The following is a 144,179-nucleotide window of genomic DNA, read 5'->3' on the forward strand; positions in this document are numbered from 1 at the left end:
GCTCGACCGGGCGGCATTTGTTAGTCCGCGGAAAGCGTAAGCTCCCCCTGGCTGATGATGGAAGCGACGACCTGGGGCAAGGTTGTCACATCGCTAGTGAGAGTTAAGCTCCCCTCGGTCGGGACGGAGAGCTTAATTCTACTATGTGGGGAGAACGGGGAAGAAGCGTGCTGTAAAGCATTCTGATTGTAGCTTCCACTCGGCACCCATAGCGACTAGTCTGCTGAAGGGGATCGTGTTAGACGGGGACAAAGCTGAAGTCGAGGATGAAGATATGGAGACACTGCTGGGGACCATGGACATGGCTAGTTGTTTGGTAAGTGTTTATCCGTCAACTTTGCCGCTTTGTTTCTTAAGTGATTATGATTATGATTTTGTCCGTGTAGTTTCTGACTGGGTATGATAAGCTGAAGAACGCTGTTCAACGTTTTGATACTGACGTCAACTCCCGAGTCGAACTGGGATGTTTGCAAGCTGCATGGGGGGCTGACAAGAGGAAGCTGGATGCGATGATGAGAAGCATCTTTATCGGGCCGATGAGAACGCTTAAACCGGGTTGTCGCCATGGCTGAGCTGCAAATGGAGGTAGCGGAAGTCACTGAGTACGCCAAGCGATGTCAGGGGGTTGCTCGCAAAGGTCAAAGTGTGTATACCACGGCTTGTAGTGAGTATGCCAAGCTGGACGAGAAGTATTGTCGCCTAAAAAGGCGCACGGGCCGCGGACGGTACGCGGCGTTGCTGTTGGGGCTGCGAGGCACGTTCCTTCGACCAGCACTGCTCCTCAGGACAAACATGTGGGCGCGACTCCTTGATGGTGATTTCTCTTCTTTGTCTTGTAAGAAACTGGGTTTATTTGATAGTTGTGGTGTCTGTTCTTCGCCCCTACGAGGGTTAAACATTAGAGCTGTGTTTTCAGGCTTGCCTGAGCAGTTGGCCTTTGTTGATACAGAGAACTGGTGTCCACAAAAGTGGCAGTTCGTTAATTTTTCTCCCTTTGTTCACCGGTCCGATCTGGATTTTCTGGGTAAACCCAACAGATCGGTGGGTTAGAATCTTTTGCTTGACTGCTTGTAGCTATTATTCTGTTTATGGGGATTGTTTCTGAGATATATTCTCGTAAAGCGTTATGTTTGTGTAGTATTGCTCAAGGGAGCGATCTGGGAGATGTGAGTGTCTGAGTAGTTTAGACTTAGGGGACTCATGACCCTACAAATTTCTGAGGGCGTGTTGCTCTCTAGGAGCGTTCTCGCGGAGTTGATCCTAGGGGTATAGGTCCTAAACTTAGCGAGACTCGGCGAGGCTATGAGCCTGTAAGCTCCTGGGAGCGTTCTGCTCGTTGAGAGCGTGTGTAGCCCCTGAGGGCGTGCTGCTCCTGAGAGTGTTCTCGCTGAGTTGATCCTAGGAGTATAGGTCCTCAACTAGCGAGACTCGGAGAGGCTATGAGCCTGTAAGCTCCTAAGAGCGTTCGCCGCTTGAGTGTGTGTACCCTTGAGGCGTCTTCGCCTCCCGGAAAGCCGTTCTCACCGAAGTTGATCCTAGGAGTATAGGTCCTCGACTAGCGAGACTCGGAGAGGCAATGAGCCCCCAGAAGCTCCCCGAGAGCCGCTCGCTTTCGCTTCGAGGCGTTCTCATTTGAGTTGATCCTAGGAGTATAGGTCCTCGACTAGCGAGACTTCGGAGAGGCAATGAGCCCGTAAGCTCCCCGAGGCGCTCGCCGCTTGAGGCGCGTGTGTAGCCCCCGAGGAGTCTTTGCTCCGAGAGCGTTCTCGTTCGAGTTGATCCTAGGAGTATAGGTCCTCAACTAGCGAGACTTCGGAGAGGCTATGAGCCCTGTAAGCTCCGAGGCGAGCCGCTTCGCCGCTTGAGAGCGTGTGTAGTCCCCGAGGGCGTCTTTGCTCCCGAAGCGTTCTGGCCTGAGTTGATCCTAGGAGTATAGGTCCTCGACTAGCGAGACTCGGAGAGGCGATGAGCCTGTAAGCTCCTGAGAGCGTTCTGCTCGCTTGAGAGCGTGTGTAGCCCCTGAGGGCGTGCTGCTCCTGAGAGCGTTCTCGTTGAGTTGATCCTAGGAGTATAGGTCCTCAACTAGCTAGACTCGGAGAGGCTATGAGCCTGTAAGCTCCCCGAGAGTTCCCCGCCGCTGGAGAGCGTGTAGCCCTCGAGGCGTGCCGCCTCGAGAGCGTTCTCGCTGAGTTGATCCTAAGAGTATAGGTCCTCAACTAGCGAGACTCGGAGAGGCTACTAGAGCTGTTGTCGCATATATGTAACGAGGTGCGAGTGCGAAAGTGGTGGCTTGGAGATGCGAGTAAATACCATAGATTATAATAACAATCTTGAGTATCTTACACTTGAATTTGTAGCAAATGGAAACATAAATCACAAAACATAATGAAACTAATGGTAAAACTTCTTTAACAAGTACGTGTTCCAAGGTCGTGGCAATAACTTCCCCTCCTAGGTTTTAATCCAGTACGCTCTATTGCCAACTACGCGTTCCACTATGTAAGGGCCTTCCCACGTTGGCGCTAGTTTAGAGTCATCTTGAGTTTTTTTCAAGACTAGATCCCCAGGTTGAAAAGATCGAGGATGTACTCGTTTGTTGTAGGACCGCTTTAGGATTTGTTGGTAGGATGCTACTCTGATAGCTGCTAGGTCGCGCCGTTCTTCCAGGAGATCGACCTCTCGAGCTAGTACTGAGTCATTATGACCTGACTCGACAAGCTCAGATCGGGTTGTCGCGGATTGTCATTTCATTGGGGATGACGGCTTCGCGGCCGTAACATAAGGAGAATGGTGATTCACGGTCTTTGGAGCGAAGTAGGTGCGATGAGCCCATAGTATGTTCTCGAGCTGGTTTGGCCATTGGCTCTTGTTCTTTTCAATCTTTTTCTTCAAATTTTCTAGAATGGCTTTATTGCTGGCCTCTGCCTGTCCATTGCTTTGAGCGTACTGGGGAGTGGAGAATGCATGAACAATCTTCCACTTGGCCAGGAACTCTTTGACTGTTTTGCCCTTGAACTGGGAACCGTTGTCCATCACTAGTGTATGTGGTAAGCCAAATCCGGTGATGATATGAGTCCAAATGAAATTTCGACATGTGACTCTTTGACGTGGTGCCAATGGAACTGCTTCGACCCACTTAGTAAAGTAATCTGTGGCAGCCAAGACAAAGCGGAAGCCGGTGCTCTTCTGAGGGATGAATGGTCCCATAATGTCCATGCCCCACATGTGGAACGGCCAAGGGCTCGCGATGTTGATCAATTCGCGGGCTGGCTGAATGATGTTGTGCCCAAATGTTTGACATTTGACACACTTGAGGACATACGTTTTGGCATCGATCTGCATACGGGGCCAGAAATATCCTTGGGAGATTGCTTTATGGGCCAATGAGCGACCTCCAGCATGGTTTCCACATTCTCCTTCATGAATCTCAGCGAAAATTAACTGACCTTGTTCTGGACTGATGCATCTCAGATGAGGTCCCCCAGCGGATTTGCGAAATAACCTGTCATTTACCAAACAATAGCTACGTGCCTGGTGCGGAATCTTCCTGGCTTTGGTACGCTCATCTGGGAGCGTACCGTGCTGGATGTACTATATAATAGGCTGCATCCACGTTTGACTCATCTGATCTCCAGAGAGTGGGCACAGGTCACTGATCTCTAAGACATGGTCCGCTTGGTAAGCTGGTCGATCGACCACTTTAATGGTCAGTTGTCTAGAGGCACAGTTCAGTGTCTGAGTGGCTAGGTACGCTAAGCTATCTGCGTGGCGGTTCTCGTCACGCAAAAAATGGTGTACCGTAGCTCTGCTGAAAGAAGGAAGTAAATCATTAACAACTTGAAGGTACTTGGAAAGGTTACCTTCGTTGGTAGTGTACTCTTTTGCGATCTGGCGAACAACCAGTTGCGAGTCACTAAAGATTTAGAGCTCCTTTACACCGAGCTGAATTGCCGCATGCAGCCCCATTATTAGTGCCTTGTACTCCGCTTCGTTATTGGAGGTTGTGAAGTCTATGGGAACTGCTTTCTCTATCATAGCTCCCTCGGGGGATACTAAAACGATTCCGATACCACTGCCTCCTGGGTTACTGGAACCATCTACGTAGAGGGACCAGACTATTTTTATGTTTGCTTTTGTGGGTGCGACCTCTGCTTCTGACTCCCAATTGGGGTTGTTGACTGGAAAATCTGCTAGGAAATCTGCAACGACCTGTCCCTTCTGCGACGTGCGGGGGACGAAGTCCATGTGGTGCTCGCCCAATTCTTCGGCCCATATTGCCATCCTAGTAGTCTTATTTTCCTTGTGAAGGATCCACTTCAATGGAAGGTCGCTAAGTACTTTGATTGGATGGGCTTGAAAGTAAGGTCTGAATTTTCTTGCCGAGTATAATAAAGCAAGCACTGCTCTTTCCACGTGGGAATAATTCTTCTCGGCTCGAGTGAGCGTCTTACTTGTGAAGTAGATCGGCTTTTCTAAATTGTGCTCCTCTTTGAAGAGAACCGAACTGATGGCGAAGTCTGATACTGCCAGATAGAGCCCCAGAGTTTCTCCGTCTATTGGTTTAGCTAAGACGGGAGGTGTTGTGAGGTATTCCTTGAGAGTGGAGAATGCTTGGTGGCATTGATCGTTCCACGAGAACTGCTCGCCTTTTTTCAGGATCTGTAGGAACGATCGGCACTTGTCTAACGCTCTCAATATGAATCGGTTGAGTGCAGCGACCATGCCTGACAACTTTTGTATCTGTTTCTTTGTTTGTGGGTCGGGTATGTCTAAAAACGCCCGAATTTGGTCTGGATTCGCTTCAATACCTCGCTGCGAGACCTGATATCCTAGAAATTTTCTGGAGGACGCTCCAAAAAGGCACTTCTCTGGGTTCAGTTTCATTCCAATTCGTCGTAATCTGGAGAACGCTTGCTCAAGGTGAGTAAGGTGGTCGCCTGCTTTTTTGCTTTTGACAACCATGTCGTCGATGTAGACCTCCATGGTATCTCCTAACATGTCCTGGAACATGTCAATTACCAGTCGTTGATATGTCGCCCCCGCATTCTTCAGTCCGAACGGGAGAACGTTGTAACAATAAATTCCTTGCTCAGTGATGAATGAGGTCTTCTCCTGATCTTCTTCAGTGAGTGGTATTTGGTTGTACCCACTATATGCATCCATGAATGATAACAGCTCGTGCCCACAAGTCTGGTCGACGAGTCGGTCGATTCTAGGTAGTGGGAAGCTGTCTTTAGGTGTTTCTTGGTTCACGTTGGTGAAGTCGACGCACAAGCGGACTGTACCATTCTTTTTTGGAACGGCCACTATGTTTGCTACCCAATCTGGGTAATCGACCTTCCGGATGAAACCAACTTGTTTGAGTTTATCGACCTCATCGTTGACTGCTTTTTGAAAACGTAATGACAATCTTTTAGGTCGTTGTCGAACTGGTTTGGCACCAGGGTTGACGTTTAACCGATGCATGCAACGCTAGGATCTATACCGCACATCGATATACCACTGCTTTAACACATCTTTATTCATGGACAGAAAATTTACAAGATGAGCTTTAAGTGTGGGGTCGAGGTTAGCCCCGACATAGACGAGTTTAAGGTCGCTCGCTCCCGTGATTCACTTGTCGCCTTTCTTGAGCCGGTGCCGGTTCTTCAGGCGGTTTGAGTGCTCTCGAGAATTGCATTTTTGCGATGTTGTGCCGGTCCGATGAAATGGTCAGTAGTAGCCGTAGAATCGGAGTGCCTTCGTGGTTACGACAACAGTGGTCAGAGAGGTGACTTCCGCGGGCAAATGACAACAAGAAATGGTAGTTTGTCGCCAGTCGCATTGGTTGTATGAGTGGTGGGGGCCGATCTCTAGGCTCTACTTGTTCGCGGGATGCTCTCAATGGGGGCGACCTCAAGGATTTGTGATTTGGGACAAATCCGCCTTTAGTGGAGGTCGGATCGGGCCGGTGAGAGGAAGTTCTTGTTGAGCCCCCAGCCGCTTTGCTTTGTGTGTTAGCTCTCCCGGCCACTAAGTCTTTGGCCATTGTATAGCTGGTGGGTTCGTTTCTGACGTTAATGGGGGATTCAGTGGTCTTGTTCGCTGGGATGATCTGGTTACAATGATAGGCTTCGAGCTGGTTGCTCCGAAGCTCCAGCATTTCCCTCGGGCCAGGAAAACGGATCACTTGATGCAAAGTGGAAGGCACTGCCTTCATTTGATAGATCCATCATCGTCCTAGAATAGCGTTGTAGGACGACTTGGTATCTAGGACGTTGAAACGCCGCGGTTGAAGTTTCGACTTTATCTTCGGGAGCCCATCGAGATCGGGAGTATGATGTCTCCTATTGGGTCTGCCCTGGAGCCATTGAATCCAAAGAGGGGTGCGATCGGGTCTATGAAGACCGATTTTGGCAGGTTTATCTCTCGGATCGTATGGTAGAACAAAATATCGCAGGAGCTTCCAGGATCTATCAAAACTCGCTTGACGGTCAAGTCGCTAATTTTGACGTGGACCACGAGTGCGTCGTTGTGCGGGAGGCAAACCTTGTTGAGGTCGGCCTCTGAGAAGGTGATATCTCCCCTCACCTGGCCCCGAGCCGCATGTGGTGTGGTGCGGCTTGTGAAGAAAAGTTGTAAACTTCATGGAAGGGCAACCAACGCCCTTTCTTTTCTCGAGATGTTGAAACGGAATCATCCTGAAGTGTGATCATGTGAATGGTTCTGTCGTACTCGCGACCTGTTGACGGTTGGCGACGGTCTTGACGAGAGCGGTCTCGGGAACGTCCTCTGCTGTGAGAACGACCTTGGGCCCTCTTATCGCTAAGTCGAGGTGGGGATCTGCTTCGTACTCTGCGGGCCATGAGCTTGTGGCGCAGGTCGCCGTCGGGTATGTTGGTGTACTGCTTGATGTGTCCGGCTTCTATGAGATCCTGCAAGTAATGCTTGATCCCCCAGCACACATCGGTCTCATGGCACTTAGCTCGGTGGAAAGCGCAATAAGGCTGGTCGGGGAGATCTGCTGGTTGTCTTATCTAAGGTCGGTAGTAGGCAGCTCGTTTGATCTTCTTTAGTATGTAACTAGGAGATCTGGTGAGTACGGCGAATTCTCGGTCATTGCTTAGTTTGAGTTTGGAGGGCTGCCCTTGTTGTCGGGGTCGTTTTTTAGAGGATGATGCTACCTCGTAAACCTCTCCTTCTTCTGCTTCTTCTTCTTTTTGGTTCTGAGTTTTCAAACCTTCTTGTAACTTGATGTACCTATCAACTCGAAAAGTACCGCCAACCAACGGTTCGGTCGTTTTTTAAGAGCGACCGGTGAGGTGAAGTTGTTGTGGGCGCGCAGCGTTTTGTGAAAGCCACCGCGGCAAATGACTCTTTGAGGCCACTCTCCATGTCTAAAAGTTATGTTTTGAACCGACTTAGGAAGGAGTGGAAGGTTTCTTCCTTGCCGGTGAGCAAGCCGGAAGAGTGAATTGAGATCGCCCTTCTTACGCCCCTGTTATGGACGATTGGCTCGGTAACAGTCGGTGAGTCGCTCAAGTTTTTATCGAATCGGCCTCGAGGGAAAAGAACCAGTCGAGTGGGCCATCTTTTAGACTATCGGGAAATAGTCTGCAATGAAGGTGGTCGAACTCTGGTGCACTGTAGAGTGCTAGACTTTGAACGTACCGAGCTATATATATGCTGGCCTGGGCATGTGCGGCCATCGTACATTGGGAACCTTGGTTGGACGAAATCTTGAAGAGAAACTTTGTGAAGCATTTAAGAACAAATGGAGAGCCAGCAGAGGTTTTCGGCGATCTTTTGCACTATCCGGGTGGAGTCTTTCTTTACCGCGATTTTTGTCGAGCCTTTGGCTGACTCGTTGATTTGTGGACCGACGCGTTGATGATGTCGCCCCTCGAAGTGGGCAATTTGGCACCTAGTGGGTTCCGTGTATCCACTTGCTTGCGCCAGAAGTGTAACGTTTTTTCGCCACCGAAGTTGAGCTATTTGCTCGCTTATGTAAAGGTGTGATGTGATATTCCCTAGTTGTCCCCGCTAACATGTGGAGTTGAGTTCGAGGCTTGCCATATTTCGTGGGCTCGAGAGTTTTGGTTACGGATTTGTTTTGGAAGTGGTTTGGTTTCTCAAGTAATCGAGACCATCCACGGCCAATGTAAAGGTGTGATTTAGCTTTCCCTTACACACAGATCAATTGGGGACCGGAATGGGTTGTTGGATGGACCGAAGTTCGCTTTTGGGAGTTTAACCGCCACGATATCTTGCTCTTGGTTTTGTGGGGAGAGCGTAATCAGTCCGGGCGAGTTCATAGGAGAGGTATTTATAGAAATTGGAGTGTATCCTTGCCCACCACGATGTAAAGGGTGTCCCAAAATGAGGGGTGGAGATCAAGATAGCATGTGAGGTGTATTAGTTCCCTCATGTTCCGGCCAGAATGATGTGGAGTCTTAAGGCAACCGCATGGGACAAAAGTACATTTGTAGTAGATACAAAGGGGTTCAAACCCATGGCCAAGATTTTTGCAAGTACATCTTTAGTCATGATCGAACACTTCCCATGAAGGGATATGTTGCAAAGAAAAAATGGAACCTACCACAGATAGGAGTTCGCCTTTGGATGTTGCGAAAGATGCCTATGGTTTCTATTAGATCATAGATGCGTACTGTAATGGAACTATAGATCGGGTGTGTCATTTCCACCATGTTCAGAGTTTCGAGCATCCTGATGTTTGATAGAGAATATCAGAACCCCTATAGGTATGAATGTATGATTAGATTGTTCAAAATTTGGTAAGACACATTGAACAATGAAGTGGTATGCTTACGATTTCATAGATGATAATACAAGTATTGTAAGCTGAATTCTGTTTTTTTTAAATGACGCCACATTATGAACTGTTGACTATTGAAGCTCAAAATTTGAAGCGTATATTAAATGTTTGTATTGATTGCCATTTGTGACTAAAATGGAAAGATTGAAGAATTTTGCCGGTTCACTTTGCGAATGATTGGCAGTTCGCAAGAACGATATTTTTAAAATAAGATATGGTCATCCACTCATCCTAGTAAGATATATAAATGAGATGTGGGGTTGTTGCTCGATGGTTAAGCTGTATTATTTGCATTTTAGAACAATACGGAAAAATGAAGTCAAGAGTTTGTTGTTATCTCTAATATATCTGATTGCAATGCATAAAAATTACAGAACTCTGATCCTACTGTCAAAAAGAGAAAAACTTTGGATTCTGTTACCTATGTTCCTCTGTATGGGAAATTAGTAGGCATAAAATAAAAGTAAGATTTGAAGAGCGTCAGGGCCGGAGAGGCCAATTAGGCAGCCGCCTACGTCCCCCAATGTTTTGGTCAAAATTTAGGTTCCAAGTTCCAACTATAACTTAATAGGCTAATACCCAATGGGCTACAACCAAACATAGTCTGGTCCAGTCCAGTCCGGTAATTACAATTTACAGTAGACCACTTAAAACATTGGATGCACGAGCTCTTGTAAAAAACCTATGTTTTCAAAATAATATAGGCCCTCTTAAGGAAGCTCGCCTAGAGCCCCCTAAAGTTTAGAGCCGGCCCTGAAGAGCAGCATACCATTTTTTTATGCACTAAATGCCTAGTATACTTGCGAGATTCACTGATTAGACTGTCTGTAACAGTACCTTTGGAGAAACGAGGATGAATGATACAATCAAAGTGAACTCGCGGAGTATGTCAGGCAATCCCATAAGGATCCATCTTGGTCGAATTTCGAGTTGACTTCACTGAAATAATATACCATGTCATCGTAGGATGTCGGTGTGAATATAGAAGACAGAGGGAGGGAGGCTAGAGAGTCCATCAGATTTTTTGGGAAGTTTGTCAATCCGCCACATTATCTGCAATAAACAATGACTAATACAAGAGACGCTCCGTGACTTATTGCATAATGCATATACAAGCAAAAAAAGCACTAAAGTCTATATCTTTGAGTCATGTATTGTAATTGTAAATAAAATGACGGATGTCTAACAAAGACCAATTCAGATCTCTCATTACCTTTAGGGTGGGGTTGGTAAAGTTTGAAATGTTTTACCAAGTTTTGTTAGGTAGAAAGTGGTAAATTGCTAAGCTATAAAAAGGTGTGAGAAGGGTTCCTTAGAATCATAACATTTTCCATTCTATAGATATGGGAAGTACGGGAGCAAAGAGGGGTTCAGCAACCTCTATGGTTGCTACTCTTGTAGTACTGATAGTTTCTCTAAGTCTACCATTAGAGATCACAGCTGATTATCGTTACACTTCACCACCTCCTCCAGCACCCAAGAAATACTCACCACCACCCCCAGTGCACAAGTCACCACCCCCACCAGTTTACAAGTCACCACCACCTCCAGTGTACAAGTCACCACCACCACCAGTTTACAAATCCCCACCACCTCCAGTCTACAAGTCCCCTCCACCACCAGTTTACAAGTCCCCTCCACCTCCCGTGTACAAGTCACCACCACCACCAGTGTACAAGTCACCTCCACCTCCAGTGTACAAATCACCCCCACCACCCAAATACAAGTCGCCACCACCACCAGTCTACAAATCACCACCCCCGCCAGTCTACAAGTCACCTCCACCCCCAAAGAAGGAATACAAGTCACCTCCACCACCTACTCCAGTATACAAGTACAAGTCACCTCCACCACCAACTCCAGTTTACAAGTCGCCACCACCACCCACCCCAGTCTACAAATACAAGTCTCCCCCACCACCAACTCCAGTTTACAAGTACAAGTCACCACCTCCTCCTCAGCATTACTAAGAAACCACCTTCGCTGAGCCTGGTGAGATTCTTAAATAGATATATATTTTCAAAGCAATGCATGCCGTAGAAAACTTTACCTAAAGCAAATGTGTCAATGAATGTAGTTCATTATAGAATGCTAATAATAACTCGTTCCATTCTTCTGCAGGCAAGACGACTTCTTCTTAGGCTCGAAATAATCAAAATAAAGAAGGAGATGCACTTCTATTTTGCGAGAGAACGAGTGTTGTTTTGTAGTATACTTACTGTTGGAGTTCTTTATAGGATGAAAAAAAACGGACGAAACCATCTCATGTAATGCAATCATATGACAAGCTCATATCTTATTGAGTTAATAAAGAAGATTGTTCTCAGAAGTATTATTGATGGCTATAATAAATTTACTGTAAACTCTGGTGTCAAGTGTCAACTAGCTTAATTTAGTTAGAAAAGGAGCGGAATCTGTTGTCAAGTACAATGTGTTACAAATAAACCAACCAGCAGCATTGTACATAATCACTTATAAGAGTCAAAGAATAAAACTATAAATATAAAGTGAACTAAAGCGAAACAGATTTCGTACTTGCAAAACATTGCACAGACTTGCAACAAGCTACATTACACAGAATCCAAGACTAGATCATAGCAACCTCATCAATCGCCCACAGAGACCACCCTGACGTTGTATGCTGTCATGGGCATTTCAAAGCGATGACTTCATATAACCTCAAAAAGGTATTTCTTGTTGGAGATGACATCTTGTTACCGAGAAAGTGAGTTGGAGATGGCATCTAGTTACCGAGAAAGTGAAGTTCATTCCGTATCTTGTTACCGAATTTGAGAAAACAACTTGGACTAGTTGGATTTTTAGGTATCGGTACTGAATGAAGTATGACATTTTGGTATTCATTTGCCGAAATATGTTGAAATTTTGTATCTCACCGAAATTTCAACTACGTTATATAAAAAAAGTTAGGGTTTATAAATTAGAAAATGAGATAAATTTGGTTGCTAAGGTTTGAGATTTGGTGTCTCTATTGAGAGTTTTGTTTATGCCCAAACTCATTGGTAGTTGTCCATAGTGAATTTTTGCTCCCAGCGATATTTCCCCAGCTCCAAGCCCAATCAACAATCAACACATGTCTATAATATTTTGAAATCCAACTACTAATAACCTGCATTTTTTTTAGACTTACTAATTTGCCCTCGTCAAAATTTAAAGAGAGAATCTAAAATATTTGTTGAAAAAAATAGAAAATGATCTTTCAAATGTGTTCATCTTCTATGTTGACTCATGAATAGAGTCATTCCCCATAAAAAAATTTTTTTTATTATGGCTCAAATGATAATTATTGATTTTTTTATTAAATAAAAGAACTAAATAAGGAGTTGTTGACCAATATTCTAAGGGTAAAATCGGAAGTGCAAATCTAAATAAATATGTTGCTAGTTGGATCTCCAATATAGTTGACAAGTGTTGCTTCTTGATTGGACTTGGAGCCCTTGGAGGGAATATCGTTTGGGAGCAAAAAATCACTCAGTTGTCCACACAATTAGTTGTTTATAGTATGAGAGATTTGTGAAGTCATAAGAAAATGGAATTTAGGAGTTCTATTAAACCAAAGTGAGTGTGTAATATTATTTGATTCTTTTTCAATTTGAGCTTCTATTTAGTTGTGGATTATGCGCAATCCAAACCACGTAAATCTTCGTCTATCTTATTTGGTTAATTGGTTTGTTATTTTGGTGGGTGGTTTACATTATTTACTATTTGTTTATGAGTTATTTAGTTGATTTCATAAACCATGTTGTGGATAGTTACTTCTATTATAATTATCATTGATTGTTTGGTGGGTAGTTACTTCTATTACAATTATCATTGGTTGTCATTTAAAATCGGTGTGCTCCATAATTTTTGGAGCACAATATTTCTGTGGTGGATTGACAACTTATAACCAGTGGAGATATATGATTTGTTCATTTTTTAGAAGTTAAAATGGCGGTCAAAAAGATTTCGTAAGATTTTCGTGGAAAAAGCTTGTGTCGTGAAAATTTATTGAGTTCACTAATCATTAGCACATAATAAAATTAGTTACACAGGCATTTTGATTTTTTCAATTAGCTATTTGTGTCCTCATATAATCTGTCAAAACTCTGCATGTGTAATGTGTAGGAAGCACAAAAATGAATACAAAGTCTAACATCTTAAAGTGGGGTTATCAGGAAAATGGGGGTATGCGATAGATGTAGGTCGTGCAATAGTCTAACCTTTCATATACGGATATACCTACTACAAGTCTACGATTGACCAATTGACAGCAGAAAATTCCAAAATAATATTTTCAAAAGTTAGGACTTTCTCTTTGATTGGTTTGGTTGGTTATTTTGATTTTTCAATATTGTGATTTGTTGGACTTGTTTCATCCATGGAAGGCAGATTTTGAGATATAGCTTTTGTCTTCATGTATCACTTTGAACTGAATTTCTACAGCAGTTTGGGAAACATGTATGATTAAAAATAGGGAGCAACAAATAGTCTAGATGAAAATTCAACCAAGAACGTGACACGAAAAACGGAGGATTTTAGAGTCCTATTACTGACGGACCCATATTGTGTTCGGCAGACAAAAAAAAAAAAAATATTACATTTGTGCTATTGATTCTAAAAAAGTCTAAAAATAAATAAATATTATAAGTGTATTATTGGTCTCAAAAAATTGAATTCGAAAACTCAGCTTAAACGGCCGGTAGGTGGATTCATCAAAGACAATGTAATTCGGCAAAAATCCATCCAAATGGCCACACCATTGAACTAAGTCTCAAACGCGCGGTGTGGCATCGTTGTTGAACTCAAATTCAACGTTTTAACTACATCGTTGAGCAATTCAAAAGCGGTGTGGCAAACCGGTCAAGAGGTCAAAAAACAGAACTTTATATTTTTCAAAATTCAAATCTCAAAGCGGTGTGACCATATCGTTGGAGACTTAGTCCAAACGGATTGTGGCATGGCATTTGATTTGAACTTTGAAAAATATAAAGTTCTATTTTTGGCCTTCTTGACCGGTGATAATAACACCGCCGGATTAAGTCTCAAACGCCAAAAATTTTATATTTTTCAAAGTTCAAATCTCAAATGGTGTGGCCACACCGTTTGGATTAAGAATCTCAAACCGTTTTGAACTTAGTCAAATGATATGGCCACATCGTTTGGGTTTCCAAAGATAAATGGCCACATCGTCGTTTAAATTGGGATCGTTTAAGTTTGGGATTTTCGAATTCAATTTTTTGGGACCAATGACACTCTTGTAATATTTGTTTTTTTTTTTGAATTTTTTGAGACCAATGACACACTTGTAATAATTGTTTTTTTTGTTGGAGTTTGCCCAACACAATATGGGGTCAGTCAATAACAAATACCTTTTATTATATTGTTAACTAGTGCAACTAGATATTTAATGGAACACTTTCCATGTAAAACATAATCTTATTACATAGTAAAACAAAACACGTGCGGATGTACCACAAATTGGGTAAATTATTGAGTTGGCCATAATAATTGCACATTGTGTTCCAACCGGCTAAGCCCCCTTTAATTTTGACCCATTCAACGGGTTTTGACATTTTTACCCATTTTTGCAATACTCTCTTTCTTCTGGCCACACTCTCTTTTTTTTTGTACTTTTGATGTTGACATGAGAAATTACAGTGACCTATTAGATTCTCTTAGCGATACAAACTACGATTGTAGACAGTTGGATTTTGACCATCATAAAATGAAAACATTGTAGTAATTTATACTGGCACAATTAGTTAACTTTGAAATCTAGAAGTAGCAATTTACAGACCTACTGTCAGCAATTTTTTCGTAGTTTTTTGTAATTTAAACAGGAGAAAAATTTTACCTCGTTTTTTGAGCTTCAATTTTAAGAGGACGCCTAATATTCGCAGGGTGCACCTGTACGCAGGCATGAGAGACATTGATTGCAGTACTTTTTGGTGTAATACACCCTCACTCCTGCGTGATGGGTGTCTTAGATTCAATCAAATAGTTAACTTTGAAATCTAGAAGTATCAATTTCTCTCTCCTGCGCAATTTTTTCAGTAGTTTTTGTAATTTAAACAGAGAAAAATTTTACTTTTTTTGAGCTTCAATTTTAACATTAAAATTCTCTCTCCTCTGCAACTGACTTTTTTTTTTTTTTTTTTTTTATGTAGTTGTTGTCCCTACACAATTTGAATTGCTTCAAAAAGATAATTTCTCTCTCCTCTTACACTTTTCTCTATCATTGTCCTCTCATGATTTAGACATGTTAATTTCTATTAACCATTCGATTTCATGGAGATCATTACACTCAAGATAGACCATCCAGATTGAGTTTTGATTTTTGAGTTTGGTTTTTGTTTTTTTAGGCAATTTAAATTACTAAAAAAGAAGTTAAAATAAGTACAAAAATAAATTAGTGAAATAAATTAGATAATAAATTAAATCAAAATGCAAAAAATATATACACAAGAAAATATTAAAATAGCAAAATCCATCATCTTTAAAATAATAATATCTATCATCCATTAAAATAGCAAAATTCTTTTTTCCTTAAAATAATAACATTCATCATCCATTAAAATAGCAAAATTCTTTTTTTTTTTTTTGCAAACTCATTCCATCAATCTAACAAAACAAAATTCCAAGTCATATTGTCATTCCCAAACTTCATTATAGTTGATCTGATGATGATAAAATCAATGCACGATAAAAAAGTTGTTGATATATAGTGCAAATGAGTTTGTCTGTCCCTCACATGTAACATGACAAATGACATTAGGTATTTGGCGGGAAAACTGTTAGACACGAAAACATTTTCTTTTAACATTTCTCATCATTAGTTCTCTCAATCCCTCTCTTATCACTCACCTTTTCCATTTTTCAATTTTCATTTCTCATATATTTCTCTTATTCATTTGAATAACTCATCTCTCACAACCAATTATATTTTCCATTTTTAGTAGTTAGTTCACATGGAATAAAAAAAAAATTGTGTCATTTTTTTGTTTCGTTGTGCTGATATATTCATCATTCATCTACAAAAATTCACTTTTGTTATAGATATGAAAAGTCAGTTCAATAATAATTGGTAAAACTAATTCATCATTTAGTTTAGTTACACTAAAAGTTATACAAAAAATGATATGAATATTGTGAAATAGGTGCTCCAAAAGAACTTACTTGAAAGTGAACTTGTGTTTTTTTTCAGTACATTTGTGTAAAGTTTTTTTTAAATGTATTAATTGTATGAATATGGTAGTTACTTTCATATAATATGTTAACAACTTATATGCTTTTTGGTACTGAACTGGTGGTGATTGTTTATTTCATTTTTTTGAGCATATTAAGTTTTTCTAAGTTGTAATTTGTTGATCTATGATCGAGTCCAAACTATTGATGATTATGTTATTTTATTATTATCTTTTTAAGTTTCTCTAAGTTTTAATTTGTTGGTTTTTGAGCAAGTTACATACTGAGAAATCTGTTTGTTTTGTATATATGATATTTGTTGAATGTTGAGCTTGCATTTTTTTTTAGTATATTTTGGCTAATATGTATCTCTTGCATGTAATAATAAAAAATATATATAACCAATAGCGATGGACTACAACTTACTAACTTAACAACAGTAGGTGAACTCAAACCCAATTTTTCATAACCCCGAAGTTTCAAAGCCAAGACTCCCTCATTATACCCAAAAATATCTCTCACCTCTTTATACATTCTACCGATTTTATTATTCATTTTGCATTGTATAATAATCAACAATATAAACCACAAATTGCATTGTATAATTTGTCGTTTTGGAGTCCAAACAACTTGCATTGTATAATAATCAACAATAGAAATCACAAATTATACAACAATACAAAGAATATTAAAAAAATAATAATAAATAAAATCGGTAGAATATGATTTGTTAACGAGTTATGACAGCTAGTTCTAACGAGTTTGTTTTTAGAATAATAGGATTTGCTATTCAGAAAGGATTTTGGCGCAGCTTGTTGCACGTTTGTCTTAATTATTTGTAAAAATCCTTATCAGTATTAATAAAATTTCCACTTAAAAAAAAAACACATTCAAACGACCTCACTGGGTCATTTCAATTTTTCTTAAACAATACTTTGTACCAACAGTCCAAACAACTTGCATTGTATAAAAATCAACAATAGAAACCACAAATTATTCAACGATAATAACTATACTTATTATTCAACAATAGAAACCACAAATTGAGAAACTAGAGTTGAATTAAAAAAAAAATAAACAAAATGCACTCACTAATTGATATTCGAAACTGAAGAAATCCTTGTTTGCACCAACAAAACTATCATTGCACAAAACCAAGTTTTGTTTTTGGTTTGTTTTTCGTTTTTGATTTTTGGTTTGATACGCGAGAGAGATGATACCGGTTAAAAAGGTTTTCTCGGTTTTCACAATTTAGGTGGGGGTGTACTGGGCTTTCTTTTGGACTTTGCTATTTGGGCTTGGGCTGGAGGCTGCCCAATCCAATTTATGTGGCGCCCAATATAGGACTCATGTGTAATTATCCTGACCGAATCAAGAATTTACCCCCTCAAATAGGAGTGCACCTCTCTTCGGGAGTAAAACCGTAAAAACCTACAAGATTCAACATGTGGGGCGTAAGAAAAGCCCTCAGCTCGCCCATGGGCTAAAAAAAGCCCTCAAATTGAGGTCCTCTGGAATTTGAGTCGAAAATTTGAGCTGGTTTTGAAGTGCCCCTAATAAGAAAGAGTCAAAATGAAAGAATGTGGATGACGGGCACATCAAAGCCCCAGGTTAAAAATCCAAAAATGAGTTATGATCTCGTTTAACTATATTAAAGGGATCGGATATAGGAGTTAATTAGTACCATGGACGGAAAAAATGGTGCACCTGGAACTGGAACATTTCCTGTACACCCATCATTAGCACCACTCACATATTTACTAGGCACTTGGAAAGGAGAAGGTGAAGGTGGTTTCCCAACTATCAATTCCTTCAAGTATGGTGAACAACTCACTTTCACTCACTCTGGCAAAGTATATACAAACATCTCTTTACTCTATTTGCTACATATTAGTGTATTTGTATGTTGGGTGCTGAAATTTAATTATGTATGTTTTTTTAAGTGTAGCCTGTGATAGCTTATTCACAAAAGACATGGAAATTGGCATCTGGTGAGCCTATGCATGCTGAGAGTGGTTACTGGAGACCGAAACCAGATGGGTCCATCGACGTCGTGATTGCTCAGAGCACTGGTCTTGTTGAGGTTCAGGTAATATCCAATTCCTCACTGTAAGCTCAAGTTTTACTCTTGCTTCACAGTTGTATGTAGATCACTAGTCTTAACTATATATGGAGTGTATAGCTAATATGTATCACTTTCTTTCGGTACCATTGGGTAATAACTGTTGATTGATTGTGATAATTAATGAGCTATGAGGTGGTAAAATGCGTGATTCCTGGTATATTTGTTAGTCCAAAATTATATCGAGGATGACGAAAATGCAGTTGAATTTCTTGTTGGCATCTTCCTTGACAATGGGTTTGGTAAAATGGTAACCAACAGGCTTTTCCAAGATCCAATAGAAAAGTAACCAAGAAAGCCCTCCATTTATCATTTTACAGTTTGCTCAGTTGTAATAAAGGTCGTTACCAAAACATCTGAACCAAATTCATTGATTTACACAAGGTTCTCCCTGGAGTCCCTGCTAGAGTTGAACTAGAGGGTTCTGCATATGGTTGGTGGCAAATGAGGTGCCTACCTAGTAAAAATGTCATATGATTCACAATGATGCAGCCCCCTCTATATACTTCCCGGTAATCTCTCGTCTGTTTTTATCCCCTTGTAAATCCCCTGCTGACAGTGTCTTCATCCTCTTTAGCAGTCTTCTTCTGAACTTTCCTCCACTTCTCGAATCATGACTCACCCTAAGGGAACTCGTACAGACAGTTTAGGACTTCCAGATGAAATCTGGCTCTCCTTTGGCACATCAAGACTGTGGAAAACAGATAATTGGATTCAGTTAGAAACACCAACTCAAGAGAGTGTCTACAAGGGTTGAGACACTATAGTTAAGATCAGACCATGCTCGTCTTATTCACTTGTCTGCTCATTTTGAGTGAAAGCTATACATCATCCTGAGCTTAAATGTTATCGAGATCAATTGGCATCAGGGGCTGTCTCCAATCATAGTTAGAGCTTGTACATTACAGTGCTTTTGTTTTCAAGAATAAAATGGCTTCTCTCTCAATGGATTCAATCTTAGGTTCAATTTTCCGAGGTTTAGAAGGATTACCTGCATTCTTTCTCCTTCATTTTTCTTAGCTTGGACTAGGTGTGTTCAACATTAACAGCAAACTACACACTCTGATTTGTTTCTTTGTTGGCTCTGACCACCCAGATTTTTGTTGATCTTGTTTGCTAGTTTCTCTAATTTTGTTATTTGTTGCAAATTTCCCTTGATTGCTACTATTTATTATTTCTTGTACTTGTGCCACCATGTTTTCAGAAAGGAACATATGATGCTGAAAAGAAGGTCGTGAGGCTTCAAAGCGAACTTGTCGGGAACGCTTCAAAGGTTATTTACTTTTCATTCTTCTGGGCAAGATTATCCGTGCTTTTCTTCTAGTCTTATGATTCCCCTAGAGCATCACATTGCTTGTTTGCCTCGTCATATGGAAATGTCATATTATACGTTGACATATTTACACTTTTTATTTTATGGTTGGTGACATACACGTTATCACTTGCTCCTCTAATATTTATTTTTTGCAATAACATACTGGATTTTCAATGCTTCTATATGATTTAGAAAGTACATGCTAAATCAAATTTTATGGAAAGTATTTTCTGCTCTATATTCATCAAATTTTATTTCATTTTGCTACCATGCATGAGTACATATTGAAAAACATTTGTCTGTAACAATTCCTGGTGAAGCATTTTGACAGTCTCTATCATCAGGTGAAAGAGATAACTCGAACATTTGAGGTGGTCAATGGTGAACTCTCCTATGTTGTTCAGATGGCCACGAACTTGGTCAGTCTGCAGCCACACTTGAAAGCCTGGTTGAAGAAGCTCTGATTAGGTTCCTTTGTTAGAGATGCAAGGAGATGGAAGTTAGCATCCAAGACAATCAAGATGAAGGCTTGCTTCTGATGAGAAAATCAGAAACTGTTGCCAGTTTGGTTCAACCTTTATGAAATGCAATCTAATGAGCACTTCTTGGCAAATTAAGTGCAAATTGACTGATTTTCTGGCCATGTAATATTACCTTGATCAATGTTACTGAATACTTTGTTTTAGTATCCTGACTGCATTAATCAAAATTGCTGCCTCTTATTTGGGCCATTGGTCTCTTTACATTGTTATTACATTTTCCTTCATTTGCTTTGGAGAAGGGTGAAAATGATTTGTCAACCCATCTAAAGGTACCTCAAATAGGGTTCTCTGTTCATCAGGTCAGCTAGTTTTTATGAGCTGTATAAACGTCTTGCGGATGATTCCGAATTCCGACTCCATTTACAATAGCTTCCAATGTATTTAATATGATTATTCTTTCTAACTAGTGTGATAACAATATAATAGCTTCCAATGTATTTAATATGATTATTCTTTCTAACTAGTGTGATAACAATACGCAATCCATCTTCCTCTCACGAGTCCTTTTTCTACTTGGTAACTGTCCTCAATTTTTCAAATGAAAACTGGTTTCACAGATACTTTCAGATAAAGCAAATTATATTAGTGGGATAGTGAAGTCTTGAACTGAAGTAAACTATCATTCAGTCAAATCAGAAAATCTGGCAGTGACAGAGCAAAACCTCAGAGGTATAATGTATTGGCGTCCTGCCTGCCTGCTACCAGGAGAAAAGTTTGCTACACTAGTTGCCTGCTAAAAAAGCACAACTTAAAACAGGAATGCAGTGGAGGATCGAGTATTCGTGGCTTTGGATAGTCTTTCACTTTTGCCAAGGAAGTTGTTTATAACGGTTGTCTTATTGACTCAAGGGTTTCAGAAAGGACCCTGCCGAGGGACTTTTGACTAGATAGCAAGCTCCCAGCCATATATGAAATTATCTTGTAGCTATGGCCAACTAGCCTGCCTAGTCACAAACATGCTTGCACATCTATATCAGTATAAATTGAACATAATCAATCATCTTTACAGTTAGAAATCAGAAGAAATTATAAACAATGTACTTAGTGTACGCATAGCATCTCTGGCTGAACTAGAAACATCTAATGAGAATAACAGTGTGAAGCATTTCAAACAAAACTGGAACCAAGCAGAGGAATACTTTCTGATGTCAACACTTTCATGGCATTCCAATCCTCCTACCAAAGTCAAGATACTCGGGGAACCGTTCATCATGGTGAGAATGTCTGAATTGTCAAAGCCAAATGAAGTGAGCATTCGCCTAATTCCTCATATCCATCATCATTGATTTACAGTTGGGAACCATATCAGTAGAGATTGTGATCATCTGAAAGGTCCAACGATCATGATTATAATATGTTTGGGCATGCAAAGGTCAACGGAAATAAAAATAAAATTTCATTAAGTAGATGGGATAGAATAAAAGAGCATGTAGGAGTGTGGGACTTGCACACCCAAATCACAAACAGTATTATAAGTTGATAATAACATACAACAAAGGTCACCATCTTCCAGCATCCTACTGTAATTTGCATTTACAGATTACTTGATAGTTCAAATGATCCAAGATGTGACACTTCGGTCTAAGTTACCACCTTACAAATTAAAAGAGACAACAGTGCCTCCCAACGCTTTTGCTTCAAGTGGTTGGCTAACAAAGCAAGTTCCTCAAGTAAATCCTATATTTCTATTTCAAACAGATTCTTATAGCTCTAGTTATACAAATATGCTCTCAACGCTTCGTCTCATATCCTCTTTGGTATACATTTTGCTCCTTCAAATCCCTCAGACTTTAAATACTGCGTATATCCACAGTGCACCATAGAGAGGGATCCTTGGTGGAATATAAAATACTGCTCTCACCTTTTGGTGTTCTATTACAACTTACAAGTGTGAACAAACCCTAACAACCAAAAAATAGTGCATCCCTGAAAAGTGTGGCAAATCTCAGCTGCAAAATAAGATTCCCCTCACCTTCGTTAGAAAGAGAAAAAGGATAATAAAATAAGTCTCCTTAATAACTGTTGCTTCACTTGTGATTCCATGCAAGGCAATGTGAGTCCACTCTCCTCTTCACACCATTTCTCTCCTTTCTACTCTGCCATTAGACTGAAATGATCCATCATCCCTTTAAGTTTGACCTTCTCCACAAGATTATGAACATTATTGTCTCTAGGCATGGATCGAGTACATGAGTTTCCAGATTGGGAGATCCGCAATGTTTCCATTTTTTCTGGGTGTGGTGTTTGGAATGGAATCGTGAGGGAGGTGTAAGTATATCAGATATTAATTGCGGAAAGGAAATAGAATAAGATTTTGGGATGATGGAGAACTTTATGTAGGAACTTTGAGGATTTCTATGCCATGTCAGATAGGAAGAAACTACCAACCAAGGATCAAATTTTTGTGGCAAATGGAATTGCTTTGTTGTATTTTGATATCCAACAGCCCTCCAACAATTGGGATAACACTTAGCACCTTGTTGGTGAGGCTAGGATCTCCACCTTTACTCATCAAAAGTTGTTTTACAACCATCAAGAAACTCTGCAAGAGCAAAAGATGATTTTTGGAGATCTCTGTGTTCTTCTGCGGAGCCGCTTAGTAAGCTTCTTATTTCATGCCCATATCCCTATCCATTTGAGAATATTTCCTATAGCGTCTATATCTTAGGCGCTTTTTGTTTGCTTGTGTGTGTGTGTTTTTTTTTTTGAATAATGATAAAACATATAGGAATTTTAATCCCGCACCAGATGATGGTAGACTAACCAAGCTGCAGAAATTCGGTATTTAAATAAGAAGAATGAACACAGGTGTGCACCCATAAATGGAATCCAATCTCCTATTAGCATTTACATAGGTTAAAACCTCACAACAGACAAACACACGCAAATGGAAAATCACTTCAACCGTTTTCACTTTTTCCCTTCAATTGTGCAGCTTGGCCACACAGATATCACATAAAAAAAACTTCAGTAGAAGCGCACAAGAATTGCAGGAAGATCCACACGGTCAACAAAAATCTAGTCTAAGAAAGTAACAACTAACAAGGCATCATAACATGCTTAAAACAATTAATAAAAAAACTTAAACAATGATAATAAAAATACTAATAATGGCAATGACAATAGTAATTTTAGTAAATAATAATAAACCTAGAGATCTAGAGATGGATATATTTTTCTTTTCTTTTGGGTAATTTAAAAACTTTTACCACCCCAAACTCTTTAATAAACCAAGACGTCAAGCGTTGGATTTCTTTTTTTTTTTTTTCTTTTTCCTAAACTTTTACACTTCAAAACTCCCCTCCCTCTTTGAGAGGGAACAGACCAAGGACCTTGGGTACATACAACCCCAAAAGGTCTGACCAGCTGTGCCACTCCACAACCCTCTACGTGTCGATCTATGGAATAACCCTAGAGGATTTTACAGATCAAAACTACATAATAGTATGCAGCATGTGATGGAAACAATTGACAATTTTATTACCTGCAACTTCATGTGTGGTGTCAAGCTAGACTACTTGCAGGTGTAGAAGCTCGTGAAGGAACACAATGAGAATCCAAAGAAGTGTCATTGAAGGTCAGCTCTGCCTCCATCTGCGTCAAGGGTAATGCCGTTCCTGAAGTCTGACTTTCAAGGTGACAATTTCTGGGAAGAAGATTGTTTTTCTGATCAAGTATACATTTTGAAATTTTGTGCCTCCTGCTGTACGTCTTTAAACATATATCAGGTCCATGGGGACTTTTCCCTTCCTGCTCAGAAGAATCCTTGTCATATACTGATTGACATGGGGTTTCTCTGCTATTCAATTTCGACCCTTCTTGTTTCTGACAAGATTGAGATCCAGAGTCTGTGCTGTTGCCATTCTCACTGGAAATGGCTACCTTGCTGGAGCAGCTGGCTTGCTCCTCCTTCGTAGGATTCTCTATATTACAATCTGCATGATCAGATTTTTTTACAGGACCTATATCTGATACACTCTCAGAACTTTTCCTTCCTGAAGCAGCTTTCCCAATGTTTCCAGTGCAAACTTTAAGTTCCCCATTCAAAACTCTTTTCTCAGGATCAGACTGCCTGCTCAAGGAAGAAGCATTTAATTTCACTTCTTTTGGATCAACCAAGTTTTCTAATTTAACTGACCGCATATTTCTGAAAATCCTTGGCGAGCTGTTAATCGCTCTATGCAACCGCAATGCCAACTCTGCATCATCAACAACTGGACAACAACTACCATCTCCTTGGACCTCTCCGTTTGCAGCAACAGCCACATCCAGTGCATTGGCTGCCTTCTGAGCAGCTTTTCTCGCCATTGCAGCTTTTTTCAAAGCCTCCTCTCTAACCTTAGCTGCATTTGCAACTTTCATTTCTGCATTTGACTTTGCATCCTTCACCTTATCTTCTATAGATTTCGGGTTACCTTCCGTTTCTACCCTAGGCATATCCAATGAACTAGAATCCCAATCAACATTACTACTACTACTACTACTACTACTCCGTTTACGTTTCCTAACCACTTTCTTTAACGTTCTTGGAATCCAACAATCAATACACCTAAACGAATCCAAATTTGGGTACATATTCAATCTCCCAAACATCAATACACATTCTTTATGAACACTACAACTACAAACTCGACAACTAATACTCACATCCTCCTTTTCCTTAAAACAATAAGAACAAACTCTTGCAGTTTTGACATTTTTCAAACAAGAATTACAAATAATAACAATGCGCCATTGACTATCTAGGGTTTGTATTTTATTTCTATTTGAATTAATTTGTGATCCACAAACATGACAATCAGTTAAACTAGGTGTACGAATACGAACCGGGTATCGAGTTTCAGCTAAAGATTGAGACTTGTTCCCACCATTGTTGATAACTCTCTTTATTGGTGTAGGGGCAGTTATGGAACCCATTTTGGTCTTTTCCTTACTTTCTCTCTCTTCCACCATGCGAAGATTAGTTTTTAAGGGTTTTGTTTTTTTGATGGAGAGGGGAATTGTTTTTAAGGGTTGACTGTTGTTACCGTTAAATCAGTTGGTGGTGTTTTTTTTTCCTGGTTTTCTTACCAAGTTTAAGTGGGCCTTGCTGTAGCATGTGTCACATTTTTGGTGCTTACTCTTTTTTTTGGTAATTGGTTTGGAATAAGAATGACTGGAGTAACACACACAACTGAATTTACTTTCCACATTACATTATTACAACATTTCAGAGAAATTCATACAACACAAAGTAGCATTGATAAATGCTAAATGCTGCAAATTCTAATACACATGATCCATGCTACTATAAATTGTTGTTAACTCCACCAATCAAATCATTCCAAAGCAATGTCTTTTCTGGGCATAACTGATTCAGTGCAGTTTTCAATGCTCCCAAGTCCCTTAGCTTTTCTTGAAGCTCGATAGCTCCAGAGTTTAGTAATTGCTGTTGCAGGTTAAGAAATTGTTTTTATTAAACCACACAATGTGATACTTGCATCCATGGAACAAATAAGAGGGGAGAAAGAGTCTTCACCTTTGACACCCGCAGAATGTAAGCAGCAGCAAATAACCCTTGTGCCTGACCATCTTCAAATCCAGTATCAGAAATAGTCAAGCAGGATTGGAAGAGTTGAAATTCACCACGGACAAAGTTGTCAATGTCAACTCCACAAGGGTACCATGAACCGTCAGTAAAGCAAAAATGTTTAAGCCCAAACTGAGAGAGGAAGCGGCGATGAACCCACAAAGACTGTCAAAAACAATGCAATATAAGGAAGCAATGAAAGAATTTAATGACAGGTCAACATAAGTGCAGCTGTGGGGTGGAATTTTTATTGCAATGTTGTACACAAGCAAGCAAATATGAGCTGACCAAAAGGTTTTAAGTTTGATCCGCCAAATCCTGCTTGCTATTCAATCGGGGCCAAATCATAAGATTCTGGTGAATGAGTTAAAGAGTCTAACATTTTACCTCTCTTCCAATATAACGCTTTATCAACATTTCATTCCAGTCGAGCTCCTCCTGTTTAAACAATGAAACCACAAACTAATAAGTGAAACATTGCCAAGTCAACAACGTTTTTTTTACTTCCTCCCTCTTGCCTTTCAACCTAAAGATGTTGTCATATAACTGGCAGACAAGCAGATCCTAATTTCAAGTCTGACACAGTATGAACTACGATTTCATCCAATACATCGTGAAGGAACCGCCCAGGTTAGTGCAAAGTGCAAAGTTGCAAACCCTATTATAGGCAGAAGTTCTACGTAAATTCGCGCATTAAACACGGATTTTTGAAGCATCTTTGGAAACGAATTACGAATTTTTATTAGAGAAAATCGAATTATACACAAACAAACGTATAGACAAATGTTTTCCATACAACGAATATATGACCGAATTTTTACCCAATTTTTTTGAAATTGAAACCGAATTAAACCCAATGGATTCACGGTCCGAAGAATTCCCATCCCCAAATTTACTAACTAGGCATAGAACTGGTTACCATGAACTAAACCGAAGAGCTTATCCTTAGGGTCAGCAAAAAACACCAACTAAAGATTAACAATAAATAAGATCAAGTAGTAGGACAATATGATATGATTGATATGATATGCCTATAGGTTCATAGCGTATAGAGTATACAAACGAAAATAGAAACATCTTACAAAGATTTATTAATAAGAAATGCAACCTGAAACAAGCAAATATAAATGAGTACGAAAAACAATGAAACCAAATGGACTCCAAGATGTGCCAAAATCCAAGACATTTTGGTCTCTGTTGAAGCTAAGGAAAGGCATGTCATAAAAATTGGCAACCTCTGTAGGATGTTTCATCTTAAACTAGAGTCCAACTGCGGCCAAGTATTTTATCTTTGCATAATCAACACTTAACCTTGATTTGATGAATACAAGGAATTCTTGGTGACAAATTATAAGTAGAGGTCTATGACGTTCACTTAGGAACAAAGAACAAGTAATGTAGACGTTGAACATTTCAAACAATCCTCTTGGGTGAAAAGAAGTACAATCCATAATAAATATGCATGTATCAGGTGACAGAGACTTACCATCCAGAAGTGATAAACATCAGGCGTGCAGTACGAGGAACCAGAAGGATCGAGTTTTGAGTAGCTGTGTTCTAACATCCTATGCAGTAGATGCTGAAATGAATAGCAACAAAAGGATTACGTCTTGAAATTTTCACATCTTGTTACAAAGCAACAAACACAGTAACACCCAATAAGTAGAACAAATATCAAGATCTTTATAGCACAGCAGCATATCAAGGAAGAACTTGAGAGGATTAGAATATTGAACTAACATCTGTATGAACAAGTAAGTTTGTTCTGTATGAGGTGCAACATAGGATACAAGTATACAACAGAGTGCTTGAAACAAAATTTGATGAGGACGAAGCAAGAAAGATACAGATTCATTTAGATTTTGAAATCATTCAAAAGGGATATACTGGTAACTGATTTTTTTTTTTCATTTTCTCTTTAAAGGGAAAGGAACTGGCGAAAATATAAACCTAGAATATGTAAGACTGGTGACGGCTTCAGTAATTAGTCCGATATGGAAAGTTTCAAACCACAAATATACTAACATTTTTTAAGTGAAACATATCAGTATTAGTGCTATCTGTTGTATTGCTTTTAGTAAAATCAATATAGCTATATTGATGTCTTGGGTGTGCTCAAAAGACAACCTGAGCCATAAAAGTCATGAAGAAAGTCTGCACTCAGGAAATTGGCCATTAACTGAGATTCTAGAGCCCTAGTATACATGGATGTCTAGACTTCAGAGGAAAATAAAACCAACAATAAGGGAATATATATCCACCAATTAATTTATAGAACCTGTCCTGTTTTTTTTTAGATAGGATTTATAGAACCTGACCTGGCGATAGTCAAAGCAGCTATTATCTCCAACATGCAATTCAGCCCATTTTCTTGACTTGTTCAACTCATTTCGCACCTAAAACATGCATCTAGATAAAATTAGCCGACAGAGCACACACAAAATCAAGTTATTGGTAGTTCTATAGCTTAGTGAATCAGCACCAAAGAAAATAAATGCCTCACAGGAAAACCACAATGGGTAGTTTCGAACTTATAATGAAAACAAAGCTTTCTTTACAATTACCAGTTTACCTTCAAAACACTATAAAGCGAAGGGCCATAGAAAGGAGCAGAACAACAGAACCAGAAACAAGTTATCTTTTTGGACTGGTAATAATTGTAACCAGAAACATATAACATATAACAGTAAAGCATGAGAAAACTCTTTTTCGTCTAATGGCTCAAGTGCATAAAATAGACTACCATGAATGATATGAGAACCACTATGAGATAAATTAAACAACCACAAGACATCACTATTATAATGCTTTTTAATCTGAAAAACCCCATTAAGACATTACAACGAATGTTTTTCAAAATTTGGGAAGATAAAAGAAAGGAATGCAGCAAAACAATTCGAGAAAGAAGAAAAATATTTCAAGCAATCGCTTTTCTGATGTCTGTAGTTTCCCTTTGTATGTAGGGTAGCCAAACTAGAATGAATTTTTTTTTTTCAAACTTTACCTGTTCTTTTGTCATGTAGGCGATGAGCCAGCACCGGTGACTCCATGCACGGTAATTCATTTTTGATTTCTGTAAAAATTCAACTGAAAATGCAGTTAGAAGAAGGGAGATGTTACCCTTACCCTAAACATGGAGAAAGAGAAAGGTATCAATATGACAACTCAAACTGCTTAGGACGGAAGAAACCAATGAACATGTTCAAGTGGATCCATAAAATTTGAGTTCATTTCAAAATCTCTACCCCTTTCAAAAGTTGATTTGAAAATGCGAGTTATTTCAACAGCCAGGATTTAAAATTTTGCAACCCACTTTTGGCATATTTAGAAATTTCCAAATAACCTCACTTTTTGCAGGGATGTTATCCATGGTGAGAAGATGACATCCACAAAAAATCAAGTCGTAAGTAAATTTGCAGAGTGAGATATAGGCCATTGTATAAAGTGTTGTATATGGATCTTTCCCCTATATATATATATGCAATTCCATGATGAAAATTTGAGACAACAAATGTTCCTAGGTAATATAAGTAATCATATCAGGTTTTTCTTTTAATGAAGTATTTACCGAGTAAAACCAAAACTACGGGAGGAAAGTAGGTTGGAAAACAAGCTAAATGAGTCTTTGGCGCATCATGACTCATTTCACACTTTCATAAAGGTTGGAAGCAATTTAAAAATTTTAATGTTAAGAGGCCATACTAACATAAAAATAAATCAATTGAAGAGTCAATAAACCTTCAATATCTAATGGTATCAATTCCTGAACTGAAAAATAACCTCAGCTATCTTCTCCACTAGCTCAGATTCTCTTTCTACTAAGTCTTGGAAATTTGGACATTTTCCATCAATTCTCTTGATCACCCAACGCCTACCAACAAACAGTAGAAATGCTTTAACACCCAAAAAAAGTAATCTACAAATATACAAGGAAAATAAAAACTGAAAGTGGCACCAAATAAAAAGTATCTCGGTACTGTAGCTCAGATGTATTGACAAACAAAATAAAATAGAGCTAATGTACAAATTAATAAAGGAAGGACAAGAATGAAGAGCACGATGCCTATATTCTACTTACAAACGAGTATTTTTTTTTGGAAGGCATTACAAACGAGTATGGAATAATTTATTATTACTAGTGATGAGTGACCATCATGAACTTAATATCACATTATACTGCTAAAAGGGAAAAGAGAAAGAACAAAATATAAAAACTCTATGTTACCTATGGCTCCAAGCATGCTCACTTTTAGGTGAATACGAAAGAATCAGCGCAGATAACAATAGCTCATCCATAAATAGCAAGAATTGTTGCTTCTTTAAAACAACTAGCTTCCTGCAAAATATAGGTGAAACACACAGTATAAGATGAAGAAGAGATCATATGACTTCAAAATCGTTCCATTATATCAACTTTACAATAGTTCTTTTTAGCAGTTTATGCATGTATTATGATATCCTGATATTAACATTCTGTAGAAATACCGCATTCTGTAAGAGAAAGCTATCAACAAGTATTATATTTAAACCGAGCTTCTTTATAATATGTCACTAACAATACAAAAATAAGTTAAGCGGCAAACCTTGAATTCCATGCAGTGCCGAAATCCCAGCTTAGCAACAAAAGAGCCTTGCTATGCTTCATAACTTCAGTTTCAAGAGATTCTCCTGACACTGATATTGTACCAGTCACCATCCCATCCAAATTTGTATCTGCCTCTCCTGGTGAGCTGATAAGTATTTTATATAGCTTCATCGTGGTCATAAAAGTGTGTTTAGCAGCATTGTATAAAGGGAAAAGGGCATCAGTGGAAATAGCCAATTTATTATCCTTATTCCAGAAAACAGTACTGTCATATTGTGAATCATCACTTGAACCGTCATTCAATGCTGCAAACTGTGATGGATGAATAAACCCTACTTCATCTCTGGATAAAAATGTAGCAAACATAAATTATAAGATTATCCAATTTTAATACTCCCTGGCTCTAAAAATTACCATAGACAGAAAATATAGTAATAATAGTAATATAACTTACATGAGAGTATCAGATTCCAATATATGTTCCAATTGCTTCAGTAGATTCAATCCATTTGTCTCATCGCTATTTAATTCTTCAGTCATAATGAATAAATTTTGTTCGCTGAACGCTATAAATCTTCTAACGAATCAACTTCTTCTTCGTTGTGAAGTGTTAGACTGGTTTTTTAAAAGAAAAAACACCGAAATTTGGCATAAGTTTTATATGCCGCTATCGTGAAAATTTAGCACTGGCCATTTGTATAAGATCTCTTTGTTCTAATCTCAATTATTCATTTTGAAAACAAACCATCATTTGTACAGGTGCTACACTCTTTTTTCATTTCACATATTCAAGATATGAGGATCCACAATTCAATGAGTCTGACTTTTATGTTGCAGAATGCTCTTGATAAATCTAGTAATGGAAAATAATCACTATATAGGTACTGTTAGGTAACATTCTGTAAGAACATGGTGTAGCCATCTACAATCTGCAGATACCTGTGCTGGCTGCTGCAAAAATAAATGATCAGACATTAGAAGTTCAAATATTAACTTCTCCAGATGCCTTTAGAAATTCTACTATAGCTTTTCAGTACACCACAAGTCCACAACCGGGATGACAGCTGCAGCAACCATGTATCTGCCTCATTTGCAAAGTAAAAAAAAATTGCACAATGTTTCATGCCTGAATTTCACAATGTTTCATGCTGCTAAGAAAATGGAAGCTATAAAATTGCATCACAGATTGAAGAAGAAATGTGCGGATGAGACATCCATTCAACACCCAGATACAAACTAATCCAAGATAGTAATCCTTCTGTGGGGATTTACCTCAACCAGACCAAGTAAAGAATACTATCCTGTTGGAATTCTACCTTTTCCATTAAGAATTGAAGGAAAGCCGGGTAAGTGGTTATAGGATGACATCAGGGAAATTGCAAAAAGAGCCAACAAATAGACTCAGAGGAGGAAAAATCTTTTCGGCAGCTGATACAGACTCCTTTTATTCATATCAAGAGAGGAAAAGGAGACAACTCCATCATTAACAAAAGGGAACTAGATATAAACCCATTACCATCTATGTCCCCTCTAGAAATGAAGTTCTGCAAAAGGCCATCCTGAAGTAACAGAGAGGGTGTGTCACCCCTTGTAATAAAACAATGAAATAATCTGAAGACAGAAAAAAGTAAATCCACTAGCTGTTAACTCTGCAACACCTCACCATTCCCCCACCCCAGTTTTAAGCTTAATCTACATGGTGAATTTCCATTTTAACTTTTTGATATTGTTCCTGTGCAATACACAACAACCATGAGGAATTCTCATACTCAACTACTCCGCCACCACAATTTCCCACAAACTTCAATGACAATCTTCCACAAACTTGAGCAATTTACCTCTAAAACTTGAAGGTCCCTCCCCAAGACGCCAGAACCACTTATTAAAAATGTCAACATTAACCAATCATTCTCAGATGCCTAGCTCCAGACAAGGACAAACCATTAATGATTAATACTTTTGATGAGGACCACCCTACATTTACCCAAAGTGAAACAACAACACGATTTGCATGATTCTCTAAACAACAGTACTAATGTGAAGCACTATATCAGAAAACATGGAAGTGGAACCAAATCCACATCTATTGCCTTCCCGAACTTACAAATAATCTCAGCAAACAAGGTTTAAGTTAATATCTACTAAACTAAACAAATAAATTGAATGCAACAGAATACTCATCAACACATCTCACTATATGGCCTAAAATGGATCAAGCTGAAGCACCAATAGAATCTCAATGTAGGATGAGTTTAGATGAGTCATAATTGAAATAAGAATAGAGTAAAGCAGAGGTTGAAGGCAACAGAATACTCATCAACACATCTCACTTTACGGCCTAAAATGGATCAAGCTGAAGAACCTACAGAATCTCAATGTAGGTTGTGTTTAGATGAGTCATAATTGAAATAAGGAGTTGCATTAGAAATAGCCTCTGGTAAATTGTATATTAATTAATCTCGGGTTGACTCAGAGCCCGACCTTGCCCAAGTTGCATCCCTACAATATCTACTTAAGGCATGATACTCCCCTGTTGATTTGAAGAAAATTAACAATTACAAAGCTTTTTAATTCAATGTTTCAATATAGACGAAGAGAATTAAACAAAGATAAACATGTACATGCACTGACATTAAGCTTATAAAAGCAATCTCCATTTTTCACTATTATCGCCATTAAATTAACTCAATCAAAATTTCTAGCACTTGAGCAGACGGAATCAAGACAGAATAATGCATAAATTGGCAAATTTTAATTATATCCAAACAGAGTACAATACTTGTGTAACACATGACAATCCGATACTAAAATCAAGTATAATGAAGTTGTTCACATACAAATATAAATTATGAAACAGAATTCAACAGTTCGACCTGTCATGGAACTGCATCAAGCCTAGCTTCATACACAAAACCTCTACAAAGTCCATCGCCATTCCCAGGAACACCATCAATCCATTTCCACTCCCCTTTCCCTGCTCCCAACCCGCAATCCCACATTGCCAACCCCTTCACTCTTTTTGCCGAAAAACATACCCTATCTCCTCCACCAAACACCTTAAACTTACCAGACTCATGAAAATAATTAAACATATCTAACGGCATTCTACCCGCTTCATCCCATTCCAATGTATCCAAATCCAACCTCAAAATCAATATAGTAGAACACGAAGTAGCTAACGAAAACGACGATTTCAACCCACCCACCATTAATATCCTATTTCCTATCCCATGTACCAATCTAGGCCGTTTCAAAATATCAAAAACGTCCCCCCACTCGTGTTTTTCCAATCGATTCCACCCTCGCGATTTTTCTAGCTCAGTAATAGTGCAATTGAATAATTTCCATTGACTTCTCCATGGTGAACCAACATCACATAATGCAAAAACTGAGTCATGTACTAAAACTGGACTTCTTGGTTTAGATGGTAAGTTAGATGAGAATTTGAGCCAAGAACCTGAACCAGAGTAGAAAAGAGCTGCTAGCTCAGTGAGTACCAAGACTCTGTGAGCTGACCCAACTAAAACCGTTCCGTGTTTCGACCAAGCCGACCCGAGTTGAGGTAAGACTCGGTAAACCCGGGTTAACGGGTTACAAACAACGAGTGATTTATGACTATTGTTATTTGAATTGGGTGAGTCAACCCAGAGGTAAACGAGTCCGAGTGAGGAAGAAACGGGGATGGGAATTTTACAAGGGAGGAAATTTAGAGAAAATTTTAGCCATTGATTTAAGTTGGGGTCGTATACGTGGAGGAAGATTAGAGATGACACGTGGCGATGGTGGTGGTGAGAGGACGGACGAAGTGCGATGAGACGAAGAGGGGGTGATCTGGTGGAGATGAGAGTTAAGAAAGATTGTGAAGTTAAGATATGATTGAAGAATCTACAAACGGATCGGCAGATTATGATTTGACGAAGTGGGAGGTGGGAAAAGATTTGGTTGAGTGTGTCTTGTGGAAGGTGGTGAAGTGGGGATGTATCCATTTTTTTTTTTTTTTTGTGAAATGAAATGAAATTGAGTTTATTTGTTGGGCGATGAAAATGGTTTGGTCGGAAGGAGACTGGTTTTGATTAGGTGATGACACCAAAGTGAGCTGTATTCTAGTTGTGTGTGTGTTTTGTCTGTTAGCATCTTTTTTATTTTCCTTATTTACCCCTCACCTACATCACAATTTCCCACAATCTCGGTTCCTTATCGGGTTATACATTATCGATATTAAAACTGGTTTTTAGTGGGATAATAATATTTGCCACCGATATTTTTGTTCTCTCAAAAGAAAAAAAAAAAAAAAAAAAAAAAAAAAATCTAAATTCAATAGTTTTTCAAAGTTTTCTAAAACTTTAAGTATATCTAATAAATTATATGCACACATGTACATTATACTATACTACTATACATACATACGTCATATATAAAACAAATACATGTATCACAATTATATCGTTAGTTAGCATTATACGTATTTATCATCTTATATATACACATGTAATATATCAAGCACGTACATGCGTATTAGTTAATATATATAGTGTATTAACTAATTCATAGTATATGTGTGGATGTTGACATTATTATTAACATTTCAAACACACATTAATTATTATGTTATATATATATTTAGTAAACGTTTATACCTAACAAACAAAAACTATATATTGTTATAATGTTTTGATTTGTCTTTATTTAGCGTAATATAATACTAAATTTATAATAATCGGTTCCGGTTTCGGTTCAGGTATCCATTGGTTTTTTACTATTCAGTTCTAACGGTTCAGTACTTTATCGGTTCGGTTTTTGAAGACCCACTTTTAATGGGTCTAACATTTTAGGACCTACAACCGGTACAAACGATTCCGGTTCGGTTTCGGGTAATTGGGTACCCATGCACACCCCTAGTCGTATGCGAGGTCAAAAAGCTTTGATGCTAAAAGTATCTCCTAATTATTGCCAATAGGGGTGTTCACTAGAAACCAAGAACTAGTTTCTTGACACACGCGGTTTGGTTCCTAGATCAACGATGCCCGCCCCCCCCTCCCCCCGTGCAAAGTGTCTTGTATATTGAGCATTGATCATTCTCCTTTCTTATTTTATTTCTTTTTTTGATCAATTGCTAATCAATTTCCTGGGATGCGAGAATGCGAGGTCAAGAAGCTTTGATGCTAAGAGTATCTCCTTTGCACTCCCATTAGTTAGGGATTATTAGGGGTGTCCATGAACCATGAAACCAAACCAAACTCAACACCCTAGTCTAGAGAGAGGCGTAGTTCGGTTTTCGGTTCGGTTCTTAAAATTAAGAACTGCTAGGTTGATTCCGTTCACAAATTTATGTCTCAGTAAACTTTTATAAACCAAACCAAACTAAATTATAGATTTAGATACACAAATTTTAACTCCTTATATACCACCCGTTGGATTAGATTTAAGAGCATCTCTAGGTCACTCTCTAGATGGGGTTCACAAATTCTTAAACTTCCTAAAAAAAAGAATGACAATTTGTGTTCACAAACTGTCCCTAACTCTTTAGGTGGGAGGCAAACCGAAATCGAAATATCTAGTTCAAGTGCAACCCATTTAAGTATTTAACTATTTCCTAAAATTGCATGTGGGACCTATTAGTATCCAATAGTTGTGATATATTTCTACTACTTAGAGCATTCCCAATGTAGTCAACTATAATTTCTCTCTTTTCACCTTTACGTAGGCAGTATTTCCCTTATTTTCTACCGTTTTGGCGAAAAGCAAGGTGAAGCTTCCCAATGCAAAGGTGAAAAATAATTTCGGATGGGATGTTGGATTTCGTCTGGAGGCATTTTGATTGAGACGGAATGTAACATCCCGTCTGGTATTTTGTCTGAAATTAAAAAAAAATAAAAAAACCGAAAAAGTCGAAAAAACACACGAGGTCCGAAAAAAAAAAATTTAAAAAAAAAAAACACACACACACACACACGAGACGGAATCTAGCATCCCGTCCAAAGTTCACAAATCAGTCACTATCTCGGTTGAAAGTTTCACCCACGTAATGACTTAGGAATATAGTCACCCTTGTTTTCACCTATGCATTGGGCACTGCATTTGAACAAAAAGGAGGTAAAAAATTTCACATTCCCTTCAATTCCACCTACATTGGGAATGCTCTTATACCGTAATTTGGCCCACCAGAAAGGAGAGAGAGATAGAGCGTAAATGAAGAGAGAAAGAGAGAGGTGTTTCTGTTTTTGTACGAGAGAGCGTAAAAAATGAGAGAGAGGCACGTGGTTGGCAACGTGGGAACCACGTGCCCAAGGCTAGTATTCATAAGATGTAAAGAGAACCTGATGAGTGCATTAGTTCTCTGTTCAAATGTTCAAATGTGCTCTCCAAATAAAAAAAAGTTTGTTATATATTATGTAAAGTTCCTTGCATCTGTAATGGTAGGAAAGGATGAAGATCTTGGAATATTGTTGCAGTCAACCAAATCAATACGTTGTTGAATTCAATTTGTGTGTACCACTTCCGACTTCATCTACTACAATTTAGGAAAAGACTTCAGTCCTCAGCACTTAGGATCGAAGTGTGTCCAAAGCGGCTAAGGACCACACATTTGATATATATCCACATCAGCATTTTCACACAAAAAATCTTCAAAAAATTTTAAAAAAAAAAAAAAAAATACCAAATGTGTGGTCCTCAGCCGCTTTGGACACACTTCGGTCCTAAGCGCTGAGGACCGAAGTCTTTTCCTACAATTGAGGTGAGCATTAGGATTCCAAACGACAATTAATTCTACAAGATCCCGGAATCACTAGCCACCCTTACTTAATTCATGAAGAGTCCACCAACTTCAAAGAATAAATTGTCTTTTATAGTTGGAAACTAATCTCCCTTAATTGATTCATATAGTTGTTGATTTGATTTTGGAATGCACGGAAAGTTGAAAAACCAAAATTGGGTCAAAATCATAGTTTGGGATTTCAGAATTTTTGGAATTCCAACAAATCCAAAAACCGAAATTGACAATATTTCACCCCATGTCATATTTTGATTTCAACAAGATTTCAAAATAATTAATATTTCGACCCTATATTATATTTTCCAATTTTTTTTTAAAATTGAAATATCCAGCAGAATTCTGACATTTCGTTTGGATTTGTGAACACTGGTCAAAATATATAAGGTTTAAAATGGTAAATGTAAAGCCTTTAAAATTTAATATTGACTTATGGGTCAAAATTGTAGATGTTGATCAAAATGTTATAAACTTATAACATTTAATCTCTTATATTTGGGCATCATCTTCTATCATCCTCTCCAATGTCCATTTTCTCTATTCAAATCTTTATAACTCTCATTTTTTTTAAATAGAAATTTTATTAATAGCGAGTTTTACAAATAATTAAGACAAGCGTGCAATAAATTGCGCCGCAAGTCCTTTTTGAATTGCAAATCCTATCATTCTAAATATAAACTCGTTGATACCAGCTGTCACGTTATTGTCTAGAAATTTTTTATGCAATTTTTTAAGAAGTTCAACGGACTGTTGTGTCAAGAAACCGAAAATGTCAAAACTGAACAGAATTAAACAATGTTGTTTAGCCCTACAACCTTTCTCGTGTTTCTTCATCTTCTTTGTCACTACTTTATTACTTGATTCTCCCACCTCAAATTCTTCATTCACAAGCCCTACTAACGGATATATGCCAGTTACATCAACACATGCAAGTTTCCCCTCAAACCAACTATAAATCAAGACATCCGCATGCCGAAGTGTCGATCTTCCATCATTTGAACCAGTAAAAGAAAATTGATGGGAGCATCCTTCTTCACCTGTACCTCAGCTATCCAAAATGCATCACATAAAATGTATCTAATATTATCATGTCGGTTTTTAAAACCTAAAAAATGTCTATAATGTGTTGCATGGTCCCCGAAAGCATCCAATTAGTTGTTTTTTTGTATATAAGGCAAAAACCACTATCATAGTACAAAGCAGTCATGAGACGCAGAGAATAACACGATACTCCACCGGCGACATATATTGTTTAAGTCTCTCAATCGGAATAGCAAGTAGAAAATCTTTTGCATATTCCAACTGCAAACATCCAATGATTATTTTCTATCGAGGAGATAACTCAAATTCCCTTTCAAGACCCACAATAATCTTACCGTAAAAAACTTCTGCCAACTTTTTTTTGGGGCTTATAATACAAATGATGAAATCAAACTGACTATAACGAAAATCAAAATCAAGCAACAAAAGACGGTATGTAGGTGCAGCCTAACCCCAGCTCACTCTTTGCAAAAACAATATACGAGATGAGGTGGCCGTTTGTCTAATTCCAAATAGTTGTCAGTATCATTAATTCATTATAAACGACAACTTGTTTAACAAAGACATCTCACATTATCAAACATCATTAATGAGAATATACAAACAATGAACAAACCCCCACCACACAAATAACTAAGCATAATCCAAAACAATTAAAGATGTTTTCAGTACAATCCAAATAATTTTTCCAAGACACTGGATATAGACCAAGATATGGAAAGCAACATGCTCAATTCCAGCTAGAGACTGTATAGATTACTCAAAAGAATTAACCATCTTATAAATAGATTGATAAACATTGGTAAACATGCCAGAAAACTAGTCCTGAACTTGATTGCAAGATGCACAAATAAATCTCACCTTACTGTACTCCTAAGAAACAAAAGATGTTTAGTCTGTCTAATATAGTAATAACTAGATTTTTGGACCCGTTCAACGAACGGTGACCGTTTTTATATAATTTTTTTCATTTGTTTTATTATGTATAAAAAATCTTACTTCCAAACTATATTGAAACTCGGAAAGTAAATTAATTGATTGAAGTTCAGCCAATAATTTGTTAGACTAAATGGGGGTTTTATTTTTTTATCAATAGGCCTTTATAGTGTATTAAGATATCCAAATTTTGGGCTGTCTTTTAATTTTCATTTTTTTAATGGGTTTTATGATAAATGTTGGCTTAATTCTTAGCCCATTTGTATACTTAATTAGCATGTGGTCTCACTTTCACCACTTGTATCTCTAATTTCCACACGTGTATTCTCACTCTTATTTTTTTAAGAAAACAAATGGGTTAACCTATAGGGCAGGGAATCGGTCAGGTTTGACCCGAACCTGACCCGACTTGAACCCGAATAATTCGGGTTCGGATCAATTTTTATATCCGTATTTATTTATTCGGTCGGGTCCGGTCTCGGATTGGATTCAGGTTGGATATATTTTTTGGGCTTTTTGAATTTTTAGTGTTATCCGATCGGATTAGTCGGATATAATCGGGTTCGAAGTGGGTTCGAATATTAAATTTCGGATATAATCGAGGTTCGGGTTCGATTCGGATATTATGAAACTATTCGATTCGGATTTGGATATAGCCATATCGGCCGAACCCGACCGATCCCTTCCTATTAAACCTATCTCTCGAAAGTATCTATCTTGATTGACTTTAGCAACAAAGTAAATTCGATCGCTCATAAATGTACTTTTATTTTTCCCAATATCCCTTGAACTTCGCTCGTTTTTATAGTTTTCTAATTTTCTATCGTTAGTTCGATTTGTCATATTCATGATAAGCTTCATCGATGTACCACGTAGTGTGTAAAGTAAACGTACGTAGTGTGTAAAGTAAAGTTTTTCATCCTGTCACGGAAAAGAAATCCAATGCTAAAATTTATAGGTTGTTGGTGGGATATTTATAGATTTTTCATCTCTTGATTGATTTCTAAAGCATTTAGCTAGGAATGACTACGAAGAGTTAAATCTGTCAAAGTATTGATGTATTATGAAGGGTTTCACGGGTGGTTTTATCTGGCTGGTGTCCTTGAGTAGTTGTTTGTTTTTTTTCTACTATTAATTAATGTTGTGTTCTCATACTTAGTAACAAAATTTGCTAATTTCTGTCAAATTGAAAATTCTATGTCTTTTGTGCTCAAGGCTTGATCATGTTTTTGGAAATGGATTTTATTGACATTTAATTTGTGGTGCTCATAAAACGAAGATCTCATCATTAGTTGTTCGTTGCCAAGTTCATGATAAGCTTGATGTTGTACATAGAATGTATGAAGCTTGCCTTTTTTCATCTGTCACGAAAAAGAAATCCAATATATGCTAAAACTTATAGGTTGTTGGTGGGTAAATTGGGAATTGATCATGAAGGTTTTGTAGATAAGAAACGGCTACTTAAGCATCCTATGCTTTTTTCATTGAGTGAAAGTTTGTATACCATATAGTTGTAGTGTACTTGGATATTTAAATCATATAATATTCTTAGTGTTTTTGATATACTGATTGTTTTTAGTTTTTAGAGGTATCTTTACATTTGAAGAATGTTTTGTTTGAAGTTCTTCTTGTCAAATTTTAGTAAAGTTTTTTCCCATGTCTTATATGTATTTTTATTTATTTATTGTTTTATAGGTTCTCTTGGAATTTACTGAGCGGGTGCCATTAAATGAAATTATTTTTGCAAGTATTTATTAAAAGACTTGCAAGTATTTGTAGTAAAGCTATAAACATGACACATTAGCCATTAATCAGTAGATTATATACTTTTCCTTCAATAAAAATTTCATTTATTCATGAAATCATGAACAATTCTGATCTATACATGACTTGCATGAACTCTAAAAATCTTGAGTCAATATCTACTTATTCAACATAAGTTTCATTATGAAGTCAGTGCATGAAGCTTAGGCCACGGTCAATGAAATGATCTGAGAGAGTTAAAAATTTGATATACCTTAATGATATTAAGTAAAAGTAAGAGATGATTTTACAGTGCAAACTTCTCTAACTACATGAGAATGCCACTAACTTCAAGAATAGCATACACTTTCAATAAAAGTAGGAAATGAAAACATAAACCAACGATTAAGATTAATAACACTAAAAACAATTTTTTGCAAGTACATTGAAGTCTAATGACTTCAAATATAGTCATCTACCTTGATCAAGTTGTCATCTATGTTGATTATTATATATCCCTTTTCGGCTTTCTCCAATTGAATCTGTGTTAATCAATTATATACATCTCATTTTGTATTCTCCAATTTTATACCAACTAACTAAAATAGGAAGAAAAAACAAAGATAATAGGGTTAGGCAAACCCTGCTTTTGCATTAAAACCTTATGTAAATCAATTGATTAACTTTGTTTGTTACAATATCAGTTAGACTTTTATCCAGTGGAAGAATAGTACATACATGAGAACCTTTATGGAATGAGATAAGTTAGCCATTACATCGGGTGCACCATTTACTTCTCAGCACACATGGTTGTAGTTGAGAGTTTGATCCCTGTAGATATTTTTATGGCTGCAAGCAAGTTTCTGCAATGCCATGGTGCGTCCTCTAAGCCCTTTGAGATTTTGAATTTTCTTAAAAGTGTTTGAACAGACAGAGACTTTATTGATGCTTTGCTACCCATATAGATATTAAGTCCTAGCTCCATTGTTTTGAGTTCCTGGTACAATACTTACTCATCTCTTTGACCCTCCTGTGTATAAAAAATATCTTCCGCTCATGATTTATTGACATGTTGATTGTGCACAGTGTCGTTAGCAAAAAACCTCAAGTTCAACAGTAGATTGAAAAGTTAAGATGATCAAATCACTTAAAACATAAGCAATTTACTACAAAAGGAAAATATTTCCTCCGGTCAATAGATCTACAAAAAAAAATACCATACCTATGGAATCATAAAATAAAAATATGGAAAAGTCATATATAATCACTAATTATCGGGGGGGAAAATGTATATATAATCACTTAAATTGGTATAAAAGGCGTATAGTTCTCCAATCTCATTGACCCACTGGACATGCAAATTAATATTTAAAGAAAGTCACATTTAGCCTATTAAAATGAATTACTCACTTGAAGGCCTCGTGTATATGTAAAGACCAACTCTTCTTTTATGTTTGAACTTTGCGGACAACCAAAGAACTTGCCTTATGGCATGGGCACTTGTCGAAGCGTTACCTTTGCATTGCTTCAATTTGAAAGGTGCACGTAGTTTTGTGCAATGAGCTATGCTGTGATAATAGTTATTATAGTTCAGAAAGAAAAACAAACATACTAAACGCCAACATAGTATAAAACAAATATCTAATGGCAGCCCTATATATCACTCTTATGCTATGGTTGTTGAATTCATTGCTCTAAAACTCAATATGCAACCTTGCTCCACACTTCTCAATGTTCCCCCTGAAGTGAATTGAATCTTCCCGCATCACCAAAGAATTTAATTAGTGAATGGTATGCATTGACACACAATAGGTCCATAAAGAACTTGACATGCCATGAGAACATTGAGAAGAGGGTAATAAATCAAGATTGTTCAAAGATCCATTTTCCCAAAGAATTCGGGGAACTTCACTAATGGACTTATATTTGAAGTCCGTTAAAGACAAATATGAGGAATGTGGCCTGAACAAAAAAAAAAAAGGGAAGGAAAGAATACTAATGCCATTTTTATGTACCTTAATCAAACATTGTTTAGATGGCCATTTTGTTGAGATGCTATAGTGATCTATATACGATAGCCTTTACAATGTTATGCATGTGTTAATTCTCCACGAGGCGACATACCACGCGACATTCCTATAAACATTTCGATAATAAATATGTTCACGTCGGTAAAGCAATTTACTAACCCATAACCATATCTAGCTTATCAATAAGCTTCAATTAAGAGTTCGATTTAAACCCCACATGTATTCCTTAACTTCGTCGGGTCCTTCACAACTTAAATAGTTTATTCCAATGATATTTGCGAATATCCGGTATGTATATAGTATTCTTTATCCTAGGAACTTTATAAATGGATCTTGCTTGAGATTATCCACAAAGTGAATTAAGAGGCATTTGAAGTACATAGTACAAAGTTTAAAATCCTCGTGGAGATGAAGTGTGAGAATCCAATATTCCATTATGTGCTCTCTTTTTGGAAGCATAACATCCATCTCCCATTCAATCCTGCTAGTGGACATTCTTCATCTCATCACTTACATGTTGTGCATGATTAACGAAGGGTAAGCAGTAACTAAACTAACATTAAAATTGATCTTTTTAATTAAACAATTAAATCAATTCAACCGACACAGAGATCAAAACTATGAGAAACAATAAATTCATAAGAACAAAACTTGCCTAAAAATAAAGCTTATATCGAAGAGACTCTTTTTATATTTTTTTATTTGATAAGACTGGTCATGATTATCACCATTTTATCAAATTGTGTAGCATATTGTAAAAGCACCATATATAAGGATCCCCTTCTTACAACTACAACACCTTTGGCCAAGTGGGTTAACCAAAACATTGTGAATTTGAGATACAACGGTCATAAGTTAATTTCACTCTTAAGAAGTAAAACCATTAAACCTAAAAATGACTTCGGTTGTGTTTTATCTTTAATTTCCTTGGGTAATTAAGTCAAGTAGCATCCAAAATATTGAACCACTTCAAAAATATGGTTTTGCCAATACTCACTTCAGGATATAGAAGGTGAGACCATTTGTAAGAAGGTTCATAAAAACCATATAACGATATTTCATTTATTATACACGATAAAAGTAGAATGCTTACATTTGTAATGGCTTGGTAGGATTGCAAATATGATTTCCATCAGTTTGAACTGCTCCAAAAAATTCTGCAACCACGATAACAAACAATAGGAATCAACACTTACAATTTGAGTTACAAATATATTCATCAGATTACAAAATTCTTATTTCATGCGAGGAAGCATCCCATTATAGTGTTACATTATATTAAAAAAAAAAGTATTGGTAACAATTAGATGCATGTGCATGGACACACTTAATAACTAACATTATAACATTATATTCATATAATATATCAAAGCCAATAGATGATCATCATCTACATATTAGATAATCAGATTAAGTGACACAATGTTTCCATACACACGTGGTTAAGAAAAAGATTATATGAGTAGAGAATCCTCATATTCGATCTTTTCATCGATTTTTATTTTTTTTTTAAAAAAAAAGAATCTAAAGATTAGTCAACATTTTATACACTTAACACTGCAACTTAAGTGTATATAAAGAGAAACACAAACATTGACAAAATGGAGATTACCCATGCCACCCGATTACATAAGTCGTGTGATCTCTATGGCGATGAAGAAGATAATTGCAGTGACTCCAAATCCTATTCAACCAAAAATTCCAGCAATCAAATATAATCAACAACTTATTCCATTCCAAAAAAAATAAAAATAAAAATAAAAAATAACACTGAAAAATGAGTGACAGCGGTCATAATCAATCGAAAAAGTTGAACAAAATTTTGTCAACCTTTTTTGTATGTAATACTTGATGTGTGTTTTATAGATGTGCCCAGATGTTTAGATATTTACGATCATACAGTTCAAGCTACGGAAAACTAACTCAGTTATTACCTCTTTTCAGAAACAGTGTTTAATTCAAATTCATAAGGGAGAAACTGAAACCAAGAAATTTGTTGCAATCCACCCTTAAAAAAAAAAGACTAAACACATAATCAATACTAAAATCAGCCATCAATGTAGATACTTGCAACCTATAGCAAGAAATAAAGTTCAGGAGAATAAAATTTTGTAGACAGTACAATTGTTTAGCTTAAATATGAATAGCACTATCCGAAGATGAATATGCTCAACTACGTTATAGCTTTTGTGCTCAATGAGATGCATAACTTCCCCAAATGACGAAGACCATACTTAGCATATCTAAACAGCTAAACCATATCTAATTCTATAGTGATATAATATGTTTGACGAAAAGCACTACCGAAGATAATCACATTCTACCTATGCTAAAATCAAGTTTGATGCTTTCATCATTTTTATCAAATAGTAAAACAATCCAAAATAAACCAAAAGTAGCATTCCAACATTTCAGTATCACTATTAAACGTAACTTACAAAGACTAAAAGGCAATCCAATTGCTACATTAAGTTATAGTAACTCATCACTATAAGGCGTAGGGTAAAATATAGGCCAAGTGGGACTAAGAGGCACCCAAGTGTTGCTCTACTTGATAAAAAAATACTCATGGAGATAAACGAAAAGTAGAACCGCTTCTCACTTGCACAGTGGTCAATGCAGAAGAAAGTGTGTCTTTATGCTTCTAATGAATTCTCACAATGGCTTGTCAATCTTAATATATGTCATATATAACCTTGATAGGATATGATACCAAGACGAAAGGCTACTTGAACTGGAAAGAAGAGATCCATGTCATTTTTATTTCTACAATGAGTGACCATAAGATATGTGTCAAGCAAAACCGAGAAGGCCCAAGGGTATTGATTCTTGGGTGAGAAGAAAGTTCAAGGGGTCACCTTGATGCCCAACATTGGTTATGGATCAGATAAGAAGACTTGCCATTACTTACCAAATGGCTTCAAGAAATTTTTGGTGCATGCACAATGTCTCGGACCTCTAGATCGTGATGATGCACCTGTGAGGACTTATTGTCTTTGAGATTGCACATGATCAAGCACTCTAGACACAATCACACAATGCAAGAATGTCGCATTATAGATGCCATTTTATTTTTCATAAACCAACTTGTATATTGATTAATTCACAACACATATCTCATTTTCAAAGTTGGTGTTAATGTAGGCAAGTAAATATGAAACCGAAAGGGGCCTTCAATTAGAGAAGAAATCAGTTGAGAGTAGGCATGGTAGCCCAAAGAAGCAAGGAACTAATGGGGTCATAAGAGAAACACCACAAATTCCGAGAAGTAGGCGATTTTAAAACATTCCAAATCTTAGGCGTTAAAAGCCCCGGTCCTCATCGACTTTAAACAACTTTTTGCATTTCCTCTTTGAGATCCCAAGTCTCAAAGTGTGGCCAATAACAAACAACCAAAAATATGCGGGAAAAGCAAAGAAAAGAAAGACCACATAAATGATGCCCATTTGAGGGCTTGCTATAAGGCTGCATGCGATCTTAAATAAATATTTAATACATGTTCTCTTGAGAATCTCCTTGCCAAGTCTTCAAGTTATGTAATCAAACTGAATTTTAAATTAAATCTTCCAATGAAAATAGTACACCATACACACAATGTATCTACCAAACACTATTGGGGCACTACATATTCATCCTATTTATCACCATCTAGTTAGTACAGAGTGTTAATAATAGTTCAACATTTGACAAAACATCTTTGCCTTCCTTGAAAAAAGCACGAAGCAAAATATGCCTACAACTTATAAGCGTAATCCTTCATTCCTTCAAAGTTTTTCTAGCTACTTTCCACATCCTTTATAATCTCTATGCAATATTTCTCCCAAAAGCAAGCATTATAGCCAAGAAATGAATTCCTACCATACTTTATACCATATGTTTTTTGGTTGCCATTAAAATAGGCAAGACATATGCAATAAAAAAAAATACTCAATCCATAAACATGCGCACGATACCCCACTAACCTAAGCGCAATAACAATTTTATGAGTCACATATTTCGAATACAAAGTAGCAATTAAAATATGGTATGAAACAAACTCATAAATTGTTGAGCCGAAACTAAGCAGAAAAAAAAAAAAATTGAAGAGATAAAAAAGGAACATAACAACTAACAAAAAATAAGATAAAAAAAGATGCTCGAAAAAGCAAACCCAAGGGGTGCTTTTAACCTCTAAATATTGAGCTTGGCCCTTATCCTAATTTTTTCTAACAACTCTTAAGCAAAGTGCAAACACATTGCCATGCATGTCTTTCAAACTATGAAATAAAATATGTGGATGTGTTCTCAAATTACGGGCCGCATGACACAAAAATTCAAAATGGTTGATGTGGGTATATAACCTAGATGGATGAAGAAACAAATGAAGTTCAAAGGAAGCCACATACAAATAATAGAAATTAAACCTTAGTGGCTAATTACAACCTCCGTAGCCACGCACAACCTCGCGGTGGCTAATTAATACTATTTATCCAACCAAGTTAGTGTTCATTAGTGGTTGTGTTCTTTGTGGCTGCCACAACTCCCACGAATGAAAAAAAAAGGTATACAATAACAGAAATACAAATAAACGCGCACATGAATCACAAATCAATTGTCGGGTAAGTGTGCACCTATTGCCGCCTTTTGCAACCAGATTGTGTTTCCTCTAGAGATGCATTTTTTTAGGGTTAGAAATCCTTCATATGGGTAGCAAAATTTGAATAAATCTCGACGCTTCTTTATAGATGCTCTTATCTAGTCAGTCCTAAATCAACTCAAAAAGTTTTCTTAATTCACATATCATAATGTAATCTCAATTGAAGAAATAATATGTTACTATAGCGAATAATAGTATACATACGAAAGCATCTTCCACAATTCAATTGCGAAATTGATATCATACCCACTCCCAATGAATTTCAACTACTATTTGTTGTTCCATAATGACTACAAAATTTAAAGAATAGAAACCCAAATTTAAGAACATAATCAGCATGAAGAACATTGATTTTTGCAATTAAATCGAGTAACTTAGAATCGCTCGCTTAAAAGAAATAAATTCAAATTGTACTGCTTGAAAGGGGAAATTACTTAGATAATTATTACCTTTCCATATACTAAACATCATCCAAGCTTTATTCAACCTGCAAATCATTTGGCAAGAGTAATAGCTTAGAATCTTTAAATAAATGAAGCAGACTAGAAAACTGATGTCCTTGAGTCCAATTCAAGACCGCTTACTATTGCTATCCCACCTACAAAGCCTATTATTATCCAAACCCAAGAATGTCGATACTGAATGGTCCAACTGAGATCCCTTACTATTGCTAATATCATGCCACTTTTTCTCAAAATTCCATTCTGAAACCATCCTCCCCGTTTCAATATCAAGCTAATGAAGCCCAATCGAAGGAGAACTAACCTCATAATTAGAATAACTTTTTTCGGTGTCGAAACCAAATGGCCAAAATGTGAACCAAATCTAGAACTCTCATTATCAAACTTCACATAAACACCCTTCCATTAATCCCATTACTAAAATTCTTAACAACCTTAACACCAGAACCACCAACAAAAACAATTCTTCAAAGCGACCAATGCCAAACTCAGATTCCTCCTCCTCATACTCCTCCATCAAATTCTGAGTAGCCTCACCGACCTACCCCCATCTTTTACACCCTCCCAAATCGAAAATCATCCGATACTCTTCTCCATTTAAAAAACTTCATTAGCTAAACACCCAGACACACAAAATCCACCCTACATTGATAACCAAACTTTTTCAAAGGTTTCAAGGCGGCGACCATTCTTGACTAAACATGCAAAAAATGGACTAATAACATTAAGAAAAAAATAGTAAGAAGCATAGCAAAACTTCATTTTCAAGCATGGTCAACTAAGGACATGTAATGTAATGTAATCAGAATGTAAAACTTACGAGACTTTCTTGGTTAAGACGAGAAAAGTGATGCCCAATTTAACTCTACTTTGGTTAAAGCACGTTTTACCATAAGCAACCTTTCCAATTAATGATCAAAGTTGAGTTTTGATTGCTGGACTTGATCGACTGCAAGTTCTTCATTGGACCTGTGTTAAGAACAAAAAAGTTACTTCATTGAGGCATTTTAACAAACAATATTAAAGATTAGAATATAAATGATTTTATTAGGCACTTCAACAAACAGTCTGGGAAGTTTAATTCTAATCCCATATATATTCAATAAAGAAAACAACAAATTAGAAATGAAGAACAAAACCAAAAGATAAAAAAAGAAATTTGCTTTAGCCAAGAACGAGCATGTGATTCAAGTGAATAATCAAATTAGAGTTAAACCAAGGGTACTTAGATACAAAAAAAATTATATCTGAAAGAATATCATGTTGAGCGAGCTGCACAACTTGATATTGTTCTCACAAACAAACTGGCTAGGTTGCGTAGCCAGGAAGATGAATGATCTAGAGAACAACTTTTTGCACTTGATCATACATCGTGGGCATTTGTTGTTATCTTTTGTCGTTCAAATTTTGTTTATGAATCATCCTTTAAACTCATGAGCTGATTGGACTTGATGTAAAGGTATTTATGAGGTTGACGAATTAGCACTTATGCGCTCTCTCTCTCTCTTCTTGTGCATTGAGCCAACTTGCTTTAGAAGAAATAACACTAAGCGAGTTGACCGTGGAGGTATCTCGACAACCTCATGAGCTGATTGGACTTGATGATTTTCATGTAACTGTTTGTTCATAACCTTTATTTTGTAATCGGTGAAAGGTTAAATACATCACAAATTCACAAATTATTAACGTAAGAAAATAAACATTATATAGATTGTGGAGTTTTACAATTCATGTAAGAATAAAACGGAACCAAAGGGAAAAAAATACCTTAGCAAATGCAGCACGATCACTGGTAGAAGTAGTTTGTGTCTTATCCATGCTGAGGAGAAAATGGAAAACAAAAAAAAATTTAAGAACATGGCAAACTACAAAATATTGATAAGCAATAACTTGCTGAGCAAAAAACAAAATAAATATGATTGCAAAGAGTTAAAGAAGACACTTAACTATAATTCTCTACCAGTTTGATACTTTCCTAGTTAAGTTTTTACCAAAAAAAAAATGATAGAATCACACGACTTTATCAATTTGAATCAATAGCTCAAATAGACAACCCTTGCAGCTTTGCTTATTAGAGGACTTTAGCAGGAATAATGAATTGCAAGGGTTGTTATTTTGATGTTATCCGAAACCAAAAACAATCTATCTAATCAATAAGTAAAAAGAATTTCTGAAGTAACGATTTCCATTCCAGAAGTTATTTTGATGTTTCAGGCTTATCAATTGAAATTGTTGGCATATCTACATAATGTAAAAGCCAATGTAATACAAACATTTTCCCTAATAAGCTTTTGCTAGTAGTTTTGATACAATTGTTACATGATATTATGAACTATAAATTGTGTAGATATGCCAACAACTTGTTACCACTAAAATCATTAACAAATAGTTGAGCCCTACTTTAAAAATCAATAAAGAGAAGAATTCCCAACATGTGAATCTGTGATGAAAAGCTATGCTTCTTTCATAGTGTACAGAAGTTGATATCCAAAAAACTCATTCCCATTAACACCTATCAATACCGGTTGGAAATTGGGTAAGATATACTACCCGTTCAATGAACAAAACAGATCCTTTTGCTTGTAGTTAACTTCAAATTCTAGACCAAACCAACCTATGATGAGATTAGAATATGTATATGAGCAGTATCTCAGTAGTATATTTTAAATATAATAAAATGTTCTTACTGCTTATAAGGCTGCATCAAAAAATTCATACTTTTAGGCTTATTAGGATTGATTTTGTTCAACATGCCTAGATATAATGTATTTTAGCTTCTCTTTCATCCTTCTAGTTTTGTTTTGAAATGTTCTCATTGCTACAACTGTTTGAGCATTCTCTCATTCAATATTACACTAAGCCTTGCATCTTCTTAAAGGTTATGCCTCACTATGTTCGGAATCTTGTCATAATATTTTTAAAGCATAACCCTATACAATAATACAATATATTCAATCACATACCAAAGAATGAGAATATAAGGAGAACCCTAACCTCGTAACTTGCTATTCCATCTTTTTTCGTCACCTTGTTTGCTCTCGATATGAGCTGCCCCTGCCAATTAAGTGCAATGCAATGAGTCATTTGATCTTTTGGAAGCATTACTACGTTCAAATAAAATAACTAATAAAAACCAATAATCGTAAGTTTGATGAGAAAGAATGGGGTCCAAAAAGGAACATGAAAATAATAAATTACCTTTACCGGATATAACTTCCTTCTCTATTCTCCACCTTAGCCCAATCTATCAAAAATCCATTATAAAAATTCCACCTAAATAACGGTGATGGTAGAAAATCAATGCAACATTGACACATTTTATATATAATGAAGTGAGGCATACCTTTCCTTTTTGTATTTTGACATGTCGACAATGCAATATCTTCAACAGATTTAAGGATAAACTAAGACCCTTCAACGAACCCTCTCTCTTACAAACACAAGATAGTAATGGTTTTCATGGTAACCCTCTCTCTTACAACACAATCAAAGTGAGGAGTCAGGTGTTGAGTACGCCTTCGAGTTTGGCCTCCAATTAATAGAAAGTTTATTTTAATTGGGACTCAAAACCCTTCATCCGACGGCCCAACTTTTGTACCCATGGTGCCAAGATTCGATCGATGAGGGACGCTTTCATAACTCTTCACCGAGTCGGGTTGGTGGAGAAGAACAAAAATCAGTTCTGGCGACTTCGAACATGTTACATGTAAAGCGTAAGTTTAAGGTACCGTTCGAGGTTTATATAAGAGAAGAAAAGGTGTTGAAGGGATTTTTAGAAAAGATGATGAAGAAGAATGGAAATTAGAATGTGAATGTGCATTTCTGCCAAATTAAAACCTATAATAGGTAATTCTCGCCGTGATTGGCTGCAATGTTTAACTCCTACATTGGTTGCAATGTCTCGCGAAATTCACCTCCTCCAATTTGGTGATTTCAGAGGGGTGTATCCGCCTCGTTGTAGTCTCCACTTTGTTTGCATATGCCACATACGGTACCTTCCTGTATTGAAAGCGGTTCATTTGCAACAAAATCGGTTTCCACCCATAAAGAATGCCAACTTCTTATTCTCGCCTCCTTGGTGCTTTCCAATATAGCCGAGCATCTTTGCAATATAATTTGTCGCGGTTGTCAATTTTTCATTTGTATACGAATAAGAATCTTTCACGGAGTCTCGAAGGTAGAACCCACCCGGTAAGGCACGGGTTGCCTTTGCCACTCCGTCGGTGTTTATCTTAATGCAATCTCCAATGGTGGGGCGGTAGCAACCGGTACAAGGCTTTACTTATGAGAGGAAGCTCTTCCCTTTTCGCACATGCTTCTTTGAGGTTTCGAAGTTTCTTTGTGGTTTTGAATTTGCTTGAAATCCAATTCCAAATAACTTTGGCAAGGGGGCATGTCCACAGTAGATGTTCCAAGTCTTCCGTTTTTGACTGACAGATGCAACACTTTGACACTAAGTGAATGCCCTTCCTTCTTTACCGCTTCTGTATTGCGGCCCGGCCATGCGTAACTTTCGGGCTATTCGCGAGAGAGTTGAGGGGGTGAATAAAGGGTCTCTTGGAGAGTATAATCTTGGTAAGAAAACCCTTTTCCCAAAATTCAAATCTTAGTGCGCCAAGACTTTGGTCACCAAGCTAGACGACAAACTACATGTTTTTCCGATAGGTAACAAAATCAAGCACAGTTTGGTACTAATGTACCATAGATAGTCACAATAGAAGTAAGTGAATACATTAAACAACGGCAGTAACAATAAATTTACGAAAGTTTTACCAAGGAATATTTAAAGCATTGAAATCCTCATCGATAAAAGTACTTTAAGACCAACCATATCAATCTGCAGAAGATGCACAGCAGTTAATCAGTAAAAAATAACAACCGCTATAATGGTAAATGGTTTTGTATCGGCAGAAGTACACGTGGGGATAATTGATAAGGTTGATATGAGGAAAAGAATAGCTTGTAGGAATAGAGGGTTTAAGGGGTTGGATGAAATACCAGAAGAAACTAATTTGGTTTATGGATTTTTTGTTTTTTTTTTAAAAAAATTTGATAAAGGTATGGAGCTTTTGGGTTTGAGAGAAACCGAAAGTATTAAGAGAGGTTTTTTTTTTTTCGATAACCAAAAGTATTAATAAGAGAGTTGGTTTGGGTTATTACGTCTTGTTATCCTGTTTTGGGTTTTAAGGGACATAATAATAATTTTGATAAACACGAAGGAGAATTAAACAAACACAGGGAGGTGTTTCTAATTATTAGGGTCTCCTCTTTTTTAGGAACCACTAATATTGTTTGGGTTAGAAAATAGAGCAATATGGTGAGGAGAGAGAATGTGCGCGAGCTTTTATATATATATATAGATAGATAGATATGCATTGTACCTAAAAGGCTTTTAATAAGAGCAAATGATGAGCCTTAATCCCCTGTGATCCAAACAAGTAGTTGCAAATCATTCCCATTATATAATCCCCATACTTCACGCTACTAGTCGTAAAAGGGTTCATCTGGATACCTTACTACTTTGATTTTGTTTAGGCGCTTCTTTATTCTACTACGCTTTGCAAACCAAACCTCACCGCACTGTCGAAGATCAAGATATTCAAGGTGGGGACATCCATCAAGAATGGCTTTCAATCCATCATTTGACAAACCGTTCCCTATGAGACTAAGTTGACGCAATTGAGGCATGCTTTCTGCAATGGCAAACGCCATACCATAGTAATCAGTCCTTATTATCTGACTTGGTATCAAACGTAAACACTTCAATTCCGGGCAACGACAACCAACCTCTTTGAGCACCTCTGGAGGAAAAGAAAACCATTTTAGTTCAAGCTCTTCTAATAAAGGAAGTTTTCTTACAGCTTCAATTACTGTTTCAGCAAATATAACCTCAGATATATTGAGGAAATTTTCTAAACGAAGATGTTTCAGCACATTCGGTTGATCTGCAACATAAAGTAAAAGCTTATCCAACTCCCAACCATTATGCGATAACGTCTCCAATTGTCCACGGCTTCTGGCCACGGCATCCTTGGCTGAACTTAGAAAAGCATCGCTGCTTTTGTATTGTACCCATACATCTCTAAAATTTATAGAGCGAAAGAGCTGAGGCTCTTTGGCTAGTTCGTGCCACAAGGAGCAGACCCTTTGCGCATTATAATGAATATCAAACGCCCCAAGTTTTTCAAAGATGATAATCATAATATCGTTGGGCACATCAAGCCAGTTCCTCGTAACTCCTCCTGAAGTTGCAATTGTCATTGTTCTGCTGGAAGAAACTGAACGGTTTTTTTTTTTCTTTTTAAGGATTCAAGGTTCGACGGAAGCTATACCTTAAAATCAGTTTGATAATGACCCGGCTCTTATTTATAAATCATCTGGTAAGTGTGTTGGGTGTTAAATTTGTGGAGCCTGATTCCAAATAGGAATCGGAAACATTAGCACCGAGAGTGGACTTGCACAAACTAAACACTAATAGATGTTATAAACACATTACTTAGGGCATCTCCAATTGAGGGTGTAAACTGTATAGAGTGTAAAATTTACACTCCAAATATCTAAAAACTCTTTCCAATGGGGGTGGTATAACGTAGATAATAGAGTATTAGTTGATAGAGGAGGTGGGGAATTCTCCATCTTGTTATCAATTGATAAATAGTTCAGCGACACTTTAACCAACACCGAAAAAAAAAAATTGGACATCACTTTAAGTAATATCCCTTTCTAATTCTAAAGTAATTTTTTTTGTTTAAATTAAAGAGGGACATGACGTCTGAGTTTAAAATCTAATGTTTTTTTACACTTCTCTGTTACACCCTAATGGCACCTATGTAGAGCCTAGGTAGAGGCGTAATTTTACACCCCCCATTAGAGATGCTCTTAGTTTTTAATATGTATGAAACATGTCCTTAATTGGTTGGGTTTGAACCCATGACCTTTACTCTTTTACCACACTTGGTGTGACGACTTTAGTCCCATTGGAGAAAGAACTTGAAGTTATTATATTTATATGGCTTATGTCTTTGCATAAATGTAGTGGTGTAAGGAGATATAAGGGTGCTCACATGCCCACAAGGCCACATAGGTTTAGAGCCTCCCAAACCTGAGGAAGCTCCATAAAACTTTAGTGTGCAACATGTGTGCATGCACAGAGCAACAACCCTTTTTATCGACTTGCGGGGGTATTATCCCCTATCTAACCCTTTGAAATACAAAGCCTTATATGCATCAGTGCATGTTTATATCTGCATTAGAGGCAAAGTTTCAAAATTTTCTAGAACAAATATAGTGATATTTGACTGTAAATGACAATATATTATGTTAAGTATGTTGTTAAATTCTATGTTAGTGGTGATGCTAAGAGAGTTGTGATACAATGGAGAATAATATAGATTGATTAAAGAGAGAGAGAGATTGATTGATTGATTAGGGGTTAGAGTGATTGAGAGTTATTGTTCTCTACCCAGAGTTAAATATTTATACTAACTTAAAACATGAGAATAAAAACTACTAGATATGGACGTCTATACTTATAGAAACATGGGACTTTACATATAGAACATATTCTAATACTCCCCCTCAAGTTGTAATGTCGCAAACTTGAATGGCAAAAAGAAAAGATAAAAATACAACTCTCCCTTTTGCATAGAACTGCCTTTAGTTGAAGAACTCACACAATTGTTGAGATGAGACGTTCTGGAAAGTGAAACTGTCAGTGTAGACAATGGCATAACCTGAATACTAAAGTTGTAGCACAGGCACAAACTGGAAACATAACACCTGTGAGATGACTGCAACCTGATAGATGAATTTGAATAGTGCAGTGATGATGTGACTGCAACCTGAGAGATTAATACTGAGTACTTGGCACCACTGTGGCATAAAAGAAATTAAAAATTGAACCATCAACGACAGCAGCATATGAGAAGCTCCTCAATAAGAATGTTAAAATAGAAAGCCGGTGAAACATCATAGAACTCATAACCATGACATGAAAAGGAGTCAAACCCTTACAAACGAAAGAACTTATCAACCAACCAATAATCAGGAATTCTACCAAATCATATTATTTGAGACGAAAAGAAACTGTTGTGCACAGTACCAGTGAACAGTGTGATGAACAGAGGAAGATAGAAAGAATAATTTATCGTGAGATAGAGGATGTGTGCCCTTATAATACTTCAAACAAACAACTTGAAACATATAACAAATACTTTGAACTGAAGAAAATGCAAACTTAGGTTACTGGAGGTTAGGGTGCGGGCGCGCTCTGAGATAGCATAAAGTGGGCGCGGGCGCGCCTATAGAGAATAATGACAGCAATTGTGAGATATAGAGATGAGGGCATGTGTGCCTAGCAGAAGACTTAGACTGAGCGCGTGCGCGCCTTCTACTAGAAACGAACTTTGAATACTGAAGAGGGTGTGCGCGCTTGTACGAAGACAATCTTAAACGCGTGCGCGCCTTGATCAATACGGAGACAAAGAGATTACCTGGCTTTCGAACCATGGAGAATAATGAGACTGAGAGATTGCGGTACCTTGAACATGACAATGAACAATACATTGAACAGTAACGATGAATAGTAGTATGAACAGTAACGATTAACAGTACTGTAAACAGGAGCGATGAACATTACCATGAACAGTGCTAGTGAACAGTAAATCCATCTAGAGAAAGATTGAAATTTGAATTGAGATAGAAAAACTTCTTTTTGTGAGAAAGATTGAAACTTGAATTGAATACTAAAAATTGAAAAAAAATTGATTTTGATTTTGATTGATGGTAAGGTATTCCTCTCCTAGCGTACCACTAAATTTTGATTTGAACCTGACGCTCTGATACCATGTTAAATTATATGTTAGTGGTGATACTAGGAGAGTTGTGACATTGATATATTAAGAGAAACCAAGAAGAAGAACAATAGAGAATAATAAAGATTGATTGAGAGAGAGAGAGAGATTGATTAGGGTTAGAGTGATTGAGAATTATTGTTTTCTACCAGAATTACATATTTATACTAATCTAAAACATGATAATAGAAACTACTAGATATGTACGTCCACACTTATAGAAACGTGGGGCTTTACATATAGGACATATTCTAATATATGCCCACCATTTGTTTTGAATCGTAAAGTTAAGCCCAATAAAGATTTTCTTAGTGAAAGATAGAATACTTCTTTGACAGAAAATTCTTTGTGACCCTTGAATTTCATGTTTTCCAATGAGATAAATGTACCATCTGCTTTTGTAACAGAGGTTTGTAGTTGCTCTTTCGACAAATTTTTAAAACAACATGTTAAAAGTAACTTCAGAGGAATTATCTAAGTCTTACATCTCTAATTCTGCTTACACATTTCTCTATCAACTCTACTTCAAATTTAATGTACCACTGTCGAAGCTAGGGACATCCATCAATAATGGCTCGCAATCCATCATTTGTCAAACAGTTTACAAGGAGAGTCAGATGACGTAGTTGAGGCATGCTTTCTGCAATGGCAAATGCGTCCTCATCGCCGGTGCATTTTGCTTCTCCGAATAGACTTGCCAAATTTTCAGCGACCTACGTCTTTGATCGCCTCTCTCGAAAAATAGTATCTTTTCAGTTCGAGCTCTTCCAATAAAGGGAATTAGTGACATATTTAATCAGTAGAACATCAGATCTCTTACTGCAATGTTTCATTCGAAGACGTTTCACCATGTTTGGTTGATCTGCAATATATTGTAAAAACCAGCCGCAGTCCCAATCCCAACCGTCAAAAGAGATCTCCGCCACTTGTCCACAGCTTCTATCCACGGCATGCTTAGCCAAATTTGGATAATAGTTTCCAAAACGTAACCATTGGCTTCGAGAAATAACTATAGAACGAAAGATCCTAGGCTCTTTGGCTAGGTTTCGCCAAGAAGAACAGACCCCTTGAGCACTACAGAAAACTTCAAACGGCCCAAGTTTCATAAAGATGGTAATTATAACATCTTCAGGCAAATCAAGCCAGTTTGTCGTCACTCCTTCTGACGCTGCTAACATTTTAGTCATCGTCTTGTTTAAAGAATATAATAAGTAGGGCTTTTTAAGTTTTAGTAGGGGTTTAAGGATTTTGCGGAGTTGAAAAAATAACTATAAGAATGGAATGGAATGGAAACAAAACGAAAAAAAATAGGATGTAAGGTTTTTGCTTCACGGGTAAGTGAAAGTTGAAACTGAGCTTGCGTGTTTTATGAGGAAAGAATAAGAAACTTGGAAAGTTATGCCGCACTAAGAAACTTTAGATGTTTAACCATGCTTCAGGCAGTTTCAACCCAGTTTGTCGAGTCCTTCTGACGCTGCTAACATTTTAGTAGTCGTCTTGTTTAAAGAAATTAAAGTCAATAAAGTAGGTTTTAAAAAGTTTTAAAAGTAGGGGTTTAAGGTCGATAAAAGGAGTTGAAAAGTCAACATATTTAACAATTTTAAAGGAAACAAAATAGAGAAAAAAAATAAGAAATATGTTGTTTTTGCTTCACTTTATAACTTTTAAAGTTGAAACTGAGCTTGCCTTTTTTATGACTTTAAAGAATAAGAAATTTTACTTTATTTACTTTAACACACTTTTTAAAGGGATAGATATTTCGACTTTCAACCTTAAGTTCACCTAGGCAGTCTTTAGGTATATATATTCTAGAGTTGTAGATACTAATTTAACTTGGATTTTTAATTTGTAGGAGTGTTTCTAGTGTCAATGAATGCTTATATCAAGCAAACGACATAGAGTTAGCTTTTCATTTTTGGCTAAGATTATCTCAAAACGGTGGAGATAAACACACGAAAAAATCAGCTCGGTTGTGATCTTGCCACATCGATCTAAATCACAGTTTTCAAAAACTTTCATTTTACTTTTCGCTGTCAATTTCAAATATGTGCACAACTTCATCCCCTGCTTTTTGAATTGAGTTCCCAAGGCTGATATTTTTACTTTTATTTGAATTTCAGCAACTTCTTCATCCTTGACTTTCTGCCGGAATTTTCTTTTTACAGCAAAATCATATTTTTTAGCTCACAAGTAAAAACTGACAAATCGCTAGATTCATAAATATCTCAAATGGAACGCATTTTTTCTTTGACATTCAATATCACTCTTTTCCTATACGTGTTTTGTTACCAGTTTAGAAACTCATCTTAGCCCCAGCCAACAAAAGTTTGTGGTTCCGCCCCTGCTTTTATGAGGACTTTTATGTTTATTAGAGAAACAATCTCCCTGTATGTGAAGGTAGAGAAAAACAGAGTAAGGGATATTGTGATAACAAGATGAACTTGAACAGCAACATCTTAGAAAGTTGGCAGTGTGGAAAGTAACCTGAACGCAAATGGGAGAAGACTCTACTAAGGGCATGCTTGATAAAAAATTCCCACTTGCCCGACAAATATATAATGGGCAAATAATTTCTCACTTTAAAAATTTGCCAGGAATATACCTAATAGGAAAATAATTTTTGCCATTGCTTGCATCAATTGGCAAATGTCATTTGCCAAGTTTGCCGATGCTTGATAACACAAAATTTGCCATCAGCAAATAATTTTACTTTGATCAATTCAACCTTAGTTGCAACTCATTCACTTCTCTCACTCTCTCTCAAGGTTAGCCTTCACAAATTTATCATTTACTTGCATTGGTTCGGATTGTCGATAATTCTAGACCATACTACCACACCAAACTACACACTATCACACCAAACCACACACACCACTCTTGGCAGGAAAGTTTGTATTACATATCTCATTCTATTGACACCACATTGTTTTGTCTTCCTTCTGAAAAAAAACGAGCATTAAATCACATCATTTTTTAACATGAAATTTCCAAAGTAAAGTTAAACAATAAAACTGACAAACTCAATATGGAAAAAACACAAAAAACAATGAAGAATCTCCTCTAATATAGTTTTCCAGACATTTTCTGTGCATGGACTGAAAGTATTTCATGGTGAGCAAGCTCATATCCAAATATCGCTGAGCACAATTGGAAAGACATGCATGTTGACTCGCCATAGCTAAATTTGTTGCCTGGGTACTGGTAATACACTTGTCCCAGCAAACATTTGTAAACTTTGACACCATCTGGTGAACCATTGCTTTCTGTTTTTCTTCATGTAAGAAGTGCTACATCTGTGGTGAGTTCAATGGCAAAAAAGAATCCATTATTATTATTCACTGCATCTCTTTATCCTCTCTCTTAAACCCCTACCAAAAACTCTCCCACACACACACCACTCTACTACCAACACCAAATTAAACCACACACTCACACCAAACCACACACCACCAGCACAACCACCTACACAACCTGCATCACACATCTGCACCACCAACACGACACACCTGCACAACACACCACACATATCCCACCACCTACACCACACACCACATCACCACCACTTGATCAGGTCTTTCGATACGAGTGACCCCATACGATGTCGCCCCATACTGCTGCATTGGGTTGTACTGGTAGAAAAAAATGATACCAACCCTTGTAGAACAAAAAATCCAGTATCATGTACAATCAGAACCTCAAAAATACATAGCAACATTTACATTAACAAAGGACCTAATCAATTAGTTTTATACACCGACACACACCAAAACAGTAATACTAGCACTACTACTACTACTACTCTAAGCTAGGTTTCAATCTGCAGGTCAGCAATACTACTTACTATTTTCTTAACTACACCAGCACCAGTAGTAGTACCAAAGTAGATGAAGGTGATCAGGTAATAAGAAGATCGATCAACTGCTAAGTTTTTAACATATGTGAAACTAATCAAACTTCAAATTTAACAACTAATCAAACTAATAAAACAAATAAATATGACAGAGAAATTGATATTTATATTCATTGATCAATTTGCAGGAAGAATAGTGGAATATGACACACCAGCCAAGCTTTCTGGAGAGAGGATTTATTTTTCTCAAAGCTTATACCAAGCACACAAACACGAACTAGTTCTTCCATAGTGAATCTAGCTTTCATTGAAGAAAGAAATAAAATTGACATTTTTTTTCTCAAACACAACAATCTAGAATCAAATATATTCAAGCCCCAAATTAACAAAATGATCATTAACACTCGAACAATCTTCTAACTAGCGAAACAATCAAACACTCATTTCAATTAACTACATAAAACAACCAAATCAAAGACACCCAAGTGTCAAAACACAATAACTATCAACTAAATCAACTCAATTCATTAAAATAAATAAAGAAAATGAAAGTCGCAAAAAATCGAAAAAAGCTTACCTCTTCGAATGCGAGGAAAAGAAGAAGAGTGACGAAGAACTAAGAAAGAGATGAGGAAATCCCCAAATCTGGACTAGAAATCACAGTCAACCAAATTGAAATTGAGAAAGGGAGAGAAGCAAATGGGTTTGTCACATACTAGGATTGATCAACGCAAGCATTTTCCTCTGCAAAATTTGGATCAATTTTCCTTGGCAAAATTTATCCACCTCCCACATGGATATATTTTTCCTGCTTTGAGTGGGAAAATTCGGTCACGTGACTGTTTTGCCGGAAAATTTCTTTTCTTTTTGCCGGTCCGAAATATAACAAAATGTTGAGCAGGAAAATAGGTTTCAAGCAGGCCCTAAGAATTTGTCCAAAATTGAACTTATTGAAAAACCAGTAGGTTTCGTTTTGGAGTTGTTTTGTTTGCTCTGTGGTTTTGCTTACAGTAAAATCTCGTTAAGTTAATTTGCGCTGCTTTAGCAATCGCGCTTATGAAAACAAATTTTGTCGATCCCGTCTTCAAGGTACTAATTTCCCTTTTCCCTGTTACGAGTAGGAGAAATCTTGATACAGATTTACAGAGTCGATTTGACAGCAAATGTATTCAAAAGGACTACCTGAGTAGTTGAATAAATTTAAACATTACATGGAAAAGTGGCTTGACCCCTATGCCACTGGAAAAGATAGTGAAGGAACATGTAGGTAGGATTTAGTGCATTGGATGCACTGCTGAAGAATATGGGGGAGAGTTTTCTGTTTGCTTACTGGCTTTACTGCTTTGAAGTTGAAACAGAAGACAAGAATAAGTTCTGATCCACTTACTTTGTCCTTCTACTGGGGTATCTTGAGCAAATCAAATAGTAGCGAGCTAGATCCGGAGCTCTTCAACCCTGGATTCAAAGGATAATTAACTTGTCTAATATGTTCAAATATACTGAAGTAAGAAAATCAATGATAAAGTAGGAGACCATGTATTCCCATAAAATTCCTATTGAGGAAATTTGAGGAAAGAAACAACTCTGAGAATTGGATAAAGTTTCAGTTTCAAATTCAAAAAGAGTTTGAGTAGTTATATCCTCTTCCATCCTTACATTGCCTCAAGTATAGGATACATAGAGAGTAAATAATCAGCGTGAATTTTTTCTTACCACAATATGATCATCTAATTGACAGAACTCCTCAATGTGGACATACAAATCCTGTACCACTGCAAAAAATATATATTAACTGCACAATAGAATACTTTCCAGAAGATTAGTCACTAAATTTGTTGACGTAATGGCGTTAAAGTGGAATAATCAACCTCTGGAGTCTGGAGCACCTAAATATTGATCTTTCTAAGAGTGTTAACATAAGTGTAGCTAGAGAATATGACAAACAGTTTCCGAAACCTGCAAAGATGACAGGAAAAAGGCAATCAAAAGGGAGGTAAGATCTTCAATTTTTTACTGGGTTCTGCTAAAGGCTGCAAACAGATGAATGCTGTCAATAAAGGCTTACACACAGATAACTAACTAGACTGAAATCAGATATAAACATCACAGAGCAAGTTCAGTTGACTCAGCTCAATGCAGGGGATTCTTTGTCTCATCAGCAAAAATAAAAAATTCATCCCCAAGAAAACAAGAATACAACCCAATTTTAGTTAGATCCACCTTAACGAAGAGCTGGAGAAACAATCTACCACACCATCACAATTTGATACTACAACATACCACCTTTACACAATGAATTGTTCAAAAGCAAATAACGCATTGAAATTCAAATCTCTAAGAGCCTCGACATCACTTGAAAACTCACATATGGGCTTTCTGACTTCCACCAATGTAGAAAGAATGATGAGGTGGGAAAACAAACAAGTAAATCTAAAAAACAAATACAAAAATTAACAGAACACGTACCAAATCCACTGGCTCTGGTGTTGTGCCATCGCCATGAAGCTTTTTACAGGATGCTCATTTAGCAGGCAATGCATCTGCCCTCTTGAGCTACTAGCAAATAAGGCAGACAACCAGAGATCCATGGGTCCACTATACTTGCGTATGATGCTTGTACTTAACTGGAAATATATCAACAACAACCAGATAATCAATGATCACTAGAACCCCCAAGACCATAAACATTTATTTCACTATTATCAGGAATCTACAGGTACCAAAACAAATATAGGTCATTATTGAAACCTCAGTTAATCAATTTTTCATGGAAATATGTCAACCAAATACTTCTATTCTTAGTAACGTGATCCTCCCTCTAGGAGTGTCGCACCTGCTCTAGAACCTCACTCCAATTAATCAAGATCACCTTGTCTAATCTGCCTATCTACTACATTCGCTGCTTGTATATTGCCAATATGGGGAAGTGTCCTGAGAACATTATTCATGACTTTTTATGGCAGTCCACAGACAAAAACTCGGTTGATTACGTGGAACCAGTTAGCAAGTGAAGTCCAAGGTATTCTCAACCTTAGAATCCTCAAAGAAATAAAGTCTGTTCTTCTAGGGAAATGATTATGAGATTCACCAGGGTCCTAATGCACAATGGAGATGGTGACAAACACAAAAGGTCAGCTTCCTTAATATCAAGGCATATTGAAGCAAATATGTGACATTACGTGATTTTAATCGGTATAGCACATCGGTTGTAAGACCTATTCATGGTTGTAAGAGCTACTCATCTTATTGCTTTGACATAGAGCCATATTACTGATACATCATAAAAATTTCCAGCTACAATTTACATATAGAATATAATAGTGTGAGAATACAGTTATTATTTGAATGAAAGGTAATTTATTAGCTGATGATAGACAAATTGATGAATTTACTAGATACTTGAATTAGACAGAAAAAAGGAAAAAGGAAATTCAGACTACTAAAGAATTGACGCAGGCTCAAAATTATTCCATAAACCTCAAGCAAACTCCTGAAATAGCTGAAGCTAACTGGAGTTGTGCTCTAAGCTAGAATTTAATGTGCCTATTGGTCTTAGAAAACTAAGGTTGAGTGAAGAGGAATCTATGAACTACAACAATAGTCTGACATCGTCTTGATCAAGACCAAATTAACTAATTGCTACCAAGGGGAAAAAAGTTAGTAACCTGTTAGAAAACTTTCAGGCGCTGATAACCTAGAGAGCTTTACTGGTTTTATAAAATAACAACATCAACTAACATAAATATAGTAGCAGGGATATAAAATAAAAGAATTATGACAATTCAAAGGAGAATAACAACATACAAGTTCCCAAGCTTCAATACCTCTTTGTGAATCCTCGCATAAAAATGTGCTGTGCACAAATCAATATAAGATATTAAATATGCTTTCCTTGATCATTAGTGCTTATCGCAATTGATACCAAGAATAAAGATAGTATGTACACTTATTATGTTCCAAAATGTTACCTAGTTGAAGCTATAAGGAACTATCTCTTTCACATTTCTCTATAAATATGCTCGAATTTATTATTCTTTTCAAATACTTCTCCACTTGGGTGTTATGAAGGAGATGATGTAATTGTTAGTCAAAGATATTTCTATAAGATATCTGTTCCTATTTCTGTCTTCATCTGTGCCAAAAATATATGAAAAATAAACCTCATGATACTTTACTGGTTCCTATTAGATACTCAATCCTCAATTATTTCATTAAGCAATCTGTGGTTGTATGGGTCGCCCAAGTCAAAGGCACGAGTGACTATGGTTTGGTCTGGTTTGAGGGTGCTAGAGGACCATTTAACACCTATTCTTAAGGCTTGTATGGTAGTGGTTTTGAACAAAGTCTAACATTACAGAACAGAGCCGCGCACTCAGCGAAGGAATTACTAAAATCCTGGTTCCTTACAGTTCATTCTTCAAAGGGTAGCACTTAAATAGATCCATAATGCATTTGATTAGCAGTAATTCATGTCTCACACTTCAACAATGGTGTTATTCAAATTCAAACTACTGTTGCATTTCACCTATCAAAACCTCATAGGACCATCACCTCACAAAGTACTGGTCACAAGAAACTCAATAGAAATATTTGAAATGATTTGTGTTGTGTAATAAATGAAATCAAAATCTAGTCAATTATATTAGCCATCATAAAAGTCAGAACTGAGATTAATACTATAAATGGAACCCATCACAAAAGAAAAGCAACTTACCAAACCCCATTATGCACATCACGGTGATTCCGATGACCCGAAATCCCATAGCTATCGAAAGTAATCAACTAGAAAATCAAGCAAAATTAAAAATGATAAGCTACATGAAAAGCCAAATCAAATTAGAGTATGCCATTGAATATTTCTACAATTGAGAGAAGGTGAGAGAAGTAGGGAAAGGGAATGCACAACAGTACTCAGGTGTATAGTAAGTTAGAATTTCATAATCTTGCACTAAGGTCATATATATGGTCTAGAGAGCATTATGGTTGGGACTTAACATTAAACACTTTATGGTTGAGACAAAATAATTACCAAGTCAAGGCCCAGAGATGCAGTTTCCTCCTTAATAATCTTTGCAATAAGGATAGAACTCCACATGTTGTCAAATCCATCCTGTTTAACCATAACAAAGTTGTAACTGACACATAACCAGGCAATATTGTTTTGAACAAACATAAAAATCTATAAATAGCTACGCAAACAAAAAAGAAGTTACATCTAGATGCATGGGATCACCTGCAAATCTGGATGATCTAAGATCTTAATATGTTGACGAGGAACCTGCTCATAAATGTCACGAGAAAATAAATTGAGGACCAATGCCAAAAAGATAGCCAAGTGAAATGACAGTTGAATTCGAACTTTCTTTTTTCTGAGATTATACTTCATTCAGTTGGCTAGGGTTGTCATAACCAATAAATAAACTTGTCATCGACCTATAGCCTTCACTAAAACTTATAGTTGGTCAGTATTTAATTGGAAACTGAATTTCCAAACCACCTTGATTGGTTTAGGCCACCTTAATTTTAGCATCACCTTGAGGCTACTGCAAGCATGATATAGCTCTTCCTTTCTTACATTTCCTTTGCCATCAGCATTTCCTATATAAAAGACCACCACGATATGAAATATGGGATATCAATATTAATGTTTTAGTCTCAACTTAAAATCAGGCTCCATTTGATTCGTAAATGATAAGGACACCGTTAATAGTTTGCAAACTGAAAAGCGTAAAACTTGAATCTCCTAAAAAATAAAGAGGAACTTGCACATGATCTTCTGGTGTTATAGCATTACTAAAAGGAATTGTCAGCCATACAAGAATTCAAAAGACAAGGTTGAAATGGGATGGTTGAAGGAAGAAATCAACAAACAAGTACAGGTAAGAGGGAACTCCTAGGTCAGAAGTCCCGGTTCAAGTTACCCGTGTACAGTTGCATCAGCTATTATAGACAGGAGTAAATTCTGGGAACCATAACAACACCAAGAAATTACAATAGAGATTGTTTAGAAACGGCGTTTTCTACCATAACAACCTCATGTCGTACTATACCAACTACTTTTTTCAGCCAACAACAGAAAAACAATACCAATACAACAATATACAGACACTTACTATTTTACTAATAAGATGAACCACATATTGACAATGCAAACATACCTGTTGACAAACATAAAATGTGTACAGTGTGCCCTTTCGAAGTCAAATAAAGAATAGTTGGCGAAAAAAACCTGCAATAATGTGATACGTAAATTAATTACATCACAAATAACATTTTAAAATTGAGAACATTAATATTAAAACTTACATAGCCTCATCATCCGGGTGTGCGACAACAAGTATGACCTTTCTCTTCTGAGAATCTTCACCTATAGTTTAAACAAACAAACATATGGTACTTAATGATCCATATCATGAGAGCAAAAGAATATGAAAATTCACATAAGATAATAAACTCGCCTTTAGATAAGAATGAAACAATGGGTACGCGCGAGGCGTAGAGAACTTTGCATAGAGAAACAACCCAAAGTAAAAGTAGAAAGATAAAAACTAAGAACCAATCCATGTAGCATGTACCTAAACACACAAAAAAAACATAGCAAGGGACTTCAATATAAACATATTAATGTAACTTATTTATTACGTGATTACGGAATCGTATCGATTGATATGTACAACAAACAATTTGAATAAAAAATACGCACCTTATTATGATCACTTCTGTGATTCACAGAAATGGGTTTTCTTTCATTTGAAAATGAGAATTGTTATAAGAGGTTAAGCAGGTCGAACTTGGGCGGGTTAAGAGGAGTACAGCCCAAAGCCCAACCCAGATTATTGGTGGACTATTGTTTTGGAGGTCCGTCCAGAGGAACAAATTTTAAGTCCAATATACACACTAGTATAACTGCATAGCAGTTGGGCGTGAGCGGAGAGTGGACCATGCATTTTAGGAATCAAAAGGGCTAGGGAAAAGAGTAGCAAAATTTAATGGCTGTACATTAACAACACAATAGAAAAATCTAGGCACATTTCACGTAGATAAAGGATTTACTAAGAAAGGCACAAATACACATAGATGGAGAGAGGGGGGCCCCAAAGGTTTTGAAGAACCATTATGTTCTATGTATTATTAGTATGAAAATTTATGAATACATAGAGGTTCCCCTTCAAAAAGTAGGGGATGAAGTTGTGCACATATTTGAAATTGACAACGAAAAGTAAAATGAAAGTTTTTGAAAACTGTGATTTAGATCGATGTGGCAAGATTACAACCGAGCTGATTTTTTCGTGTGTTTATCTCCAAGGTTTTGAGATAATCTTAGCCAAAAATGAAGAGCTAACTCTATGTCGTTTGCTTGATATATAAGCATTCATTGACACTAGAAATACTCCTACAAATTAAAAATTCAAGTTAAATTAGTATCTAGAACTCTAGAATCTAGATATATATACCTAAAGACTGCCTAGGTGAACTTAAGGTTGAAAGCATGGTTAAACATCTAAAGTTTCTTAGTGCGGCATAACTTTCCAAGTTTCTTATTCTTTCCTCACAAAACATGCAAGCTCAGTTTCAACTTTCACTTACCCGTGAAGCAAAAACCTTACATCCTATTTTTTTTTCGTTTTGTTTCCTTTCCATTGTTATAGTTATTTTTTCAACTTCGCAAAATCCTTAAACCCCTACTAAAACTTAAAAAACCCTACTTATTATATTCTTTAAACAAGACGATGACTAAAATGTTAGCAGCTTCAGGAGTGACGACAAACTGGCTTGATTTGCCTGAAGATGTTATGATTACCATCTTTATGAAACTTGGGCCGTTTGAAGTTTTCTATAGTGCTCAAGGGGTCTGTTCTTCCTGGCGAAACCTAGCCAAAGAGCCTAGGGTCTTTCGTTCTATAGTTATTTCTCGAAGCCAATGGTCACGTTTTGGAAACTATTATCCAAATTTGAATTATATGCCTTCGGACTTCGTCAAACACCAATCTTTTCCCATTCCAACATTTTTACACAAGGACAAGGACATGTTGTTGTGAACCCTTCATACTTTTTTTGTGCCAAATCAATAAAACTAGTTACCCCTTCCCTATAGACAGTGCTCAATCGGTTTGGTTAATGAATCCACTATTTCTTAATTGACCATGACATTCTACCATTATGTAGATACAAAGATAAGAAAGAAAAAAGAAATATAACTCTCGAGTTAGTTAGTTAATTTGAAGCAATCATAGATGACTTAACACTATTACTACTAAGCTCAATTACTTGTCAGTCTTGAAATATTTTCAATAGAGAGACTTGACAATTTTTCGAGTTACCATTCTACCAACAGAAATCAGGGAGACAATGACTTCAAAGTTCAAAGCCATTCAAAAGCACATTCACAATCAAACTATGTCAAACGTCAAAGCATTCACAAAGTAAAATAACACTATATTGTCAAACCAACAACAACAATTAACAAAAGCCAAACAAAGCCCCAATGTCCTAAATAGATATAAATATTAAACAATTCAGGCACAAAAAAAAATAAAAAAACCTGTCAGATATTGCTTGGGGTGGTCAGACAAGACTACCTGATTGCGCGCCAAAAAAGAGAGTTTGGGAGGCCTTGCTGATTTATTCCAATTTATCAATACAGATGCTGAGAACCACACAGAATGGAAATTAATCAGTATAAAATGCAGCATCAGAGACAGTGATAACAGTAAAAATGCAAATACAAAATAAATTACAATTAATATTAAGGAAAGGAAGTACCTTTAGGAGATCTAATTAATAATTGATTGAGAGACAACCTAATAACTATTCAGTAATAACACCGAGAGGAAACCCTCACTTTCTTCATGATTCGAGATTGGGGAGGGAGGGGGGATGGGTCAAGACGATAGTGTTGAGAAGAAAGAGAGATGAGGTCGAGAAGAAAGATGACACTGTTGAGAAGGGTTCAAACTTGACGCCCTCATCATCTCATGTCACATGGCGATCTGGGTAAACGGAAGGTAATCGCTTCTGACACGAGGGCCGCTCTGCTTTTGGTTAGCGCAAGCGAACTGGAGGTGTGGTGTTCAGGAGCCCGAGTTATAGGGGTGGGGTCGACTTGGGCGCTCACAATCGTGCTGTGGCAGGTAAGGGAAAAGTTGTTGCTGGAATAAGCTCTGGAGCTAGTGCGTTGGGGAGGCGGGCTGACGACCTGGGAGCGACTTCGTCTATACTGGGAAGACGGGAAAGGAGAGTGCAGTGAAACGATCTGACTGCAGTTTCGAGTTGGCACCCATAGCTAATTGTCTCTTGGAGGGGCGAGATTGTCTTGGAAGGTGACAAAGAGTAGCTGGACGGCCAAGATTTGGACAATACTTTAAAACCATGAATATTACTTGCTGTTTGGTAAGCTTTTAACATTCTGTGGTCTCTTTCTGTCTTATTGGTGATAGTAACATTGATGTTTCTATTCTTCTTGATCTTCTTTTTCAAGTTTTCCATAATTGCTTTATTACTAGCATTCTGCTTGACCGTTGCTCTGAGCGTACTGGGGAGTGGAGAATGCGTGAACGATCTTCCACTTAGCCAATAATTCTTTAACTATTTTTCCTTTGAATTGAGAGTCATTGTCCATTACCAATGTGTGCATGGGGAGGCCAAATTTGGTAATGATGTTGGTCCAAATGAAGTTTATGACATTAGCCTCTTTGATGTGTGCTAAAGAAATCGCTTCCACCCATTTGGTGAAGTAGTATGTTGCAGCTAAGACGAACCGAAAGTCTGTGCTCTTCTGTGGAATGAATGGACCCATAATGTCCAAGCCCCACATGTGAAATGGCCAAGGGGCAATGTTGATTAGTTCACGAGTTGGCTAAATGATGTTGTGGTCAAATGTTTGGCACTTAATGCATATGAGTACATATTTCTTGGCATCGATCTGCATTCGTGGCCAGAAGTATCCTTGTGATATCGTTTTGTGAGCCAGAGATCGAGCGACCTCCTGCGTGGTTTTCGCATTCTCCTTCGTGGATTTCTGCAAAAATCGTCTGACCTTGTTCTGGGCTTATGCACCTCAGATAGGGCCCTCTGACAGATTTTCTGAAAAGTTTGTCGTTTACTAGGCAATAGCGACTTGACTGATATTGAACCTATCTGGCATTTGTGCGATCTTCTTGTGCTTTGCCAAGCTGGATGTAATCTATCCCATCCATGTTTGACTCATTTGAGTGTCAGAAAGTGGGCATAGGTTGGTAACTTCTAGGACATGCTCATTTTGGTAAGTAGGTCGGTCGACTACTTCGATATGTAGTTTCCTAGGATCACAGTTCGGTGTTTGGGTCGCGAGGTATGCCAAGCTGTCAGCGTGGTGATTCTTTTCCCATAGGAAATGTTGTATGGTGACTCTTTTGAAAGACGGTAATAATTAATCTACAACTTGAAGGTACTTAGAAAGGTTACCTTCATTGGTGGTATACTCATGAGTGACCTAGCGAACAACCAGTTGTGAATCGCTAAAGACCTTGAGCTCCTAAACATCGAACTTTAACGCCATATGGAGTCCCATGATCAGGGTTTCGTATTCCGCTTCATTGTTGGAGGTCGCAAAATCGATGCGAACTGATTTTTCCACCATAGAGCCATCTAGTGATACTAGGACTATGCTCCCCCGGATTGCTAGCTCCATCCACGAATATTGACCATACCGATGGGTCTAGTTGTTTAGAGGTCGGGGCGTTGTCTTCTAGTTCCCAGTTCAGGTCGTCAACTGGGAAATCTGCTAAGAAATTAGCAACGACCTGGCCCTTATGGGAGGTTCTAGGGTGAATTTAATGTGGTGTTCACCGAGTTCTTCTGCCCATACTACCATGCGAGTCATCTTGTTGGCTTTGAGAAATATCTTCTTTAGTGGCGGTCGGTGAGCACTTTAATTGGGTGTGCTTGGAAGTAAGGCATGAACTTTCTTGCTAAATAAAGAAGTGCCAATACTGCTTTTTCAATGTGTGAGTAGTTCTTCTCAGCTGGTAATAGAGTTTTCTGGTGAAGTAGATCGACTTTTCAGCGTTCTGTTCGTCTTTGAAGAGAACCGAACTGATGGCGAAGTCAGAGATGGCCAAGTATAGCCCCCAACGTCTCTCTATCAATTGGATTTGCTAGAACCGGTGGTGTTGTGACTTGTGAGGTAGTCTTTGAGAGTGGAGAACGCCTGGTGGCATTGTTTGTTCCATGAGAACTGTTCGCCCTTCTTGAGATATGAATCGGTTTAGAGTTATCACCATTCTTGATAGTTTTTGTATCTTCTTCTTTGTTTTTGGATCTGGCATATCCAAGATAGCTCAAATCTGATTTAGGTTTGCTTCGATCCCACGTTGAGATACTTGATACCCCATAAATTTCCCGGAGGACACGCCAAAGAGGCATTTATCTGGGTTGAGCTTTATCTGAGTTCGCTTGAGTATGGAGAACGTTTGTTCGAGATGATCTAAGTGATATCCATATTTCTTGCTCTTTACAACCCTATGTAGACCTCCATGGTGTCTTCTAACATGTCCTGAAACATTTCGGTGACTAATCGTTGGTAGGTCGCTCCAGTGTTCTTTAGGTCGAACGGGAGGACGTTGTAACAGTAGATGTCTTATTCTATTACGAACGATGTTTTCTCTTGGTCTTCTTCTGCCAATGGGCTATCTTAAAGACATCGATCCCTTGTCACCAACTGACAAGAGAAACTTAGTTTCTCTTGTCAGTTTCTCTTAACTTAGTTTTGACAGTGGGCTATCTTAACAGTAGATGTCTTGTCACCAACTGACAAGACAACTGACAAGAGAAACTTAGTTTCTCTTAACGTGCAATCCATGTAGCACATACCAATATAATATATAAAAATTTAATATAACATTGTAACTAACTATCTAAATAATAACTTTAAGAAGCATACAGTACCTTAGTGCTTAACAGTCTAGAGTGGGCTTCATCCCTGCAATAAGGATATGGTAGCCCACCCTCCTACAAAACAGGGTTAATTCAATGATAACAATAACACATAAAAATAATGTCTCATGTATTATATAAATTATTAATATTCTTTTTAATTAAGACTCCCCAACGATTTATTAAATTATCTTAGACATCTTTTCTATTTCCTAAAGGACCATTTCCCACTTCCGCACCTTGACCTCATGTCGGAACATGCCCTGCCCAATAAGCATGACTCTCATTCACACCCAAGTCCACTTTGTGCTCACATTTCCGTTGGGACTATAACTAGAAATGCAGTAACACAATGGACGCTTGGACACGTGTAAACAACCGCGTGAAATACCAATATCATGTAAATCCACATAACTAAGGTTTATGTCACATCTATTAGTGAGGCAAATGACATTTAGTTCCTCCCCTAAAAGATGGAACCTTGCAATGAATTTTAATCCCGCATCTATGTCACATCTCACAAAGATGGAATGTGTCATAAAATATCATATGAATCCACATATCTAAGGTTTACGTCACATCTCTTAGTGAGGCAAAGGACATTTAGTTCCTCCCCTAAAAGATGGAACCTTGTTATAAATTTTAATCCCACATTTACATCACATTTCACAATGATGGATTGCGTCATAAAACATATCCAAACCCGCATTTACGTCACATCTCACAAGGATGGAATGCATCAAAACATTAAATGTATCCAACCTGCATTCACATCACATCTCCTAGAAATGGAATGCGTAATCATCATATCATGAGTATGGGAAATGTCCATCTTATTCTAATAGTATCATATTTTTTCTAATGATTTCACATTTATATAATATATATGTTATACAAAACAAAATAAATTACCACGATCAACAATACTTTCCAGGCAATATTTCTTATCCCAAGTATGAGTGTAATACGGGGCGGGCTGGGTCAACCGCAGGTCAAATAATGATGGGTCGGGTTGGGGCGGGTTTAAGAGATACAAACCCAGTGGTCACCAACGGGGCGGGGCGGGGTGGGTTGAAGTGTCATGTCTTAGTACCATCACCCGACCGGTTTTGGGCGGGTCATCCGGGTCGAGTGGAAATTATCATTTTAACCCAATTTCACCAAAAAAAAAAACTTTCTAATTCTACAAGTAATATATTTCCAATCCACAACATAGAGAAAAAAAAAATATAATCAATCAATTTTAAAAAAAAAACTTGAATTAAAACTCAAAACCATATTTGTAAATTTGAAAAATTTTTCTCGTGATTTATCATTTGTAAATTGATTATTTTCCATAGCATGATAAAATGAAAATGGGAGCAAGAATCTATGGTACAAAATAATAAAATATAAATTAAAAGAATTCGAAATTAATACAAAGATGAATGATTAATCTTCTCCAAAATTTGAAAGTTGAATTTAAACTTTTGATATTTGCCCAATGTTCAAACTTGAATATTTGAAATTGATGTTGAACTCATAAGTTTGTGTTCATATCTCCCAAATTTCTACAAAAGTTAAAAGAAAATATAAACAAAATACAAAAATATTAGAGTTAGAGTCTTGAAATTGTGCGGGTCAACGGAGTTGGGTCAACGGTTTTTGACACGGTGCGGGTCGGGTGGCTTGACGGGTCAGGTTTGAGCATAAAACCAACACACATAGCCCGACCACTAAACCAACACACATAGCCCGACCACTAAAAACAGTGGCGGGGCGGGGCGGGTTTGTTTTATGGTTGGTGCGGGTTTGGGTGGCGGGTGAAGATCGGATACCCTACCGGATGATGGGTCAACGATTTTTTTTTATACTCCTACTCCCAAGAGCAACAGTTTGCATAAGCTCAATCAATTTCCATGTTTATATTCAAATAAACCAAAATTACACTTGTGATGTAAATATATTAATTTCAGGCAGTAGCAAATCATGCACAATGATCATAAAGCAACAATTCATTCAATAAAATTAACCATTTTCCATTCACAACTTTATCAAAAATCAATAGTCTTGTATTTAAATGTTTCGCTTGACATCCCACCATCGAATAGGCCTGAAATTTTAATGGGTATGACGACTGTGTGTTCCAAATATACATATCAAATATGAAAAAATCCAGTACTGAGTCATCTTTCATCTATGCCTAAACGTATGACTGCGAAATATATAATACGACCATGCGCTTGCCTCGATAGAAACACCACCGTTGGATCTATCTAAAATTTATATATGTCAAAGTTTAATGTATCAGACTATCAGGTAACTAAGGATTAAATTTGAGAGACAGACGAGTAAGGGAAGATCTCCATCTAAACATAATCAAAAGACTGCGCAAACAAGTTTTATGGAATAATGTTTACTGTTAACTGTTCATCTTCTTCACAAAACTCAATACAGTTCATTAATGACTTTATACTCCCAATATACAATCCATATGATCACACATAATAAACAACATATGCTATTTCTATAGAAACAAAAAAAGAAATAAATATAACTCACCTTATTAAATCTACAAGATATAAACAACTAGGAATATCAATAGTGCGGTGAGTTCAATACTTTGTGTTCCCTTTTTCTCTTTTTTTCTCCTCTTTTATTTTCTCCTTCTTTTTCAGTAGGGTTTTTAATTATGGTTTTTCTTTTGAAAACGTAGGAGAAAAAAAAAAGTTAGATACGTGAGTTATCCTTGATAACTATCCTACGATTTCTCTCCTAGTTTTGCTAAACCAAAATTTATATTTTTTTATATTTTTGAAATTAAAAAAAATTATATCAAAAAATTAAATTAAATAAATAATAATACCACAATTATTTAATAAAATAAAAATGGGGTTTTTATAGCGACCACCTAGGGCCCCACTTGTTGACAAAAAAAAAGGCCCCCAATTCTCCACCCAATATATATGTAATTCTAATAAAGCCCATATCCAAAATACATATTAAAATAATAAAGCCCAAACATTACATTGACCCAACTAATTTAAGCCCATGCCAACAAAAACAAACAATAAGGTTTGGTTATTGTTTTTATTCGGTCCACGCCAACAACCATGTCGCAACTCTTGAAAGAAGTTTTACCAAGTGACACAAAGAAGGCAATTGAAATGCTAAATCATTTGAACTGAAGGGCTAGTTGCTTTCCAAATGCGTGGATTGCTTACAGAATATTATTAACTATACAATTGCTTATGCAGAGAGGAGCTTTTCAAAGTTGAAGATGATTAAGTCTTACTTTCGATTGACCATGTCGCAAGATAGATTAAATGGATTAGCTATGTTATCTATTGAAGAAACTTTGGCAGAGGAGCCTGACTATGCAAATGTAATAACTGAATTTGCAGTTAAAACTATGTGACGGGGAAATTTTCAATGATACTTTACTTGATAGAATTAGTTTGTGACTTAGTGGGGTAAGATTTCATTTCTCCTACTTTCACAAAAAATAAAAATAATAAATAAATTGCCTATATATATTATTTTATTTTATTTCGTTTCTTTTTCTTTTGTTAAAGCTAGCTTAAGGCCCCACTTTGAGAGCTCGCCTAGGGCCTCTTAAATCTCAGGGGCAACCCTGGTGTTAAGGTTAAGTGGTCAGATCACACCATATATATGCCTTTGTCGCTACACGTACACACTCTCTTTTGTTTATATCCACGATTTTTGTTCTCTATTAGGGCCTGCTTGATAACTGGTTTTCCTGTGACAAATCAATATTTTCTCGTGATAAAAGCCCATTTGCCGCTGCTTGTTTCTAAATACTGGTCCGGCAAAAAGAAATAACATTTGCCGGCAAATCAGGCACGTGACCATATTTTCTCGCTTCATGTGGGAAAAATTTATCCAGGTGGGAGCTGGATATATTTTGCTGGATGAAAACTCTCAAAATTTTCTCACTTCGGCCCTAATTTTGGCAAATCAAAATCGCATTCTTTCAACCACACTCTCTCTCTCTCAAGCTGCCGACAGTTCCTACAAGAGGAGGAGAAATCTGCTCATCAGGTTTGTATATTCTCTCTTTTTCTTCTCTATTTTTCTTGTACATGATCTTTTGAGTAGTTGAAAACATTATGCTTCTCAAATGATTTCAAGTTTTACTTGATCAAAGTTGAAATAATGAAACTCAATACGATGCCTACAACTCTACAAGTGATTATTTAAATATTTAATGTATGAGTGTGTGTTGGTGGAATCATTTTCGAATCACAAACATAGTTGGTTACTGAATGTTTGAAATGGTGATTAACTGATTATTATTTGTTGATACGAACTAGAATTATCTTTGTTGAATGTTGATACGAACTAGAACTAGAGGGACGACCATTACAAATTAAATAACTTGGACGTGATTCCATCTAAAATCGCCCCACTTCAATGGTTGTTTTGAATGTTTCTGAATGATGGGCACTGGTGGGGAAGTTGTTGATTCCATTGGACATGGAAATAGATATGCTTTTGCGACCTTTCCCGATGCTCCGGTCTCTGGTGTCTTTACCCCTGCCTTTGGAGTTGAGAGGTGATGGACCAACCAACTATATTCTATTTACTAAAACCAACTATAAAACATCACATTCTATAAAAAATTCGACAGAGCCTCCTTTGTATTTCTAACATTTCATATGCACACATCCTGTCTTAACCTGAAAATCCAATAAATATACATCTAAGGCTTATATAAAACCTCATACCTCAGTCGTAAACCCAAGAATTAAACCAACTTAAATCAAAACCCCAAGTCACATATACAAACAATTATTTCAAAAAGTTTACTATCATTGCTCCTAACTCAACTCACATGATTCCCAGCTCTTGTGCTAAAAGCACCGTCACTCGATCCACGTGTCAGAAGAGTTTTGGATTTTGCTTGTAGAAACCTATCCTCGTATCAAAAGAAAACTACATAAACTGTATTCTTAAACAACCAGACATCAAGCCTTATATAAAAGACAACACAATAACCAACGTTAATCTATATAAAAGACATGCATTCATACATATAGTTAATTCTAATTCAAAATATCATACATATAGCAAATTCTAAATCAAAATATCATTCTAAAATATCCAAAAGACACAAGTTAACGACCTACATTATACTACTCGATCTACTTCCCTGACTGCTCAAGCTTTCTCATAAGCCACGAATACTTCAACTGAGGATTACGTATCCCCAAAAGGAACTTAAGCAAGGCCTCATTCTCTACCAACAAATCAAGGGCCCTCAACATGAGATCAGGTTCCATGTTAAGAAGTTCTTCTAAAGCAGCGATTAACAAGGTGGAAGGGTCAACAGGAGTGAAGGCATTAGTTAGTTGACGCACTGCCTCGGTCAACTCCTTGAAATCTGGGGGTGGAGGCATGGCCTCAAGACCAAGACGAGACCTCTTGCGCTTCACTAAAGGAGGGGTAGTAATGCGCCGACTACCAGCTTGTGTAGAATCACCAACTACAAAGCTTTCACCGGGTGAACTATCACCATCATTGGCATTAGGATGTGGACTTGGAGGTTGACTTGACTCTTCCTCTGTATTCTCTGCCCCTTCATCTCCAACTTCTTCATCTAGAATCACTACTTCCTCATCATCGTGTCTAGCATTGCCCCCTTCCCCAGTTGCCACATCACTCCCAAATACAATACAAGCTTCCTCAAAATGAGGAAACATCTTCTTTTAGAGAGGTCTCGCTATAGGATGGGCCTATAACAATAATCAATTGCTTATAAGATATTGTAATAATAAGTAGTAATTTAGAGTTACAAGTTAGTAAAATATATTACCTTGCAATACTCTTCCCATGCCACATGATCAACATCAATACATTTGGTTTGTAGGTTGTACGAAAAACCAAAACCCACTAGACCTCGACAGCCGCCTTGGCAGCAAGGTAATATTTATTCATTGTTTTCAGCCTAGAATGTACATTGTCATTCCCGATTGACATATTCAATCGTTGATTCACAGCTTCAACAACCTCTTTTAAGGTCTCGGGCTTCCACCCATTGTCCGACTTCCTACCTAAACCATTTAAAGTCTTTTCTAACAAGACCTCGATTAAGATCTCATCCATTGAGGGGTACCAACGAATTTGCTTCTGCCTGGGAACAAGTGGTTTGGTCACCTCACCCTCACTAACCACACCCTTACCCTTGGATGAGTTGCCCGCCTGCCTAGCCATAATTGTTAGAAGTATCATTAAAATACAAACAAATAAATAAAAAAACAATATCAAATTCATTAATAACTAACAACCACTAATAAGTATTCATTAAACAAATTCATAGATAACAATATCCATTAAAAACCATAATTAATACAAGTACCAATTCACTAATAAAAATTCACATTAAAAAGACAACGTGATCCATTATAAAAGATAATTAAAACACCATCACATATTTAATGTGATCCCATGGTATCTTGCCACATCATTAAAGATAAAGCATCTCTCCAATTTGACCAACCGTGGGTAGGTACCATATCAATTGGTACTTGTTGGTCTTCATTACCATTAGTGTCATCCTCATTAATGCCCGCATCCCCATTTTCCTCATCCGAGCTCGATTCTTCATCGGTTAACATACTGTTTGGGTTTTCTTCCCTCAAGAAATTATGGATAGCACAACATGCAAGGATTACTTTCGTATGTACACTCGTATCATAATGAGAAGCATGCCTAAGACATGCAAAACGTTTCTTCAACAACCCGATTGTTCTCTCTCAACAACCATACCTAAAATTAAAATTACAACTCTTTGTAATCTTGAGCATCTTACGTGCCTATGTCGGTGATGATGATATTGTGTGCCACGAAAGGGTGTGAGGAATCCCGGGACTAATGCGAAACTAGCATCCGCAAGATAGTATTTCGATCCTGGGACGGTGTCATATTAACTTTAGTATATGACATTTTTATGTACTAAGATAGATTACAATTATAAACCTTGACATACCAGTGGGTAGAGTAAGTTTGTGCCCAGGGCGAGATACGACACTCCTCAAGACTCGACCATCATGGGCAGAACCCTCCCATCCAGTAAGTACATAAGTAAACTTCATGTCAAATGTACAGGCAACCAACACATTTTGGCTGACGACACGCTTTCTATTACGATATCTACCCTGGTCTTCCACATCTACTTTGGTAGCAATGTGAGTCCCATTAATAGCACCCATAGCGTCCTAAAACCAAAAATGGTTGTTAACGATAATTTTATAAGTCAAAAGTTTAATTTAACAGAATGGATATTAACATGCTTCTATATCTCTCTAACCTAAAAATACTGATGCCATTCTTTTGTTTCCGAGCACTGCTTAGGAGAGTTTGCAGCGGTAGTATTAATGACCACTTCTCTATATAACCTCAAAACCACTTGCAATACCACATGGAAATAACGATGAACTGTTTCATATGAGCGGAAGAATTGCAACTCAATATTTTGTTGTCGCATGTCATGCCCGATTGTGTACAAGAAATACGCGACTTGCTCCTTGACTGACAGATGTGATGGGCTGTCATTAAGACCAAGTCAGCAAGAAACGAGGCGGTTTAATTTAAACATTTCTCTATTCATCCTCAACATGTTATGACAATAGCAGTCACTATCCATATAAAACCTCCTCAACACAACACTCCAATCCATATTCCTACGCAGAGAGCCCTAGGCGGTGAGATGCTCTAACAACCCTACGCCTAGTCATATATATCCTATATCACCAATCGTAGTATGCCATCACTTTGAGCAATAACAACAATCACCAAAGTCGCGGCAGCCCTATGAAACGTGTAGTTCTCTATTTCAAAAATTCATAAAGTGTAATAATTAACAACTAAAATATCTACAAAGTCGAGATACAAATACATATATACGAAATGACTAGCAACAAGCCGCATGCATAGGCAACTAGTAGGAGCACACACCACGACACACACACACACACACAAACTATCCTACATGAGCATTCAAAGAGTCCCATTGTACACATGAAAAGCAAGACAATGCGGTCTAAGTGCAAGTGTCAGTAGTGGCTAATATTTGAAAAATAAGTTTTTCATGTAAATAGCTATGGTAAGGCCAGGCTCCAAAATCAAAACCTATGGACATGGACCTATAGTAAGGCCAAGCTCCAAAATCAAATAGCTAACATCAGTTTGATCAACTGAACACAACACAATATGAACAAGTATTTACACTAACTCGCGATTCCTATCCAACTGCACCCCACACCCTTTGTCAAACCCCATTCTTCCATCAATTTCCTCAACGTACTTTTGAATCTCATCCCACATACTTCCACATACTAACCTAGAAGCAGTAGAAGAGGCAGCACACACACACACACCTAACTCTACCAACAGCAGCAGCCACCACCAACTCCACCAAAGATCCACAACAAAGATGAATGACCACCCAAAGAAAGAAGAACCACCAACTCCCCAACATCCACGCACATGAGCAGCCCACCACCAACTCTCCACCAAGAAGAAGCTACAGCCACCACCAACTCCACCAAAGAAGAAGTAGCAAAGGCACCCGGCCAGAGGTAGCAAAGACAGACCACTCCACACTTCACACCACCTGACTGCGCACTCTTCACCACTCCTCCACTCCTCCACACTTCACACCACCTGCACTAGACCACCACACACACTACACTGCACTGCACACATACTACACTACACTACACAGACCTCCACCACACACAAACAAACCTCCATATACTCACAGCCTCCACCACACTTCACACCACCAGATACACACTTCACACCATATCTCGAGGGTAGCTGAAAAAGTGCTTCTCCGAGAGACATGGTTCGAAAGGGTGCATCCTATGTCTTTCTTGGTTGGACAAACCCAACCTGCTATTTCCTACAAGTCTTTCTTCATTTTTGGAGCAAGAAGTGGAACTACAGGGGAATCAAAAATCTAATGGAAGATTTGATTGCTCAATATATAGCCACAAAAGAATTTTCTGTGGTTTTTGGCGTCCTTATGGCTTTTGCCCTTTTTAGAAACAGTTGTTGTGAGTTGTGACTCGTGAGCATACCTAATGCCCTAAACACCATTACAATGAAGCTAAGAACACCAATTGTGTGTAGCAACTAGCAACATGGCATAACGTTGCTAGTGTCATGTAATGCAATCCAATAACCCATTAAATTTCTAATATTCCCATACGATTTGTTGTAATGAATCGATGGCATAATTTATTCGTTTTTTAGTTGTGATAAATTGATGGTGTAATTTCTCTTTTTTTAGTGAAGAAGACGAAGTTTAATTGGAAAAAATTTATTATATTGTGGGATTCTCAAATAGAAAAATAGGCTAAGAAATTTTGAAAAATCTATCGACAGAGGAATTTAACAAAGAAGCAAACGACATACTATGCAGATTTCTCCTCACAAAAGCACCCACAATAGAGTTCCACGATACAACATCACTAATCCCTCTTTGAGACACTTCATCAAACACTTTTACCGCCTCATCAAGCTTGCCACACCGAGCATACATCGCCACCAAAGCATTACAAACAAACACATCTTCAAACAAACAGCTCCGAACAGCATACCCATGCACTTGCTTTCCTTGCATTAATTCCCCGACATAAGCACAAGCTAGAAGAATATTAACAAGACTCGCCACATCTGCCCTCAACCCCACACCCCTCGAATTCATCCCACCAAACATATTCAACGCTCTACCCACCTCCCCACTCCTCACAAAAGCACCCACAATAGAGTTCCATGACATGACATCACTAATCCCTCTTTGAGACACTTCATCAAACACTTTTACCGCCTCATCAAGCTCGCCACACCGAGCATACATGGCCACAAAAGCATTACAAACAAACATTCGACTCATACCCACTTCTACAAACAACACTATGGACCAAAACCCCACGCCAAACACACTGAATCTCCCCATAAGCTTTAAGTACAAATAGGTAAGTAAAACCATCAGGTTTCCAGTTTAAACTAAGCATTAAACAATATAAATTAAACGCATTACCCTGATACCCATTACTTACATCAGCTTTAATAGTTTGGTTCCACCAATAAACCGCATTCGAAGAAGGCGGAATGGTTTTTAGTAAGTCTACAGAATATGTATATGCATGAAAGTTTACGTAAGTTTTAATGATTTGGATTACTATATTTTATGTTAAGTAATCTTGTTTTAATAGAAGTTGTTGGTGTATGTCTCTTACGTCAAAAAGAGACTTGCATTGTATTTTGAACACGGACGTATTTTTTTTTTCTAGACACTAAAACACCAAGGCATGTTTCCCAACACATTTTCAAAGTCAGCTGCTCAGTCTTCTGTCAAGTAAGTTAGTCACTCGGATTTTGAAACGTCTTCATTTAATCATTAATAAGTGTCGCTAAATCTATCATTTGATAAACATCAGTTTCCTATTAGACAGACGGACGAACCCCTGTTACCCTTAGAGTCAGAAGTTGAAGTTGCGAACCAAGTTATAGGTTGGTTATATTAGACAGACGGACGAACCCCTGTTACCCCTAGAGTCGGAAGTTGAAGTTGCGAACCAAGTTATAGGTTGGTTATAAGCCCGGAGATCGAATTTGATTCTTCCCCTTTGAGAGGGATTCTCGTGCCAACCATAGGAAGAAGCGGCTTCCAAGCCATAGTTTTCATGTTGGCGCACTTGACGGAATTAACATCTAAGCGCCGACTAAGTCTCATTCCGTTCCGGAAGGCTTGTTCTGGCCCCCGGGGAGCAGGAGCGCACTTCCTCTATGTTGGGGAGGCAAAATCGATAGTGTGGTAAACTTTTTTACAATGAAAAAATTGTGGAAATGCCATAAAGCGCGAACCAACATCCATGATACGAAAACTAAAATCAGAATAAGGAAGCGTAAACACAATCAACCGAATCCAAAGCTTATGATTCCACTCGATCTACTGATGCAGAAGAAACTACTTCAACTTAATCGACAGAAGCGGATTCAACTCGATCCACTAATTGGTTGTGACCTGCAAGTAAGCCAAGTGCTAGCTAGGTGTGGTCTCTCTACTTGGTCTAATAAAAAAGAAATGGAATATCCGACCTTATCGAAACGAAGGGTGGCTCGGTTGTTTCGCAAGCCGACCGAGCGAGTGTGGTACAACTCACCGGTCACAAATTGGAGCTATCTATCAGATGCTTAACACAAGCAATCCAAACTGTTACTAGATTCAATCAATTCAATCAAATACCAAAAAAAAAAAAATGTCTTAGAATCGACTTAGAGAAAACCGATCACCTCATATTGATAAAAAGTCCAGAGAACAATTTGAAATGAAAATAAAGAAAAAAATTCTCATCATAAAAACAGAAACGCATGATTTGCGCATCAAGTTTTTCGGTTAAAATGCCAGGAATATATATCTATTAAGAAAAGGTAGGCAAAGGGCCCAACTCCAAAGGCAGGGGTAAAGACACCAGAGACCGGAGTATCGGGAAAGGTCGCAAAAGCATATCTATTTCCAGGTCCAATGGAATCAGTCAGCTTCCCCACCAGCACCCATTATTTAGAAACATTCAAAACAACCACTGAAGTGGGGCGATTTTAGATGGAATCGCGTCCAAGTTATTTAATTTGTAATGGTCGTCCCTCTAGTTTTGGTTCGTATCAACATTCAACAAAGATAATTCTAGTTCGTATCAACAAATAATAATCAGTTAATCACCATTTCAAACATTCAGTAACCAACTATGTTTGTGATTCGAAAATGATTCCACCAACACACACTCATACATTAAATATTTAAATAATCACTTGTAGAGTTGTAGGCATCGTATTGAGTTTCATTATTTCAACTTTGATCAAGTAAAACTTGAAATCATTTGAGAAGCATAATGTTTTCAACTACTCAAAAGATCATGTACAAGAAAAATAGAGAAGAAAAAAAGAGAATATACAAACCTGATGAGTAGATTTCTCCTCCTCTTGTAGGAACTGTCGGCGGCTTGAGAGAGAGAGTGTGTGGTTGAGAGAATGCGATTTTGATTTGCCAAAATTAGGGCGAAGTGAGAAAATTTTGAGAGTTTTCATCCAGCAAAATATATCCAGCTCCCACCTGGATAAATTTTTCCGCATGAAGCGAGAAAATATGGTCACGTGCCTGATTTGCCGGCAAATGTTATTTCTTTTTGCCGGACTAGTATTTAGAAACAAGCAGCGACAAATGGGCTTTTATCACGAGAAAATATTGATTTGCCATGGGAAAACCAGATATTAAGCATGCCCTAAATGGCATGTCGACCAAATTATTTAGCAAAAAAGGTGGCAATTCCACAAAAAACGCAAAAAAGTTGGTAGCTGCAAATTTTTGTCACTGATCAATCAGATTTCATTTCACCGTCACACAATTATTGGTTCCACTAAATAGAAAGATATTTCTCATTCATGACTAGGGTTGCCCGTGCCTATGACCCGGTGAAGAACAATCCACCCCCAGACCCTTTAAGCCTTTTCCCACAAAGGCTCAAACACAATAACTTTTGTTGACTTGTAAGTTTGATCCCATGTCACTCAGCAACCATTTAGCTAACCATCACACTATTTGAGCTAACTTGAAAATGTTATGTCACAACTTGTGAAATGCAATGGTAGCCACCGGATGGAGCCACGCGGGTTCCACTCCGACCTCTTTTATTAGATAGATTAGTATTTGCTTTGTTGTACGACACAGACGTAAAAATCCCAGCCCAAAACTACCGACTTAAAAAACCCATACCAAATGGTTGGAGTGTCCAGTCACAAAGTGTTCAAGGGATCAATGTTGCAATAGCCCAAATAGTATAAAGAGGCCAGACGTAAAAAAAATCCAAGCCGAAATGGTTAGTGTCAAGTCCATGCAACTTTTATTGACCGCCTACTTTATTAGTGTGACTTAAAGAAAAAGAGGCAATCATATGAATCGGTTTAAGTTTATTAATTAACACTAGTACACTGGCATGTGGCAATCACCACGTGTGCGGTCAGCTTTTGGTCCAGGCAGTACAAAAGTTTAAAATTCAGTCAATGGCAATATCGAAAATGACTGAAAAAATAAGGACAATATATTACGCCACGTGTGCGGTCAGCTAGGTTGGGCTGGGCATCACAAAAGTTTAAAATTCGGTCAATGGCAATATCGAAAATGACTGAAAAAATAAAGGCAATATATTATGCCACGTGTGCGGTTAGCTGGGTTGGGCCGTGCATCACAAAAATACAAAATTCGGTCAGCGGCAATTTCATAATTTTTAACAAAACTGATGGCAGTGTGCTAAAATGAGGGAGAAGCGTATGAATTTCACTATGGAAACGGACGATTTTACCCCTCCATAAATTGCATTATTACAAAAATCATTAAGATACATATCCATAATTATCGAAGCCGGATAGGGGTAAAATCGTAAAATGCTACTGTTCACGAGACAATTCTCTCTAAAGTAGTAAGATACCACCAAAGAGCTCTAGATTCTGCCATGTCACAAACAATATGAGAACTTGAATAATTGTTTGAACTATTGGATGGGAGGTCCTACAGGCCCTACACATGTCAAACTTGTCCAGTCTGATTCCATTTTAGTTCCAGTATTTCATTAAAAACACAAACTATAGATTGATTAGAAAACGATTAACAACATTTATCTTCATTAGAAAACAACCACCAAAATCCAATTGATGTGATCTTAGAAAAATTTAAGATTCTCAAAATCGTATACATTGTGGTATCATATGCATATGTCTCTATAATTGTGTCTTAAGATGATTTTTTTTTTGTCACCACGACTTGATCCCATGGCCAATTTGTTGGCAGCAATAATGTCATGGTGTTGAAGGTTAAGGGGCTATTTGTTTTTTTTTTGGGTTAAGTTATAAGAGGGTCTTATAAAACCATGTGTTGTGTTATAAGAGGGTCTTAATTATAAGATGATCTTATAAAGTGGTTTGTTTTTCATTTAAAGTTTCTTTTATAAGCACTTGTAAAAATAGAAAAAACAAATACATGACATCTTATAGATGGTTATTTGACAAATATAACCATACTTTATATAACATTTAACTTGAATAGATTAATTTGAAATAAGCGTATAATTTGATTTTCGATTTCAAATCAATTTTGATAATTAAAATATCGATTTAGGAAAGTATCTTAATTGGCAATGGTGGTAGTGGTCTTAATAGCATAGTGGTGGTGGTAATGGAGGTGATGATATTAGTCTTAATAACACGACGGTGGTGGTGGTGGTAGTTGTAGTAGAAGTGGTGGATGTCTTAATAACACGGTGGTGGTGGTGGTGATAGTCTTAATAACAGATGGTGGTGGTGGTGGTAGTGGTGGTGGTGATATTGGTCTTATTAGCATGGTGGTAGTGATGGTGGTAGTTGTGGTAGTAGAAATGGTGGTGGTTTTAATAGCACGGTGGTGGTGGGGTGGTGATAATCTTAATAGTACGGTTGTAGTGGTGGTAGAGGTGATGATGGTGGTGGTGGTAGTGGGTGGTGGTGATAGATGGTAGTGGTGGTGGGTGGTGGTGGTAGAGAGGCAATAAAGTTATTTGGAGAAGAAGATAATGAAAAGGGAATAAGAGAGAAATGAGGCTAGGGGTATATGGACGGGGTGTTTGAGTTATTTTTCAAATTATAAAACTTATAGAATTGAAGTATATATAATTTTGTACTGATAGAATTTGAGCCTCTTATAAAAGGAAAAACAAACCAAAAATATGTCCAAAATCACTGGGTCACATCTTATAAGAGGTTATAAAACCTCGAGGTCTTATAATATGCAAAAACAAATGGCCCTAAGTGGTCACATATACACCGTACACATGCCTTTGCTGCACGTACACACTCTATTTGGTTTGTATCCACGATTTTTGTTCTCCAAATAGTATGCCGACCAAATTATTTAACTAAAAAGGTGGCAATCGCACAAAAAACAAAAAAAAAAAAAAAAGGTGGCAATTGCAAATTTTTGCCATTGATCAATCAGATTTCATTTCACTACCACACAATCATTGGTCCCACTAAATAGAAAGATAAAGTCGAGCTATGCAATAACTGGGTACTGGGATCCCATCCCAGTAACCGTGTGAAATCAAACACCACGTGTCCTAACACCTAACGGAAGTTAACTCGTTTTTTTTTTTTTTTTTTCATTTTTCACAAATAGAAGATAAAAAAATCTACGAATAAAACAAAAACCCACCTCGTCTGTAGGGCTGGAAATGGTGCGGGTTTTGACCCGAATCCGACCCGATCCAAACCCATTTCAACGGGTTTGGACCTTAATAATGAGTCCGACTAAGAAAATGGGTCGGATATGGATTATCCATTTTTAATTCGGATTCAAACTTCGTTCGGATCCTCCTAGATCCGAATCCAAAATATAAAATTTTGTTAATATATCTTCCAAATAATAATAGGTCTCTCTTGTTTGTAGACACGTGGGTGATTGATAACTTGTTTTATCGGTCGGTCGATCGGATCGATTATCCCATTTACATAAATGGTTAGGATATGGTATGCCATTTTGGAATTTGGATCGGTTTTGTATTGAAAAAATAGATCCGGGCATGGATATAGTATCCATCCCAAACCCGCTCCATTTATAATTTCCACCCCTTCTTTCTAGGGTCGGTCATCAAGTAGCTATTTAATGTTTTATAAACTTCATTTTCTAAAAAGTTGAGTCGAAGTTCGAGTTTAATTTAAAGCTCATTCTAGATAGCGAGTAGTTTGAGTTCGAGTAGCTCGCGAGCTACTCGAGTCAAGCTTGAGCTCACGAGCTACTCGTTTTATAAACCCATACGTAGTATATAATTTATAATTTATACGTCATTTTATATTTTATATCCAACTATAATTTACAATTTATACTAATTTTAATATTTTATTTACATTTTTTTTTCGAATTTAAGCTTGAATTCGAGTTCAAATGAGCATAACTAAACTCGAGTTCGAACCTAAAACGAGTCGAGCTCGAGCTATTTGTAAAACTAGACGAGTCGAACTTGAGCTTCAATATTAAGTTCGAATGCGAGTTCGAGTTAAGCTTCTGCATGTGCGAGTCGAGCTCGAGTATAGCAAAACTCGCCAGTAGCTAGATGACCAGCCATAGACTCTTTCTCCCTCCAAAATAATTTGTGGGTTTTTGTGTTTAAAATAGAAAAAATAAAAAATAATTGTAAAATAAATAGGAAAACGGAGGTTAACTTCTGTTAGCTGCTTGGACACGTGGTTTTGGATTCATTATAGTTCTATACAATAGTCTCATGACTCATCCCACGGACCCTACTTCAAAATCAGGGCTCATACTTCTGACCCCTATAAATATGAATACCGGCTAATCTTATATAAACTCCTCATTTTGCCTCACACACATTTATTTTTTTTTTTCCCAGATCTAATATAACCATGGTAGGAAGTGTGGAGAATATTGAAAATTTGAAACCAAGTAATGGAAAACCCGAGGCATTACCTGAGGAACTAGATCCAACTGCTGTGTTAGAAAGTACAAATGAGAATAATAATGTTGGTAAAGAAGAAGAAGGAATAAAAAGAGAGATGGTACTTGGTAGAAATATTCACACATCTTGTCTTGCTGTGACGGAACCCGATGCTGATGATGAGGTTACCGGTGATAGAGAAGCTTATATGGCTAGTGTTTTAGCTAGGTATCGAAAATCTCTTGAAGAAAGGACCAAACATCATTTAGGTACTATGGGGCTATATTTAACTTTTCATTATATTTGTTATTGCATTGGATGACATGCTAAAATTGACAATATTTAGAAGATTAAAGAACTTGATTTGTGTTGTGTTTCAATTAAATCTTCACATAGGAAGCATGATGTGGACAATGCGATGCGTTTTAAATCTTGAAAAACTAGAATATGAGCATGTCGATGTGCTATACGTCCATTTGTACATTTTCGGTTGTATACATACATGTTCCTATTGTAGAGATTACAAGTAAATTATCGTCCTGAATAATGACTGTGTTGGTATTTTGAAATTTTAAACAGGGTACCCGTATAATCTGGACTTTGATTATGGTGCTCTTGGACAACTGCAACATTTCTCGATTAATAACCTTGGTGATCCGTTTATTGAGAGCAACTATGGTGTCCATTCCAGGCAATTTGAAGTGGGTGTTTTGGATTGGTTTGCTCGCCTCTGGGAATTAGAGAAGGATGAATATTGGGGTTATATTACAAATTGTGGTACAGAAGGCAACCTTCATGGTATCCTTGTCGGGTTAGTAAATTTTTTTTTTCTTGTCACTATTGGGACTGAGTAGGAACGTGACCGTTATTTACTTGAGAATAGTAAACTGATATGACAATGTGCAGGAGGGTGTTTCCTGATGGAATTCTCTATGCGTCACGAGATACACACTATTCTGTCTTCAAAGCGGCACGAATGTATAGAATGGACTGTGTAAAAGTCAACACTCTGGTCTCTGGTGAGATTGATTGTGCAGATTTCAAGGACAAACTACAAATGAATAAGGAGAAGCCAGCCATCATCAATGTTAACATAGGTGTGTCAGAGTTGTTCCTTCTAATTTCTATCTTTCTTACAGTAACTCATGCTCAACCTTAGTTATGTATTTGCAGGAACAACGGTTAAAGGAGCTGTTGATGATCTTGATTTAGTTATAAAAACTCTTGAAGAAACGGGATTCTCGCATGACTGATTCTACATTCATTGTGATGGGGCATTGTTTGGGCTCATGATGCCTTTTGTCAAACGTGTATGTCTTTAGTTGTTCCTTTCTTAAGCTACTGTATCCTTTGGTGGTAGTTCTACGTGAATGCATGTTTGTATATTGTGTTGATTTGTCTCAATGTCTAACAGGCACCAAAAGTCTCATTTAAGAAGCCAATTGGAAGTGTGAGTGTCTCTGGTCACAAGTTTGTTGGCTGCCCAATGCCTTGTGGTGTTCAGATAACAAGACTAGAACACATCAACGCCCTTTCAAGGAATGTTGAGTACCTCGCTTCGCGAGATGCCACCATCATGGGCAGCCGTAACGGTCATGCACCAATTTTTCTCTGGTATACCCTGAACCGGAAAGGTTACAGGGGGTTCCAGAAAGAAGTCCAGAAGTGCCTTAGGAATGCTCACTACTTGAAAGACCGTCTTCGAGAAGAAGGAATTGGTGCCATGCTTAATGAGCTTAGCAGCACAGTTGTTTTTGAACGGCCACAAGACGAGGAGTTTGTTCGCCGGTGGCAATTAGCCTGCCAGGGAAACATCGCCCATGTTGTGGTCATGCCAAATATTACCATTGACAAGCTAGATGATTTCTTGAATGAATTGATCGAGAAGCGTGCAACATGGTTCCACGATGGAAAAACCCAGACTCCTTGTATTGCAGCAGAGATAGGAAAGAACTGTTGTGCTTGTGCTCTACACAAGTGATGCATGTGTTTAAGTTAGACTTGTAGTTTTCTAGCATTTGTTGTGCTATTTGTACTGAAAACTTGTGTTATTAATAAAACTCGCGAAGATGGATCTGTGTGAGAATCCTTTTTCCCCCCTTTATTTTTTCCCATTTATTCTTGTTTACATTCAGTGTGCTGTTGTTATTGGTTTCCCGATAGCCCTTTACCAGGACTTTTACAAATGTCGAACTATAATGGGATACTTGTTCCTGGGCATCCGGACGAGTGTGGGCTGGACAGACTCATCTTTTTCCAGAGGTCTCCACCTGCAATCAAGTTTAAAAGCGCAAAATGTTAAAATCTGGCTAGTATGATATCAAGTAATTTTCCTTTCTACGCTCTTGATTCGGAGGACATGCAAGGGGCTTTATATTATCAGGAGGTTTTGGGCGTGTAAGTTATATCTCATAACTTTCTCTCCTGGGTGTAAAATATCTCTGTCTGCGGAACCATTGAATGGTTCATGCATATAGGTAGGAAATTAGGATTATCTCCTTTCAGTGGTGTGAGCAGTCGTGTTAATTTTGTGCTCTCTTACTTGTATCTGCAGACTAGATGGTGGATAAAGACTGAGATTTCGAGCTTTGCAAGGTTGTTCCCAGGACACATTCGTTGTCCACTACCAAACCCGAGGAAGCTGAATGGTTTCAAAGGTTCCTGTGGGTCATGACAGATTCTTGTCAGAAAAAGACGTCAGAAAAAAATGTAAAAGATGATTATATTTAATATATGAAATGCTTCAGTAACTTACATCGAATCTCGAGGGATCAAACTTTTCAGGGTCCTGGAAAGAATCTGGATCATGATGAATAGAAACCACATCCAAGTTCACAGACCACCCTTTGCTAATCTTGTATCCTGAAACAAATTAATGATCCCTGAGTTCCTGATCTCTGTATTATACAGAAAGTACTAGTGTATTATGGAGAAAGTGTTAGCGTGTTTTTATGACTTCAGACCATCTATTTCAAAATCTTGGGCTGCTTTCCTTGAATACCAAGGTAAGATTGTTGCTCTGCGCAGGGTTTCATTAAGTACCTGAATTATGAAGGACAAACAATTTAGAATGTTACTGCCAATAGTCCAATACTTAATGTGCTATGATTGACTTGGTTAATATACTGCTTACTTTGCTGGTATAAGGCATGTTGTTGACTTCAGACCAGGTAAGTGACGATCCCCCTCCTCTGCTTTCCTGAATTCCCTTGTGTTCTTCCTGCAATATATCGTCAGTTCAAGACCAGTTTATATAAAATAAATATCCAAATTGAACCAATTATCAGTTTATATTACTCTGAGACGTTCCAAGACAGTCCGATTTTCTTCCAGAAACTTGATTAGCCATGTAAGAGCTGCACTGGTAGTATCATGGCCTGCCACAAGTAGAGTTAATATGTTGTCCTTCAGCTCCTGGTCTGTAAGTTTATCTTCTTCACCGTCCCCTGATTGTTCTTTGCTTTGTTTCTTTAGTAAAGACTGCAAGAAATCCATTTGATAGTGGTTTCCATTTCTCCTTTGGGAGATTATTGTGTCCAACATGGAGTACATTCTGTCTCTAGCCTGATAATCAAATGCCTTGTTAGATATGATGTACAACTGTTTAGTTCCATACTTATGCCTAAACTGTGTAAACACGTTTGTTATTTTTTTCATTTTCCTTCTAATGTTGTTAGGGAACATTACCCGAATACCGTTATAGAATGCAGATCCTGGGATTTTGAAAGGCATGGAAGCAAATGAGGAAGATATGAGTTTGAAGTTTGCACGGAACTGTTCTTGCTCCTCCCCTGATGGTTCTAAGCTCATTATCATGTTCCCAATCACCTTGAGTGTGTACTGTAAAATCCAGAAAGGTTAAATTTATCTCCATCTGGTTCAAGATATCTGTTCTACTTGCTATTAGTATAATCATTTATTTCTTGATTATTTTAAGTCTTTGTTACTTAACTGTAGAAGCTTCCTCGAGGACATTTACTGTTCGTCCTGGCCATTGATCTAATGTCTCGATGGCCACAGTGTTGATGAACTGAAAATATTTCTTCAGTGCATCAATAGATAAAGGCACGGCTATCAATCTCCGAAGCTGCTTGTGGGCGTCCCCAGTAGTTTGTAATAAGCTTGTTGGACCCAAAACCTGCTGCCCTGTATAGAACAGGTTCAAGCTCACCATCCCATCTTTTCCTGCTAATAAGAATTTGGCTGCTTCTCTCCCGGTCATGAAGACAGTAAGTCTCCCTAGTACACTACTTTTGAATACCTTTCCGAATCTAGGAAAATACAGCAGGAGTTAAAAATTCGTAATCTGTAGTCATATACAATTAGGTTTAGCAACCAACCTGTGCTGCCTCTTGTTCATGAAGCTGTAAATACCAGATGGACTAGAGAAGTCTGACAGGAAAGAGAAGCTTTCTCCAACAATAGGCCAGCCCATGCTGCCTGGGATTCCTCCCATTGTTCTTGAAGTAAACCGTGAGCGAAGTAGTATGAGAGCTGAAAGAATTACAACCAGGAACACCAAAATCAGTAGACTGACTAGCAACATCGCGGCACCGAGTTATGACCTTCAAAATGATTGGATTTATGTAAGCGTTTCTCCGACGTGCTTCTAGTATTCACGTCCAAGCATAAGATCATATATAGTAGGGAAACCAGAAGAGTTCGTTATAATAGTATATCTCATTATCATTACTAGTTGTTCTGTAGATATTATCAATGGAGTTCCTTGATTTTTGTGTCAAACTCTATAACAAATCGAGTTGACAATAAAGACAATAGTTATTGAAGACTACGTGGGAGATCAGCTCATAAGTGACTTACAAGAGTAACGTATTTCTAAATGTTTTATCAGCTTTGTTTATCACCCTTGGCTCTTTATTTATTCAATTTAATCATGGTTTCAAAATTAGCAAGTAAACATCACCTTCAGCTCCTGAAGGCAAACAATGCAGAGATCTTCTCCATAATGCAAAAATTCCCTAGGAATCTTTTAGTGCTTATCTCGAGAATGATCCATTAGAAAAGATTAGAAAATTCTTGAGGAATGCTAGCAAGCCCTCACTTAGGTGATGGGTTCGGCCGTTCGGATACCTTCCACTAAATGACAGGAAATTTTTACTTCCTCCTGTTAAAGCTAAGTCACATACATCATTGTTTACTTTTCTTCGTCCTCAAAATATGCTCCACCAGATATGGCCATTTCACACTTCATTAACTGTTTTTGAGTGGGGAAAAAAAAAAAATGTATTAGATTAATTGATAGAAATTGGGATTGGATTCCATAACCCACATACCCAATCTTCAAATTTCATATCAAAATATTACTTTTTATGCTCTTGTTTATTACTAAGAATTGAATTAAGAGAGGGGTTTTAGGGACATATTTTATCTTGACACGTAAACAAATTCAAAATCGTTAAGATATTTAAAAGTTTTGGATTAGACTAATTTTTAGTAGATATAATTTCATAACTATTATAAACATTGTCACAAATAACTAAAAATTTCTAAACTTGCTAGATATAATATAAAAATGGTGAAAATGAATGGTCTAAAATTAGCCAAATTTTATAAATTATTAACTACATTTGACAAGTTTAGAATTTTTTAATTTTTTTGATTATTTATGACAATGTTTAGAATAGTTAAGAGATCATATCTACAAAAAATTAGTCTAATCCAAAATTTATAAATGTCCTAACGATTTTAAATTTATTTATGTCTCAAGATAAAATATATCTCTAAAACACTTCCCAATAATCCTTTGAATTAATTAGTATTCTAAGGTGTTACTGGAAGATTAGTTGAAAAGTGGGGAAGGTCTCTTCGTTGTTAAGAGAAACACCCATAAACTTTGCTGCTATGAAGGAGAACATATGATACGGTGGGTGAAAAAGGAGAGTTAATATAGTTGATTTGTGGTTTGATCCAAATTGGACGGACATCATCGAAAAATCCGAATGTCTCCAATACGCTCACATATGAAAATACTAAAGAAATGTAAAAAAAAAAAAACAATGACTAAAGATAGTAGAAAGAAGAGAGATAAAATGCTGGAGTAAAACTGTTAAACAGGTAGCGAGTCAAATTTTCTTGTCATTTAGTAGATGGTATCCCATCACCTATGTAATGGGTTCGCTAATCGCTAGGCAATCCTAGTATCTCTCGAACTGATAATTGAACTATCTGAACAAATGTAAACCAAGTTTATTATTGCCTGGAGACTGGAGGCTAACAGATAAGAAGGAAACATCAGTCTTTCTAAATTTAGTGCGCACGAGGATAGCAGCCATTAGATGGACACAACTCGTATCTCAAAAAAGACACTGTGAGTGGCAATAAATTAAGAGAAAGAAATAATAACTTGACCTTTTAACCCTTAATGCCTCCTGCCCCAGCTCTCTTTCAAGTTTCAACAACGTTCCCCAGGTTTCCTCTCTTTCTAACATAATCAAAGTGTACTGATTTAATCATCTAACAGAGTTTTAATAGATGGGTTGGTCAAATTGTTAACCAATTTAACGCAACCCATTCTTGGTACATCTCTTTAACAAATGTTAAGGATTGAAGAGATTTAGGGTTTTACAAATCAGAATAATTTTGTGGACAGGCTATTATTTGTGGGACAACCATAGTTCGGAATTTCGGAATTTTTGGAATTCCGACAAATTGAAAAACCGGAATTCATTAAATTTCGACCCTTGTTGTATTCGGAATTTCGGATAATTCTGAATTTCGGATATTTCGACTAGGACATTTAATGTTGAATTAGTTTTAAAAAAACGAAATTCGCATCGAATTCCGGAGTTCCGTTCGGAATCACGAACTATGGGGACAACAAGTGCTGTTTATGTGCTCGAAAATAGTTTGGACCAATAAGAAACTGATGTTTGTGAACAAACGTGTCCACAAATTCACTATCTTTACAAATTTAGTATTATAATTTCTTTTGTCTTTTTATCTCCATGTTGCACTTAAAACTTCCTAATCATCTTTAATGAAAATTTGGTCCATCTTGTTGATTAAATCCTTCTACTTTATCATTTTATTTCGTTATAGTTTATTACCAAAATAAAAATGGAAAAACTTGAAGCGGAAGAAGATGTGGGGACTGGGGATTGAAGGGTCTCTTTCGTACTGTATTGTAATTTGCTTTGGTCTTCGTCAGCTGTCAACTCAAGCAAAAATTTTACTTTGAGGGTCAAAATTTGGTCAATCTGACGGTAGAGAGATTAATATGTTCTTTTGGGTAGAGAGACCAATCTCTCTTAATAGGAATAAGGGCATCTCCAATAGAGAGCGTAACGTGTAAACATTTAGAGTGTAAGTGTTAAAAATCTCTTTTCAATAGGAGTGGTATATTGTAGACAATAGACTATTAGTTGATAGAGAAAGTGTAGAATTCTCCATTTCACTATTAGTTGATAAATAACTCGGGTGACACTTTAACCAACGTCTGAACAAAAAAATATTCGGACGTCACTTTAAGTAACGCCATTTTTTAGTTCTAAAATCATAATTTATAATTTTTTAACTCGGACGTCACTTAAAATGACATCTTAATAGCACCTGTGTGGAGGTAATTTTATACTCCCTATTGGAGATGCCTAATGGGACTCTTTCAAGTGTTTGTAACTTTGTATTAGTGAACCCGGTCTAAAAATACGTCTCATTTTTCCAGAATTGATCCGAGGGAGGTGATACCTTGATTTGCCTACTCGAGAAAAAAATTAATCATTTGTTTATCACATTGTAATAGTTGTATACATGAATTTAGAATCCTCCAAAAGTTATATCCACTGCCAACATAATCACAAATGAAAACTGTGTGACGCCTGTCGCTTGTGTTAAACAAACTACGGTATTTGTATCCTCCAATATGCTCCGAATAATGATAAAAAAAAGGAGTCAACGATGTGAAATTTCCTAACCAAAAAAATTCAGAATTCTTGGACGCAATTCAAGTTCGGATGTTAGTAAAACTCAGTACTTTCCTTTTTCTGGATAGACATAACCATTCCAAGAAACAACAAAATTTATTGAGCATAACACCTGCTTTGCTCCTAATAATTTACAACAACAACTAGTCTTCACTGTTTTATTTTTCATTTTTAGACAAATCTGTTTTAAATAAGATCAGTAACTAATAATTTACAACAATTAGTCTTTACTGTTTTATTTTTTATTTTTGGACAAATCTGTTTTAAATGAGATCAGTAACTCTCTTTGATGCTGACGCTAACGCTGACGGAGCTCAAACCAACCCCAAATTTGGTATTATCACCCAAAGATTTTACAGACTTTGCCGGTGGGCACCTGCACTAGTCTTCACTTGTCTTCAGTTTTAGTATTTTACAACTTTGTTAGAAATAAAAAATAAAATCAGCAGACATTCAAGACTGGAAAAAGTGCTCGTAGATACGTTAGGAATAAATAACCTGATTTTCTACTGGTTGATCAACTATTCTACGTGTACACATTATACACCCACTACATCCCCCACTCTGTTTATAATTTAATTGTTACACAATGTCTCCGCTAATTAAAATGACAGCACATAGTCACATGCATAGACTTAACCAAGTAGCACTCGTCACAAGCCCTGCAGCTCATATACATATATATACACAAGCATTTGAAACGTGAACATCTGGTTCTGAAATTTCAACTCAGCACCCAACGCAGAAGATTAAGCCCTCTGATTGAAGTCCATAGTGCCATGTTGGGATTGTCCCCCTACTGGCTGGCCATTAGCAGATGAGGGTGGCATGTTCAGCTGTTGCTGATGGTTTTGAGAAATGTTGAAATGGCCAAACGGTCGCGGCTGGGAGAAATATGTTGGAGGCCGTGCTCTGTTGTAGATACTTCCATTGATAGGTGGAGCTTCTCCAGTGGCTATTTTAAGTCTCTGTACTTCATCCCTTAAGGCTTCGTTTAAAGCTGCCAAAGCACCAGAGATTACGAATTGTATAGTGTAGCTTACTAGCTTAACCATGTAACTAACTGGTACACTAAACTGGTTTTAAACCTACAAGCATGAGTATCCAATTAAAACAAAAATTTGCAAACACACGCATACCATCACGAAGATGTGCTTGTTGTTCCATGGATTGCAGCCGCAATTTAAGTTCCTTGTTTTCCGAAGTCAAGCCAGTGGTGTCCCTCTACAAAACCAAGAAAAATGCAATAAAGTTGAGAGATCTTATATATGTAAATATATTCTTGTTTTTCCAATTCTACAATTTGAACTCCAACATAATGCATCTCAAATGGTGTATAAGCATTGCTCAAGCTGAAGAGAAAGATTTCTTTTTTTTAAAAAAAAAAAAGAGAGAAAGAGAAGGACAAATTCTTCCATATAAGAGTAATTAGTATTCATCTAATACAACAGTACAACACTCCAGAAGTCACGCTCATACAAAAGTATTTTATGTCAATCAGCAACAGCAACAAAGGTAACACCATGTTAACTTCTATAGTCTACGCTTTTAGGCTATGAATCTATCTAGTATTAGTGTTAGTCAGAAGCTGTCAAGCCGCCTCTATGATTTTTATCTTTTTCCAACAAAATTTTGACAATAAATAGTAAAGGAATATCAACATGAACATAAACTACTAAATATCTTCCTTGAACTTCAACTATATATACACCTTACTTTCATTACAGGTTGTCCATTTAACTTAAAATTTCCTTTTCTATACAAAAAATTGTAATTTCTCAAGAAAAATTAAAGTCTGATTTTAATTTTTTTTTTATTTATGCTACTTCACTAGGAGGCAGTGTCCAATTCTAATCTATGGTCAGCGTTTGCATGCTAGAGTAGAAATTACAAAATGGGTGCCACAGGGAAAACAAATAAAAAAAATATAAAACCAGCCACATTAGAGCGGTCAAATCCCATCACATAATACCACAACATGTATAACACTTGCAGTGTTGCACATACGTCACACTAAAGATTTCATACCTGTAGCATTGTGACTTGTGCAGATAGGGTGGTTGCTTCTGTTTGAAGAGTCTGAACCTTCCTTTCAAGTTCACTGGTGTAACGAATCTTCCTCTCTTTTGATCTTGCAGCAGATTGCCTATTCGCAAGAATCCTATGTTGGAAGCGGAGAAAATATTTAGTCGAATTGATTCTTCTTTAGAGAATAAGAAAATGCAGATTCAGAAATAAATGATACATTCATACATATGACATATCTCATCAAGAACAACAGAGAAAAGGTAGGAATGTCAAAACCAGAAAATAAATAGATGTGGGAAATAGTGATTAGGTGACTCAAATAACTTTCAAATAACTTCCTAATCATTGGAAACTACTATTAGCTGATTTTGTGAAAAGTAAGTTTCCACATTCCACTAATCTAATGCATAAATCAGATGGTACATCACGCTAGTTCCTGAAAAGAAAGTTTACTAAAAGTCTAAAACTAGAGCAAATTTAAGTTCTGTAGAAAACTGCATACCCATAAAGATTACCCTAATAAAACAACACAAACAAGAAATGATCTACCACCGAAAAAGGAGGCTAGACTTAAATGGATTCGAGACAAGGGGAAACGCCATAAGGTCTTCTAGCTAGCGGAAAAGGCCCATGAGAACGGCTCAACTACAAGAGTGTTATAAGCTTATAGAGTAATACAGCTACTTATAGTGGTTAATAACTAAGTATATCACTCCACCTTCCCCAAATGCTTTTTTCCTCCAGCTAAAGCTACTTAAAAAAAAATACATAACTAAACATAAATTAGAAACACCTTGAAATATCCCCAAAGAGCAAAACACTCATTTAAGGGGGAAAAAATGGCAAACCTCTTGGCTCATTTAGGATCAATCTAATGTGTAAATCAAACTGAAATGGATGTGAGACAAGGGGAAACGCCATAAGGTCTTCTAGCTAGCAGAGAATGCCCATGAGAGCAGCTTAACTACGCGAGTGTTATAAGTTTAGAGTACAACAGCTACTTGGACTATCCAACACAAACTCATATAGAAAGCAATAATTCCACGAGTAAAAACTGCCAAGAGAAATGTGATACAAAACAAGATTCCTTCTTTATTTCCTTTTACTAACAAATCTACTAAAACTCCAAATACAGCATAGCACTATAGCTACTTATAAAGTTACAACATAACGATTCATATTATACAAATTGGCATATTCTCACTACACCAGTTTGTGACTAAGTATATCAATACCCTTCCCTAATTGCTTCTCAACTACTCATTTAAATTCCAAATTGTTCTACAGTAACTAAAGCTAATTATAACATACATAAATTAAGATAAATTGCAAACAGAAAAAAAAAAAATGTCCAACCTTTTAGCTCTTTTAGGATCAATCAAAGCCAACTCAGCCAACCTTTCCGGTGCCATAGCCTTTTTCGCACTATCAAGCGAATCCGCTTCAAACGAAGACGAAAGGCCACCATCCATCGAAAAACTATGCCTATGAAGCATCTTCCTCTCCACCCCTCCTCCAAATTTCTCACCTTCCCTCCAACCACCGACGGTTGAAAACCCATCTCATCAAAAAATTCAGACCCAACTGACAAACTCCTGAAATGATTAATCCCTTTCACTTTCTTCTCTCCCCCACCACCACCACCACCACCACCACCACCGTTGGATTCCTCTGATTTTCCAGAATCATCAACGTTGGTCATAATTACGTTTTCTTCTGACATGGATGGTATTATGTCCATACTCGAAAGATTGAAATCTACATCAGTATCAAATATTATGTCGTCTGGAAACCGGAAAAAGGTTTCGGATTGTGCTCTCCTGTGGTGGGACCCACGTTTGGGTGTATCTGGCATGCCGTCGATATCTATACAGTTGTTGATATTGGAATTTCGGACAACGGGAGAAGCTGAATATTGCTGTTTCCCGGTTAGGGTTTCCGTAAATTGCGGTTCCATTTTTTGAGGAGAGAGAAAGAGAAAAGTTTGTGCTAGAGTGGTTGGAGTAGTGATGATGTGGGGATGGAGTGTAGTTTATTACACTGATAACGACGCCATTCTGACTTTTTGAGAGAGAGAGTGTAGAAAGTCGTTTTTTATGTTAAATTTTTTTTTCGACAACTGAACAGGTGGCGGGATATGAGGCTGACCTACTTTTTTAGGTGGGTCCCTATTAGAACTCTAGGTACCAGGTGTCCGGGTTCTAATTGGGTCAATTGTTGATGGACTGATCCATTAACGTAGAAGAATTGGGCTGTTGGACCTGTAAGTTAGGCAGTCGATAGCAATGTTGGGAATGATGACGATTGGTTGATGATGGTAGCAGAGCTGTCTCAGTTTCATGCCATTTTTTTTTTCTTATTTGTGTATTGTTTTTCTTTTCAGTGACATTTTTACATATAGATAAATAGATAAATAAGCAGGTTAGGAAACTAGGAATGAAAGATTTAAGTTCAGCCCCACAGTAAATAATGACAAAGGTTGGAAACATGGACTGGTTAGGATCTTCCCATCATTGTACAGTATTGAATGTTAGAAATAATATTATTTCCACAATATAGCCAACAATAACGCAAGATACCAGGTCTATTTTTTTTTTCTTTGGTAATTAGTATTAGAGTTTACAAAACAATGGAAACTCGGTGAAGCCTTGAAAAAATAGAGCCAAAAAGGTATAACTATAATATATATCAAAGGATCACTACACCATAACAACAATTTTGTGACCCATGGTTTTTTCCATTTGTGGCCGGTTTGCGTCGATAAGTTAATGATAAAAGGTAAGCGTCATTTATTTGGTAAAAGCTGTGACTAAAACTCATACAATTACTTTCGAAATAAATGGCTGAATTTAATCAAATTAAGTTACGGCAAGACCTCGTCTTTTAAAGCGTGAGAATAAACTTATGAAGAAAAAGAAAGCCATCACTCAAAATCAATTCCCACGATCTCATCTCTCATTCACTCTCAAGCTCCCCTTTTTTGAATTCAGTTCTCTATCACGAAACCCTAACTCCTCCTCATCTCAATCTTATCGAACCGGCAAGAATGGGTAACTAGGTACCCATGCCGATTTTCGTGTTTTCACTCGTCTCTTTCAAGTTTTGCGGCTTCAATGGTGAAACCACCAATATATCTTCTCAATCAGTAATCAAGATGAAAATCAGTAATCAAGATGAAAATTAAAATTGAAAGGTAAGTTAAAATTTATAGGGTTTACTTTTTCAATCGTTGATTGTTTAATCAACAAAAATTTATAGGGTTTACTTTCTCAATTTCTCTGAAATTTTTTTTTGCTGTTGTTGATGTTGATGTTGAAAAACGATTGATACCTTGTTGAACATAAAGATGATGCTATGCGTTTACAAAGTAGCTGCTTTCGGGTATATGATTTTTTAGTGTTTGACTCTAATTTTTAGGATCAAAATGCATCACAATTTAGTGTTTTTCTTTGAAAACGATTGTGGCTTCTTCAATGATCATTAAAACTCATTTAAAAGCATCAAAACCCTCTTTTTGGAAGGAATGGTGTCAAGCATTTCTTCATTTTGTTAAGTACCAAGGTGTTGGTAATTGCACTTTACATTGGAGCACTATTTCACCAATAGTAGGTGAGAATTGTATCTAGTTTTATTTATTTCCAATGTTTTGCGTTATCCTTTGCTTGCCTTTATTTTCAATTCATGTGCATTTATGCGGATTCAGGGACTATGGTAGGTAATCATGGTTCCTTTGTTTGCATAGCTGAAGCTAGCGACTCTAGATTTGTAGACTTCGTAGAGTCCAATTCTCAATATTCGATAGTTGTTTGTTGCCCGATTTGCAACTTGAGTACTTGCTAATCCTTTATTATGTAGTGTTCTCGTTTGGTATCCATTTATTATAATGTATATATCATTAAAGTGATCCCTTTGTAATTAGCTAGTGGCGGACTAGATTGCATGAAATCATGTGAATTTTTGGCTACTTGACTACTTGAAGCACTCCTATACAACTTTTTTGTCTATGTAACTTCTAAATTCTCACTATTTGCCTTTATTAATGACACGCACAATTAAGTAGGAACAATGTGTAAGTTTAGTGGCACAAGTATGTTCTTTTAATTAGAATTGAAGGACTTATTAATTGATTGAGCATATGATTAATTTATATAGAGTTTGTAAGATATAGGATAGGGGTATGTCTAAAAACTTATTTAATTAATTGAACAAATTATGTGTTTCTCTAGGCCTATTATATTCTTGACCCCTTTAATCTATTTTGCTCTCTTTTAGTGTGTGCTCCACTTTGCATAAACTCCAAATGTAGAACCCGTATATTTGGATTAGGAAGTAAACATCTTATGGGCTTTGAGGGGCCTTAAGTTGGTTTTAGTTTAAAGACCCCCATTAGCATAGAATGTTGAGTGATGGACATCCCAACTAATTGGGATTAACTTGATCTTCAGAACCTAATCCGAGTACAAACGGATAAGGTAAGAAACCCCTAGACCCATCTCATTATCTGTAATGACCCGGAATTTTACCTACGGGTAAATTGGTCATTTTACGTGTTAGTTCAGTGCCACTCTAGGTACTTACGTATATGGCGAGGTTGAACATTTATCATTTGGCAAAATTTTGGATTAATTGATATAGGGTTTTTCATTGATGATTATTTTTATATTGGGCCTGGTTATTGTATTGGGCTTGTTATTCTGTTGTTAGATAATTATTGGGCTTGCTCTATATTATTGGGCCACCTTTTATGTTAGTGGGCCTGTTAAGTATTAGACTTGCTATTATAGTGGACTTAGGAGATTAGGGAGTGGGCTATATATGTTTGGGCCCGTTTTATTAGAGGGAGACAGAGCTTATGGAGGGATAAGGGCGAAAACAAAAAAAGAAGAAAAAGGGGATCGCACTCTTCTCTCGGGGGTTTTTGAAGAAATATCTCGGTTTTGATTTCCCGAAATCCGTCTCCCTCAACTTAATCAAAACTTCTTCGCCACCACCATCCGTTGTTAATCCACAACTTAAATTAATTTCGGTACTAATAAGGGAAACCCGGGAACTAAAGGGAAAAAGAGTGGTGTTGAGAGAATTTGAAAGGGGAGCGACTTTGATTATGTCGTTTGAGCACTCAACTGCTCTACGGATCGGGGAGCTATTGGAAGAGAGATGGCTGGAGATTTTAGTACCTGGTTTTCATGTTTATCTTGAAGGAATTGTGAACCCGAAATCATTAGCTAGCGGGTAATTTAATCGTGCATACTTCATCTGTTTGACTTGTCGTATAGTAGACCATCATGTGTATATATTGAACAAATATACTTATATTGGACACTACCCATATCTTCTAATTTCTTACGTGGCTTCTTAGTGTACAATATGTGTATTTCACCTTAAGTTGGGTATTAATTATTAGCTTATATATATATATAAGTTATTAAGACCGACAAACCTGTCGAGCCGTTGTCAAAACCATAATAATAAGCAAGGTCACGTCGAGCCACATCAAAGGACTGCACTAGGCCATCACCGGGCCGTGTTAAGCTTTTTAAGGCGGCATCAAGTCACTAATATGCCATATCGCCATGCCACCGCCGGGCCGTTCCACAGACCATGTTAGGTCCGCGGCGAGCCATTGTCAGACGGACACAAGCCGCAATGAGCTTTAATATATCCGTGTCTATTTTATTAACTTATTGTTTTAATAATTACTTGGTTGTTAAAATAGTATTGAGATAAGTATATTAATGACATGCGATTATCATAGGTTCTCTTGAGCTAAATACTTATTTTGTCTAGGTTGAATAATATATATATATGGTGCGTTTACTCGAGAATTCGGGAAAAACCTCGAATAACTAGAAGTGAAGTGACATACTAGGTAGAATACCGATTCAAGGCTGAGAATCGGTGAGGGGACGTTACATGGTTAGAACAAGAGTGAGGAACCTATACCGCCTTCCTCATCGGAAATGGCTTAATCCATCCCATAGATCCTTACCCGAATAGGGGAACTACGATTGGCTTGATCCCTAAATGGGTACATAGGCAGCCACTTGGCTCAGCCGCTTCCATAGGAAAACCCCCACCCCTTGTAGTAAGAAAATCGGTAGTTCAAGTTATTTTATTTCTAGTTAATTCTAGTACAATTCATTTGCCCCACGTGTTAAGCATGATAGAAATCTTGTGAGTATGAATTATATTGAATGCTAATGTTTTTCTTGAGAGTATGTTAATCAATGCACTGAAACGAGGATTTAATAAGGAAACGGTAAAGTGGTATTAAGCGACTAAAGGTATGTGTTAACCTCGTCTTTTGTTTCAATTTCATTTCGAGTGGATTATTATATATTGACTCAGATCCAACGTTGGCGTTGGAGTATCTTTGAGGTGCTCCCATAAGACAAGAAAAGGCGATCACGGGTAAATTAAGAACAATTTAACGTGAAAATTCGGATTGGCTAAAGGCGGTTCTTTTAGCTCTTTCTTGTTTATAAATTTATTCATTTAAGTTGTTTTGTAATAATTCTTAGTATTTCTTTATTGTCTTTAATAATGAGTCCATATTAGGATGCATCTATTAGTTAGAAACTATGACATGGATTAGCGTCAATTGGAAAAAGACCGATCGGGGTATAGTGCCGCAGCTGACTACTTGATTTAAGCGGCATTTGTCGAGATGGTTAAGTAGCGGTGCCGCGAATCAATATCTTTAGTAGTTGGGTTTATGGCTGAGGTTTTAATATAATAAATGGAAGTGTATTATTTGATTTTCAGGTTAGGACATGTTGTAGATTTATGAAATGTTAGAAATACAGAGGAGACTCTGCCGAATTTTTTTTATTTATTTTTTTTAGAACACAATGTTCAGAGAGGATTTTATTTTTAGTTAAAGTTTGGACTCGTGTGAGTCAAACCCGTTCACGTCTTGGTTTATTAGATTGTTGAATATTCAGATTGAGCTCTTTTACCTAAATATTCAATCGAAAAATCAGTGACATTACATTATCTATCTTCTTCTTCTAGAAGATAGACCCATTTCATTCATTTAGGGGTGAAAACCATGTGATAACCCCGTCGATATTAAGACGGGACCAATATTAGGGCCGGGACGAGTTTTGGAGCTTTTGGATGCTATAATATACCTTTTCTTGCTGTAAATCTCGGGCAAATCTCCTCTACTCGTTAGTCCCATTCTTCCTTGTCTTGTAGATTTGTAGTAGTAATTACCACGTTCATTTTATCGCTCTTGAGATACTTTGTTGAATTAGATTTCCTTGGTTTAAGTAACATTTTTATTGGTTGAATTATTAACTATCTTAGGTTGTTGTATCTTGAATTATGAATTCATCATACTATCTTAGGTCCTATTTCTAGGTATGGCAAGATCTACTAGAAAGAGCCAAGAGCAGTTTGGAGAAAGGTTCGACTATGCCAAGAAAGAGATGGAGCCGCGTGCTTGCAATCTTGAAAAGGTGACATTCAAATTTTTGTGTTTTTAAAACTTTCAAGAAATGTTCAACCTCTAACAACCCCTAGACTTTAACCTTCTTTTCTTTTTATTGGTGTTGTCAATCAACTCCGGACAACGGATGAGTTCACTCTCAACACTATGTTGGTCAAGCTTATGTGGCACAACAATACCAAAAGCTTGGGAATTATATGTACAATCTTTGTTATCTATTTTTTTTGAGGACACATTATGGTATACATTACAATAATGAGGAGGTGGTAGATTATGTCATAGCAATGGTTCTTTTTTAGTTTGTATCTAAGTTATTATGAATAGCCTACAAGGAACTAACGGTTAGATACAAATCCTAGAGTTTAGTGTTTGACCATCTTTTTTTTTTTTTCAAAAAGTTTTTGAATTGATGTGGACTGTAATGTGTAGGTATTGCTAGAGGAACTGGCTAGTAGCATCTGGGTGCCTATGTCAACCTCCGAGCATTTTTTCTATTGTTGTGCACAAGAATATTAGCCACAATTCCTTGACCGGGCCAATTGGCGCTATATGTTCACTCGTTTGCAGAATACAAAACAAATGTATGATGAATTTTTTTGTATTACTTTTTGCTCATAGATGAACTTGAATACTTAATATGTGATCTTGAGTTGTAAACTTGTAGTCAAGTGATTACATTAATTGAAATGGTATGTTGATAGATTTTTTGATATATATTTTGTGTTAATCATTTTGTGATACATGCTTTGTCAAATTTTGGTGTTTGGGGTTTTTGTGGTTGTATTTATGCAGGTGATTTAAGGGGAGAAAAAAAAAAGAAGGCAACCAAAAAAAAAAGTTATTTTTTCAATTAAATGATATTTTGTGGCCTTTTGTAAATAATGAAAAAGGCTGTCATAAATATGGACTGGTTAGAATCGTCCACAAATACATTGAATGTTACAAAAAAATTATTTCCACAGTGTTGTCACAAATTATTGCCGCCAACATGGCAGGTCACAAATATTTGTGACGCATGCAATTGCCATCACAAAAAAAGTGACACAAATTGAGACGCCAAATTTTTGACGCCAAAATGGCGTCACAAAAAATAATTGTGACGCCAAATAGCCGTCACAAATTTGCTGTTTTGGTGTAGTGGATGAAACACAAAGAATGAAATTTTATGTCAAGAGTTGTCAAATGGGTTATGAATCTTATGATAACCCGATCTATCGAAACCAAATTGATAAAAGCAGTTTCGTTTTTGGTAATTCGGTTTCAGTTTGTAATGGATTCAATTTTGAGTTTTGATAAGATATTGGTTTGGTTTCAGGTTTGTCCTCCACCGAACTAATATGAACTGAACCTCGATAAGATTATATTTTTAGTAATATTTATGATTAATTTTGTATAGATTTTATCAATTGTGTGGTTGAAATTAATCTATTTAATTTATTTTTTTTTTTTTTTTGGTTTTCGGTTGGCAATATATCTTTACTAGCAAAAAACACGTGCTACACACATTAACAATTGTGGCAACCATTATAATTGACCGAATTTTTGAAAACGGAGTAAATTCGTAAATACACAAAACATATAGGGACAAAATAGTCAAGAAAAAAAGTGATAAAGAGGGCAAGAGATACATACAAATAATAAAACAATGTACTATCATTGTAGATGAGCTTGCGATTTTTAAAACAGTACCAGTCTGATGCAGGTGCTACGCACCTCTGGGTAAACACACTCATCTGAAATTGCTAAAATTTAATGATCAATAGAGAGGCAAAACAGTCTTCAAAGAAGATCGGGGCAAAACAATCATTCAATTAAAAAAATTTGGGCAAAATTGTCACAAAAAATGGACCAAGAGTCATACATAAAAATATATTATAGTACTATTGCAATACGTACTGTAAGTGGGAGCCGAAAATTTTAAAGTAGTTAAGACATAGATCGGTTCGGTTCGGTTTCGGATATTCACTTATTTTATCGGTTCAGGTTTGGATTTTCTAAAATCCGACACAAACCGATCCATTGACAACCATATTTATGTCATAACAGAAATGAGACTACTTAAAGACTTTTCAAAGCAGAAGTCTGAAGCCCTAATAGACTGGCTGTATTACTCATGTTTCGTGCTATATGAGTACACTATTGTTCATGGTCAATCTAGACTCTAGAGTCAAACACAAACTCTAAAGACTCTAGAAAATAGTTTGGTCTACTTCAACATCCAGGAATAGGAATGTACTATTTACATAGACAAAGACAAAGGGTTGTAAATTGTGATGAGCTTTATACTTGAGAATGTTCAAATTTGTGTAAGGCTAAGTCTAATGGTTTGCTGCGGCATCACACTTATCGGTTCAGGTTTGGATTTTCCAAAATCCGACACAAACCGATCCATTGACAACCATATTTATGCCATAACAGAAATGAGACTACTTAAAGACTTTTCAAAGCAGAAGTCTAAAGCCCCAATAGACTGGCTGTACTATTCATGTTTAGTGCTATATGAGTACACTATTGTTCATGGTCAATCTAGACTCTAGAGCTATACACAAACTCTAAAGACTCTAAAAAATAGTTTAGTCTACTTCAACATCCAGGATTGTACTATTCAGATAGACAAAGACAAGCAAGGGGTTGTAAATTGCTGAAATTTAATGATCAATAGAGAGGCAAAACAGTCATCAAAGAAGATTGGGGCAAAACAATCATTCAATTAAAAAAAATTGGGAAAAATTGTCACATAAAATAGACCAAGAGTCACGCGCATAAAAAAATATTATAGTACTATTGCAATACGTATTGTAAGTGGGAGCCGGAATTTTTAAAGTAGTTAAAACATGGATTGGTTTGGTTTGGTTTCGGATATCTACTTATCTTATCGGTTCAGGTTTGGATTTTCCAAAATCCGACACAAACCGATCTATTAACAATCATATTTATGCCATAACAGAAATGAGACTACTTAAAGACTTTTCAAAGCAAAAGTCTAAAGCCCCAATAGACTAGCTGTACTATTCATGTTTTGTGCTATATGAGTACACTATTGTTCATGGTCAATCTAGACTCTAGAGCCATGCGCAAACTCTAAAGACTCTAGAAAATTGTTTGGTCTACTTCAACATCCAGGAATGTACTATTTAGATAGACAAAGACAAGGGGTTGTAAATTGTGATGAGCCTTATACTTGAGAATGTTCAAATTTGTGTAAGGCTAAGTCCAATGGTTTGCTGCGGCATCACACTTATTGGTTTAGGTTTGGATTTTCCAAAATCCGACACAAACCGATCCATTGACAACCATATTTATGCCATAACAGAAATAAGACTATTTAAAGACTTTTCAAAGCAGAAGTCTGAAGCCCCAATAGACTGGCTGTACTATTCATGTTTCATGCTATATGAGTACACTATTGTTCATGGTCAATCTAGACTCTAGAGTCATACGCAAACTCTAAAGACTCTAGAAAATAGTTTGGTCTACTTCAACATCTAGAAATGTACTATTCAAATAGACAAAGACAAGGGGTTGTAAATTGTGATGAGCCTTATACTTGAGAATGTTCAAATTTGTGTAAGGCTAAGTCCAATAGTTTGTTGCGGCATCACACCAAATCACAATAGAATAGTGCATAAAGTTAGCGGGCTGACATTTGGAGGTCCAATGGTTTTTATTGCACCCGCCAGTGCAATAGGTGTATAGAAAAGGAAAAAAAAAATCATAACTCCTAGCCACCATTGACATAGGTGGGCGGGAAAAAGTTAAAAATAGAAATCAAAATTCTAGTTGCCACTCCCAAAGGCTTATGCCAAACTAATTTTTCTTTCTCTCTCCATTTTGGCTTTTCTCACATCTCTCTTTTATTCCTCACCCAAAATAGTAGGATATAAAGGTAATTGTACAAATTAATTTCTTCAAAATAGCTTAAAATAATTTTGGTAAGGACACATTGTTCTAGCTGCTATTGTGAGTGGCGGGTGGAAATGTTGAGCCAAAATTCTAACCGCCACTATGTGAGGCGTGTAGGTAGATTTCTTCTACCTGCCATTCGTACTGGCGCGCAGACCATATGCTATATCGCTAAAAATGATTGTATAGATAGGTAAATTAATGGCGATAGCGTTGGCGGATTAGCGTTTTGACGCACCATTTGATCACAATTTCCGTTATATTTGGTGGGATGGCGCACCTAAGAAAGTTGGAAAACAACAACAGAGTTTTTGAGGGTAAGAAAGTTAAAAACAATGTACAAGAGAAAAAAAAAAAAAAAGGGTTCACCAATATTACACCCCCACCCACTCAGTTATCATCTCAAGTTAGATACAACGGAAAGAATAACTGGTTATACCAGTCATCTCAAGAACTACTCCTACTCGGAAGAAAAAGTCGACAAGAGGACTGAGGACCGCAAAAAGAACTCACTAAAATGTACTTCGATCCCTTTTAGCTCAGTACTCAAATATAAATTCTCTCCAAAAGCCAATCGAAAATGAAACTTTTTGTAGAACATTGCAAAACAATTCATCCATGTAATCTATAAGTGACAAAAGTTTTGGTACATTTGGTCCATGCCGAAAGTCAACATCTTCTGATACCTAAATCTCTAAAAAAAGGTTCTCATTTCAGCAGTGAGATCCCCCGCAAAAGAATTTCGTCAAGATGCAAAGTGTCGAGCAATATCTTTTTCCGGGTTAAAATTTTATCAATGAGATTGCTTGTCCTGACTCCTGAATCCTGTTGTGTGGTATGTTTCGAGTTGCCACTTGCCGGCGACTACAAGGAGTGTAGGTTAGGTGAAAAGACAAAATTTATCACTTTAGTTAGTTGCCACTTCTTTAGTTAGTTGGCATTGGGCATTTGGGCAAATCTTATGTCGTTTTCGCAATCTGTATAGTTCACATGGTCTTCTCCTTTTCACTTTTCTAGCAAAAGTGAGTTCAAGGTCGAAACGCAACTCATGAAGCAGGGCCAACTAATGGATTAATTGAATCTCTAAACATTGTAAAGGAATTTAATTACTTCATGATCTTGGTTATGTATTACTTGTTAACCTCAATGATCCCATTTCCTTAACATGTAAACAAATTGGGGTTGCTTCAGAAAACAACACGTACCATATATAACCTCCATCGAGCTACATTGATCTTTGCCATATGTCAATCTTTTAAGTTGATGAAGAGTCAAGAGTGTTTACCAAAACTTATTATAAGCACTTAGCTGTGCTTTGCAATAGGATGGTTACCGAGGTTCAACATTTGCGCCTGCAGCTCTTTTTGTTTAGCATGAACGTTGAAGGCGTAGAGTACTAGAGTCTATTTTCCGGGCTTGGATCCTACAAAGGTCCACCCAAAGTTTCAAATATCCGAACTGAAGCCTGATTTCATCACCAACTAAGAGTCTAAGACCGAAAACATCAAGCCCAACTAACTTGCTCTCGTTTCGTACTTTTTGGCGGGGCTGGTTCTCTCTTCTCGTAATTTAATTTCTGAGGGCGGTAGATTTAACTATTTAAGTGAAGATGCGGCTATGGTTGGATATCAGGAACACATTTAAGTAATGATGCTGAGTTGAGAGTTGCTGGATACCTATTTCATATTTGAGACTTCTACTTCTTTTGCAGGTATTTGAGATAGGTAGTGTTCTTGAATATGTTTTTTTTATATGTGATTAATATTCTCTGCCATTAGTTCCTCAAGGATTCTCTAATCGGAAGTAGGGGACTAGGTCTAGGGAGACTGGGAGAGCATTCATTTACCCTGTTTTACTCTGATGCAAAGCTTTAATTTCGCAGTGGTAATACTTGTTGCTGTAAATAAGCCCACCCAACCCACAAACTTTGGAGGCAGTGAGGCACCAATAGGCAGGCTTATTTCTTGGGTTTCTATCTGACAAGGACTAATGACAAAAATCCAGCAATAAGCTGTACTTACAAACGAGGCCCATGTCTATGGCTCATTGGACATGGACTGACCAAGTCAAGTTTCTACATGAATTTAGTCCAGATCAAATACTAGCAATTTGCTGGAATTGTTCGAGTAATCGGTTTCAAGTTGATTTGATTTTGGAAATTGTAATAAATTGTTGATGATGGTATGTTTTAAAGCAATGAAAAAAAAGAGGATGAATCATGAGTTTGCAGTATAATACTCAACCACAAGAGTCTAAGAGAGCATAGATAATTGAAATTCAATGGATTGGAGTGGGAAGTTTAAACTTTAAACGAGGGGAGGAGAAAACACCAGATGTGGAGCTTATAAAATATAGTAATGTCGAGCTGGTGGCTGTCGTGTGGAATGCACACTCCTCAAATTTTCTAATGTTTTATCTTAATACACTTTTTCCCAGTCACTAAGGCTCAAGTGCTATCCAATTCAACAATCCATCAAATATATCTAATCAAATACTTTGTGTATGAAACAACCTTTCAGCAAAAAAATACCGGCCTACTTGTTCTTGTGGCTCACATAATGATCTCACTTTTCTTTGTGCTTTAGAATAGAAAGTCAAAAAAAGCATCCAAACGAACTTGAAACGCCTCCTTTTTTTCCCATTTCAGTTGTGGTCTTTTATCCTTGAAATAAGACTTCAAAGTTTGTTTTCTACTTCTCATGGTACAGTACGTATGTTCCTACTGCATTATGTTGCATCATTCTTCATTCCACTCGTCCTAAAAATATTTTGACTTTTTGAGTGAGTTATTAGACCAACCAGGCTACCAATTTGTTCGATGAATCTTTTCATCATTAAGTACTCGGAAAAAAAAACAAATATAACCTGGCAACGAATTGCCTTACTCGATCCAAAAGATGACATTCTCTCCAAATGTAGTCTACGTACAAGGTAAATAGGCAATCCACAGTAGGATTATACATTTGGAAAAATACGTTTACAAATGAAGAGTCGGAAAGAGTTTGATTTAACATATAAATCGAATCATGCAAAATTATGCGGTTCTAAATGATTTACGTACCATTTTTTTTTAAAGTTGACGGATCCTTACTCTTATGATCTTATCCCTAGTGTTTCCCATACAGTATGCAATCATGATGAACTAAAATGTGGCAAAATAGAAGAAGTACGACGAGATTATCAACATCCGGAGTAGATGATATAGATTTTTTCCCCAACTATATATAACTTTATATAACAATATAATATATATATAAGTGCTAAGTACTGTTGTCTTATTTTGCTCTTATTTTGCTCTTGCTTTGTACATGAACCATATTGTCTGGTATAACTGCCTTAAAGCGTTTCGTCCTTTTCTCCTCTTTTGAGAGAGATTCATAGAAATTTTACTCTTATGAAAACAAATATGCTTATAAATTTATCCGCAAATTTCAATTTAATGGATGATCTAATTATTGTTTTAGACAAAATTTTGGTACGTACTAAGTTGATTTTGTGCAGTATTCAACTCAAGGCTGAAGTCTGGCCAAAACATTTATTACTATGTGGGAGTTTCAAGTGTGTCTGCAATGCTCTCGCCCAGAGTATGTTTCTTTCATAGTAAATACATTTCTGCAAGACTCTTTTGATCCAAATTCCTGTTAGTGGTTTTATTTCCATATTTGATTAGAGCTGCATTCGGTATTGGTAAAAATTCTAAGCTGCTTTTCCTTGTCATTCTTAGCAAAATGTTAAAATTCGGTTTTGAAAGTTCTCAATATAATCTTAATAAGTGGTTAATAGAAGTTGCAATTTCAGGCTTTCGGTGATGGCTTTTTAGGATTGCAAATTTTCACCTATCCAAACTAGTAATGGATTCTAAGGCACATATACAAAACTACTTAAAAGTTAAAACACAACGAAAATCTTGTTCAAAATAACAGGTTCCTTGCATACTACCATATGGTTTGTTCTCAAGTACTATACATGTCTTCGTTCAATCCCTGCATCCTAATAGTAGAATATATAGCAACGAACTTGACGAAAGGTGAGTTGAAACTATACTAAGTGTATGTACCTATAAATACATAACTAGATTAGGGACATAAGAGATCTTGTAATTGTTGTTGCTAGTTACTACTTTTTTCATGATGCAACAATTCAAAAGGTTAAGTAGCTTCATAGCGTGTCTCTTTATTTATAGGTACAGAGACAACAAATAACTGCATGTTTAATGCTAATCAGGGCGATACCTTTGGAAACGAAAACACGTACCAATAAGCTACTCTAGCACAGACAATGTTTTTGTGCATTCCTATATATGTTCCGAACAAACAAGATATTGACTGGCTATATGTTAACCAGCTTAGTTTTTCGCTTTCGAGAGGTAGCTTTGAGCATTTCTCATAAGTAGTGCATACATCAAAAACTTATATCACGTATTCATTCCCAATCTCCTTTAATATATTGTGACTTTCTGCTCTACCTCCGTAGGTGGCTATCACTATCAGCTCTGTACATTCCAATTTCACCTCAATAAATACCCCCTTATAGAGCGTGTGTTTTCCACACTTCTTCATCAGTATATATCTTCTTGTATACTTCTACTCCTTCCCTTCATGGCATCTCATGATACACCATCCTTTACAGACTTCAAACAAACAGTTGATGTTGAACAACAAACAAGTCTAGAACCCGAAAAGAAGGACTTCAATTACTCCAAAAGGTCTCAATGGCTTCGAGCAGCAGTTCTTGGAGCAAACGATGGTTTAGTCTCCACCGCTTCCTTAATGATGGGGATTGGGGCTGTGAAAGAAGATGCTAAAGCTATGATCCTTGCTGGCTTTGCAGGACTAGTTGCTGGGGCATGTAGTATGGCGATAGGAGAGTTTGTCTCTGTTTACTCACAGTTGGATATAGAGATGGCTCAAATTAAAAGAGATAACAAAGTGAGAAATGTTAAAGATAGCGATGAAGAAACTAAGAGGGACGGTTTGCCAAATCCATTCCAAGCGGCTTTTGCATCAGCCCTTGCATTTTCTATTGGTGCAATGGTACCATTGCTCGCTGCAGCATTTATAAGAGAGCGTAAGGTGAGGTTGGGAGTGGTAGCTGGTGCAGCAAGCTTGGCTTTGTTGGTGTTTGGAGGAGTGGGGGCAATCTTAGGGAAGGCACCTGTCAAGTGGTCTTGTTTGAGGGTATTGATAGGGGGATGGTTAGCCATGGCCATAACCTTCGGATTAACAAAATTAATAGGCTCCAGTGGGCTGTAATAAGCATGTTTTCATTCAGTAAATTTTCAAAGATGTATTCATGTTTCTTTCTGTTTGAAAGGTGGGTTTTAAAGTTGAAGTTCAAAACTTCTCTTCTAAGCACCTTTTGTGAATTTTATCCTTTTGGAAGCAATAGTTTGTGCGAAGTACGCGCGCTCTATCATTTTAATGAATTATTCTGATTTTGTAGTTTCTTTGTTCTACTTCCTTTTCTGATCGATGGAAGCAAATTTTATCCAAATTTTGCAGCACTATACGAAGGAGAAAGCCAGTAAGACACTTGTCTCACATGATAACTTGTACACTTACTTGTGCTTACCTTGTCAGATTATAGATGTATTGATAGTTGCATGCTAAACGAGCCCGTTATATGAACTACTCTATCACCAAAAATAGATTTATAAGATGAATTAAGGGCTGATGTTTGGTGAAGATAGTCTTCTCATAATAGAGAATTTTCCTACAAACAATCAGCCCAAACGAAAATGTTTAACCTTGTCAAAAGTTGTTTTGGAATTTGAAAAATCAGAACCGTTGGATAATTTTATTACACTGTAAATAAATTTTGATACGTCTAGACATCTTCAAAAGTGCTAATTTTTTCCAAGGATGATCTATATTGTGGGAAGAACATCTCCACAAAAAATTAGCTTCTAATTCATTGTTTTTCATGATGGAGTTTTTTTGGAGTTCGTTTAAGTGGAGTTCATATAACAGGAGGTATATATATAAATCCACTATTGATTACCTTAAGTTGCCATAAATTGAGTTATATATATAACCAATATTCCTATGAGAAAATGTAGGCAACTTGTCCATAAACCTCTATCAAAATAAAAAAAACCGGATACTACTATGGATAGAACAATATCCCCAGCTCATAAACCACTATCTATAGGACAATGAGTTCTTATTGTGGCATGCTGTGAAATTTATCCGGTCAGTAGTCTCCATTTATTCGGTCACAATAGATGAGTGGAGCAATAGATGAAGTTAGGGGTTTTTAGGTCTGGGTCCTAATAATAGTTTGTTTATTAGGGTTTGGTCCATAAAAGCTTGAATATTAGGGTTTGGTCTTACTTCGGGTTCTTGACTATAAGTCAATTCAGTTGACTGTGGTCAGTCTGCTTGTATTTTTGAAATAACAATAATACCCCTCGCGTGCAACATCACGTGAATATATAAGTTAGACTTTGATACAAGAAATAAGGTCATCTTCTAGGACTTGGTCTCTACTGTTATTTGACAAATTAGAGTTTAGTCCTACTTGTCAACCATTAGAATTTCCTTCTAAATGAGATTTGCAAAGGATGAATGGGTTTTTTTTTTTTGAATCACAGGGCATCTCATTAACTTCTAATATTGCGTTTACAGAGAGTAATGGGTTTGAACTAGAAACAATTGCGATTTTTGAGGATGAACAACGTAATGATGTAATAATGGTGGAGACTGTGATGCTGCTTATAACTGGAATCTGTGTGGAGCAGTGTGAAGGTGCTAGTACTGTGGATTGTGATCAAGCTGAGGAAGTTGGTGGAAGTACAAAATCTGTTTCACATGAGGAAATTTGTACCAAAGAAGATATTTCAGTCGAAGATACAAAAGAAGAGGAAGTTGCTCTGGTGACTGAAACTGAATGTACTCGTGTTGATGGAGATGAGAGGATGGGCACACATTCTGTTGAACAAAATCCAGTAGACCGGCCTAGTTCTAGTGCAGATTTGAATTCCGCTGTCGAGGTTATTGGTGGATCTTCTAATGCTAGCAGAGTTGAGCTGGTACCACTGTAATTACATATTCAATTGAGAATTTTGAGGATGGTATATCAAAAGCAGAGGTCATTCGGAGTCATACTTCAGAATATATATGAAGAGCAGAATAATTGATGGAATCGAAGTCTTAAAGCTAGAGAGTTCGCTTCCAATAGTGAAACATTGGTTGAGCAAATCTAGTTTGTTGCAGGCGAACAAAATATGAGAGAAAGATATGAAGGTACCGAGTATAATGCTGTGGATCGGGATCAAGCTGTTACACCAGTTGAAAGCATATAATCTTTTGCTCATGATGAACCATGTCCTACAGAGAATATTTCCACCCTAACATTACCTTAAAAAGCCCCTAATCAGGTAGAAGTTAATGAGATACCCTGTGATTAAAAAAAAAAAACCCCATTCATCCTTTGCAAATCTCACTTAGAAGAAAATTCTAATGGTTGACAAGTAGGACTAAACTCTAATTTGTCAAATAACAATAGGGACCAAGTCCTAGAAGATGACCTTATTTCTTGTATCAAAGTTTAACTTATATATTCACATGATGTTGCACGCGAGGGGTATTATTGTCATTTAAAAAATACAAGCAGACTGACCACAGTCAACTGAGTTGACTTATAGTCAAGAACCAGAAGTAAGACCAAACCCTAATATTCAAGCTTTTCTGGACCAAACCCTAATAAACAAACTATTATTAGGACCCAGACCTAAAAACCCCTATATTTATACACTAATACTATAGTGTGTATTTATACACTTCATATAGGTCGAAATCTACTTGATCTGCTTTTAACATGTTGAGTGTTGTGTTTCGGAATAGTTCAATCAATTTCTTAAGATTCCATCTTGCACACCTTGGGAATTTGCTTTCATGATTTTCTGCCTTTTTGATGAGTGTGGTGTGCTCACATATCCAAAACTGCAATGTGTATGATGAAACCCACATTTAGTGCAAAAAACATATTATACCATAAACATTCATATATGAATAATCATTGTTCATACTCTACCAATTGTTATACAAACATACAAACATATATTAAGGAGATGCATTTGAAATACTATACCATAAACATTATTGTGCATCCATTGATCATCTTTATCTTCGTTTTTTTGTGCGTTTTGGCTGCAGCAATCAATTCATCATGTATGGCATTGGGCCAAGACAGCTTTCTCAATGATTCCAAGTCTTCTACAGCCTTGATTAAGGGCCAAGTTGCTCTGTAATTTGTATTAGCGAATAAGCAAGTGGTGAACATGTAAAGCGACATCAGCCTTAAGAAATCTTCAGCTGCATGTTCCTCATTTGTCTCATTCAAGGTCTGCAATATTGCATCAATAAGATCAGCCTTGTTGATTATTGATTTCTCCCCACCACCCAAGTACTTTGATATGAATCTTGTTTTTCTATCTTTGTCACCAATACTCTCCGTTGGATTAAAAAATATTTCTGTTATAGGCAGCCCAAACATTAGACTTATCTCCTCATAAGTCAGCTTTAGATTTTTCCATCTATCTGAAATTCATTAGATTTGTTATCATATTTGTCCAAGAGATCAAATATTTCTTTGTTGAGCTTGTTTACGTTATCTTCTACAATCTCCTCTTCCCATAATGCTTTAAACATCAACCATAATGGTGTCTTCTTCATTGCCTCAATATATTTTTCTGGAATTTTCTTTTCCTTGAGAAATTTTACTAGATTTATTATCCAGGAGAAGCTGCTTCGCAGTTAAGGTGCTGGTGCCTTAGTTAATACTAGTTCCTTTTCTTGATCTTCCTTCTCCTCCTCTTCATTCTCCTCTTCTGCCTTCTTCTTAGAAACTGTTTTCCTTTTGTTATGAACTACTTTGCTGCATGACTCTTTCTTCCTTTTCTTGGTAGGAGTGATGCTCGATGCTGGCTTCTTTCCCTTAGTTGCAGATTTCAAACATGTTGTTTTCCTTGGTTTGTTCTTTGATTTGCTTTTCATCCCTTGGAGTAAGTTCTACGAATAAATGAAGGTCAGGTATTGAAATTAAAAAATAGCAAAGTATACACATTATTCGGTTGATGTAAGGTCAAGTATGAACATTTATTGTTCATAGTTGTATGAACAATGAATGTTCATAGTCCAACAAAAGTATGAACATTCATTGTTCATAGTCCACCAGATATATGAACAATGAATGTTCATAGTCCACTAGGTAGGTGTATGAACACTGAATGTTCATAATCCAACAAGTGTGTGAACATTCAGCATTCATAGTTGATTATGAACATTCAGTGTTCATAGTCCACTAGGTAGGTGTATGAACATTGAATGTTCATAGTCCATCAATCTTCATACTTCTGTTAAATATTCATACACCCATTGTAATATGAACAATGATTGTTCATACTCCTGTCCAATAAGAGTATGAACAATGAATGTTCATAGTCTAACAAGAGTATGAACATTCATTATTCATAGTCCAAATGAGAATCCCACTTCTGACACCAAATGAGAATCCCATTTTATAGTTTAAGTTTTGTTCTAAAGGCGATTTAAAGGCGACTGTATGCTTTTTAACGCTAGCTGACTACGGAGTGCATACAATAATTTTTTACTTAATATAGGTAGTTCTTATCCGTTTAAACCGAACTTGGAGGGAAAGAACTACATTCCTTTCCCCTTATGGGGGGTATCTATTTTGGACTCGGTGGTGATCAGATAGAGGCCGACCAAAAAAGGATGGATCTTTCAGAATTCGAGGTCCCTCCAGATGCTAGGAAGGAAGCAGGAGCTCCATCAAATCTTGTTGTAGTTCAGGGAACTGTAGCAATAGCAATAGCACCGACTCAAGGTAATACTAGTCTTAAGGAGGTGGTAGAAGGGAGACAAAAACGAGATCAGAGGAGGTCGTATGCAGCTGCCGCTGCAAGACCTAAATATGGTAGAAATATTGGTACTTTCATCTCTTCCAACTCCAGGTCTTCAGGGTGAGTTTCCCACCATATGTTTGATAGAAGAGGAAGTAGACAAAGGTATTCAGTATTGTATGAAATCTCTAGTGGGTAGATTAGATCTGCTAAAAATGGACTTAAGTAAAGTTAAGGACTTGGTTGCTGAGAAATGGTCCCTAGCAGGAAATTGTATGATTATTCCTCTTGGTAGGGGTTATATGATGTTTAAGTTTGATAAAGAGGAGGACTACTCGAAGGTTTGGGAACAAGGCTCTTGGATGTTCGATACTCAAGTTCTTCGACTGAGTAAGTGGACTCCAAATTTCTCAACTGAGAAGGAGCCCCAGTCGCACGCTATGGTCTGGGTGAAATTCCATGGATTAAGTCTTGAATACTAGGAAGTTAAAAATCTCTTAGCGATGGGCAAAACTCTAGGTCGACCTATGCATGTTGATGAGACAACGGCAATGAGGCAGTTGGGATACTTTGCGAGTGTGTTGGTGGTAGATATTGATTTGTCCAAAAAAATCCCAGATAAGATCTGGGTAGAATCTAAGAAACATGGAGTTGCCTTCTGGCAAGATATTAAATTGGGGAAGATGCCAGATTTTTGTAATCATTGTAAGGGAGTGGGTCACACTATCAGTAACTGCAAGTTCCTGAAGAAGGACTTGGCACGTAAGGGAAAAGCAGTGGTTACACAACACTCTATTGATGACCAAGCAGAGACACAGTCCAATGGGGATAAAAATGGGCAAGAAAATAATGGGGAAAAGGATGAAACCGTTTTGTCCAAAAACCAGAGAAAGAGGTGGAGAATCAAGAATAAAGCGGTGGTTGATACGGTAACAGTGGCACAAAACAATTCAGTGGAGGTGCTTGATTGATAATCAGAATCGTGGTAACAGTCAATTCGGTGTTTGTAGTAAGAAAGGCGAAGCCCTTTCTTCTCTCCCAGTAGGGGGGGGGGGAAACAATTCCTGAAGCTGAGAAGGAGGCAACTCTCAGTGAGAAGGAAGTCAACACACAGAGTACTCAAGTGATTCAAGCGAACAAAGATACTGAAAATGTGGTGAATGAGAATGATGACACTAGCATATAAGAATCTACCTGACACCAACTCCCCTATGGGTGATGAGCTAAGGCAGCTAACCCCAGAGGGTGGTAGTAATGTGGAGGCAGATGAACTACATACAGGCATTGTCACCAAGTATGGTACGGGTTTAAAGCGGTGTCTTGAAAAAACTTAGTTAGGTGTTTTTAAGCGGAACGTTAAAAAAAAAAAACGGAAAAAAAAAAAAAAAAAAAAAAAAATAGAAAAAAAACGTAAAAAAGCGTGAGGCATAAAAATGAGTTTAAAAGCGGTAAACGGAGTTTAAAAAACGATAATAACGTAAAAGAAAAAGTAAAAACCGATGATAAATAATATAATAGATAAGGAGTTTGATTTTTTATAAGAGTGGAAAAAAGAATAGACACATAAAATAAAAATAAAAATAATAAAAATGAAAGAAAATTCAAATACATGAAAGTATCAAATTATCATTAGGGTAATTTCCCAAGTAGTAACCCATAATGTCAATGTGTTCCCAAGTAGTAACCCACCAATTTTGACTTTTCAACGCGGCTTTTGACAATTTTGCCCTTCAAATAAAAACAAAACACTTTTTTCTCACCTCTTACACTTTTCTCTCTCTTTGTCCCATGATATTGACGTATTTGAGTTTTGTTTTTAAACAAAAGAGTACTCTCTCTCCTCTTACACTTTTCTCTCTCCTCTTACACTCAATCATTGATTTTTGAGTATTTTTTTATTTATTTCTTAAATAATTAAAATGACTAAAAATATAATATATAAAAATAATTAATAAATAATAAAACAATAAATTTAATACAATCCATCTTCATTCAAATAACAAAATTCATATTCTTTGCAAAATAATAAAAAATGTCTCATAATAAAATGAACAAAAGATATATTCCATTAAAATGATAAAATTCATATTCTTTTCAAATTTATTACATCAAAATCAAACAAAACCGAAATTCTAAATCATGAAGTAGTTTCATCAGTAGATGAAATAATAATTAGTCAATGTATAACAGTAAAGTTGTTGATATATAGTGCACATGAGTTTGTCAGTCCCTCACTTATAAGATAAAAATAGACAAATGAATTTGGCGGGAAATCTGTTAGGCGGGAAATAATTGAGCGGGAAAAATATTAGCGATAAAACAATTAACACTAGTAAAGTTGCTGATATACAGTGCATGTGAGTTTGTCAGTCTCTCACTTGTAAGGTGACAAAAGACATAATAAATTGGGCGGGAAAATAGTCAAGGGAATAATTGGAAGGAAAATAGTTAGGGAAAAAGCAACCAAGATATCTCATTTTTTTTCTTACATTTCTTATTACTCAGCTCATTTCCACATAATTTCTTTTATTTTTTTTCAACTTTTTTTTCTTAATCCTTCAATTCTCTTGTTATTCACTTTTCTCCATTTACCATTTTCATTATCATACATTTATCTCTCACAACCAATTATATTATCCATTTTAAAGTTTTTGTTCATATATAATTCACACGGAATAAACAAATATCAACTTGTTATAGTTCCAAGATGTAAGAAAGGTAAGTTGTCAAGTAACAACTTTGTCAAAAGGTATTCCCAATCTATCTTTTTTCATTTAGTAGTTTGAAGACGTTCAAAATTGAAAGGTAAATTATCTAATGGAGAAAAAATTCCAATGTGATAAGTTGAATTGACAATGAGTGTTGGATATTTGATTGTGGAGCAGGTGGTTTAGAAGAACCTGGAAAACAAACTTGTGTTTTTTTTCAATACATTTTGTGTAAAAAATTTCTTGCCTATAATATACGAATTTGGTAGTTACTTTCAAACAATATATCAGCTACATAATGACGAATCTATTTGTCACTTATAAATATTATTTCTTACATACCAAATATATACATTTTTTAAAATGCTTGTTTTTTTTAGCATAAATATCTCTGAGTTTTAATTTATTGATTTGTGATCGAGTTATAAACTGATAAATATATTTGTCACATATAGAAAATACTAGTTGAATGTTGAACTCGTGTTATTTAAGTACATTTTGGGCTAAGTAAGTACATTTTGGGCTAAGTATATTTTGGACCTTATGTATATATATGATAGTTACTTTTGAAACATATCTCAGCAACTTTTATGATTTTGGGTACTGAAATGGTGATCATTATTTTATTTTATATTATTTTTTCTTTATTAAGTTTCTCTAAATGATACTGGTTGAATGTTGAACTTCGTGTTTTTTTAGTACATTTTAAGTTTGGAAATTTTGGGTATGTATCTTTTGGATTTAGTGCACATATTTAGTAGTTACTTTCGAAATATCTTTCAACAACTTTTATTATTTTGGATACTGAAATGGTGGTGATTATTTTATTTTATATTTTTTTTTCAATTAAGTTTCTACAAATTTTAATTTATTGATTTGTGATTGATGATATTGGTTGAATGCTGAACTTGTGTTTTTTTAGTACATTTTGAGCTAAGTATCTCTTAGATATAATGCACATATTTAGTAGTTACTTTTGAAACATCTATCAGCAATTTTTATGATTTTGGGTACTCAAATGATGTAGGTTATTTATTTTTATTTATTTTTATATTTTTCAAGTAAGTTTCTCTAAGTTGTAATTTATTGACCTGTGATCGATGATATTGGTTAAAGGCAAAACTTGTGTTTCTTTTAGTACATTTTGTGCTAAGTATCTCTTGGATCTAATGTACATATTTAGGTAGTTACTTTCAAAGCATCTGTCAGTAACTTTTAATATTTTAGGTACTAAAATAGTGATATCTATGATTATTTTGTTATTATTCTTTTTTATTAAGTTTCTCTAAGTTGTAATTTATTTACCTGTAATCAGTGATATTGGTTGAATGTTGAACTCGTGGTTCTTAAGTACAATTTGGGTCAAATATCTCTTGGATCTATTGTATGTATCTGGTAGTTACTTTTAAAACATATGTCAGTAACTTTTATGGTTTTTGGAACTGAACTCAGTTAATTTTATTATTCTTATTATTCTTATTTTATTTTATTTTTAAGTTTCTCTACGTTGTAATTTGTTAAACTGTGAGCGAGCTACATACTAAGGAATATGTTCACAACATCAAGCAATTGCAAAATGGGTTTCAGAAGTTGTGAAATCGAAACTTAGGGACAATATTGATATGGCCCCGAAACATTTGCAGTTGGAGGTGAAGAGTGCGCACCAGACAAATGTGTGGTATAAAGTTGCTTGGAAAGCGAAAGAAATTGCAATACAGAAGGTAACAACCTTAGCTATATCATCAAGTGATGAGCCTTGACAATAGCAACTACTAACCTATGTTCGTTTGCCTTTTTGCTTCTTGAGATAAGGGAATGCTTGATTGAGTCGTACCAAATGTTGCCAAATTATTGTAAAGAACTTAAAGAGTGCATTCAGATTGTTTCACCGAGCTATTAGCGTCGTCCGCTCATGACCACAAGTTTGAGCGTTTTTGTTTGTTAGCTTCTGGCGTCCTTTGTCCGAGCTTACAAAAGATATCTTCGTCCATGGATTATGATTGATGGCACTTTCATGACGGTGTAGGTACAAGTCGGTCATACTAACTGCTATCGCGGCGGATGGTGATAGCCCGCGTGCTTCAATTGCATTTGCTATAGTCGAAAGGAAAACTATGACCTTTGGGATTGGTTTTACGGAAAAGTTGAGAGACCTTGTTGTTGGGACTAAGCTAAACTTTGTTCTTCTCTCGATAGGCATGCAAGCATTCTTCAGGTCGTGCCTAAAATACTTCCTAATGAGGTTCATTGCTTTTGTGCACAACACATTTCAAATTGTGTGATTAAACAATAGACAAAAGGGAAGGTGAAAAGAAGCGGTGAAGCTTACTGAGCGGAGAATTTGTAAGACTAATGAGCAAATGTATTGTTCGCGACAACAAATGTTATGCAAAGATTGTTAAGATTCAAAAAAGAGTGGTGTTGTGCTTTTGCTAAAAGGAGAAGGCATTGCATTTGTTACACAAATCACATAAATTTGGAATAAGATGATACTTCGGAGAGAGCTATGCAAGTGACATCTCATTTTGTCAATGGTATCGGGTTGAACATAATGAAACATTTCTATGACCTACAGGGTGATGGCGTCAAAGTTGAAGACAAAACCGACCAAATCGGTAGAGGATGTGCTCATCTCGTCGAGATATCGATGAGTAGACCTTTCCGCGATTGGTAAGCAAGTGAGCACGTTTACTCTGCAATGTCGATGGATCGTCTTACGACCGCAGTAGACCTTTTGGAGAAGACTTGCACTTACGGTTTCTTTTCAAAGAACTTGGTCTTCCTTGTAGCCATGCTATGAAGGCAATCGATGCGGTAAGATATGTGCATATGACTTTTGCATGCATTGGTATACAAAGAAAGCGATGATGGATACATATAGGAAGAAGTGGGCGCCATTAAGAGGAAAAAACGATGGGTTTGGGTTTATGATGACATCATTGTCCTACAAGTGAGAGCCCGACAAACTCACATGCATTGTATATCGGCAACTTTACTCTTGTTATTTGTTTTCTAAGCTAACAGTTTTCAGCTCAATTACTCCGCTTAATAGTTTTCCGCCAAATTCATACATCTATTTTCATCTTATAAGTGAGGGACCGACAAACTCATGTGCATTGTATATAAACAACTTTTCTTGATGTCGTTGTACATTGACTAATAATTATCCCATCTACTGATGAAACTACTTCATGACTTAGAATTTCAATTTTGTTGGATTGATGTAATAAATTTGAAAAGAATATAAATTTTATCATTTTAATGGAATATATATTTTGTTAATTTTATTATGAGGTATCTTTTATTATTTTGCAAGGAATATGAATTTTGTTATATGAATGAAGATGGATTGTGTTAAATTTATTGTTTTATTATTTATTATTTATTTTTATCTATTATATTTTTAGTCATTTTAATTAGTTAAGAAATAAAAAAAAACACTCAAAAATCAATGATTGAGTGTAAGAGGAGAGAGAAAAGTGTAAGAGGAGAGATAGTACTGTTTTGTTAAAAACAAACTCAAATACGTCAACATCATGGGGACAAGGAGAGAGAAAAGTGTAAGAGGTGAGAGATTGTAAAAGGAGAGAAAAGTGTTTTGTTTTTATTTGAAGGGCAAAATTGTCAAAAGCCGCGTTGAAAAGTCAAAATTGGAAGTGGGTTACTACTTGGGAACACATTGACATTATGGGTTACTAATTGGGAAATTACCCTTATCATTACTCATCCAAATACTAGAAGTTTTAGATTCGGTGCCAAAACACGACTCAAAATAAGATACTACTAATTACCAACCATAATGGCATAATTAAGTACTACAAATAAATTAATAACTTTAAAATTTTCAATTAATTATTAATAGTCCAAAGTAAAATAGAATGGTCTCAATAAGTCAATCTAACGCCAACTCTTCAAAAAGGTAAACTCTAAAACCCTTTTCTTTTGTAGCGTTTTCTTTTAGAGAAAAAAAAAATGTAAAGTTTTAAACGGGAGATTTTCAAAATCTCGGGTTTTAAAAGTTTTTTAAGTTTAAAACGTTTAAAACGCGTTTTTTTTATAAAAAACTCTGGTTTTAAACTGGAACCAGACCTTGCCAATATCTCGGGTTTTAAACGCGTTTTTTTCAAAAAAACGCCTTATTTGGTGACAATGCATACACAGGAGAACACAGGGGGGAATTCGTGATTGAATTGTTTGGTGGTGTCCATGAGTTGGATAGAATGCAGGAGCCTTATGAGATCTCCACGCCAGTTCAGAACTTAATTACCTCCAATTCTTTTGCAATTTTGGGGGAGGAACTAGAGCTTCCAGAAACACAAGTTGGAATTGCTGGCATTTTGGAAGGCGGTAATGCATCTGAAGAAGGCCGGCAGCAGAATCAAGCGGAGAAAGGAAAATATGGGTGGATTACTAGTCCGCCACAAACAAGAGGGAAACTTAAGAACAATCTGTCCACTGTTTCTCAATGAAGATACACTTTTGGAACATAAGGGGTGCAAAAAAAGACAAAGCCGTGCAGAGAATAAGAGATTTAGTTTCTTATTATAGACCAGAAATTATTTGTTTGGCTGAACCGAAAGTAAAGCCGAAGATGGAAAATATTGCTAGATTGGGTCTCTCCCAATATAGCAACTCAATAATTCACAACGATAACACTCAGAGATTGGGTAACCTGTGGATTTTGTATGATAGAAATCTACAAGTTTCCGTTTTGTGCATGTCAGAGCAACAAATTACTATTACAGACTTACAGTCAATGGTAATGTTATTACTTTTGTCCATGCCCACTGTCTTATGAGGGAAAGAAGAAGTTTATGGTATGAATTGAGGGGAATTGCTGGTAGGATTCCGTGGTTGGTTTTGGGGGATTTTAACTGTGTACTCAGAGTCGAGGAAAAAAAGAGGAGGAGGGCTCCCCTTAGAACTTCGATGGAAGAGTTCTGGGGTGTAGTAAATGATTGTAAGCTACTTGAATGCCACTTAGAAGGTCTTCACTTAACTTGGTGTAACAATCAAGTCGGTTTGAGAAGAATGTACTCCAAACTAGACAGGGGTTTCACAAACTTTGAATGGAGGTTGAAGTATTCTAGTTGGAAATATAAGGTAGAAGGCAGGGTAGGATCAGACCATGGGCCTCTGTGTGGTTTTGATGTCCACATCCCTAAACCCCGAAATGCTCCCTTCAGATTTATTCAATGCTGGATTAAGCATTCTACTTTCTTGGAGGTGGTAAGGCAAAGCTGGGATCAAGACATGATAAGTGGTCCCTTGATGTTGGTAGCAAAGAAGTTGAAGAGACTTAAGGAGGAGCTTAAAGTATGGAATAGAGAAGTCTTTGGTCATGTGGATACTAATCTCAACAAGGTCAAAACAGAACTAGAAAAAATACAGACAGAGGCAGAACTGAGTGCAGACATGGGACAATATGAGCAGAGACTGAGAAAAAGAACAAGAACTGGAGCAGGCATTGACCAACAAGGCCGTGTTATGGAGAAACAAATCTAAAATGGATTGGAGGGAATATGGGGAAAAGGAAACAGTTTTCTTTCATGCAATGTACAAGATTAGACAAGGTAAGGCCTTAATTACGAATCTAAACACACCAAAAGGGGTTTCTCTGTCTACACAAGAAGACATTCAAAGCCATATAGTACAATTCTATGAAAACAAATTCAAAATGCAGGAAGTCTTAGCAGATGAAGAACTGATTTCAATGATTCCTTCGAATGTATCTGAGGAAGATAGACACATGATGGATGCGATGCCAGACAACAAGGAAATAAAAGATGCAGTGTTTAGTATGGATGCAGACAGTTCTCCTGAACCAGACGGATTCCAAGGAATTTTTTACCAAACATGCTGGTCGATTATTCAGGTGGATGTTAGTAGAGTAGTAAAATCTTTTTTTAGGGATTCTTACATGCCTGCAGGTGTTAACTCAAGTTTTGTTACTCTCATCCCCAAGGAGAGAAATGCTGAGCAGCTCAAACACTTCAGACCCATCTATATGGGTAATTTCTTAGTAAAAATCATTTCTAAGATCTTACAATTGAGGTTGAAGGTAGTGATTGATAAACTGATCTCCAAGGAGCAGGCAGGGTTCATTCAAGGGAGATGTGTGCAATCTAATATTGGGCTTGCCTCCGAGATGACTAATGAATTAAAAAAGAAGAGACATGGAGGCAATGCTATGCTGAAAATTGATATTTCCCAAGCTTATGATACTTTGAGTTGGTCATTTTTGCAGTGCGTACTCAAAATGTTTGGATTCTCAGAAAAGTGGATCAGTTGGACTATGACTCTCCTGCAGTCTACTAAAATCTCTATGCTTGTTAATGGGGGTCTAGTTGGTTACTTCTCCATTAGGCGAGGCCTTAGACAAGGCGACCCTTTGTCCCCTCTTTTATTTGCTTTAGCCGAGGATGTTTTGAGTAGAGGCATAAATCATCTTAGAGATCTCAATGTTATTAAGTCGTTGGTACGAGTTAAAGGCATGCCTGGACCAAGTCACTTGTTATTTGCCGATGACATCATCTTCTATCTAGCTACCTTGCTGTTGACTGGTGACCTTTCACATTTAACTATTTAAGGACTATATATGCACGTGTTTAGGCTAACCTAATTGTTTATCGCAACAAGGCTGTAATTGCTAATTGATAAATGTTTCTTGACAAGAAAATTAGTAGATAACCGAGAAGCTAGCATCCATCCATGTGACATTGTTTTCTTTTTGGTAGGACATTCTGTTGTCATAAAGACATAAACTCATAACAGAACAGAGATAATATACATGACCACCCAGCTAGTTCTTTATTGTTTAAGATTTCAGACAAAACCATGTGATAATATTTATACAAGCTAGGGCCAAGTCATGCCTTCCAAATTAAGGGTGGAATTTGAGCCGAGCGCTCGGAGCTCGGCTTGGGCTCAAACTCATTTAAGCTCGGCTCGAGGCAAACTTGTTTACTATATGAGCGAGTTCGAGCTCAAATTAAAACTCGTGTAACAAATGAGCTTGATAAAGCTCGGCTCGTTTAGCTCGAATAGCATATTTATAGTGTAAAATGACCGAGCGGCTTGTGCTCGGCTCGAGCTCGCTCGTTTAACTATATGAGCCGAGCTCGAGCTCAATTTAAAGCTCGTGTAATTAGCGAGCCGAGATTGAGCATGGTAAAGCTCGGCTTGTTTAGCTCGAATTCCACCCTTATTCCAAATTGACCTATGAAAGTAAGTTTATTGATTATTCTCATGATGGGCGAATTTCTAATGTACCATTTCCCTCTTTATAAATACACACTTTCGAGTGTCATACAACTCAAGTTTCCACATCGTTTACGCATAACCTTTTTGGCGGTCATATCTTTTTGATCTTATAAAATATCACAACCAGAATTTCTAAACAATAACAAAGTGAATATTTGAAATATACATATCTCAAACATCTCTATGTTCATTTGTTTTAAAACCGGACTATGGCGGGGTGGATACAACACACACAACACCACAAAAGCCCTATCATAAAAGAAACAACTTGGGCGCACAATCCCCATAATTATCGCCTTTACTTTATTAAGGTATCATCGAGATCCAAACAAAACATCAAGCGGACTCTCTAAATCATAGTCCTTACTACCATGTTCTCATGTCATGAAAATATAAACTACGTTATTACATCCTTTCAATAAGAATCGGACCTAACAAAGAACTAACGGACTACTCGGGGCAAGAATCCAAATCTGCGCCCGGCGGTTCCCTTTGCCTTCCACCTATGTTCCAAAGAACACACCCACGTTGCCAAAACAAAACAAACATGGGTCAGCAAAATGGAATTTGATAGTATGAGTAGACTAACCACATATAAACATTTCCAATCTTTACTTATCTAACTAACACTTTAAATCTATCATAACCTAATCATTCTCAGCCTGGAAGACAGGCAATTCCGTCATCTCAACCGGCATAGTTTCTTCCCAAGCAAAACTTCCATTATAGTAACTCATTCTAATAACTAGTTTTACTATCTAAATAATTGAAGTAAAACTTACCGATATCCACTGCTGTATAAGGGTAGGACCACGTCCCTGCACAAAATATTATTAAGTCCTACCCTCCTGCAAAAGAAAGTTAGAAATTTTATATAACATATGTAGATATCCTTTTGGTATTCAAAAGTAAGCCCCAAACACACTCGCGTAATCAAATCAATTTATCTTCTCAATTAATCAATTTCTTTTCTTATACACCCACCGCTTTAATACCTACTCCGCGATTTGCACTCCATATATTTGCCAAATCACACATTCTGTGTGCCTCTCTCCCCTTTGAATACCACCATATCATAGCCACCTCACGGACTTTCATACACATATTTCATAGCCTCTTTGGGCACATATACTTAGGTCATTCATGGCACATTCAATGAATACCTTAGGTCATTCCGCCACATTCAAGGAATACCTATCATATCACTAACGGGCCATTCATGGCACATTGATGAATGCGGGTCATTCCGCCACATTCAAGGAATACCCAACCCTACATTCAATTACACTTTCAAGGAATACAACTAACCCACAAGGCGAATACCTTGGTTAGGTCTTTAGGGTAGTCAAACAATCACGGTAATTCATGGCACATTCAATGAATACCCAGTCGATCATGGCACATTCAATGAATACCCATATATAGCGCTAATGAGCCATTTATGGCACATTCAATAAATGCCCACCTAACATATGACATTATCGGTCATAAAACTCAATTCAAAACTTGCGTGGAGAGTTCTAAAAGGGTGTGGTAAATTTTGTTTACGCATTATTGAACTTTATTACATAAATTATTTGGAGAGCGAAGGAATATCTTGATTCATGTATTTTTGGTTTCTGGCGTTATTAATTTCATGGATGTATAAGTGTCATAATGTTGTATATCATAAAAGGCTGAAATATCCGCAGTAGTAAATACTGCATTACACAAGTATATTTAGAAAGGTCTTCACCTAAAGTCCGGCATGCTAATAGTCCTAGACCTATCCTAATAGGCCGAATCATAATCGAGTTAAAAGTCAACTCACGGTCAACGGTCAAAGTCAACCGACCCCAAACTCCTCTAACCACAAAGCCCAAAGCCAAAGGCCCAAAGTTAAAACTTAAGGCCAAAAAAAAAATCTAAAATTTAAAACAAATAAGCCCCCACCCGATTTGGCCCAAGCCCAAATCGAAATTCTTGTTCATCTTCTTCCTCACAACAACTCCACCACCCACGGCCACCCTTAGGCCATCACTTTCGCCACCACCATTGAACCCGGGTTGGGTTCCTTAAGAAAACCCTACACACCTATACCCGACAAATCGTGATTCCATTATCACGATGAAAAACTTCGAATCGGCGCCATTAATGGCTTCTGCGGAGCTTCAACAACCCTGACCCACTACAAAATTAAATCTCAACTAGCGAAATTAACCTACAACAAAACCCTACTACTTTAATTCATACCATAAACCCGATTCATTGATTCACAATTTCGTCCCTCCCATTTGGACCTCCATTAGCGCGCTTTGTTCAAAGCTTCCCTTCACCCGATCAAACCAAACACCAATTCAATACCCAACACTTCACCACCACAACCAAACATCATCAATCAAAATTCAAACTAACGATTACAACATCACCACAAAGTTCCAACAAAACCAACATTCCAACACACAAGAAAATGGGGCGTTTTGGGTTACGAGGTTGGCGCCATTAACAATCGGTGTCAAGGCCGGACGACTCAATGCTAAAATTCGTCATAGTTTATTTACTGTAGTATTTCAAAGTTTTGTATCTAACAGCCGGCACCATTATTAACAGAGTTTACAATATCTCAAATATGGAAAATAGTATTACTGATATGATTAGCATAAACAAATAATTAAACAAAATAAACATCGTCAGACTACTCATTGTTTATAAACCAAACAACTTTCCGAAAGCGGGAAAAATCCCGAAAGACTGAAGTCGACTGTAGCGCGAAAGGACGATCTTCCTCGTTCAAAACCTTTTCTTTTTTCAGTAAAACTCATTTTTTTTTCTAAAACTCTCGCTGTGTTTTTCCCTAAAAACTCTACGTGAGAAACCCCTTTTTATTTTTAGTTTTAAAAAACTCACCGAAAAACAAGGATAATACTTATCTAGTTACTTACGAGACTTTTATCCCTAAGCTGATAGTTATCCTATATCTGTTTTATCTATTTTCATTATTATTATTATTATTATTATTATTATTAATATTACTATTATTATAGGAAAAGCAAATAAAAGACGGGGTGTTATAAGTACTATCAATGGCTATTCATTTACCTGGTATTCCTCATATTAAGAGAAGTCTTCAAAGATCTCTTTCAAATTCAGGTACCTTAAATGTTCCCAAAGGCCACGTTGCAGTATATGTTGGAGAAAATGAAAAGAAGCGATTTGTAGTTCCTATTTCATACTTGCACCAACCTTCCTTCCAAGCCTTGTTAAGTCGAGCTGAACAAGAGTTTGGAGAAAATCATAGGGCGCGCGTGCTCGATTTTGCCTTGACAAAGGGCACCAGCCCGTGTCTAAATCTAGCGATTTCTATTTTGCTCTGATAGCTGCGAGATTTGGGTTACTATATAAACAGAAACAAGGTTTTGGAAAACCTAACACAGAGAGAAAACCCAATTTTGAAAGCTATCAAGATTGAGAGAAAACCTTTGTAGAAAGAAAAGCCTGTAAAGAGAGACACATAATTATAATAGATGATGAAGAAGTGGTGTTCTTACGTTTCGAACCTTAGATTCATTTATCTTTGAAAATGATGTTCAATTTAGATCAACATGCCGTCGCCTGAAACAAATACGGCGTTCCAAAAACTATTTGAGCTTCCGCCCGAGGAATTTTTTATCAATGATTTCACTTGTCGTTTGTTACTGTCCTACATTTTATATTTGTGTGAATTCTGAAGCTATGAAAGTGATGACAAGCACCTTGTAATTTCCAGGTGTCAAGTTCCATAGCCACTCAAAAACAGGTAGGGAGCTCCTGCTACAGGCGAACCTGCAGTTGGCACCCTTGATCGCCCAAATAGAAATAATGCTTGGAGCGCACGGACAAGGGAAAAGGTGTGCTTTACTTCCATAAATTCCTTGCATTTCTATTTACACTTGAGGCAAATATGTAGGGAGTCATTTTTTACGTGCATTCTTAGTGAATTTGCGGTCTACATTGGATTTCATTGTTATAGTCAATTTCTTGCAATTCTTACTACGAAACCCTTCTCTAATCTCTGTGTTCTTTGTTGCATAAGCAGTATGTGCTTTGATACATCTGACTTCACATACAAACCGTCTAAATCGAACATGTACCAATGAATGGAAGGACGGGTACCACGAGCCAGGCACTTGTACCATAATGTGATTTTCATTGATGTTCTATGAAAAGAGGCACTTTTACCATAATGTGATTTTTATTGATGTTCTATGAATCCTAATGTGATATCATATGGTGAGTTAATATAATGGAAGTTTTGCTTGGGAAGAAACTATGCCGGTTGAGATGACGGAACTACCTTTCTTCCCAGCTGAGAATGATTAGGTTATGAAAGAGTTAAAGTATTAGTTGGATAAGAAAAGATTTTAAAGGTTTATATGTGGTTAGTCTACTTATACCAGCAAATTCCATTTTGCTGACCTATGTTTGCTTTGTTTTGGCAACGTGGGTGTGTTCTTGGGAACATAGGTGGAAGGCAGTGGAACCGCGGCGTGTGATTTGGATTCTTGCCTGGAGCAGTCCGGGAGGTTATTTTATTAGGTCTGATCTTTTGGAAGGATGTAATGTAATAACGTAGTTTCCCATTCATATGACATGAGAATACGATGTTGAGGACCTATTATTCTTAGAATGTTATATTGATGATTTTTTATGGAAGATAGACTTGCATAAAGTAATAAAGAGAATTTTGGAGATTTTTTGTTGTTAAGATCTTTTTTTATGATGTGGGTTTTAGGTTTTGACATGTGTTGTATCCACCCCGTCATAGCCTGGGTTTTTAGACAATTGAACATAGTGATGTTTGAGATATTTATATTTCAAATATTCATTTTTTTTTAATTGTTTAGAAATTCGGGCTGTGACACCACCCCTATATATATATATATATATATATATATAGTTTTTTCATACAAAAAAACTATCTACATAGTCTAATCACTCTCTATGGTATACCACATAATATAATTGTTTTCTACAGTGATCCTTCATTGTTTGGTACTTGTACGACCAAACATAGTTGCAATTCATTGTGCACCATGAACATATCTGTTGTGCACCTTGAAAGTGGTCATGTGATTAACCACTGACCTTTGTATCCCTAAAGTTTGTTCTACCACTCGTCCTGCAATGCCAAAAGAAGGTCAATATACCACACCAATTCAAAAGTCTGTACAAAAAATCTAAGCTATGTGTTTATATATATATAACAAACATGCATATTGTGTACATGTCGGATTTGTATCTGTGCCAAATTATGTTGTTACCAATATGTCTAGCCTAAACCTTGAATAGAATATCTAATATATTGCCAAATGCAAATAAATATATTTAGTGGTAGTTCTAACTGCATATATCATATAAATCACAACCATAATATTTGTTAAGCATATGGTTGTGCACCATAAACATATCTGTTGTGCACCTTGAAAGTGGCCATGTGATTAACCACTGATCTTTGCATCCTTAGAGTTTGTTCTACCACTCGTCCTGCAATGCCAAAAGAAAGTCAATATACCACACCAATTCAAAAGTCTATACAAAAAATATAAGCTATGTGCTTATATATATAACAAACATGCATATTGTGTACATGTCGGTATGCTCATAGTGAGCCACGTCAGCAAAACTTTCAAGAAAGTCCTCACTTAACAAATAATTAGTTGGTTAATTACCAAGTTAACCTTATTATTGGTGTGTATAATAATTTATAAAAGAACCTTTTGGTCTTTTCAATTGTGTCTAAAATAAAAAAGTAAACACACGCATGATTTTCCTATTCTCCGTTAGAAATACAAAACCCATCCAGAAAACCTACATAAAGAGTAGAGTTAACCGCCAATCTGTGTTGGGTGCCATTACGTCAGCTCAGCAGAGGCTGAAGCTTTACAGCAAGGTTCCTCCCAATGGGTTGGTTATGTACACCGGAACTATTGTGACTGATGAGGGAAAGGAGAAGAAGGTTACAGTTGACTTTGAGCCTCTCAAGCCTATTAATTAATGCATCACTATACCTTTGTGATAACAAGTTCCACACAAAAGTTCTGAATGCACTATTGGAATCTGAGGATAAGTTTGGCTTCATAGTCATGGACGGGAATGGGTTATCCATAGGTTTACTGTTGATCTTCCCAAGAAATACAGAAGAAGAGGCCAGTCTGCTGCTAGGTTTGTAGGCTTCGATGAGAAAAGAGTCAAAACTATGTGAGAAAGACGTACAACTGAACTGGCGACACAGTTTTACATCAATGCTTCCACCAGCCAGCCCAATATTTCGGGACTGATTCTTGCTGGATTTGCAGAGTTGAAGACTGAGTTAAGTCAATCCAGAAAACATGAACGTAGATCAGCCTAACCAAGGTGGCTACACAGACAAGATGCCATCAGTAAACTCGGCAATTGCTGATAAAGCTCTTTCGGCAAAAAACGTTGTGGCATCTAAGATTGGGTATGGTGATAAAATAGATGACAAAACTGCAGGAGCCCAAACTGACAGAGGAGAAAATGTGCCATCTGTTGGTGCACCCATTGTGACAACAGAGTCTGTTGAAGAGCCCACAACACAGCAAAGCAGCTACACGAAGAAGATCTCTTCCGCAGCAGTCTCGGCAAAAAATATGGCAGCTTCCAAGCTTGGATATGGTGGCAGTCTTATTCTGCTTTGTTGACCGGCGCTAAATTAAATAAAGGTGGAGAGAATGCACCAGTATATGGGAAAGAAGCTGAGGCTGGGAGTGCAATTATTTCAGTCCTGATTCTGCTTCGTCGACCGGAGCTGAATTAAATAAAGGTGAAGAGAATGCACCAATATATGGGAAAGAAGCTGGGGCTGGGAGTGCAGTTATTTCCAAGATCCTTGGTACAGGTATGATTACCCAAAAAAACACGGATGAAGGTATTGGTGTTGACACCAATATGGGTATTGGTTCTCAGGTTGACACAGGAAGGGGTGTTGGAGAGATAGATAAAGGAGTTGCTTCAGTTAAGGGGCATATTGTAGAGAAGTTGAAACCTGGTGAAGAAGATAAAGCACTTGAAAGTGGTTGTGGACAGTGATGAGAAGAAGGCAATGGGCCAGGGTGTTTCAGATGTTTTTCACAAGCGTAACAGTGAAGAAGAAATGGATAGAGAGAACAAGCCCATGGGTAAGGTGACTGAATCAGAGAAGGCAGCTGATCGGTTGGGTAGTTCAGAGAGTGAAAGGGGTTCATGTTTCTGGTAATGATAGCCCTGGAAAAGGTGTGGTGGACAAGTTCAAAGGAGCATTCACTTCTTGGTTTGGAAAAGGTGGTGAAACAAATCCTTCTCAAGCTTTTAACGACATCAATACATCTCAAGGTATGTTTAATCTATTTGATTTGACCCAATTAGTTTTACTTTTTATTTAAATAAAAATTATATTTTCATTTGTTAATGTAACTTCTATTTCTCATCAAAATAGTATTATATTATCTGACATCAATTTACTATGTAAAATGTTTCAGTTTGTTGAATGCTTAGCATTTTCTGGAGCTCTTAGACGTTGCGGTAGCTTTTGGTTGTCCCTCCTAATAATTAATAATATAGATTTTTGCTTTCTATGAAAGTTTGATTTTTTTCCCTATTCTTTAGTCATATTAATGGCTATTTTTTTTATGTGATCAGATGGTTTTAATTGTGAGTTTGACTGTTTAAGGAGTTGTCTCATAGAATGGTTCCATTAGTTTTGATCAGGCACTTTGTTACCTATGCTAGGGATGTCGGTCAGCATTTATAATAGTGACAAATGTGATAATCTATTTACTCTTGCATTTAAAATTTCTAATATTGTTTTCATCAATAATTTCAGCAGCTATAGAAGCTTAAAGAATTGAATAACCAAAGGAACTCGCTTGGAGGCTCTAGAAAAATTGTATGGTGATTTGAAACAAGACCATTACGAGCCAACGATTAGTCCAACATATCCTGCTTAACAAATATTATGGTTGTGATCTATATGATATATGTAGTTAGAACTACCACTAAATATATTTGCATTTGGCAATATATTAGATATTCTATTCAAAGTTTAGGCTAGACATATTGGTAACAACATAATTTGGCACAGATACAAAACGGACATGTACACAATATGCATGTTTGTTATATATATAAGCACATAGTTTATATTTTTTGTATAGACTTTTGAATTGGTGTGGTATATTGACCTTCTTTTGGCATTGCAGGACGAGTGGTAGAACAAACTCTAGGGATGCAAAGATCAGTGGTTAATCACATGGCCACTTTCAAGGTGCACAACAGATATGTTCATGGTGCACAACCATATGCTTAAAAAATATTATGGTTGTGATCTATATGATATATGCAGTTAGAACTACCACTAAATATATTTATTTGCATTTGGCAATATATTTGGTCGTACAAGTACCAAACAATGAAGGATCACCGTAGAAAACAATTATATTATGTGGTATACCATAGAGAGTGATTAGACTATGCAGATAGTTTTTTTGTATGGAAAAAACACAATGAGCTGGGACTTCCTATGTCAGGTTATGCTTAAACTTGGTTTTTCCTCGATGTGGATCAGAAGGATCAAAACTATTATAAGTTCAGCACTCGTTTCTATTCTGTTAAATGGTGGTCCTGTGGGGTACTTCCCAATGAGCAGAGGACTAAAGCAAGGGGACCCACTGTCCCCATTGCTTTTTGCTATTGCTGAAGATACTTTGAGCCGAACCCTCCTCTACTTAAGGAGTATGAAGCATGTGAAGCCAATGGTCTCTATCAAAGGTGTTCATGCTCCTAGTCACCTGCTTTTTGCCGATGACATCATTGTGTTTGCAAATGGAGATATTCGAGGGCTAAGAAAAATAAATTATGTTTTGGAAAGATACCAACGAGCATCCGGCCAATATGTGAACAAAGAAAAAAGTAAAATTTTTTTTGGAGGCTTCACTCAAGCAAGAAAGGAGACAGCCATGCAGGAGCTGAATATGAAAGAGGGCTTCTTACCAGAAAAATACCTTGGTATACCTCTACACCAAGGTAAAATCACAAGAGCTTCTGTTTCGCTTGTTCTAGATAAAATAAAGAAAAAACTCTCGAGTTGGAAGGGAAACTTGTTGTCGTTCCAAGGGCGAGTGATTCTTATCAAGTCTGTTCTTTGCAGCTTACCCATTCATAACATGGCAATCCTCAAGTGGCCTGCATCGATGATCAATGAAGTTGAAAGGTTGATAAGAAACTTTTTGTGGTCAGGTGACCCTACCATCAGAAAAGGTGTGACCGTAAGTTGGGAGAAGACGTGCAAACCTTTGTTGGAAGGTGGGCTTGGGATCAGAAAGCTTGCGGATATAAACACTGCTATGCTTATGAAGTTGGCACAGGAAATCTTACGAGAAAACTGATTTTGCAAGATTCATGAATGCAAAATATTTCAATGAGGATGGTGAAATTCTAAACTACCATAAGCCTACATCCAAAGTTGGGATAAGGAATGCCTTGGTGGAAGTGGTGAAGAGATCCACAGTGGGTTGTGGCGGATGGGGAACAAGTGGATTTTAAGCGACAACTGGTTGGGCACTCGGTCTTTGAAGCAAGCTCGGCATCGATTGCAGATTAAGGGGTGTAGATAGTGTGTGATTTGTTAGTAGAAGATAAGTGGGTTATTCGATGTTATGAAGCAACCGATGGACGATTGTCAACCTTAGCATTGATTTGTTCACAAGTGTGACCCCCACTTTGAGGATTTCATGGTTTGGTGTCCAGACTCAAGAGGTAAGTTCTCGGTGAAATCAGCGTATGACCAAATCAGAAAAAAGAAGCCAATCACTGAATGGAGCAAGTTTCTATGGAATCAGTATACCCACCCTCGCTATGCAGCTCTGGCGTGGAAAATACTAAGACGAGGTCTGCCCATAGATGTGCGTGTTCAGAAAGTTGGTGTTAAAGATCATATTGAGTCCTTTACCCAGACGGGCGTGCACCTTCTCTCAAAAGCTTTGGAAGTGGATTGCATTAGCTTTTAACTTGCTCACCCCTCTCATTGACTTGGTTCAAATGATGAATTTAGCTAAACTATGGAGTGGAGAGAATACAACACTTATGGAGCTCGACCATCATTAGGGAATGGTAAGCATTTGAAAACGGAGTGTATTTTGACAATAAAGTGGGTAACTTGTGGGAATGTAAGTTCGTCAAAATACAAGTAAAGATGTCGGCTAGACTCTCCAAAGCACATATTTGGAATACCGGGGTGATAATGTTATTCTAAGGTTTCGGGATGGCAATCCAAGACCAAGGAGAGCACCAAGCATCAAGCAATGTTGTTGGATACCTCCGACAACAATATCATCAAGCTTAATACCGATGGTTCATCTATGGGTAACCCAGGTCCATCGAGGCATTGGTATAGTTTTAGAAAGCTGCTTGGGAGAATTCCTTGCGTGTGTGGTGGGAGAATATTATAGTGTCTAGCAATTATTGTTAGAACGGCTTTACACAAAGGTTGGAAACATTTATGGGTTAAATGAAGCATTTGTCGAGGGCTTTTAAGAATGACCGGATCCCTTGGGAGCTTTGCGAGATGGTTGAGCTGCAAACTTGAAGTTCAATCCATCAAATTCCGCTTTGCAATTTGGCGAGAGGCCAATATCACTGCAGATGCACTTGCACGAGTTGGTGGTGGTCTGCAAAATCAAGATAAGGTCATTTACCTAGGAAGACCAAGTTGGATTCACAAGTGGGAAGCTCCTTTCCAAGTCTTCTATAGGTTTAAATGAATTATAACTAGATTTAGGTCTGACTTGGCTAGAATATGGTGTAAGGTAGGCTGTTGTCTACACTAATCATTTTTGTACTCTTTCCCCTTTCTTTTAATACAATTTAAACTTACCTAGCAAAAAAAAAAAAAAGTATGGAAAAAAAAAAAAAAAAAAATATATATATATATATATATATATATATATATATATATATATATATATATATATATATATATATATATAACTTGAACGAGTTTTTGGAGTATGTGAGAGTTTAGGACTACTAATGAGATCATTTAGTTATGTAAATGTATTGCTCTCTATGTGAAAGTGAAATATAAAGTTGAACGTGCAGAATTTTGTCATATTTTTATGTCTATTGATATTTTTGTGTATCTATTTATCTATTGATATGTTCAATGACAATGGCAGTTCATTTTTGTGTTTCCAATGATCATCTTCTCTTTACTTCTTCAAGCTTTTTAGTCTTCTTTTAACTTTATGTTCTTTTCAAGGCAAGTTAGAAGTTTGCAACTACTCTTGAACAGGAAATATCTTCTCTTTTCACCAAGTTGCAAGCATCATAGCCCTTACCTTATCTTTTGTTTCATGGCTGGGATTGCATCACACAATCATTAGGTGAGGTTCTTTGGCTAGCTATGAATAAATAATAGGAATAAAAGACCATTGATCAATATAAGACCATGTTAAGTTCTTAGTGTTGTTCACGTTTTAAAAGTTATAACTCATGTAATTTCCGTTCACTGGGAAGCTTTGAATACAATGGTTTGCTAATATTGTTAAATAACATGTGAGAACTTTCTTACTCTTAAAATTGTTCTTCAATAACATTCATTTTTCTCCATTGTTATGTTAACAAGTTTGGGATTAATTTGAATGGAATTGAACTTATAATCTTCAGTTAATTATATTTGTAACTTCATAATGTTACTATTTCGGCAAAAGCTAACGCTAGGAACTATATATATATATATATATATTATACAAATGGGCTTAAGTACATCAACCAAAATTAAAAGCCTGAAAATTAATAGGCCTACACATAATGGGTTTAAGTGGGTTTAAGAATAGCAGGCCCAACCACAGGCTTTTAATCCTGTAGTTAATAATATATTTAAAATACCCATTATCGTTGTGGTTTGTAACACTTTCATTAATAGTGTTAAACATGTTCATATTTTAATCCTATTATTAACATAGTAGGAGCCCCTTTGGTTGTTGTAGATGATGCAACAACAACCAAAGGGGCTCCTACTTTAGCTAGGGGTGAAGGTGATATTATTCCTATTGGTTTTAGCATGAAGAGAATTGGATTTTGAAAGGTGGGATATGAATGGGCATCCTAGAGCAGGCAGTGTTTAGAAGGAAAGCAAGTAGTTGCTCATGATTCTGACAGAAAGAGTTGGCCACTGTTATTTTTATGTCCTTATTTAGTACAGTTCATAAAGTTTCTCTTCTTTAAGTGATTGTTGATCTTTATATAATTTTTCCGAACTTTGATATTCATTAGAATTTATAGTAGAATTTATAGTTTCTTATCATATATTGTTACCGATAATGCTTTTAATCCTGTTACATGTTGCTTTTTCCAGAATAAAAATTAGAGGAATGGGTGCATAACACCGTTAGCAAATTTTTAATTTGAGAATGTAGGTTGTCAAGAATAGATGGGAAGGAGAAATTATTACTACAAAAGATTTCTTTGAAATTCAATTCTACTGATCCATGGGGTGCAGTGGCTAATAAAGGAAGATTATGAAGTGTCGTTCTCATTCAATGCAAATGAATCATGTCAACTTTTTGAACCTATGAGTCTATGATAGACATTCGCCCAGGAGCTAAAGTTTTGGGTAGGTTTGGAGTGTTGAGTCAATTGTTTTAGGATGCTGCCAAAATTACTAAACCTAAGTCATCTTTTATAGTTACTCCGGCTAAAAATTGAAAAGTTCGAATATGAGTATGACTCCCCTACTCTTGATGCGCACTCTTATTGAAACATACACTCGCCAATGGAGAAAATTCACTTTGATAATGAAACAGTTGGAGCCAGTTACTCACTAACCTCAGGTTCATTTGGAAATAGGTGAGGATGTTAAGGATTGTTAATTAGGACAATAATAACCCAAAAATAGAAATAACCCGGCCTTCAAAAAAAATTAGAAAAATATAAACCCTTCAAACAAAACAAAGTATCCATATATTATAAACAATGAATCATTAGATATCAATATGCATATATTATTTATTCAAGTGGACTTTAGGTTTTTGAGTCATTAGCTATCTATGTAGCAAGTCCGGTCATGGGCCGAGCCAAATGGCTAGTGCTTTTAATCGTTAGATTTTGGAGTTGGGGTATCGTTTGTTTGTCCACGCAAGTGGAATTTGAAATATAGATTCAGTGCAAATATCGAAACGAACGAACAGTCATGTGATCATCCATTTTTTACTCAAAATATACATATATATCAACAATGAAATACACGTAAAGGATTGTCGTCTTATGTTTATTCAAGAATCAGACTGTGATTGGTGAACCAATTTTGATTCCCTTCTCTCTTCTATGATAAAATGATACAAGACATGCGTATCTACTTGCCAAACAATCTATCTAAAATCGCACAAGGCGTCTGACAGCCAGGCAAGTTTCCAGCCAGGTAAAACTTTCAAGATGCAACCAAAAAAACTCATTACTCACACTTTCAGACAACCATAGATAAAACACTTCTTCAGATGTTCTAATACATAAAAAAATAAAAATAGAAAACTAGTAAACGAAATGCATGAACCTATGTTGCAATTAAGCAAAAAAAATTGAAGCAAAACTTCGGCTTAGAGCCTTAGACCACAGCTGCAGTAGGCTTCAACATTTCATTGACTTGCTAAGGATAAAATCTTTGATAGAAAGTGGCAGGTGATACAGAATAGCCGAAGCTGTGGAGTACGGACCATACGTGAACCACGCTGGTGGATTCTTTTTAAGAACAGCGTCAACAGTCTTTTTAGCGAACTCCTCAGGTGTGATAGGATTCATGGTGTGTAACAGGGTGGTTCTTGAACGAATGACATCATTGAATGGTTTGTAAAGCTTCCACTCAGGCATCCGCTTGTAGCTAGCTGTGGAAGTATTAGCTATATTTGTTCGTATTGCTCCAGGAACCACAGTAATTACATCGATTCCAAACGTTCGCAGTTCCAATCTGCAAAGAGATTTTGTGCAAGAAAGTTCACGTTCAGAAAGTCTAAGAATATAAATCATCTTTCGACTAAATGACTGCAAAGATAAGCTATAGAATATACAAAGTCAACAATTGGCATAATGTCTGAAATAGATAAGATCCTACTTTATGCAACCAGTTGGCGAGACATTAGACTAGACCTACTAATCCC

At 36.8% G+C, this 144,179-nt stretch overlaps 11 protein-coding genes across 18 annotated transcripts in view; 4 read left to right on the forward strand and 7 right to left on the reverse strand.

Annotated features, from left to right (window-relative positions):
• Positions 1–10,129: 10,129 nt before the first annotated feature.
• LOC147490507 (uncharacterized) lies at positions 10,130–11,144 on the forward strand. The gene is made up of 2 exons (XM_086564793.1): positions 10,130–10,807; positions 10,937–11,144. The coding sequence occupies exon 1, from the start codon at positions 10,159–10,161 to the stop codon at positions 10,783–10,785; it is 627 nt and encodes a 208-aa protein (XP_086420919.1). The 5' UTR covers positions 10,130–10,158; the 3' UTR covers positions 10,786–10,807; positions 10,937–11,144.
• Positions 11,145–17,538: 6,394 nt separating this feature from the next.
• On the forward strand, positions 17,539–20,176 carry LOC147490508 (nitrobindin heme-binding domain protein). Its single transcript, XM_086565568.1, has 4 exons — positions 17,539–17,853; positions 17,949–18,089; positions 19,327–19,395; positions 19,782–20,176. Exons 1-4 carry the CDS (start codon positions 17,686–17,688, stop codon positions 19,899–19,901), a joined length of 498 nt encoding a protein of 165 aa, XP_086421694.1. The 5' UTR covers positions 17,539–17,685; the 3' UTR covers positions 19,902–20,176.
• A 748-nt stretch (positions 20,177–20,924) lies between these two features.
• Positions 20,925–32,727, reverse strand: LOC147490509 (uncharacterized). 3 transcript variants are annotated; one of them, XM_086565082.1, is made up of 11 exons: positions 30,588–32,727; positions 30,132–30,476; positions 29,774–29,884; positions 29,329–29,419; positions 28,553–28,621; positions 27,867–27,944; positions 27,035–27,127; positions 25,936–25,986; positions 25,498–25,713; positions 24,807–25,407; positions 20,925–21,304 (listed from the first exon to the last, which is right to left on the reverse strand). In XM_086565082.1, the coding sequence occupies exons 1-10, from the start codon at positions 30,671–30,673 to the stop codon at positions 25,267–25,269; spliced, it is 1,281 nt and encodes a 426-aa protein (XP_086421208.1). In that variant the 5' UTR covers positions 30,674–32,727; the 3' UTR covers positions 20,925–21,304; positions 24,807–25,266. The 3 variants fall into 3 exon arrangements, with proteins under 3 accessions (XP_086421208.1, XP_086421207.1, XP_086421206.1); XM_086565081.1 differs by having other exon boundaries at positions 23,464–25,407; XM_086565080.1 differs by lacking the exons at positions 25,498–25,713; positions 25,936–25,986; positions 27,035–27,127; ... (4 more) ...; positions 30,132–30,476; positions 30,588–32,727 and having other exon boundaries at positions 23,464–25,077.
• A 136-nt stretch (positions 32,728–32,863) lies between these two features.
• LOC147490510 (F-box family protein) lies at positions 32,864–34,222 on the reverse strand. Its single transcript, XM_086565083.1, has one exon. The coding sequence runs from the start codon at positions 34,117–34,119 to the stop codon at positions 33,010–33,012; it is 1,110 nt and encodes a 369-aa protein (XP_086421209.1). The 5' UTR covers positions 34,120–34,222; the 3' UTR covers positions 32,864–33,009.
• An 18,904-nt stretch (positions 34,223–53,126) lies between these two features.
• On the reverse strand, positions 53,127–54,261 carry LOC147490511 (putative F-box/LRR-repeat protein 23). The gene has a single exon (XM_086566375.1). The coding sequence runs from the start codon at positions 54,011–54,013 to the stop codon at positions 53,237–53,239; it is 777 nt and encodes a 258-aa protein (XP_086422501.1). The 5' UTR covers positions 54,014–54,261; the 3' UTR covers positions 53,127–53,236.
• Positions 54,262–59,481: 5,220 nt separating this feature from the next.
• On the reverse strand, positions 59,482–69,750 carry LOC147490512 (uncharacterized). 6 transcript variants are annotated; one of them, XM_086565189.1, is made up of 14 exons: positions 69,218–69,750; positions 69,034–69,101; positions 66,913–67,029; positions 66,761–66,821; positions 66,613–66,683; positions 65,952–66,052; positions 65,688–65,732; positions 65,484–65,564; positions 65,169–65,236; positions 64,259–64,307; positions 62,921–63,078; positions 62,323–62,410; positions 62,168–62,218; positions 59,482–61,909 (listed from the first exon to the last, which is right to left on the reverse strand). In XM_086565189.1, exons 3-12 carry the CDS (start codon positions 67,016–67,018, stop codon positions 62,341–62,343), a joined length of 810 nt encoding a protein of 269 aa, XP_086421315.1. In that variant the 5' UTR covers positions 67,019–67,029; positions 69,034–69,101; positions 69,218–69,750; the 3' UTR covers positions 59,482–61,909; positions 62,168–62,218; positions 62,323–62,340. The 6 variants fall into 6 exon arrangements, with proteins under 6 accessions (XP_086421315.1, XP_086421314.1, XP_086421317.1 ...); XM_086565188.1 differs by having other exon boundaries at positions 62,168–62,226; positions 69,218–69,749; XM_086565191.1 differs by having other exon boundaries at positions 65,988–66,052; positions 69,218–69,747.
• Positions 69,751–88,766: 19,016 nt separating this feature from the next.
• Positions 88,767–90,958, forward strand: EMB1075 (Pyridoxal phosphate (PLP)-dependent transferases superfamily protein). The gene is given in 5 exon segments (XM_086564843.1): positions 88,767–89,123; positions 89,434–89,665; positions 89,761–89,951; positions 90,028–90,164; positions 90,269–90,958. Coding segments are annotated over 5 exon segments (1,428 nt in total). The 5' UTR covers positions 88,767–88,822; the 3' UTR covers positions 90,836–90,958.
• On the reverse strand, positions 90,884–93,668 carry LOC147490514 (abscisic acid 8'-hydroxylase 3-like). The gene is made up of 9 exons (XM_086564844.1): positions 93,195–93,668; positions 92,807–93,125; positions 92,542–92,694; positions 92,152–92,418; positions 91,988–92,074; positions 91,818–91,896; positions 91,610–91,716; positions 91,397–91,515; positions 90,884–91,124 (listed from the first exon to the last, which is right to left on the reverse strand). Exons 1-9 carry the CDS (start codon positions 93,398–93,400, stop codon positions 91,034–91,036), a joined length of 1,428 nt encoding a protein of 475 aa, XP_086420970.1. The 5' UTR covers positions 93,401–93,668; the 3' UTR covers positions 90,884–91,033.
• Positions 93,669–97,254: 3,586 nt separating this feature from the next.
• Positions 97,255–100,863, reverse strand: LOC147490515 (transcription factor VIP1-like). Its single transcript, XM_086566323.1, is given in 5 exon segments — positions 97,255–97,794; positions 97,934–98,018; positions 98,823–98,955; positions 100,179–100,350; positions 100,353–100,863. Coding segments are annotated over 5 exon segments (1,068 nt in total). The 5' UTR covers positions 100,780–100,863; the 3' UTR covers positions 97,255–97,543.
• A 13,750-nt stretch (positions 100,864–114,613) lies between these two features.
• Positions 114,614–115,619, forward strand: LOC147490516 (vacuolar iron transporter homolog 4-like). Its single transcript, XM_086565686.1, has one exon. It carries the CDS (start codon positions 114,777–114,779, stop codon positions 115,428–115,430), a length of 654 nt encoding a protein of 217 aa, XP_086421812.1. The 5' UTR covers positions 114,614–114,776; the 3' UTR covers positions 115,431–115,619.
• A 27,842-nt stretch (positions 115,620–143,461) lies between these two features.
• Positions 143,462–144,179, reverse strand: part of LOC147490517 (short-chain dehydrogenase RED1-like) — a 3,126-nt gene continuing 2,408 nt past the window's right edge. Inside the window, exon 3 of the mRNA XM_086568645.1 lies at positions 143,462–143,989. Coding sequence (XP_086424771.1) covers positions 143,653–143,989 — 337 coding nt within the window. The 3' untranslated portion in view covers positions 143,462–143,652. The remainder of the gene's footprint in view (positions 143,990–144,179) is intronic.

The sequence above is a fragment of the Coptis chinensis genome, chromosome 6 (assembly GCF_015680905.1).
Source record: "Coptis chinensis isolate HL-2020 chromosome 6, ASM1568090v1, whole genome shotgun sequence".
Taxonomy (NCBI): domain Eukaryota; kingdom Viridiplantae; phylum Streptophyta; class Magnoliopsida; order Ranunculales; family Ranunculaceae; genus Coptis; species Coptis chinensis.

What these genes read in the sequence shown, in the direction of transcription:
- LOC147490507 (XM_086564793.1), top strand. Translation starts at nt 10,159, where the DNA reads ATGGGAAGTACGGGAGCAAAGAGGGGTTCAGCAACCTCTATGGTTGCT.
- LOC147490508 (XM_086565568.1), top strand. Translation starts at nt 17,686, where the DNA reads ATGGACGGAAAAAATGGTGCACCTGGAACTGGAACATTTCCTGTACAC. An exon ending in CTTTCACTCACTCTGGCAAA is followed by an intron (nt 17,854 to 17,948) that starts GTATATACAAAC and finishes TTTTAAGTGTAG; the next exon opens with CCTGTGATAGCTTATTCACA. An exon ending in CTGGTCTTGTTGAGGTTCAG is followed by an intron (nt 18,090 to 19,326) that starts GTAATATCCAAT and finishes CCATGTTTTCAG; the next exon opens with AAAGGAACATATGATGCTGA.
- LOC147490509 (XM_086565080.1), bottom strand. Translation starts at nt 24,932, where the DNA reads ATGGTGGAAGAGAGAGAAAGTAAGGAAAAGACCAAAATGGGTTCCATA.
- LOC147490510 (XM_086565083.1), bottom strand. Translation starts at nt 34,119, where the DNA reads ATGGATACATCCCCACTTCACCACCTTCCACAAGACACACTCAACCAA.
- LOC147490511 (XM_086566375.1), bottom strand. Translation starts at nt 54,013, where the DNA reads ATGACAATTGCAACTTCAGGAGGAGTTACGAGGAACTGGCTTGATGTG.
- LOC147490512 (XM_086565189.1), bottom strand. Translation starts at nt 67,018, where the DNA reads ATGGATTGGTTCTTAGTTTTTATCTTTCTACTTTTACTTTGGGTTGTT. An exon ending in TAGATCATCCAGATTTGCAG is followed by an intron (nt 65,565 to 65,687) that starts GTGATCCCATGC and finishes ATGGTTAAACAG; the next exon opens with GATGGATTTGACAACATGTG. An exon ending in CATCTCTGGGCCTTGACTTG is followed by an intron (nt 65,237 to 65,483) that starts GTAATTATTTTG and finishes TTGATTTTCTAG; the next exon opens with TTGATTACTTTCGATAGCTA.
- LOC147490514 (XM_086564844.1), bottom strand. Translation starts at nt 93,400, where the DNA reads ATGTTGCTAGTCAGTCTACTGATTTTGGTGTTCCTGGTTGTAATTCTT. An exon ending in ATGAACAAGAGGCAGCACAG is followed by an intron (nt 93,126 to 93,194) that starts GTTGGTTGCTAA and finishes GTATTTTCCTAG; the next exon opens with ATTCGGAAAGGTATTCAAAA. An exon ending in ACATGCCTTATACCAGCAAA is followed by an intron (nt 91,897 to 91,987) that starts GTAAGCAGTATA and finishes TTCATAATTCAG; the next exon opens with GTACTTAATGAAACCCTGCG.
- LOC147490516 (XM_086565686.1), top strand. Translation starts at nt 114,777, where the DNA reads ATGGCATCTCATGATACACCATCCTTTACAGACTTCAAACAAACAGTT.